Source organism: Gorilla gorilla, chromosome 3, assembly GCF_029281585.2.
Source record: "Gorilla gorilla gorilla isolate KB3781 chromosome 3, NHGRI_mGorGor1-v2.1_pri, whole genome shotgun sequence".
Taxonomy (NCBI): domain Eukaryota; kingdom Metazoa; phylum Chordata; class Mammalia; order Primates; family Hominidae; genus Gorilla; species Gorilla gorilla.
This window is the reverse complement of record NC_073227.2, coordinates 90,892,809-91,021,863: the sequence shown is the minus strand read 5'-3', so window position 1 is coordinate 91,021,863 and position 129,055 is coordinate 90,892,809. Positions and strand designations below refer to the sequence as shown.

Genomic DNA, 129,055 nt, shown 5'->3' with positions numbered 1-129,055 from the left:
TGAATAGTACTTTTTCATAAGCTTACTAGCCATTTGGATATCTTTAGTAAAGTTGAAGTGTCTGTTTCTTCTCTTATTCAGGATGTTTTGCCATCCATTTATTTTTTTCTTATTTGCTGAAGAAATAAGATTAACCTGTAGGTTTCCATAATCTGAGTTTGGCTGATTGCCTTTGTGTGATGTTTATTAACCGCTTTTCTATTGGCTTTGGTCTTTTAACTAATCTGCAGGAGTACTTTGTTCCTATAGTGAGCTTTAAATACCTTTTTCCCCCCAGTTTGTCCTCTTTGTTTGCTCATGATGGCAGAAACTATTTTTACATCGCTGAATTCTTAAATCTCCCCTTTTATAGTTTCAAGGTTTTATGTCAGCATTAGAACATCTTAGTGAAATGGTTCTGAAAGCACTTGGGGATAAAGCATGAAGGTGTATAACCAAGGTAGACTCTAGAATATGGATGGATTCATTGAAGGTCACAAGGATCACCAAGATATGTTTAAGAATCTTAATTTGAAGCCCACAGGCAAAATTTAACAAGTTTATTCAAAGACTTGTGATTTGAAAACATACCTGGCTCGGTGGCTCACTCCTGTAATCCCAGCACTTTGGGAGGCCGAGGTGGGCGAATCACCTGAGGCCAGGAGTTCGAGACTAGCCTGGCCAACATGGTGAAACCCTGTCTGTACTAAAAATATAAAAGTTAGCCGGGTGTGATAGTGCATGCCTATAATCCCAGCTACTTGGGAGGCTGAGGAGAATTGCTTGAACCAGGGAGGCAGAGGTTGCAGTGAGCCGGGATCACGCCACTGCACTCCATCCTGGGCAACAGAGTGAGACTCCGTCTCAAAAACAAAAACAAACAAAAATACCTGGTTATGATGGAAATAAAGAGGTTCTGAACCTTTGCTGCTGCTGCTTGACAGAAGATGGCAGACATTTGGGAATAAAGACCAAGAGCTAAGGAGACTTAAGTTATTAACAGTTTCTGATGTTGATTCATTCATTTCTTGCCTCCTCAAGAAAGCAAGATGGGGCTGAGCATGGTGGCTCACACCTGTAATTCTAGCACTTTGGGAGGCTGGGGCAGGTGGATCACCTGAGCTTAGAAGTTTGAGACCAGCCTGGGCAACATGGTGAAACCCATCTCTACCAAAAATACAAAAACTAGCTAGCCATGGTGGCTCACGCCTGTAGTTCCAGCTACTCGGGAGGCTGAGGTGGGAGTATCACTGGAGCCTGGGAAGTGGAAGCTGAGATCACACAGGTTACACCACTGCACTCCAGCCTGGGTGACAGCAAGACAAAAATAAATTGCGGAATACAAGCAATGTTATGCTAGAAGAACATAGTATTTGTGATAGATGTTATAATTGAATATGAATGATACTTTATTTTTTCTTAACTTTACCTTCCACCAGCTCACTCCATGAATGATACTTTTGTGCCATAAAGCAGCATCCAGAATGCTAAGTCATTACTGCTTTCTGGAGACATGTACAGCTTTTTCACTCTACTTGCCCTTGCCCTTTGGAAGCCTGAGTTACCTCTTCTTTTCCATGCTTAATTATTAAGTCTTAGGGATCTGATATCCTCAGCGATGCTTACAACCGCTTGCTGTTTTTTTTTTTTTTTTTTTTTTTTTTTAAAATATAGGGTCTCACTCTGTCGCCCAGGTCGGAGTGCAATAGCGCAATCTTGGCTCACTGCAACCTCTGCCTCCTGGGTTCAAGCGATTCTCCTGCCTCAGCCTTCAGAGTAGCTGGTATTACAGGCATGTGCCACCACGCCAAGCCAATTTTTGTTCTTTTAGTAAAGATGGGGTTTCACTACGTGACAGGCCTCGAACTCCTGGCCTCAAGTGATCTGCCTGCCTTGGCCTACCAAAGTACTGGGATTACAGGTGTGAGCCACTGCGCCTGGCCTACTGGCTCTATTTTTAAATTAATTTTACATTTCAAGATAATTCACTGACTAAAGTTTGTGCCACTTATTCTAGGTGTAGAAATTGTGCTTGTCAGATGCGTGGTTTCTGATTTGGTATATTGACTGATGTGCTTACAAGAATCTTTATACCAAAATAGTGTGTTAACATCAAAATTAATCTGTTCCCAGCATGGGAGACCTGTCATCGATGACAGTTCCCAAACCAGCTATTGTCTAAGAATTATTAAGATTTGACTTGGGATAACTTTTTGGGTAATATATTAGGCTAAGTTAATTTGAAGGAAGTTTTACTGTAAATCAAAACAGGACCACTAAAGTACTGAAATATAATTATTTAAAAACCGCCCCCATTTTTTGGTGAACAAAGCTGAAATGAGGCTGTAATGGAGAACCTCCTTTCACAGAATGGTTAAATGTCCTTTAAGAGTTTCATTATGTGTTTTTATAACTTGACTTATAGTGAATGAACTAAGGACTCTGTCATAGTTCCGATCTGCTTATCAACCTTGCAAAACTTGGAGTCTATTTGGAAATAAGTAAGAACACAAACTGCATTTAGGGATGAGTTCAGTCAGGTTCTATAGGGTTAGACCTATACTTGCTTTGAGTATGAAAGCACAATTTTTTAATATATAAACTTTATTTTAGAGTAGTTTTAGATCACTGGGTGTGGTGGCTCATACCTGTAATCCCAGCACTTTGGGAGGCCAAGTCGGGCGGATCATGAGGTCAGGAGTTTGAGACCACCCTGACCAACACGGTGACACCCTATCTCTACTAAAAATACAAAAAATTAGCCGGGCATGGTGGTGCGTGCCTGTAATCCTAGCTACTAAGGAGGCTGAGGCAGGAGAATTGCTCGAACCCAGGAGGCAGAGGTTGCAGTGAGCCGAGATTGCGCCATTGCACTCCAGCCTGGGCGACAGAGTGACACTCCATCTCAAAAAAAAAAAAAAAAAAAAAAGTTTTAGATCTACAGAGACATTGCAAAAAGAGTACAGAGTTCCTGTATACACCTCACCCACCTGTATACCTATTGTTAGTATCCTACATTACTGCAGGATATTTGTCACAACTAAGGAACCAAATTTGATACATTACTATTAACTAAATCCCACAGTTCAGATCTTTAGTTTTTTTCCAAATATTATTTTCATTCCAGGATCCCACAATTACATTCAGTTATGTCTCTTTAACCACCTCAGATGTTTTTGTTTTTAATGACTTCAGATTCCCAACCTTTTTAACTTTTTTCACGTCAGACGGGTAATGTCCTGATGTAACAAGGTGTGAAGGAGGCACATCTCACACAGAAGTGTGAAAGCCCAGTCATCACGCTTATGAACTACAGAAGGATCTCACACTTGTTTTTGATGACCATGACAGTGTTAAGGGGTACTAGTTGGTTTTGTAGAATGTTTGTAAGGTGACGTTTTCTGATTGTTTTCCTTCTGGTCTTAGGAGGAAGACCACAAAGGGGCATTTTCATCACATCAAGGGTGCATATTTTTAATAGGGCTTATCACTCATTATATTAATACAAATTTTGATCACCTGGCCAAGATAGTGTTTGCCAGGTTACTATAAATTTTTTTTTCCTCTTTACATATTGTACTCTTAAAGCAAGTTACTAAGCACAATCCATACTCGAAAGGTGGAGAGTTAAGCTCTATCTCCTTGAAGTGGTGAGGGGCGGGGGGTATCTACATAATTATTTGGGCTTTTTCTGTATAGGAGAGATGCTACCGCTCCATCAGGTCATATACACACATGGACTCATGGGTACTTACTTTATCCTTTGGGTTATAATCCTAAGGTGCATTATTTACTTTGTTGCTGAGATTTGTTTCATCTTTGGCCATTGGGCATTCTATCAGTTGGCTCCTGTGTCCCTTTCACATGCCTACATCCTTGTTTGTGGAACACTTCTTTACTTTCTGGCACTACAAGATGCCCTAGACCCAGAATCAGCCATTTCTCTAGGGAGCCCTGATTCCTTTTCTTGGAGAATGGTATTAGAAAACAAGATCTGGGCATTGGATGTACCCGTTGCTGCTGGCGTGTCTGCTGCTAGGCCCTTTCAGTGAACAGAGATATATGCATGTGTAATAACCCAAATATACACACATAATTGTAATTACTTTCTGAATTCTTCCGGAAAACACAATTTTTTTTAAAGTAGTAAAATATACATAAAACTTGCTGTTTTAACCATTTTTAAGTGTACATTTCTGTGGCATTAAGTGCATTCACATTGCTGTGCAACCATTACCACCATCTGTCACCAGAATTTTTCATCTTCCTCCAACACAAACTACCTATTAAACACTGACTCCCCATTCTGCTCTTCCTTAAGCCCCTGGGAACCATCATTTTACTTTCTTTATGCTTTGACTATTCTAGGTACTTAGTGTAAATGGAGTCATACAATATTTGTCCTATGTATGACTGGCTTATTTCACTTACCATGTCCTTAAGTTTCATCTATGTTGTAGCATGTGTCAGAATTTGTTCTTAAAGCTGAATAATATTCAATCGTATGCACATACCAAATTTTGTTTACCCATTCATCCATTGATGGATACCTGGGTTGTCTCTACCTTTTGGCTATTTTGAATAATAGGGCTGTAAACACTGGTGTACAAGTATCTGTAGAAGTTCCTGCTTTGAATTCTTTGGGGTATATACCCAGAAATGGATTTGCTGGATTATATATGCTAATTGTTTTTTTTTCTTTTTTAAGAAATCACCATACTGCTGTACCATTTTACATTCCCACCAACTGTGTACATGGGTTCCAGCTTCTCTATGTCCTTGTCAACATTTGTTCTGCTTTTTTGATAATAGCCACCTTAATAGGTTTATAAAGTGGTATCTCATTGTGGTTTTGATTTGTACACTTCCCCAGTGATTACTGATGTTGAGCTTTTCTTGTACTTATTGGACATTTCTATATCTTTTTGCAAGAAGTGTCTATTCAAGTACTTTGCTCATTTTTTCAGGCTTTTTATTGTTGCAGGATTTATTTGCAAATGTTTTCGCCCATTCCTTGGGTTGCCTTTTCATTCTGCTGATAGTGTCCCTTGATGCACAAATTTTTAATTTTGCTGAAGTCCAATCTATTTTTCCTTTTGTTGCCTGTGCTTTTGGTCATACCCAGGAATATTACTGCTAAATCCAATGTCATGAAGCTTTTCCATTTTTTTTTTCTTTTTGAGACTGAAAAAAATACAGGCTGCTTTTTTCTGTCTTTTCTTGCTCTGTCGCTCAGGCTGGCGTACAATAGCGCAATCTCGGCTCACTACAACCTCCGCCTCCCACGTTCACGCAATTCTCCTGCCTCAGCCGCCTGAGTAGCTGGAATTACAGGTGCCCACCACCACACCTGGCTAATTTTTGTATTGTTAGTAGAGACGGGGTTTCACCATGTTGGCCAGGCTGGTCTCCAACTCCTGACCTCAGATGATACACCTGCCTCGGCCTCCCAAAGTGCTGGGATTACAGGCATGCACCACCACACCGGGCCAATAATTCTTTTTCTTCTTTTTTAAAGAGTTTAATAATTCTAGCTCTTTTTTTTCTTCCAACCTTAGTGGATGGAGCTAGTTCTTGATGGATTTTAAGTTAGTTAATATTTGTGTATGGTGTAAGGGTCCAACTTTTTTTCGTATGTAGATATCCAGTTTTCCCAACACCATTTGTTGAAAAGACCCTATTTTCTCCACTGAATGGTCTTGGCACCCCTGTCAAAAATCTGACTATATGTGTAAAGATTTACTTCTAGGCTCTTTATTCTATTCCATTGGCTTATATGCTAATTTTTATGCCAGTACCATACTGTTGGTTATTGTAGTTTTGTGTTAAATTTTGAGATCAGTAAGTGAAGACTTCCAACTTTGTTCTTTTTCAAGATTATTTTGAATATGGGGGGGCGGGTCTCGACATTATGTATGAATTTTAGGATAGATTTTTCTATTTCTGCAGAAATGTTGGGATTTTCATAGGGACTATTGAATCTGTAGATTACTCTGGGTAGTATTGACATCTTCTTAACAATATTAAGTCTTTGACTCCATGAAAATATGATACTTTTTTTTCTTGGCCTCCCAAAGTGCTGGGATTACAGGTGCGGGCCACCGTGCCTGGTGAAACATACTTTTATGTCTTCATTTTGTATGGCAACATTTTGAAGTTTTCAATGTACAAGTCTTTGCCTCTTTGGTTCAGTTTATACTATTGTAAATGGTGAAAAGCACAATTGTAAAGGAAGATAGATAGGCATACCATTAAGTCAAGGTATTCATGACTTGGTCTCCTTGCTTTTATGGGAGGCTGCACTGTAACTAAAGATCTTTGGGACATTGTATAAATTTTTTTTTTTTTTTTTGAGATGTAATCTCACTCTGTTGCCCAGGCTGAAGTGCAGTGGTGGTGTGATCTCGGCTCACTGCAACCTCCGTCCTGGGTTCAAATGATTCTCCTGTTTCAGCCTCCCCAGTAGCTGGGACTACAGGCGCACACCACCACACGTGGCTAATTTTTGCATTTACTTATTTATTTATTTAGTTAGTTAATTTATTTTAGTGGAGATGGGGCTTCACCACGTTGGCCGGGTTGGTCTCGAACTCCTGACCTCAAGTGATCTGCCTGCCTTGGCCTCCCAAAGTGCTGGGATTACAGATGTGAGCCACTGCGCCCAGCCTAAATTTTTTTAAAGGCTAATATTTATGTGTAATTCTAAGTAAAGTCTCAAGTGACTGTTCCTCCTTATATTGTGTTACAAAGATCTTTTCAAATTAATTTAAAATTAATTATAAAATAACTTTTGCTAATTTAGGGCAACACTCCTGTAGTCCATTTTTGTGCCCCACATCATGTATAGCACCTAAAAGAGTGCTAGCTCATGTAGGTGGCCAAAAAATGAGAGTGAAGATTCAAAAAAGAAATGTTATTTAGGGTAAAAAAAAAAAAAAAAAGACAATCAACAAACTAGGCTGGAATTACTAGATTTTATTTTTCCCCAGAACTCTCTTAAACTTCAGCTTCACCAAGTAACAGGCTGACTTTTGGAATAACAACTCTTTCCCAGGCTGTTAACTCTTTCCAAGAGACAGAATTTATTAAAAAACATGGTTCCAGGATATTTCCACCCCAGAATTCTAAATCAGTCACAGAATCATACCTTCTTAGGTCTTGATTAGAATGAAACAATCATCTATAGACACATGTAACAGAATCAAAATAGTATGTAATGTTTCTTGCCTTCTCTTGCTAAATACACTTCCCTCTTTTCCCCCAAAGAAAGAGTTTGTTACTCAAAGATATGTAAGTACAGTCAGCCCTCCATATCCATGGGTTCTGCATCCATGGCTTCAACCAACTGCCAGTCAAAAATATTCAGAAAAAGAAAAATTCCACAAAGTTCCAAAAAAGCAAAACTTGAATTTGCTGAACACCAAGCACTATGTTGAATCCATGCAAATGAAGTGATGTGTAGGTATTTTATTAGGTATAAGTAATCTTCAGATGATTTAAAGTACACAGGAGGATGTATGTAGGTTATATGCAAATACCATATAACCCATTCTCTATAATGGGACTTGAGCACCCATGGATTCTGATATCCAGTTGGGTTCCTGGAACCAATCCCCCATGGATACCAAGGGATGACTGTATTGCCCTTTTCAAGAAAGCATCTATCAGCTCTCATTCGTGACTCACTCAGAATAAGGAATTCCTTATTCAAAAAACAATGTTAAGTATTCCGAGCTAACAACTGTTCTCAGCCATGAACAAATTAAACTTGGCCAGGTGTAGTGGCTCATGCCTGTAATCTCGGCACTGTGGAAGTCAAGGTGGGAGGACTGCTTAAGCCCAGGAGTTTGAGACCAGGCTGAGCAACCAATGAGACCCCCCTCCCCCGCCAAAAAAAAAAAAAAAAAAAAAGCCAGTCCCAGCTACTTGGGAGGCTAAGGTGGGAGGATTGCTTGAGGCCCGAGAGAACAGGGATTCAGTGAGCTGTGATTGTACTACTGCACTCCAGCTTGTGCAACAGAGCAAGACCCTGTCTCAAGAAACAAATTAAACTTATTTTACTCTATATTTGACTTTGCTTTAATCAATATCTTCTATTTGCAAAAGCCAAACCCTATTTTTAAAACTCCTTACAATTTCCATTATGACTTGGAGAGGAAGATGGAAGGAATGGGGAAGAGTTGGCTTGTTTTCTGGAAGGAGATTCTGAAAAGGGCAGTTATTTACTTTGAAGTCATAAAGTAGAAAAACAAATGTTCTTTTTTTTTGATAATGAAAACCCTTGTAGGTAAAGACCAGAAAATTCTGGTCCTGAAATTATAACATATTACAATATTGTTTTTAATATATTCAGAATTTATATTACTTTTTAATTTCTTTTCCCTGAGATTGGGTTCACAGTTTGGTAGAAATACTTTAAAGAGGTAGTTAGCAAGGGTGAAGAGGAAACAATGTTTATACTAACAGCACCTGGAAAAATAAGTAACAACTGTCATTTTGATCTCAGCATCTACCTCTCCCCCTTGAATCTGCAAATGCTATAGAAGGAGATGATCATTTTCCTTTTTATTCTTATCTGCCTGGATTCTTTCTCCTATTAAATCCACCCCAGTATCACTAATCACAAAAATGAGTTGCCCTTCCAAAGATATGCTATAAAGCAAACCTTCAATATCAGGTTGTTTAGATTTAGAAGAGAAAGGCTCAAGTAAGTTCACTTTTATTCATACAGTCATTAGAGAAAATGAGCAAAATTTCCAGTAACCCCAACCACTGCCTTTTCTCCCTGGACCTAGTAAATTCCTATCAACTCTTTAGTTGACTCTAAGAACTGGGCTCTATGAGATCCTGACAGCTAAAACACAGGTACAGAGGAGCCTGCATAAACGTTTTGGTCCAGGTCTTGGCCTCCAGTCTTATGATGGGCTGGTAGAATATTGCTTCATCAGATGCTTGTGACAGGGATTGCAAACTCGCTCAAGCTTGATACTTGAAGGAACAGGCAGTTCATTTGTTGAACAGGCATCACAGAAGGTTCCTCTGCAGTTCTTACACACATTCTATGAGAAGAGGAGGTTAGGCGGGGAATAGAAGACGAGCAAGGCATAAGGATTCATGGGATATAAAAAGCCAAATATGGCAAATGCTCAATGCCTAATCAAACAATGACTGAATGTTTACTATGTGCCAGGTAGTATCTGAACACAGGCCCAATCTACAAAAAAGTTCACAGTCTAGTTTTTAGATTTAAATGAAAAGAAGCAGTGCCATAGAGTTAAAAATAAAAACAGGTAACATACAAGTCACTTATCTTTAGAATATCCTTCACACATCTGTTCCCCATACTCACTTTGAGGTAGGTTAGTTTTAAAATTAGTTTGCAAGTACCTGCGCATACTCCAAATAAGGCAGTGAAAGAGCAATGGATTGAGTGAACAGGTTAAGATTTAAAAATGTCCAGAGTATGAACTGAAAGTATAATTCCTAATACACTGATGTGCTATATGCTTTCCTGTGGTCTCTGGTGCTCTGTAAGCACATCCACTGGGTTATCAGTGCAGCAGGAGCACAGCTTCCTGCATCTTGTTCATAGGGAAACTGTTTTGTTTTCCTAAATGTTTTGCATCTTTAATGGTCAAGCACAGAGAGCAAGAAGTCACTATAGCAATGTCAGCAGTAAGGCTGTGATAGGGTGGTATACACAAAGCTCCAAGGAAGGGTCCTATATAAAAAGCTGTAAAGAATAATTTCTCCCATGAAGTGCTACCTTCATCCCAAATAATTCATCTTCCTGAGGTTGAGAGGAGTAGGGGGTTGCTTTTATCTGAAAGCCTAAGAAGAATTTTTGTCTGACATACAGAAGCTAATATTGCATGGCTTAGAAGAGGAAAGCCAGAATTAACAGTTTGTTCTACTTTGTAACATATTTCTATAATTGTAACTTCCAGTTCTATAAGGGCAGTTCATTTGTTATCTGATTCTGTGAATTTAAGACTAGGTCATATTATAATTTATTAAAATTTTACATGATCACAGATGGTGCTATGCAGGTTGTGATCCAGAATTTGAGCCTGTTTCCTGTATCTCTTCCAAGCACGTGTTTCATACACTCATTTGTACATAACTTTTCTTGAGGATCTACTATGGATTGGGTACCATATTAGATGCTGGGGGATTCTGTGAACAAGACACAGTTCCAGCTATCAAGGGCACTCACTCTTTCTGAATACTTCCTTAACTCTGCCTACTCTAGGATAACAAACTGGGAAGATGCTCAGGCAGACACCCTTGAGGATCGGGTGGAAAACAAGTGGTCTAGCAGGGAGAGCTCATATCCTGTTCTGAGCAGGATAAAGTGCTGAAAGGACTGTGGACTTTGGAGCGAAAGCTAGGTTGGAAGCTGGGCTTCATCACTTATGACTTAATGTTGGGAAATGTAGTTAGCATTAGATGTTCAACGTTCTTCATCTATAAAATGACAGCTATGAAGGGCATAAGCTTGACAAGAACAGAGACTTGGTCTACTTTGTTCATTACTCTTTCTCCAGCACATTCTACACAGCACACACTCAATATTTACTTATACATTTCTATCTGCTTATTTGCTTTATTACATAATTATTTTTGTTTGTTTATTTATTTATTTATTTTTAGACAGAGTCTCGCTCTGTTGCCCAGGCTGGAGTGCAATGGTGTGATCTTGGCTCACTGCAACCTCCACCTCCCGGGTTCAAGCGATTCTCCTGCCTCAGCAACCTGAGTAGCTGGGATTACAGGCCACCACGCCCAGCTTTTTTTTTTTTTTTTGTATTTTTAGTACAGACGGGGTTTTACCATGTTGATCAGGCTGGTCTTGAACTCCTGACCTTGTGATCGGCCCACCTTGGCCTCCTAAAATGGTGGGATTACAGGCGTGAGTCACCGCGCCTGGCTATTTATGTTTATTTTAATGGGAATTTTCTGACATGAATTATTATGACTGAAAAAAGAACAGGTACCCAGTAAATACTTGCCCCTTTTGCTTTTCACTCCACTCCCAGCACTCTGCATGCACTCTGCACTCTATGCGGGAAAGTCCCTGTTACTCCTGGGGAGGGACTGGGGGCTGCTGTAGACATCCCTATGAAAAGCCTGTCCGTTTCTCATCACAGTTACCTTTGCTAGGCTGCCGTCTTCCTGGCATAGCTGACACACCTGTGGCTTTTCAGAGAGCAGCAGCTGATCCTAAACCACACAGGGAGCTGGTTAGTTTTTCTTAGTGCCAGAAATATTAGTACTTTCAGAATATGCATTTTTTACCTACAATATTAATATAATCACACTATAGACTTATCTGGAAACTAAATAAACCAATTATAAATAGGTAGTCCTACCACCATAATACAACTCGGATAATCCTATCATTATGCTTCCAGCTCTTAATTTTTATAATAACATGATTTCTAAAAAGAAAATTCAAACACATGCAAGTATAGAGTAAAAAGTTTTAACACTATCCCATTCTTCTTGCTTCCCTCTACCATCAAGAATGGAAAGCACTGGGGACTGGGCCTGGTGGCTCACGCCTGTAATGCCAGCACTTTGGGAGGCCAAGGCGGGTAGATCACCTGAGGTCAGGAGTTCAAGACCAGCCTGGCCAACATGGCAAAACTCCATCTCTGCCAAAAATATATATTAAAAAAAAAAAAAGTTGGACATGGTGGTGGGTGCCTGTAATCCCAGCTACTCGGGAGGCTGAGGCAGGGGAATCACTTGAACCTGGGAGGCGGAGGTTGCAGTGAGCTGAGATTGTGCCACAACACTCCACCCTGGGTGACAGAGTGAGACTCTGTCTCAAAAAAAAAAAAAAAAAAAGAAAAAAAGGAAAAAAAGAATGGCAAGCATGGGGCATGGAAGCTCACACCTGTAATCCCAGCACTTTGGAAGGCCAAGGCAGGAAGATCACTTGCGCCCAGGAGTTTGAGACCAGCCTGGGCAACACAGTGAAACCTAATCTCTGCAGCCCTAGCTACTCGGGAGGCAGAAGTGGGAGGATTGCCTAAGCTCGGGAAGTTGAGGCTTCAGTGAGCTGAGATCGTCCACTGCACCCCAGCTTGGGCAATATGAGTAAGACCTTATCTCCATTTAAAAAAAAAAAAAAGGAAAGCAGTAGGACTTATTTTATTTTATAACCTAAGAGGTAAACGACAGGGTGACTCAGACACAGTAGCATTCACTGTCTTTCTCATGGACTTACCATATACTATTAGATTAACAAAGTGTTTTACAATCATTTATGTTAGCTTATTTCTAAGTGATCAAAACATCTTTTTTCTCTCCATTTTATGTAAGGGAAAACTAGAGGAAAGGGACATAAAGTGAGCTCTCCTAGATCTTATGTCAGGGATAATTTAAAATAGGTGAGAACTGATGTTTACTTAGTAAACTGCTCAAAGCTGTGCTACTTCCTGTGTGAGCTTCAGGCAATACATATTTGTTCAGGGTATTGTTAGAAGGATGGCACACTGTATTCACTCATCTTCCGCCCATGCTACCTTATTTGCTGGCTAGGCACAGTACAACCAACTTCATAATTTATACAAGATGTTTTGAAACAGGAGGCTCTGTTACCTGTTCATCCATAGGGTGGGGTTGCAGCCTACAATGGAGAAGTAAAAAATCGTGACAAAATACACTTCGTGTATTTTCATTTATATCATTTCAATAAAAAGCTCAGAATACAAACATTTTTTTCAAACAAGAAATACTGTAGGTCTTTTATATTACTTAGAAGAACATAATTATTAATTTTGACCTCCAAGGAGAGGAAACTTTGCTTCTTAAAATGAATCACTAGAATCTGACCCTTGACCTATTATATAAGGGTTCCCATTTAAAAATAGATTTGAAGTTATATTTTACATTCCTTTTTGCTATCAAAATAGTTAGCATTTATGTTTCCCAATGTGTAAAACTCCAATGGTTCACTGGCCATATATTTTAGTAGCTTTTTTTCTATTTGATATTATGGAAATCTATCCATTATCCATTATCACATGTTGTATATCAGTCCCAAATATTCTTAAGATGTGAGCTTTAGCAAATTAACCCAAGAAGGGGAAATGAATGAGATTGTCACCAGAAAACCCATTCAGGTTGAAATATTTCTTCATGAGGGACTAAGCTGAGCTAACTCCGATGTTCCAGCATGGACTAGAGCCTAAATGAGAGGTGAAGCAAAGCCCGCTCTCGGTTACAGGGAAAATGCACTACAGATTGCAATGGTTCTTATTCTTTTCACTTGAGTAGCAGTGTGACCACCAGACATACACCATGGAGTGACCAGGTTTTCCGATGTTCCTTGCCATCATAATCCCAGGAAGCCTGGTATGTCTAACGATTGCAGCTATGGCCAGAATAAGTCCTGGAAGTTGCTAATAGGTAGTGCAGAGCCAAAGGACTTAAAAACAGTAGACATGATAAACAGAGGCAACTTGGATAAGTCACCCAGCCTCTCTGCTTCTCAGTTTTCTCATCTGTAAAGTTGCATTAGGTACTTTTGTAAGGAATATTGAATCATAAGGAGATAATAAATGTGAAACAAATTCTAAGTTGCAGAGCACAATTCAGATATAAGGAAGCACTGTTCCATATTCTCAGGACCTAAATCAGAAGTTGGCATTTAAGACACTCCTGGTTGCTCAAGCAAATGATTTGATTTTAGTTTGGAATGAGGCTGACCCTGAAAGGCACCTGGAAGCCCAGGTTAATTTTATGGCCCTTCTAGTTCCCTTCTCTTTGCTTATGCCATTCTGTAATGTGAGATGGGTGATAGTTTAAGGTTAGCTCTGGATCAAACCATGCTCTTTGGGAGCAAGGCCAGAAAGGGACATTCAGGCCAAGCACCTGCATAATTAGCTTACTATTGGACTGTGTGTTTTCTCTTCTCCAGCAGCTACTTTTCTCCAGATGACACACTACCTCATTCTTAAGGTGACAAAGCCTGGCTAGGGACAGCTGTATAGTTCTCTCAAAACCTCACTGTGGTGTCATTCCTCATCACTAACCTCTTCCTCCACCTTTTAAAGTAGACCTTTATGTTTAGAGCAGTTAGGTTCACAGTCAAATTGAGTAGAAAGTACAGAGACTTCCCACATGCCTCCTGCCCCATCCCCGGCCTCTTTGTCAACATGCTGCACCAGAGTGGTACATTTGTTACAACTGATGAGCCTACACTGACACAACATCATCACCCAGAGTCTATAGTTTACATTAAGGTTCACTCTTGGTGGTGTCTAGTCTATAGTGTGGTCAAATGTATAATGACATGTATCCACCATCATAGTATCATACAGAGTAGTCCACTGCCCTAAAAATCCTCTGTGTTCCACCGGTTCGTTCCTTCCTTCTCTTACCACTGGCAACCACTGATTTTTTTTTTTTTGTCTCCATAGTTTTGTCTTTTCCAGAATGTCATGTAACTGGATCTCCTTCACTTTTTAATGCAGTGGCACTATGTAATATTTAATTATATTTCTAACCTGCTAAAATAACTATAAAAAGTCAGCTTCCTTGAAACTATCCTATGCTCTTCATCATGAGCAAATCAGACAGAGTTAGGATAAAGGAATGAAGTTAAGCTGTTTGAGATTCTCAAGATAAAGGAAAAATGAGAGATGAGAGATAAGATAAATCAGAGTACTTATTTGAACTTTTTTTTTTTTTTTGAGACAGAGTCTCACTCTATTGCCCAGGCTGGAGTGCAGTGGCGCTATCTTGGCTCACTGCAACTTCTGCCTCCTGGGTTCAAGTGATTCTCCTGCCTTGGCCTCCCAAGTAGTTGGGATTACAGGCAGGTACCACCAGACCCGACTAATTTTGTATCGTTAGTAGAGACCGGGTTTCACCATGTTGGCAGGCTGGTCTCGAACTTCTAATCTCAGGTGATCCACCTGCCTCGGCCTCCCAAAGTACTGGGATTATGGGCGTGAGCCACTGCGCCCAGCCACTTATTTGAAATTTAGCACAGAGGTAGAAACAAGTCATACTCAAATATATTTAAGAAGTTAAGAAATGCTATGTATGACTTATACTTTATTTTCCTGGGATACCAATTCAGTAAAGGTGGGAAATAACCTCTTAAGTGATAATCTGAGCTTGGGAATTAATCAGGGAAGAGAGAGAGGACAGCCGGATCATCCTTCTTTCCTCTGAAATGGCCTAATGGGTTTGGTTTAATACATGTTATACGTTTTATTAACTTCCACTTCAAATGTCTTCCTGGCATATTAATATTATAAGTCAGTGTCTGGTCGGTGTCAATGCCAATGTATATAAAGAACTCCCTCCTTCCCACCACCCCAGAATAACTTTACATCTTAGTTAATACTTGATTAACAAACACCTGTGGCTTTCTTCCAGGGGCTTTTTTAGTTTAACATTTTCCTCTTGCATTTTGTGCTTCCCATCCTGCCAAAAGAAAACAGCCCAATTTATTAATTATTCAGAATGCTAAACAATGATATTGCAAATATTTTCTTCTGCAATGCCTTAGTTTGGGTATAAAGAAAGCTAAGTAGCTTTTTTTATTAGGGAAGGGATCTAACTTTCAAGCTATGTTTCCTCATTCTTTGCTCTAAGTAGTTTCTTAACTATTCTGACAGTTTGTGACAAATGATTTTCAAAGTAATATTTTAATTCTTGAGATTCAAATAAAATTCATAATGTATTCTACTTACTTGCAAAGTTGGCTCCAGATATCAGTTACTTCTTAGGGGAAGTATAATTTTTTTTTTCTTTTCCCCAGACTGAGCTCTGAAAAACTGGTAAAACCAAGGATGGCCATATACAGCAGACTATAGTCCTCTGGATGTTCAATCAAGTTGATGCCCCAGTGCCACAATATTTTTCTTTTTTTTTTTTGGAGACAGAGTCTCGCTCTGTCGCCCAGGCTGGAGTGCAGTGGTGCCATCTTGTCTCACTGCAACCTCTGCCTCCCGGGTTCAAGCGATTCTTGTGTCTCAGCCTCCTGAGTAGCTGGGATTATAGGCGTACACCACCATGCCTGGCTTATTTTTGTATTTTTACTAGAGACGAGGTTTCACCATGTTGGCCAGGCTGGTCTCGACCTCTTCACCTTAAGTGATCCACTTGGATTCAAGTGATTCTTGTGCCTCAGCCTCCAGAGTAGCTGGGATTACAGGCACACGCCACCATGCCCAGCTAATTTTTGTATTTTTAGTAGAGATGGGGTTTCACCAGGTTGGCCAGGCTGGTCTCGAAGTCCTGACCTCAAGTGATCCACCCGTCTCGGCCTCCCAAAGTGCTGGGATTACAGGCGTGAGCCATCGCACCCGGCCCAGTGCCAGCATCTCTATAGCCTGTTCAACTCAAGGAATTTTCTACTTGGCAGGACATATGTAAAGTTTCAAACTGCATTTCTTTTTTTTCTTTTTTTTTTTTTTTTGAGATGGAGTCTTGCTCTGTCGCCCAGGCTGGAGTGCAGTGGAATGATCTCGGCTCACTGCAGCCTCTGCCTCCTGGTTTCAAGCGAGTCTCCTGCCTCAGCCCCTGAGTAGCTGGGATTACAGGCGCCCACCATTGATGGCTAATTTTTATATTTTAGTAGAGACAGGGTTTCACCATGTTGGCCAGGATGGTCTTGAACTCCCAACCCAGGTAGTCTGCCCACCTTGGCCTCCCAAAGTGCTGGGATTACAGGCGTAAGCCACCACGCCCAGCCTCAAACTGCATTTCTACCAATACTCTTAAGCCCTGCCTGGGCAAATTTTGTTTGTTTGTTTGTCTTGGAGACAGACTCTCACTCTGGCACCCAGGCTGGAGTGCTGTGGTACGATCTTGGCTCGCTGCAACCTCTGCCTCCTGGTTTCAAGCGATTCTCTGGCCTCAGCATCAGGAGTAGCTGGGATTATAGGTGCACGCAGTAAGGCCCAGATACTTTTTTGTATTTTAGTAGAGATGGGGTTTCACCATGTTGCCCAGGCTGGTCTCAAACTCCTGGGCTCAGGCAATCCACCCGCCTTGGCCTCACAAAGTTCAGGCATGAGCCACTGTGCCTGGCAAGGTGCTGGGCAGTTCTAAGGGCTACATTTTTTTCTGAGGCACACACAACCACTGCTGCTTGCCTTCAATTGCTGCCCATGTGCATCCAAAAGTGGAATGTGTTTTCTTTTTGTTTGTTTTTTGAGACAAGGTCTCATGCTATTTCCCAGGCTGGAGTGCAGTGGCATGATCACAGCTCACTGCAGCCTCAACCTCCTGGGCTCAAGTGATCCTCCTACCTCAGCCTCCTGAGCAGCTGGGACTATATGCACGAGCCACCACACCCAGATAATTTTTAAATTTTTTTGTAGAGATGAGGTCTTCCTATGTTGCCCAGGCTAGTCTCTTACTCCTGGGATCAAGCAATCTTCATGCCAACGGCCTCCCAAAGTGTTAGGATTACAGGTGTGAGCCACCCAGCTGAGATGTGTGTTCTTACACCACTCAAGAATCAAGGAAGAGAGGTCAATACTTATCCTCCTGGAAATGCCACTACAGGCAACAACTGAAGACTGAAAAACTTAAAACCTCATTGGAAAAATAGGGTGAGATAGGCCAAGATTTTAAGTAAACTTCTGTAAGCCTTTTAGATTTTATGTTCACTAAACTAAAATAATAAAGATAGCATGCTACACAGAGTGGTTTTTTTATTATTATTTTTTTATTTTTTTGAGATGGAGTCTTGATCTGTCACCCAGGCTGGAGTGCAACGGCGCGGACTTGGCTCACTGCAACCTCCACCTCCCGGGTTCAACCAATTCTCCTGCCTCAGCCTCCCGAGTAGCTGGGATTACAGGAGGCTGCCACCATGTCCGGCTTATTTATTTTTGTATTTTTAGTAGAGACAGGGTTTCACCATGTTGTCCAGGCTGGTCTTGAACTCTTGACCTCATGATCTGCCCACCTTGGCCTCCCAAAGTGCTGGGATTACAGGTGTGAGCCATCGCGCCTGGCCTAGAGTGGTTCTTTGTACACTTTAAATTATTAGTAGTGGTACTATTTAATAAATTTCCACATACCATTGTTGTCTATTTGCCAGTAAATTAGCAGCTCATTCTCTAGAAATTTTAAATAGTTTATGAACTCTTCCTGCTTTGTTATATACTAGAGGTATTCAAAAAGTTCATGGAAAACGCGTATTACGAAAAGACTGTGCATGGACTTCAAAAATATTTTGCACCAAAATAAACTTGTACTAACTTATTTTAATATATCTAATCAGGATTTGGTTTGAGTCACTAAAAAGGATAAGACATCAGTTTGAAAAGAACCCCGGGCTGGGCACAGTGGCTCATGCCTGTCATCCTAGCACTTTGGGAGGCTGAGGCGGGCATATCGCTTGAGCCCAGGAGTTGAAGACCAGCCTGGACAACATGGCAAAACCCTGACTCTACCAAAAAAAATACAAAAATTAGCTGAGTTTTGTGGTGTGTGCCTACAGTCCCAGCTACTCGGGAGGCTGAGGCAAGAGGATCACCTGAGCCTGGGAAATCAAGGCTGCAGTGAGGCATGATTGTGCCACTGTACTCAGTTCTAGGTGAGAATGAGACTCTGTTTCAAAAAAAAGAAAAGAAAAGAAAACAAAAGAAAAAAGAGCCCCTATCAGAGTAACATGAATTCTGCTAAAATTGAAGCAAGAACAAACATCAAATTGATGATGAAGCATGGATGGAAGAATTGTGAAATTATTGATGCTTTACAAAAAGCTTTTGGGGACAATGCTTTAGGATTGTCCTCAAAGAAGTTGGCAGTTTACAAAAGGATAACTCACTTTAAGAAGGGGCCAGATGATGTTGAAGATGAAGCCTGCAGTAGCAGACTATCCACATCAATTTGTGAGGATCTTGTTCATGCTCTAATTGAAGAGGACCAACAATTAACAGTAGAAACAATAGCCAACACCACAGATATCTCAATTGGTTCGGCTTATACAATTCTGGTTGAAAAATTAAAGTTCAGTAAACTTTCTACTTGATGGGTGCCAAAACTGTTGTGCCCATATCAGCTGCAGACAAGAGTATAGCTTTCAATGGAAATTATAAACAAGTGGGATCAAGAACCTGAAGCATTTGTTTTGAGAAATTATAACAGGAGATGTAACAACTTCATAGTACAATCCTGAAGACAAAGCACAATCAAAGCAATGGCTACGAAGAGGTGGAAGTGGTGCAATCAAAGCAAAAGCAGACGGGTCAAAAGCAAAGGTCGTGGCAACAGTGTTTAGGGATGCTGAAGGCATTTTGCTTGTTGACTTTCTGGAAGGCCAGAGAATGCCAACATCTGCTTATTGTGAGAGTGTTTTTAATTTTTTTTATTTTTTGGGACAGAGTGTTGCTCTGTCACCCAGGCTGGAGTGCAGTGGTGTGATCTTGGCTCACTGCAACCTCTACCTCCCAGGTTCAAGTGATTCTCATGCCTCAGCCTCCCAAGTAGCTGGGACTAGAGACTAGAGGCATGTGCCACCACACCTGGCTAATACCTGTGATGAATGTTTTGAGAAAGTTAGCCAAAGTTTTGGCACAAAAATGCCCAGGAAAGCTTCAACAGAGAGTGCTATTCCACCAGAAATATGCTCCTAACTCATTCCTCTCATCAGACAATGGCAATTCTGTGAGAGTTATGATGGGAAATCATTAGGCATCCACTTTACAGTCCTGATTTGGTGCCTCTGATTTCTTTTTGTTTCCTAATCTTAAAACATCATTAAAGTGCACTAATTTTTCTTCAGTTAATAATGTAAAAAAGATTGTATTGATATGATTAAATTCCTAGGACCCTCAGTTCTTCAGGGATGGCCTACATGACTAGTATCATCACTTACTAAAGTCTCTTGAACTTGATAGAACTTAGGTTGAGAAATAAAGTTTATATATCTTTACCTTTTAATTCCATTTCCCATGATCTTTTTGAAGTCGCCTTGAATAATATGTACACACAGAAGGCAACTTTTTCACTGTCTTTTACAGAAAAAGTTATTTTATGTTTTTCTGATTTCATTATTTCCTGGGCCCCAGAGATGATCTTACCCAATTGTAGCTCCTTCACCACTGGAGGTGCTGGAGGGGTCTCCTTCTAAGATTATTATGTAGAAATTTTTACTTTTGCTCTTTATTCTGTATTACCTTCCTTTCCTCAAGCCTAATTCCCTAATTATTCCCACGAGAAGTTCCTTAAGGATACTCAAAGTGAAATCCTCATGATTTGAAAAAGGTATACAGAAGCAAATCCACATTGAAGAAAATTCTGTTAAAGGGGAATTCAGGGTTGGAGAGGGATTATTATACCATTTTATTAAAATTATTATTTAGCAGAAATCCAAGAAACATATATTTTTGTTAAGACACCAAAATAATCTTACTTAAAAAATTATTAAAAGGGAAATAGGGTCACTGTGATTATTAAAATCCACCTTTCCAAATGAAATCAAGTTGGAGAAAGTATCCTAGAGGCAGACTCACAATCAAGCTTTCATTTGTTCACATAATTACTAGTTTGCTATCTACATACTTGAGGACACAGCCACTAAGCATGTGATTTGTAAAGGAAAACTGACAGGACTATCAAGGTAGCCTCTAAAATTTAAACTGAAATTAAGTAAAAGAACAAGGGAATAGCAAATATTACCATCTTGGATTCTGACTTCTGGGAACCCCTTCCTGGGATGCTCCTGTCGTTTTGTAATCTTCTTTCTTTTTCCTGTTTTAGTTCTAACTCAAGCTGGTTCCTGAGGTAAGTTGGAGAGGAAAAGGATGAAAAATTGGAATTCTATACAGACATATTCTCTAAAGAATGCCAACCCCTTGTCTTAAAGTGCAGTAATTAAGAATGGTTAAGGGCTTGCTGTCAGAGAGACAGGTTTTTAAATGATAATGTTGCCACTTCTAAGCTTAACTGTGTGAATCTGGACACATTTAACCTGTCTAATCTCTACCTTTTTTTGAGATGGAGTCTTGTTCTGTTGCCAGGCTGGAGTGCAGTGGCATGATCTCAGGTCACTGTAACCTCCATTTCCTAGGTTCAAGCAATTCTGCCTCAGCCTCCCAAGTAGCTGGGATTACTGGCACCCACCACTATGTCTGGCAAATTTTTGTATTTTTAGTAGAGATGGGGTTTCACCATCTTGGCCAGGCTGGTCTGGAACTCCTGACCTCAGGTGATACACCTGCCTCGGCCTCCCAAAGTGCTGGGATTACAGGCATGAACCACTGCGCCCAGCCTTAAGCTCTACTTTAATCTGAAAGTGGAGGCAATAATATCATTAATAGGATTGATATGAAGATATTAGGAGAGTTTGCATGTGAAGTGCCTAAAGTATCTGGCACACAGTAAGAATTCAAGAAATATTACATATTATTATTAGTGTTATTTTGGCTAATAATTACTATTTATCTGGGATCTTGGGCTCTAATTTCCTAGTTCTTTGATCACAAAGCATGTTGATCGGATTTGGGGAATGTTGAAGTATGTGAAGTTTCTGAATTCCAATTCCAGAGAAAGGACATTGCAAAGACAGAGCCAACCTGGCTGGAAGTCATGAGACCCCTTTTCTTGCTGTCTACCCTAAGAATTACCCATGCCCACCCTGTCAGCTCAAGCTGCCCCCTCTTCACCGCTGCCTGGTGAGCTCCTCGACTTCCAGCTGCAGACTGTTGATCTTGTCTCCAAAGTCCTGTTTGAAGAGCCGGTTGTCCAACTCAGCAGACTGGCGGCTTCGCTCAGCCTGGCGCAATCTGGATGTGAGCCACATGAACTTGTGATAAAAAACAAAAGCCATGGTAGGGAAGAAGACCAAGTTCACAACACAAAATAAAATAACCCAAGGAAGAATGCACAGAGAGACAGAGAGAGGAAAAAAACTTTGCAGGACACAGGCGAAGAAATTATGGGGGGGAAAAGATGGAGAAGAAACAAATTCTAAAGAAAAGTAAGATGAAGGTGAACCAGGCAGAGGAAAAGCTGATTTTCCATTTTTTTTTTATTCTAGTACTACAGTTTACAGCCATTAGATGATAAACAATAAAACATCACTTTTTAGAAAATCCATATCCAAAGCCAACCTCAAGTACACAGTAATTTAAGTTAAATCCACTTTTTAAAAAAATTTCCTAATAGGTTTGGTACTTAATTTTTCTGTTTTACACACATAACTGGAACTTGTAAACGGGCAACTACCTTCTTATATGTGGAATTATAGTTTTTTCTTGTCCTTTCCCCCAAACCACATATATTAAATCATGGGATATTATATATCAACCCTCACCTAGGCTTTGGGTTATTCTATAAGGAAAAGCCTTTGTCAGAGTTTGGCTGTCTCCTTCCTTTCCCACTCCCACAAAAGATGTGTGACTAAGTGGACAAAGAACTCAGCACTGGGCCTGTTTAAGACTCTGACCATATTCTCCAGAAGATTCTGATGGATGTTTTCTTCTAAATATCTTATAACTTTGCACCTATAGAGAAGCATGTTTTAGAAGGTAAAGCACTTGGGGCTTTATATAATAGAATTTAAACGCATGCTATATGTAGGTTTTAGAAAGTTCAATTTCGGTATTTGATCACTCCTTCCAAATGCTCATAGAAAAGGCAACCCATCACCACAAAAGGTTGATGAAGAGAAGAATACAGTAGGAGCTTTGTTTATATAGGTGCAAATTATAAGAATTAAAATAAGTTCAAGAGCACAGGATCTTCCACTTCCATGAAGTTGGTCTAAACATATGTTCTTTGGACTTAATTTTGGTTCAAGTCCAATCTGTGCAGGGACCTATATAAGCACACATGGAATCTATCTTACACTCTTAATTCTGGTTTTGCCAAGAAAAAGATAAAGAATTTTAAGAGCTGGAAGCGAAGGGGTTATCTGTGTCCCCACCAAAGCAGCTGAAATGCTGCAAAGCATACCAGAATGAAAAAAGGAGAAAAAAAAACAAGTATTTTGTCAGGACCTTTTGAAGGAATGAAGGCTTATGTAAAGCCTGTCTCTTCAAATCAAAAACCTTCTTAAAAAATCAAACTGTTTATAGGATTATTTACAATGTTAAAGCCTAGAAAGGGTTAGTCTGTGGTCACTTAGAAACAGAAGCCCTGCTAATATTGCTTGTGGATATCTACTGGGAATCTGTATTTTTGTACTAAATAATAATAAAGAATATAAGTTTATCATTTACTTCCTATTCTGAAATGTTTTTCTAATAGTTCAATTATTAGCTTCCCAGAACCTTTAGCAAATCCCCATCTGAACAAAAAGTAACAGAAACTCTTAAGTAAATGTTTCCAGGTAAGAAATGACAGGCCAGGCAGAATATCATCATTCATGTCTATACCCTGTCCTTTTTACTCCAATATAAGAAAAGCAGGATATGAAAAATGGGTACTGCATCATTTTTTGTTAATAGGAGAGGAGTGTTTTTATTAGAATTGTTCTCTCTGAAATGCCTAAGTAGGAAGCGGAATTGCAGGAAAATGGCAGAGGTAGAAGATGACAAATATTGAGGAGGGTTTCCCCAAGCGTCCACATTATTATGTTATCATAGGTTACCTAATTACTAACTTTATCTCCATGTATTTTAAAGAAATATAAGGATGCTGCTTTTTCTTTTTTTTCAAAAGTCACTAAGGCAAAAAAAGTTGCAAGCAATCTTGGTTATTGAGAATAGAAGTGTAGTGAAATACTAAGTACTATCCTTGGCTTGGGGATTAAACCTATATAACAAAAGTGAAAAGGGGTCATGGTCTAAGAGACACAGAACTATTTTAGAAGAGTTCAAGTTCACATGGTAGTTACCTCTAGTTCATCACACTGCAATGGCAGAACAGGCTTGCAGATACAGACATGAACAATGCACCGAGAATCTGATATTATCAAGGACTGGGTTGTAAAGGCATCATTAGTATATGTACAGAGCTTCAATTCCCTAGGCTTTTTTAAAGAAAGTGGTATTTTTATTTATTGGTCAACTCAGAAATAATTTCTCAAAGTTTATTCAGCTTTTAATTAGGAACTTATACCAATTTTTCTAACCCTGGGGAGAAAACAATAAGAAAAAAATCCAACCTATATTTCCAACTGGTTTTTTAAAAGTCCAACAAATTCAAAGTCAACTTTTTGGTGACATTTTATATAGAATCAGAGCTTAAATGTAGTAACTTTCAGATTTCTTCCTTTTACAATTAAGTTGTGATATCGGACTTGCGACGTGACCAACTTAAAAATGCCTAATGATGTTTTGGGATCAGTTTATTTGCTGCACTATTTAAGGTCTTTGCCTGTTTCACCAAATCCTTTTCACTAAATAAAATAAAAATGACAATGAAGTGAAAGGGGAATGAGAAAATGGATAAACAGGAAACACAAAAATAGCAAGAGAATAAGTCAGCTTAATACTCAAAGAGATAAGTCATTATTCTCTTTCTGTTTGCTTTAAATTCCAAGTCAAAACATCATTGAAAAGAAATTTGATACATTTCATTTCAAAAGCACAATTTATGAACAGTAAAATCATTTTGTTAAATCATAAACATGTAACTGTTTATGAGCATGTACCTAACCATCTTTCCTAGGTAGACTGAAGCATTTGTATTTGGCTATATAAGAGGTTTCAGGTTTATTTATAAATTTGCCATTAAGTTTTGAGTTAACATTAATATGCACTGCTGTTCAGGACCCTTACTGGTTAAGAATCATCTGAATATAAGAAATCACCCATTAATCCATTCATTCACATATCTACTGAATGAATGCTTGTACATTCAAGGCACTGCGACAGATCTAATACGGGAACTTAAAAGATTCGTTAACTGATCTCAGGGAGCTTACACTCGCATCGGAGGAGACATATATAAAGAGTTAAAAGGTAAAATAGACAGTGAGAAGTGCCATAAGCAGTATAGATAGATATGAGTATGAAGCTATGGGAGTTCCCAGAAAGACAGATCATTTCTAGCTGCAAAGAGGTATCAGAGGAAACTCTGGGCAGGTGGCATTTGAGCCTAAACTTAAAAATGTATCTGAAGAATAAGGGAGTGGGAAGAATTAGGACATTTCTAATTGGTGGAACTATTGGGAAAGAAATAAATGGGAAAAATGGGAAGTACAGGGACCAGCAGTTTAGTTTTGCTCAAGTGCAAGAAGGGTGACAAACAGGTGTTAAGGGTAGAAACATCAAATGACCTTGGGTACCACGTCACATTCATTCTTGAAGACTCAGCCATTTCTCTTGGCTGCTGAGTTGCCAGAGAGAAAATGGTGGTTTCACATAAGCAGAGAAAGAGAGTAGCATAGGAAGAAGATGTGCTTTGGGCAGACTGAATTGTAGATACTGGTGGAAGATAGCTGCCCAAAGGATGAAAACTCAAGACTGGTCTCCAGATGAAGGTAAAAGCTGGGAAAACACACTGGAGGTGACAGTGGAAGCTACAGAACTACCCAGGAAAAAGAAAAGGGAGATAAGAGAAAAGGGTTAAAGAAGGGAGAGAAAGATCCAGAATAGATCCTTGGAGGACACCTATCTCTCAGTGCCTCTATATCCCCTAGCATCCAAGTATTCAAAGACTTTAGTGATGAACAATAAAATCACAGAATTACATACATACATTTAAGAGTCCTTCCATGCTTTTAAGTACCCTTCCTCTAACACATGACTCTGACATGGGTTAAGAGTTCTGATGTTCAAAACAGTCATAAAAGGCTGACCTTTCCTTTTTTTTTTTAAAGGCTAGTCAAGTGATTGACATTTCCTAAAAACATTTCAGTCATATCTTAGAAAACACACATAACATTCAACTGGCTTTTTTTCTACCAGAATGTCTGATGCTAATTTGGAAGAATTTCATGTATTTTCTATTTGCCGAATGTACAGCACATTCTTTTCACTTCAGCACTGACAATCCAAAGTGTTTCATTAAAGAAACAGGACTTTTACCTTTGTTCAAGTTGTTTAATGGTAGCAGCCATCTGATTAGTCTTCTCTTCCAAGCGACTGTTTAGTTCACTTTTCTGTTTTACTCCTAAGTCTGAACTCTGTTATGGAAAATAACGATAAACAACCTGTATAACATAAATCCTAAAATACAACCACACATGCCTTTTGAATCTAATGATAAGTGGGAAAACAGAAATGTTCATATATTTCGATATCAGTTAATCCTGAAATGGAAAAAAAAGCAATTTATCTGAAGTTAGTATTGTTATATGCAGTGTTATCACAGTAATAGTTCATCAATGTATCACATTCCAGTGTAAAAGCTAATAGAATATATAACTTAGCTGGCACGGTAGACTGCAGAGTAGAAATTATCCTATAGGATAAAAAAGACCCTCATCCTCTACAATAATGTGAAAAGTGGCCATGGTTTTCTAGAACAGCAATACAGGATCCCATGGTTGTCTGATTCTGAAAGTAGTTTACTGGCAGCTAGCATCAAAATGAGATGTGATTCTTTCCTCTTGTAATTAAAGTGTGATTCTGGAGGATAAGATGGGAGGAGGGGAGCCCCAGGATTTTAGAGAGCCAGTGAGTCTATTCCTCATATTTCCCCTACCTGCAGCTTAAAGGCAAGTTCATGCTTGAGAGCTCTGAGGTCATCCAGCTGCTGCCGAAGAGATACCAGGGCATCCTGCTTCTCACAGACATCCTTCTCCAGCATCTTCATAGCCAATTCCATCTCCTGCCTCATGCTGATCTGCATCTCCAGTTCTTTCTCAACATCCTGCCCCCAAAGGTAAGTAAATTGCTTACACTCTGTTCCTTCAACTAAGTACAAACCATAATATTTCACAGGAAAAAGTACACCAAAACTCTCAGGTCTGAATATTCTGGCAAAACAGCTTAAGCTACCATTCATTTTCAGAGACATTAACAATAATTAATTAATAATTAACAATAATAATTAGGATATACAATAACATTTGCCCAATAATGTACAAATCTGAAAAACCTGCTAAGTCAAAGATAGTGCTATTTAATATGTCTAAAATATATACATATTTGAGACACTTCATTAGACATTATGACAACTGATGGTCATATCTTATTATAGAAATATACCTACAGGGTTACAGCAGTCAGCACAAAATGAAGCAGTTGCAGTCCTCCTAAATGTGAATGTTGTTGATATATTCAAGAGCCCAGGGAACCCAGAGGACCATCTGGGTCCCTGGGGTAACATCGCAATTACTGAGGATGACTAGTATGGTTAAGAGGCTAACAGATTTTTTTTTTTTTTTTTTTTTTTGAGACAGAGTCTCGCTCTGTCGCTCAGGCTGGAGTGCAGTGGCTCAGTCTTGGCTCACTGCAACCTCCACCTCCCGGGTTCAAGCGATTCTCCTGCCTCAGCCTCCTGAGTAGCTGGGACTACGGGTGCGTGCCACCATGCTCGGCTAATTTTTTGTATGTTTAGTAGAGACGAGGTTTCACCATGTTGACCAGGCTGGTGTTGAATTCCTGACCTCGTGATCTGCCCGCCTCAGCCTCCCAAAGTGCTGGGATTACAGGCGTGAGCCACCACACTCGGCCGCTAACAGAATTTTTAGTTCACTTAACATGAAACCTCTTTTTGTTTCAACCATTATTACTGCAACATTATGTGGGTGATCGAAGATACAAAGACCTGAGGATCTTCTGCATCTGCCTTGTGCCTTGGGCTCACCTAGGACCTCGCCTACTTTCTTAGTTTCTTTCCTTCTTAACAAACATTTGTCTTACTGTGATAAAAGGATATGAAAAATTTTAAGATTTTTATTATGTGCCACTTCACTGGGATTCTCATTTTACTTGATTAGCATTACAGAAAACGAATCATACCCCTTCTTAAAATGCTGACATATATTATTTCTGCGACCTTTCTTATGAAAAGTATTATATTTTGAGATCTCATTCACAAATACATAGAAGGCAAATGCTAACTATTTTAAGGATGTCAAAATAATATCGCTTTGTTTTCAAAAAATCTGAAATTCTGGCCGGGTGTGATGGCTCACACCTGTAATCCCAGCACTTTGGGAGTCTGAGGCAGGCGGATCACAATTACAAGGTCAGGAGTTTGAGACCAGCCTGGCCAACATGGTGAAACCCCATCTCTACTAAAATACAAAAATTAGCTGGGTGTGGTGGCAGGCGCCTGTAATTCCAGCTATTCAGGAGGCTGAGGCAGGAGAATCTCTTGAACCTGGGAGGCGGAGGTTGCAGTGAGCTGAGACTACACCACTGCACTTCAGCCTGGGTGGCAGAGCAAGACTCCATCTAAAAAAAAAAAAACAAATAAATAAATCTAAAATTATGTTATATACTGTCAATTTGTAATATATATATATATAAAATAAATGTATATATAAATAAATAAATATATATATATATATAAATAAATATATATATATATTTTGAGACAGGGTCTCACTCTGTCACCCAGGCTGGAGTGCAGTGTGATCTTGGCTCACTGCAGCCTTAACTTCCTTGGGCTCAGGTGATCTCCCTCCTCAGCTTCCCAAGTAGCTGGGAATGTTACAGGCATGTACTACCAAGCATGGTTAATTTTGTAATTTTTGTAGAGATAGGGTCTCCCTATGTTGCCCAGGCTGGGCTCAAACTCCTGAGCTCAAGCGATCCTCCCAAAGTGCTGAGATTACAGGTGTGAGCCATGGCGCTTGGCCTGTAATAATTTTTTAGTACAAGTTAAGTCACCCCTTATTTTCAGGCTCCTCCTTATTCTTAAAGACATTCTGGGGAGGTCCTTGTGTTTGTTATACTATCTAAACTCCAGGAAGAGTTAGTATGTGAATACCAGGGGTTATTAATATAATAACACTAGCACCTGGATAAAATCTAGTACAGGAATAGTATCCCTTATTATAAATTCTTTTTAAAAAAAGTATGATTGACACACAGTAATTTATGGTATAGAACATGATGTTTTGATAATATAAAAATTGTGTAATGACCAAATCAGAGAAATGAATGTATCTATCATCTTAAACATTTATCATTTGTTTGTGATGAGAACATTCAAAAGCCTCTTTTTTTTCCAGCATAAAGAAAAGACAAATATTTAAGGTGATGGGTATACCAAGAACACTGATTTGGTCTTTACAAATTACATGAGTATATTAAATTATCATATGAACCCCGGAACTATGTACATCTATTATGCATCAAGAAAAAAAAAAGAAAAAAAAAACCCTTTCTTCTAACTATTTTAAAATGTGTATTATTGTTAACTCTAGTCACCCCACACTATGCAACAGAGGACCAGAACTTATTCCTTCTGTCTAACTATAGCTTTGTACCTGTTGACCAATCTCTTACTATCCCCTGCCTCCTCTCCCTCTGGTAACCACCACCTTACTCTCTACTTTTATGAGAACAACGTTTTAGATTCCACGTATGAGTGTTATCATATGGCATTTCTCTTTCTGTTTGGCTTATTACACTTCACATAATGTCCTCCAGGTTCACCCATGTTGCCACAAATGACAGGATTTCATTCCTTTTTATCGCTGAATAGCATCCCATTGTGTACATATACCATGCTTTCTTTATCCATTCACGTGTTGATGAACACTTAGATTGATTCCATATCTTGGCTACTGTGAATAGTGTTGCAATAAACATAGGAGTACAGATTCTCTTTGACATACTGATTTCATTTCCTTTGGATATATCCCCAGTAGTGGGATGCTGGATCTTTTGCTAGACTGATTTTTAATTAATTTATTTTTTATTTTTTGAGACAGAGTCTGGCTCTGTTGCCCAGGATGGAGTGCAGTGATACAATCTTGGCTCACTGCAGCCTCCGCTTCCCAGGTTCAAGCAATTCTCCTGGTCAGCCTCCCAAGTAGCTGGGATTACAGGTGCATGCCACTATGCCCGGCTGATTTTTTTTTTTTTGTATTTTTAGTAGAGACGGGGTTTCACCATGCTGGTCATGCTGGTCTCGAACTCCCGACCTTACGTGATCCATCCGCCTCAGCCTCCCAAAGTGCTGGGATTACAGGTGTGAGCCACTGTGCCTGGCCCGATTTTTAATTTTTTAAGACAACCTTCATACTGTTTTCCATAATGGCTATACTAATTTATATTTTCACCAGCAGTGTGTAAAGGTTCTCTTTCTCTACATCCTTGTCAACACTTATCCTTCAATTTTTTGATAGTTGCCATTCTGATTAGAGTGAGATGATATACTCTCTATCTATATATTGATATGTATTTTTTTTAATTTCTAAAAAAAATCTTAAGACTAATACTGGATGATAAATTTTCCATTTATATCTAAGACCAATAATAAATCAGAAATAACAGCTAAAAATAAAATAGAGTAATCCTACATTAATGATTCTTTGTAAAGAAAAGAGGAGCCACCACCTCCAAGAATCTTTGCAGGGATGAGGACTTAGGTAGGAGTGAGACGGCATAGTTTAAAAAAGTAGGTTCTGTATACTTAATATTCTTGTAATACAAACTATAAAAGCAAAAAAATAAAGATTAACAAAATCTTATTGCTGAGAATACTCAGAAAAAGATTGAGAAAGTATGATAAGGAATGTGGGTTAAAAAGAGATGAACCATTTTATAGGATCTAGAATTTTTCAGAACACTACTGATATTCCTAATCTTGGTCTGTATGATAAAACCTCTAAGTGGGCAGTTACCTTTTAATATATTCCTGAACTATTAGAAATTAAGCAAAGTTTACCAATCGTAATTGTGTCTCTTCTTTTAAATGCTTTCTTGCTTCACTTAGTGCTTGCCCTTCTGCAGTTCTGTCTTGCTTGGGACCCTTGAAAAGATAAATAACATTGCACATATTTAAGGATTTAATCTATACAGAATTAGACACTAACACTGCTACTTAGCAAGAAAAAAAGATCATACTGAAGCAGGTATAATAATGAACAAACACAACAAAGAAATTGAAGTCTAGTACATTTTCAAAGGTTAAGCTGAAATGGGGGCTTCCTGACACTTTATTTAAAATCCTAAAATAGGTTACCAAACCAGATGGTAGAAGTTTTAAAAATCAGCCTTTAAAAATAACATAGCATTCATTTCAAAATATGAGTTGGGTTATAGGTTTTTTTTTTTCTTTTTTGAGACGGAGTCTCACTCTGTCGCCCAGGCTGGACTGCAGTGGCTCAATCTCTGCTCACTGCAACCTCCACCTCCTGGGTTCAAGCGATTCTCCTGTCTCAGCTTCCCGAGTAGCTGGGATTATGGGCGTGCGCCACCACGCCTGGCTAATTTTTGTATTTTTAGTAGAGACGGGGTTTCACCACGTTGGCCAGGCTGGTCTCGAACTCCCGACCTCAAGTGATCTGCCTCCTTGGCCTCCCAAAGTGCTGGGATTACAGGCGTGAGCCACTGCACCCAGCCCAGGGGCTATAGGTTTAAATGCTAATACATTCAATCTCCAGAGAATTCGCAACTGGTTATCTTCAACTATCCAGCAAGATCACAGATAAAAACAAGCAGGTCATAAAAAAATTATTCTGAGCAGTCATGAAGTCCATGCATTATTAAAGTCAATCACTTTACTCATGGAAAACTGCTTTTGTCCCCTCGCAGAGCCTAGTAACTCTTTAAGAACAATTTTAATAACTATGGATTTGAATTCCTAGGGAGAGTAGATTAGAAGCATGAAGATAAAAGAAAGTAGAGATCATCCTAAAGATAACACTGAGCATCAGTAAAAAGTAAGAGATGCTATTGAATACGTAAAAGATAGGGGAAAAAACCATCCACAGAAATCGGGGAATATTTAAGTGTAGGTGTCAGGAGCTCTATCAATTTCAATAGCCTCCTAAAGTGGCACTATTATAATTTAGTAGGGAATTGTCAATGTTGGTAATTATGATCCTCAGTCATCGTAAAGGGCTAAATGTATTAAATTATGTCCTTAATTAAGAAGGCTTGGAATTGTACAAAACATAAAGGTTTACAAAATTCTAATTAGACATGTATAAAAAGTTTGATACTTTAAGGAATTAAGTTATCTAGAAAATACATTTATATGGTAGCTCTTTCCCAGTGATATATAAATAAGGTGTCACTTCTTACAAAACAGTAACATGCTGTAAAAGTAATAGTATGTTTAACATAACAAATTATTAAATACTGTATGAACCATTAGTACATAAAAACAAGAAACTGAATTAGACTGTTTCTTGAAGTCTCTAAACAGATGTAGGTGGCTGTGAAGCCAAGAAGCATCTTGTAGGAAAAGGCGCATAACCCTCCCACAACCTTCATCACACAATTATGCATGGAGTCTAAATAAAAAGTGTGCTTGATACAGGCCAGCTGCTTAAAATAGTCCTTTAGAGACTCCCCTTTACCACTAACAAGTTGATATGTTCTCAGTGAATATTTTATAAATCCAGTAAGATTAACCTTCCGATTGGATTCCAGTATGTAGGAACTTTCCTCTTTAACTCGTTCCATTTCTTCTTGTAAGGTAATGATCCTGTTGTTTGCAACTGCAAGCTGTGGATAAAATTTTAAAAATAATCTTTTATCTTTTTAAAATTAACATAGTATAAGATAATTCACGATCTGCTAGGATGTAATTCTCAGGCTTGGATATTCTTAGAAAGCAAGGAAGCTATAACCCAATAAAAATGTTCTTATAAGAACTCAAGAGAAATATTTTTCTTTATTTTTCTGAGGCAGGGCCTCACTCTATTGCCCAGCCTGGAGTGCAGTGGCATAATCTCGGGTCACTGTAACCTCTGCCTCCTGGGTTCAAGTGATTCTCATGCCTTAGCCTCCCAAATAGCTGGGACTATAGGCATGCACCACCACGCCCAACTAATTTTTGTATTTTTAGTAGAGACAAGGTTTCACCATGTTGGCCAGGCTGGTGTTGAACTTCTGCCTTCAAGAGATCTGCCCACCTCGGCCTCCCAAAGTGCTGGGATTATAGGCATGAGCCACTGCGCCCGACTGAGAAATATTTTTAGAGCAGTCTAAATAAAAATAAAAAATATCTCCTTGGCCAGGTGCAGCGGCTCATGCCTGTAATCCCAGCACTTTAGAAGGCCGAGGCGAGCAGATCACGAGGTCAGGAGATCGAGACAATCCTGGCCAACATGGTGGAACCCCATCTCTACTAAAAATACAAAAATTAGCTGGGCGTGGTGGTGTGTGCCTGTAATCCCAGCTACTCGGGAGGCTGAGGCAGGAGAATAGCTTGAACCAGAGGTTGCAGTGAGCTGAGATCGAGATCGCGCCACTGCACTCCAGCCTGGTGAGAGTGAAACTCGGTCTCCAAAAAAAAAAAAAAAAAGAAATAAAATATCACCTTATTGCTACTTTTATATGAAAAGTTTTAACTTAAGATTATCTCAAGGGTGTTCTTATAGATGTACACATATTTAGTAAGAAAAAATTATTTATTAAGAATGTCTATTTCTAAAATGTTTAATAAAGGGGTCCTGTCACACCATGGAACCCATGTGACAAACGCTCTATAAGATCTTTTATAGATGATTTCTTAAAAGATTAAAGACATGAACTCCAAAGTTCTCATGCTAAAAGATCCCATTAAGCATTGAGGAGATTTTTCATTTCAACACCTAAAAAGATCAGGTAATGTTATTAGCAGTCAACTGCTATGGGGAAACATTTATATCTCTTTCTTAGAAGGAAAAAGTAAGGTGGAAACACTTTTTTCTTCTCTGCATCTACTAAACTCCCGGAGAATGTGAAGGTGCCTGCATGAGGCCGGGAGGAATAACCAAGCAGGCTCCTCTCAGCCAGGCTAGTCTCCTTCTCAATTATTATCTCCTCATTAGCAGTGGGTGCAGGCTCTGCTCAGTTCCTGTCCTAACATGGTAAGCACAGAGAAGCTCATGCTTTCTGGGGGTAGGCCTGGAAGCCCAATTCTCTCTCAGATCCTGTGGCCTAAAAATGTGCACGAAACCAATTCTGGGCAAGTAGGTCTCCTCTCTAGATTCAAGTATGCCCTCAGGCAGGTCATTCCAAAATCTTGATTTAAGAGAAACTATTGGGAAACCTGATTATGGCTGCAGATCACAGGAGGCTTTCCAATTCAGCTTTACCAATAATGAAGTAGACATTTATTTATCTATTTATTTATTTGAGACAGGGTCTCCCTCTGTTGCCCAGGTTGGAGTGCGGTGGCACAATCTTGGCTACTGCAGCCTTGGTCTCCCAGGTTCAAGCAATCCTCCCGCCTCAGCATGTCGAGTAGCTGGGACTACAGGTGTGCACCACAACACCTGGCTAATTTTTTTGGTGTAGAGATGGGGTCTCACTATGTTTCCCAGGCTAATCTTGAACTCTTGGCCTCAAACGATCCTCCTGCCTTGGCTTCCAAAGGGCTGGGATTACAGGTGTGAGTCACCGTGCCCGGCCTGACGTGGATATTTATATCTTTATCTGCTTAATTCTTCTTAGTTTCTCATTCAGATTCAAAACCCAGGAGGGGAAAAGAGGTCTGCTATCTTTTTTACTGGCCCTTTTTTTTGTGTGTGAGATGGGGTTTTGCTATGTTGCCCACGCTGGTTTTGGAATCCTGGCCTCAAGCGATCCACCCACCTTGACGTCCCAAAGTGTTGGGATTACAGGCGTGAGCCACCGTGCCTGGCCTTACTGGCTTTCTTAAACCCAAAATGGCAATGAAAAAAGGCAGAACTAATGAGCCTCATCTACTCTCTTACAGCATATTTTCTTTAAGAAAATTAGTGCTATTGGTAAAATAAATAAGTCAATGAATAAATATTGTTAGTATTAATATGACTCTAAGGACGACAAGTCTTATGACTGAGGGAATAAAATTAACAACTATATTTATTGAGTGCTTATGATGTGTTAGGTACTGTTCTAAGCCCTAATCATGTATTACATCATTTCATTCACACAGCAATCTCATAAAATGTTATTATTGCTATTTCCATGTTATAAATAAATCAAGGAATAGAAGCTTAAGTAATTGGCCCAGGATTAGAAGACTAGCAAGTGGCTGGGTACGGTGGCTCATGCCTGTAATCCCAGCACTTTGGGAGGCCGAGGCGGGTGGATCACCTGAGGTCGGGAGCTCAAGACCAGCCTGGCCAACCTGGTGAAACTCTGTTTCTACAAAAATACAAAAATTAGCCAGCTGTGGTGGTGCATGCCTGTGGTCCCGGCTACTCGGAGGCTGAGGCAGGAGAATTGCTTGAACCGGGAGGCGGAGGTTAAAGTGAGCCAAGATGGCACCACTGCACTTCAACCTGGGCGACAAAGCAATACTCTGTCTCAAAAAACAAAAAACAAAAAACAAAACAAAACAAAACAAAACAAAAAAACAAAAAACTAGCAAGTGCCAGAGCCAGGACATGAACCCAAGTAGCCTAACTTTAGAGATCATGCTTAATTGCTACGCTGTACTGCTTCAACATAGTAGCAGCAGAATAACAGTAAAAAATCTGTGCTGAACATTCCAAAAGCCTATGTGATAAGATTCTAAGGACCATAAGCATAAAGTTTTAAGATATATAAAATTAAAAAATTTTTGTCCAAAAGTGAAGGTCACAGAGTTGAGTAATAAAAAAGGTATTTTAAAACTATAATAATGAAAATGTTCATTCTAAAGAAAAACTGATTAAAAGCATCTTCCTGACTAGTACTTTAATTTGATTTTATTTAAACTAAATTCATCCCATGGGGTGTAAGGGCATCATTACAATTAGAAATAAAGAAGGTGGGCCAGGCGCAGTGGCTATGCCTATTATTCTAGCACTTTGGAAGGCCGAGGCAGGCAGGTCACTTGAGCTCAGCAGTTCAGGACCAGCATGGGCAACATGGCAAGACCCCCTCTCTACTAAAAATAGCCAGGTGTGGTGGTGTGTGCCTGTGATCCCAGCTACTTGGGAGGCTGAGGGTGGGAGATCACTTGAGCCCGGGGGGCGGGGGTTGCAGTAAGCCCTTGTGTCACTGCATTCCAGCCTGGACAACAGAATGATACACTATCTCAGAAAAAAAAAGAAAAAAAAAGAAAAAGAAAGAAAGAAGGTAAACTCTTTGCCATCTGGACAATGTTATTTAGTATTTTTCATAAAACCATCTAATGCTATTTAAAGAAAAAATATCTGTAGCTAAGGCTTTGGCAAGTTAAGGAAAAAAATATTTTTATTAGAAGTAAAACACGAGGTTATTTTTCTGTTCTTATTTTAGGGACTTTTCTAAGAGTTTTCATATTCTTATCTGATCTTCAGAGTTAATTGTGAGGCCGAAAAGGAAGTGTATTGTAAACACTCTCATTTTCCAGTGACGGAACTCAGCCTCTTGGAGGTCAAGTGACTGACTTACTCAGGAGCACGAGTTACATAAGCATGATTTGTAGGCAGGGATTACTGATCTTCTGACCAGTACTCTTCACCTTATCTATGTAACTGTCCCAGGAAGAAAACAAGGACATAGGCGGTGGGGAGTTTGCCAATCTGGAACATAAATCAATGCCTGGCACATATAAATATTTGTCTAGCTCTTGCACATAAACTGTGTGAAACGCTTACTGAATGAATAAATGACGAATATGCTATATGCTAAACATTTAATCTAGGCTAGCCCAGACAAAACGTGCACACAAAAGAAACCAAGATACTCCATCAACCAGGCAACATGCCCCTACACAATCTAATTGGGTAAATGAGATCCCTGCAATAAGCCAACTGGGCCATTCTAGTCAGAATAAGGAGTTATGGGCCAGGCAAGGTGGCTCACGCCTGTAATCCCAGCACTTTGGGAGGCTGAGGCAGGTGGATCACCTGAGGTCAGGAGTTCAAGACCAGCCTGACTAACATGGAGAAACCCCGTCTCTACTAAAAAAAAACAAAATTAGCCGGGGTGGTGGTGTATGCCTGTAATCCCAGCTACTCGGGAGGCTGAGGCAGGAGCATCGCTTGAACTTGGGAGACGGAGGTTGCGGTGAGCCAAGATCGCGCCACTGCACTCCAGCCTGGGCATCAAAAGCGAAACTCCATCTCAAAAAAAAAAAAAAAAAAAAAAAAGAATAAGGAGTTATGTACTACAGTCAATATTATTTGAAAAGTCAAGTTCTTTCTTTCCAAGGTTACATTAAAATTATTGGTCCTACTAATGCATATTAAATTCTATAAGTCAATCAAAGAATTTCCAAAACTTACCTCCTCTGTCAGTTTAGTGTTGGATTTTTCTAAAGCATCTACTTTTGCCTGAAGGTTGTTTACAGTAGCACTATAATATAGAGAAGAAAAAAATGTCACTTTTGAAAAACAGACAATACTCTGTACCTTCCTTTTTAAACCCTTCACACTTATCCTTCAATTCATTGTCTAATGTTCATAATTTTTTATTTTATTATTATTTTTTTTTTAGACAGAGTCTCGTTGTGTCGCTGAGACTGGAGTGCAGTGGTGCAATTCTCGGCTCACTGCAACCTCTGCCTCCTGGGTTCAAGTGATTCTCTTGCCTCAGTCTCCCAAGTAGCTGGAGACTACAGACATGCACCACCAAATCCAGCTAATTTTTGTATTTTTTGGTGGAGATGGGGTTGCACCATGTTGCCCAGGCAGGTCTCAAACTGTTGTCCTCAAGTGACCCACCTGCCTCGGCCTCCCAGAGTGCTGGGATTACAGGCATTAGCCACCGCGCCAGGCCTTAATGCTCACAAATCTTGACCTCTAGGCTTACAAAAGGCTATTATCTTTGGCATTTGAGTTTTAATTCAGTAAGTATTTATTCAGTGATATAAAAGAGTTCATTCCCTACAGAATAAACTTTGTTTATCTACATATGATAATAACAGTCTATATGAATTAAATACTTACATGCACCAAACCCTCTTCTAAATTATGTTATTTGCGTTATTGCATTTACTCCTTTCAACAACCCTTTATGTTAGGTATTCTCATTTACAGATAAAGAAACTAAGGCATAGAAAGAGTAAATAATAGTGCCATTGTTTATATTTCATTGTTAACTGTAACCATATCTTTGCTTGGCTAACATCTCCATAGTTCATTAAAGTCATTATATTAGTTCTTGGTCCCCAGAGAAAATGTACTTAAATTGTTTTGAGTTTGCTAGGTGGAACCAAGACTACTTAAAATTTTACTGACAGTAGTATAATCATATTATAAGTTTTACTTAAATTAAAAATGTCTATTTTTCATAAGAGAACTATAAACAAGATAATTAATGAATATATTAATAATTAATGAATATATTAATTATTCTTCAAAATTATTCAGTAGTAACATAACAAGAACATCAAAGTACTTGAGAATACCAATAGCTTTTGGATAGCTCTTCTCAGGAGAGAGGAAACTGTTTTATGTTCTGGAAAATTCTGAAAATACAGTAGTCCTCTCTTATCTATAGTTTTGTTTTCTGTGGTTTCAGTTACCTGCACTCAACTGTGGTTCAAAAATAGGTAAGAATAGTACAATAAGATACTGTTCTCCCTCTGGGACTTCCTTGGGCAAAGCTGGGCATGTGTTTTTTTCTTACATGTAAATAAGGATTTTGATAGACTCATGTATAAACGTATTTGTTTAAATCCCAGATAAGATGTCCAAATCTGATTTGTGCTCTCTATGACACAAACAATAGAGGGAAGTATGAGTATGTTTAAAAAACACACATAAATAAGGATTATCCAGTAAGGATTTTTACTTCTCCTAAGATAAAAAAATAAACTGTGAACATATATACAACACTGAATTGTCGTAAGGACAGTGGCCCTTAGAAAATCTTTTGGAAATAATGATTTCCCAATGCACAAAATCTTGAAACTGGTATTTCTAATGCTTTCTTTCTCTAATTTTTGTTTTGTTTTGTTTTGAGACAGAGTCTTGCTCGGTTGCCCATGCTGGAGTGCAGTGGCGCAATCTCAGCTTACTGTAAGCTCTGCCTCCCGGGTTCACGCCATTCTCCTGCCTCAGCCTCCCGAGCAGCTGGGACTACAGGCGCCTGGTACCACGCCCGGCTAATTTTTTTTGTATTTTTAGTAGAGATGGGGTTTCACCGTGTTAGCCAGGATGATCTCCATATCCTGACCTTGTGATCCACCTGCCTCGGCCTCCCAAAGTGCTGGGATTACAGGCGTGAGCCACTGCTCCTGGCCTCTTGAATTTTTAATTAAACTTTAATGTTTTATTCACTGTGCTCAGATATAGAATAGCCATAGTCATTTAAGGACAATAAGAAATATAAATACAGAAAACTGAAGGGGGAAAGAAACCTGAGAAAACTAGGAAGAAGAAGTTCAATGAAAACGAAATAAAAGGATGTATTGATTTTGAGGGAGACACTACACTCATTTTACTTTTATTATAGTCTATTGTTAAAGTTCTTTTATTTTATTATTGTTGCTAATCTCCTACCTTGCCTAATTTATAAATTAAACTTTATCATAGGTACATATGTATAGGAAAAAACATAGCATATATAGGGTTTGGTACTATCTGTGGTTTCAGATATCCTTTGGGGGTCTTAGAATGTATCCCCTCCACATAAGGGGGAATCACTGTACTTTGTGAATACTTGGTGAATTAACTGTAATAATGGCAACGAAATTCAATTTATATATTAAATTAATGCTATTAATTCAATGTATAAATGAGAAATGCAGGAAAACAAAGCATGTATCTTTTTTTTTTTTTTTTAAAGACAGGGTCTCGCTCTGTAACCCAGGGTGGGGTGTAATGGCAAGACCAGGGTTCACTGCAGCCTCAGCTTCCCAGGCTCAAGTGATCCTCCTCCTGTCTCAGCCCCACAAGTAGCTGGGACTACAGGCACATGCCTGGCTAGTTTTGAGTTTTTTAATAGAGACAAGGTCTTGCTATGTTACCCTAGCTCATCTTGAACTCCTGAGCTCAAGCAATCCTCCCGCCTTGGCCTCCCAAAGTGTTGGGACTACAGGCTTTGGGCCAGCACACCTGGACGATATGATTAATTTAAAGGTACTAATGTAATGAGTGGTTTACCCAAGATCAGTTCTGAAATATGCAGCTATCTCTACTAAACTGAAAAAGCTACCAATTTCAACTGTATATGTCACATATTTTAAAATTCTTAACTGAAAGTATTTATGTATTTATTTAATCACTAGTTATAATTACATACGTAATATTATATACTATGTTATTATATATTATATATAGCATTATATACTGCCTTTCACTAAAGGTCACCAAAACTGTTAAATGCCATTTATTTATCTAGTGCCTAACTCAGTGCCTGGCAAGCAGGAATTCTACATATATTTGTTGAACACTGTCTGAATTTATCCTCACTGCGCATCATCTTACTCTTCCCTTCTCCTTCAACAATTCCCCAGTAAAGTAATATATTTATTCATTATTTACTTCAAATGTCTGTTCAGTTCTTCTACATAGTTCTTCTGGTCCAGAATTGCAGTAATCTGACCGTCTCTGGGGGAAGGGGAAGAAAATAGAAATAAAATAAATAACATAAGAAATACCAAGATCCCAACCCCACTCCACCCCATCTTTTCATAAAACATGAGAAAAAAATTGTGGCACAGATACACTGAACCATAAGACAGATGTGATGTAAAACCCTCTTGACATATCAACAAGAAAGAGTCAGGAGTTTAAAAGTGACAAAACCCCTCACTAATAAAGCTCTTGTTATAGCTTACAAACCTCAGTATTAATAATTTAGGTCACAGGTATGATGCTGCAATCTATTAGATGCATTTAAAGGATAAAAATTTTCTTGTTAATAGGTTTTTCAGCTTCACTAGTAGTATTTATAGTAACAAGTTTCCAATTGTCATAGGACTTGAATTAAGCTCACTCTGATGTAATATAGCTGTTCTCAAGGGCTAAATATTTGTCTGTAAGTGCTATTTAACATTTAAAGTGAATGGTTAAAAAGGCTTTCGCAAAGACTGAATGTTTATTTTATATATATATATATATATATATATTTTTTTTTTTTTTTTTTTTTTTTTTGAGACGGAGTCCCGCTTTGTCACCCAGGCCGGAGTGCAATGGTGTGATTTCAGCTCACTGCAACCTCCACCTCCCGGGTTCAAGCAATTCTCTGGCCTCAGCCTCCCAAGTAGCTGGGATTACAAGCACCCGCCATAATGCCTGGCTATTTTTTTTTTTTGTATTATTGTAGAGATGGGGTTTCACCATGTTGGCCAGGCTGGTCTCAAACTCCTGACCTCAGGTGATCTGCCTGCCTCGGCCTCCCAAAGTGCTGGGATTACAAGCATAAGCCACCATGCCCGGCCCAAATGTTTATTATTACATGAAAAATTAAACTGTGGTTAAAGAAGGTTCACGTCTACAACCAATCTATAGTAGACAAAAGATAAACAGCCAGATTTTTCAGCTGAAAGATAAAATTAAGGCCCCAAATCTATACAATTACTAAAAGAACAGTGAGATAATCTTAGCTCAATGTCAAAAATTAAAAATCAGACTAATTATGCTTTCAATGGCTAAATTTATAAAGAGAATAGATGTGCTTCTGATCTCTAATTACTAAGTACCATAATGAATATTTTAAAAGTGTTTAACACAATTTTAGATTTACAATAAGAGGTATAAACGCAGCACAGAGTTCCCATGTACCTTCACTCAGTTTCCCCTAATGTCAATATTTTACATAACCTCACAGTGCATATTTCATATTGCCAATTTTAAGCAAACTGAGAATGCGACTCCTCTGGTCAAAATGACCATGTTTTTAAACCCTACTATAAGACATGGAGAATTGGAATCCTTTAGAATATTTGTATTTTCTTTGCCCCTGAACCACATAGCAGGAAAATCATTAAACAAACAAACAAAAAAATCCTTTTAGGGTTTAGAGGTAGGTGTAATAGTCAGATATTTCTGGCAAGACTTTATTAAAGCTATATGATCAGAAATTCTTTCAGCACGTCTGTTAAAACAGTATTGTTGTAAACTTTAAGTACTACCAAAGGAAAAAAAATGCTACATCAGGAGAAAAGGAATCTAATTTTCTTTGTACGTACCCTTCAGTACCTTTACTGCTGTTCCCGTCCTTGAGATACATTGAAAAATCTATAACTCCAACCTACAGAGAGAATTTTCAGGTTTTAATATAAAATTAGATATTCTTTACAAGGCATAACACAATGTCTCCTTCTAGGCACTCAAAACAGTAATACAGTCATGACACTTACTAGAAATTTACGATTAAAAATGTACTGTTTTACTTTCAGTTTAATCAAGAATTAACAAGAGTTGGAAGTAAAGAATCAAGATTATGTCAATAAGACTAGAAGACTAGATCACAACTAACACAGTCAACAGAATACTTAATATAAATAAGGTCTAAAGTTTCTTTCTCTTTTGCTTATTTCGGGTATTCTGCTACTGAATCCCTGTTCATTTTTAGAAATAACTTTTTAAAAATTAGCACATTTCCCCTGTAGAAGTTTCAGAAAATACAGCTAAACAAAAGGGGAAGTAATATTAAACACTCATAATCCCAACCACTGAAGATGACCATTGCTAACATTTTGGTGTCTATTCCTTCAAACTTTCATTGATGTACACGTCTTCATTTTTCAAGATTGCCATTTTATTATTTAGCTTATTTCTTTTTAAAAATCCACACCAAAGGCCGGGCGCAGTGGCTCACGCCTATAATCCCAGCACTTTGGGAGGCCGAAGTGGGCGGATCACCTGAAGTCAGGAGTTCGAGACCAGACTGACCAACATGGAGAAACCCTGTCTCTACTAAAAATACAAAAATTAGCTGGGTGTGGTGGCACATGCCTGTAATCCCAGCTACTCGGGAGGCTGAGGCAGGAGAATCGCTTGAATCCAGGAGGTGGAGGTTACGGTAAGCCAGGATCTCACCATTGCACTCCAGCCTGGGCAACAAGAGCAAAACTCCGTCTCAAAAAAAATTAAAAAAAAAAAAAAAAATCCACACCAAAAAATCTTACTTCCCTTCCTATTTTACCAGAATAAAACATAACAGAAGTTTGTCATAGTATTTCATACAGAAAGGGTGAGAAGTAATTAAAGTGAAAACATTATTTATTGGGCAATTAATGTGTACTAGGCCCTGTTCTAACTGCATTACATCAAGAAATCTGAAACAACAAGAAACTAAGTAATTATAAAATATATTCAGCTAGAAAATGAGGAAGCCAGAATCCAAACCTAGGCAGTTAGCTTCAGAGCCTTTACTCTTAACTATCGTGCTTTAATGGCCTTTAGTACAGTTCGCTCTCATTCTCAGCAAGTCCTAGAATCCAAGGACACAGAGGGCTGACTGTAAGGGCTTGAGCATTGTGAGTGTTGGTATTCATGGAGGTGCTGGAAATAATCTCCTTTGGACACTGAAGGACAACTGTACAGTTGATTCTTGAACAACACGACTTTGAATTGTGTGAGTCCACTTATATACTATATATATACACAATATAAAATATATATTTATATTTATATTATATTATTTTATTTCTGAGACAAAGTCTCACTCTGTCATCCAGGCAGAAAAAAAAAAGGTTTTCCTCCATCTCTGCCACTCCTGAGACAGCAAGACCAACCGCCTCCTCTTCCTCCTCCTCCTCATCAACCTGGTTAGTGTGAAGACCTTTATGATGATCTGGTTCCTTTATGATAATCCATTCATTTAAATGAATAGTAAATATATTTTCTCATCTTTATAATTTTCCTATAACATTTTCTTGTCTCTAGCTTACTTTATTGTAAGAATACAGCATATGAAATATACAATAGGCCAGGCGCCATGGCTCATGCCTGTAATCCCAGCACTTTGGGAGGCCGAGGCAGGAGGATCACTTGAGCTCAGGAGTTCAAGACCAGCTTAGGCAACATAGCGAAACTCTGTCTCCACAAAACAAAAAAATTAGCTGGGTGTGGTGGCATGTTCCTATAGTCCCAGCTACTCTGAAGGCTGAAGTGGGAGGATCAATTAAGCCTGGGAGGCAGAGGTTGCACTGAGCTGAGTTCACTCCACCGCACTCCGGCCTGGATGACAGTGAGACCTTGTCTCAAAAATAAAATAAAATAAATATAAATATAACTATATATAACATACAAAATATGTGTTAATTGACTGTTTATGTTACTAGTAAGGCCTCTGGTTAATCGTATGCTATTAGTACTTAACGTTTTTAGGGAATGAAAAGTTTTAGGTGAATTTTCTGTGTGGGATGTTTCTACCATGTGGAATGCCTTACTCTGTTGTTCAAGAGTCAACTGCATATATTTTAGTATACACACACACACACACACACACAGCTCATTTTATTGCACTTTGCTTCACAGATATTGCATTTTTTACAAATTGGAGGTTTGTGGCAACCCTGCGTCATGCAAGTATATTAGTGTCATTTTTCCAACAGCATGTGCTCGCTTCATGTCTCGGTTTCACATTTTGGTAACTCTCACAGTACTTCAAACTTTTTCATTATTATTACATCTGTTATGATAATCTGTAATCAGTGATCTTTGATGTTACTATCAAAATTATTTTGGGGCTCCATGAACTACGCCCATATAAGATGGCAAGCAATCCATAAATGTGTATGTTCTCACTGCTCTACTTACTGGCCGTTCCCCCATCTCTCTCTCTTCTCCTTGGCCTCCCTATTCCCTAAGACACAACAATACTGAAATTAGGCCAATTAATAACCCTGCAATGGCCACTAAGTGTTCAAGTGAAAGGAAGAATTGCACATTTCTTATTTTAAATCAAAAGCCAGAAAAAATTAAGCTCAGTGAAGAAGGCATGTCGAAAGACAAGACAGGCCAAAAGGTAGGCTTTTTGGGCCAAACAGCCAGGTTGTGAAAGCAAAGGAAAAGTGCTTGAAGGGAATTAAGTGCTACTCATGAACAAATGAATGACAAGAAAGCAAAACAGCCTTATTGCTGACAGGAATAAAGTTTGAGTGGTCTGTATAGAAGATCAAACCAGCCACAACATTCCCTTAAGCCAACACCTAATTCAGAGCAAGGCCCTAATGCTCTTGAATTCTATGGAGATTGAGAGGTAAAAAAGCTGCAGAGGAAAAGCCTGAAGTTAGCAGCAACTGGTTTATGAGGTTTAAGGAAAGTGTCTCCATAACATAAAAGTACAAGTTGAAGCAGCAAGCACTGATGTAAATAATAGAAGCTGTAGCAAGTTATCCAGAAGATCTAATTAAGATAATTGATGAAGGTGGATACACTCAACAACAGATTTTCACTGTAGTCAAAACAGCCTTCTATTAGACAATGCCATCTAGGACTTTCATAGCTATAGATGAGAAGTCAATGCCTGGCTTCAAAGCTGCAAAGGACAGACTGACTCTCTTGTTAGAGGCTAATGCAGCTGGTGACTCTAAGTTGAAGCCAGTGCTCATTTACCATTCTGAAAATCCTAGGGCCCTTAAGAATGATGCTAAATCTACTCTGCCTATGCTTTATAAATGGAATAGTGGGCTGGGCATGGTGGTTCAAGCCTGTAATCCCAGCACTTTGGGAAGCCAAGGCAGGCAGATCGCTTGAGGCCATGAGTTTGAGATCAGCCTGGGCAATATGGCAAAACCCCGTCTCTACTATAAATAAAAAAATTAGCTAGGTGTGGTGGTGCATGCCTGTAGTCCCAGCTACTCAGGAGGATGAGGCATGAGGATTGCTTGAACCCAGGAGGCGGAGGTTGCAGTGAGCTGAGATGGTGCCACTGCATTCCAGCCTGGGAGACACATTAAGACTCTGTCTCTAAAAAACAAAAAACAAAAACAAAAACAAAACAAAAATAAAGGGTACAGCAAAGACAGCACATCTGTTTACAGCATGATTTACTAGAGTATTACATAAACTTAGTTGACAAAACAGCAGCAAGAGTTGAGAGGACTGACTCCAATTTTTAAAGAAATTCTACTGTGGGTAAAATGCTGTCAAACAGCGTGGTATGCTACAGAGAAATCTTTTGTAAAGGAAGCCAATTAATGTGGCAAACTTCGTTGTTGTCTTATTTTAAGAAATTGCCACAGCCACCTCAACTTTCAGCAACTGCCAAGATCAGTCAGCAGCCATTAACACCGAGGTAAGACCCTCTACCAGCAAAAAGATTACAACTCACTGACGGCTCAGGTGATTGTTAGCATTTTTTTAGCAATAAAGTATTTTTAAGTTAAGGTACGTACATTATTTTTTACACATACACTATCACATACTTAATAGATTACAGTATAATGCAAACAAACTTTTTATTTAAAAATTTTTTTTTAGAGTTTTATTTTGAGACAGGGTCTCACTGTCACCCAGGCTGGAATGCATAATCATGGCTAACTATAGCCTCGACTTCCCAAGCTCAAGTGATCCTCCTACCTCAGCCTCCCAAGTAGCCACACAACCAGCTAATTTTTTATTTTTTGTAGAGATGGGGTCTCACTATGTTGCCCAGGCTGGTCTCAAACTTCTGGGTTCAAGTGATACTCCCGCCCCAAAGTGCAGGGATTACAGGTGTGAACAATCAATCGCACCTGGCCTAGTATAAACAAACTTTTACATGTACTGGGAAACCAAAAAATGCATGTGACTTGCTTTATTATGATATTTGCTTTATTGTTGTGATCTGAAACCAAACCTGCAATATCTCTGGGTATACCTGTGTTTGTGTGTGTATGTATGTGTATGTTGTAAATGTGTATGTGTGTGTGTGTGTGTGTATATGTATGTTTAACAGAGAGTACAGCCAAGACAAGAATCTGAAAAACATTTGTAATGTATAAATGAGCCAAACTGGAAGGAAAAACAATCTTTTTTTTATATTCCCATCAAAATGGAAGGAAATCCTGTTTATGACTCATAGAATATGGCCTAATTTGGTTGGTATAACCTAATCAAATCCACTTCTGAGATAGCAGAACTCAGAGTGACACCCATGGGAATGAGTCTCTTTCCCATACCTGAGAGTCCAAGTCTTCTCCTTTCATACAGAAATTGGCATCAATGACATTCAGACCCACCAACAGACCAGCAATTATGGCTCCTTCTTCTTCCATCATGAGGGCATTGGGTTCGTAGAATTCACTGTAAGAGAAATCCACAGAATTCCTTATTGTAACAAAAATCTCAAAAATCCAGAGACAAGGACAAAAATGGTTGATTCATGGTTGAATCATAGTCATCATGGTTGATTATAGCCATCTACAAAAATAGTAAAAAAAAACTACAAAAAGAAAGGCTTTAGTAAATATTTTACTTTTAGAATAATAGGTGGATGTTGGCAAGTGGCACTGGAGAAAAAATTTTTTAAAAGAAAAAAATAATAGGCGCATGAATAGATTCTTTAGATAATAGGCTGGCAGAAAGACGTGACTGAACAGTATTGTGGTTGAAGCAGGTATTCAGACTTTTTGACATATTTGTACTTGTGATGCACCATCAGATAATTTTGCAATCTTTTATGCATCTTAAAACATTTGTTTGGTAGCTCGGCATGGTGGTTCGCACCTGTAATCCCAGCACTTGGGGAGACCAAGGCGGGAGGACTGCTTGAGCCTAGAACTTTGAGACCAGAGTGAGCAACATAGTAAGACCCCATCTCTACTAAAAACAAAAAAAAATCTGAATGGATAAAAATTATTGGCTGGGCACGGTGGCTCACGCTTGTAATCCCAGCACTTTGGGAGGCCACGGCGGGTGGATCACTTGAGGTCAGGAGTTCAAGACCAGCCTGGCCAACATGGTGAAACCCCATCTCTACTAAAAATACAAAAATTAGCTGGGTGTGGTGGTGCACACCTGCAATCCCAGCTACTCAGGAGGCTGAGGCAGGAGAATTGCTTGAACACAGGAGGCGGAGGTTGCAGTGAGCTGAGATTGTGCCACTGCACTCCAGCCTGGGTGACAGAGCAACACTCTGTCTCAAAAAAAAAAAATTTGTGAAGACCCATAGATAATTAAATACTGCTTATAATGCACCTAAATTACTAATACACACACACAAAAAAACCAGTGATGTAATTCACATGATCTAACTATTGCATTCCTTGGTATTTACCCAACCGAGTTAAAAACTTACGTCCACACAAAAACCTGCATACATGTGTTTATAGCAGTTTTACTCTTAATTGCCAAAATTTGGGAGCAACCAAGATGTCCTTCAGTAAATGAATGGACAATGGCATATGACTTAGCACTAAAAAAAGGGAGCTATCGCCGGGCGCAGTGGCTCACGCCTGCAATCCCAGCACTTTGGGAGGCCAAGGAGGGTGGATCACCTGAGGTCAGAAGTTCGAGACCAGCCTGACCAACATGTAGAAACCCTGTCTCTACTAAAAAACAAACAAACAAACAAACAAAAAACAAAATTAGCCGGGCATGGTGGCATATGCCTGTAATCCCAGCTACTCAGGAGGCTGAAGCAGGACAATCACTTGAACCTGGGAGGCGGAGATTGCGGTGAGCTGAGATCGTGCCATTGCACTCCAGCCTGGGCAACAAGAGTGAAACTCTGTCTCAAAGAACAAAAAAAAAAAAGGGAGCTATCAAGCCACGGAGGAAACTTAAATGCATATTACTAAGTGAAAGGTGCCAGTCTGAAAAGGCCATATACTGTATGATTCCCACTACATGACATTCTGGAAAAGGCAAAACCACAGAGACAGTAAACCCCTGGTAACAACAGTACAATCACAGTACGATCAGTGGTTATTAGGGGTTGGAGGACAGAGAGATGAATAGGTGGAGCACAGAGGATTTTTTAGGGCCATGAAACTATTTTGTATGGTACTATAATGACATATGGATACATATCATTATACATCTGTCAAAATCCATAAAACATACAATACCAAGAGTAAACCTTAATGTGAACTATGAACTCTGGGAGATAATGATGTGTCAATGTAGGTTCATCAATTGTAACAAATGTACCACTCCTGTGGGATGTTGATAATGAGGGAGGTTGTACAGGGGGGAAGGGTATGTATGAAAAATCTCTGTACCTTCTACTCAATATTGCTATAAATTTAAAACCACTCTAAAAAATAGTCTTTTAGATTTTTTTAAAAAATCAAAACAGGCGGGTGCAGTGGCTCACGCCTGTAAACCCCACACTTTGGGAGGCTGAGGCAGGTGGATCACTTGAGGTCAGGAGTTGAAGACCAGCCTGGCCAACGTGGTGAAACCCTGTCTCTACTAAAAATACAAAAATTAGCCAGGCGTGGTGGTGCATGCCTATAGTCCCGTCTACTCGGGAGGCTGAGGCAGGAGAATCAATTGAACCTGGGAGGTGGAGGCTGCAGTGAGACGCAATTGCACCACTGCACTCCAACCTGGGTGACAGAGCGCTACTCTCTTAAAACAAAACAAAAGAAAACACGAAAACCCAGTGACCTTAAGTATTCATTTTCAGGCAATTTGACATCATGATTAAAACAACACTGCAATCAATTTGTTTTCAACAAGTTACCTGGGAGTAAAGGTCAACCTCAATCACTGTTAACAATCAATATAATTCACTGATATTAGTTCCTTATTTCTTTTCTGATTCACTATAAAAGATATTAATAGGCTGGGCTCACGCCTGTAATCCCAGCACTTTGGGAGGCCAAGGTGGGTGGATCTCGAGATCAAGAGATCGAGACCATCCTGGCCAACACGGTGAAACCCCATCTCTACTAAAAATACAAAAATTAGCTGGGTGTGGTGGTGTGCGCCTGTAGTCCCAGCTACTCAGGAGGCTGTGGCAGGAGAATCGCTTGAACCCGGGAGGCGGAGGTGGCAGTGAGCGGAGATCGCGCCACTGCACTACAGCCTACAGCCTGGTGACAAAGTGAGACTTGTCTCACAAAAAAAAAAAAAGATATTAACAAATGACAAAATAGCACAAAAACAGCAAGTGAATGAGCTGCAAATTTACCGTTTCTCTCAAAAACTGATCACATGCTATTTTTGTTCTTTGATAGCCTCTGAAGGAAACTGAGTAGAACTAGAATGAACAAGGTTCTTTGACAGTTTATTGTCCCAAAAGCCTCACCTTATGAACTGTTCAGAAGTGGAATATGGCTGAATTCCAACATTCACACATTTCCAAATCTCAGCTAACTAACTGTTAGTTCCATCAACTTTCACAAAAAACATATCTATCTGTGTAATCACTATCATGATCAGGAAAGAGAACAGTACTGAAATCCTAGAAATCGGTTCTTTCTCTCTTCCAATCTCTACCCACACCTCTCCAAGGTAACTATTATCCTGATTTCTATCACCATAGATTGATTTTAACCTAGTTTTGACCTTTATACAATGGAATCATATAATAAAGACGGATAAAATAATGTTGTTTTGCCTCTCCCAGTTGTATCTATGATCTACTGGAAGATTTAGTGATTTTACAAATATATATATATACACATATATATATATATATATGTAAATATCTACATATTTTTTTTTTTTTTTTGAGACAGAGTCTCACTCTGTCGCCCAGGCTGAAGAGTGGTGGCATGCTCTCGGATCACTGCAGCTTCTGCTTCCCAGGTCCAAGTGATTCTCGTGCCTCAGCCGCCCAAGTAGCTGGGATTACAGGTGTCCACCACCACGCCTGGCTAATTTTTATATTTTTTTAGTAGAGACAGGGTTTCGCCATATTGACCAGGCTGGTCTCAGACTCCTGGCCTCAAGTGGTCTGCCCACCTTGGCCTCCCGAAGTGCTAGGATTACAGGTGTGAACCACTGCACCCGTCCAATTTTGTGCTATATTTGAATTTAATGCTACATGTCAAGTTCTTGTCTTATTGAGCCTGGGCACATGCTAAGGTGCCTTCTGTTTTCTAGAGGTAAGTCTTGGCCTGCCCTGGAAAGGACCAATATATGCCACAGTGACAGACAGAACACATATAACATAAATCATCCATTTGGGAGGATATGTGTGTAAGGTGTGAGAGAAAGTATCAGTGAACCTGTTATGAATCAAATGTTTCTGATCTACAAAAATGGTGAACTTATATGGTTTGACTTTATACGATGTAGAACATACCAAGGAAAGAAGAAAGTTCAAGAAGGTGTTCATACCTGAGAAGTTCTTTCTTATTGATCAAAGCTTTCATATATTCTGAAAGTTTCTTTTGCATTAATGCCAAACGAAGCCAGGCTCTTCCTCTACCTACTGGTGTCCTACAAAAACACAGAAATCAAACAACTAAAAACATAAGCACCAGAAGCAAAGGCTACAGTAGAATCAGTTCACTTATTCTTGCTAATGGTATTCCAGTGTAACAAGCACACTGAGGTGCTCCTCAGGACCTCTCCCAGTACATTCCCAGGCAAGGAATTTTTGTGTGTGGGCTAATGCGACCCGGGACAAATGCTTTCAAAAAGAGTTACTGAATGTAACTACAATTTGAAGACACAGCCTCTGGGAGACCCAACTAAAAATGTTCCATCAGATTAATAATAGCAAATCCTTATAAATTCAGTATGGATTATATAAATATCCAAAGCATGAATGTGGACACAGGCAATCTAGGCCTCTATCTGATTAAAATTAAACCAGTCTCATTTGGGAAGGTGATCACTACTTTATAGTTCTAAGGCAGGCTACAGTCACTAGCTCTTCAGGTTAATTTGACAGCTGTTTTAATCTTAACTCTCAAACCCACTGAATACCTTTTTTCCCTAAGTCAAGTACAGCATGCCACCCCCTTAGATACGATTCTCCCAAGTGCTTTAAAAAATAAGGAAATGTTTGGCATTTCAACAAAAAGACAACCTCTCTTAGATGAATAATTATCCCTCAAGAACACATTTTTCTTAATATTCTGTATACCAGTTGTCTCCTGTCAGCACCTATTCATGACATCATGCATTTTGGATTGTTATAAAATAAATTATTAGTACATAATTGTCTTTATTTAGTCTTGCTCTTCAAGGGACAGTTAATAAGAATACTGTTCCTGAGAAATGGAATTCAACCTTAGACTTACTTAAGTCCTGGAAGATCTTTAACACTTGCTGTTATCTCTGCGGCTTCTGGAACAAGCTTTTCTACCAGTTCTAGAGGCCCCCAGAAGGATTTATTTTGTCCAAGAAAAGTTTTTTTAGCTAAGGCAACAAAAATAAAGCAGTATTTTAATATTCTTTACAACATAAGCGCTCTCTCAATACACACACACATACACACACAACTTTTCAGGAAATCAATCCTAGGTTATAAGACGGTCTTAGATTCATTCATGCTTTTAGAATAGATAATATTTTGTGAAAATAAAAAATTCTCTACTTCCCAAGACTCAGCCCTTCTTCTTTCAAGAACAGTTTGTGGCCTAGCCCTATAATATAATAAAACATTTTAACAATTTAGTGCCTAAAATTGTGTGGTATTAATGAAGAAAACAGCTCAATAGAAAAGAATATGTAATCCAGAAATAGGCTATGGAATATTGGGAAGTTGGTAAGCATAGGCATACAGATTTAAAACAAACAAACAAACAAACAAACAAACAAAAAACAACAAGAAAAGAATATTGAGAAGGCAGGAAGAAAGGAAACAAGGGTGAACAAGACCAGATACTGCCCTCAAAAGCTTATAGTTAAGTGGAAAGAACACTGACCCAAGAGTCGGGAGACCTGAGTTCTAGCACCTACTCTGCCACAACTCAATGTGTGACCTTGACCAAGTCATGTCTCATTCTGGGCAGGCCTATTTCCACTTGTCAAACAGAACTACTGTACTGTACTTGATTGCTTATAATGGCCCCTCCAACTGTAACATTTAATGATCTGTATTTTTAAAGCCCTATAAGTCCACTGAGTCAACCATAACCCTGCTCCTATAAAAGACTGCATTCCAATTGATTAATATTATTAATTCAAGCCTCTTATTCTTTGGCTCCACAAAGAATGCTTTCTTCTATAGTATGCATTGCTAGAAAACAGCTGCATGCATATTTGCATTTTGGGGCGATGGCCTACCTTTCAAGCCATGTTTCAGACAGTGCTCCATCACCACAAAGAATTGCTGGAGAGGTGCATAGTCAGAGTCAAGAGTCCTCCCCAGGTTCAGAGCTGATTCAATCAAGCCCTTGATACTCAGCTTGGCCATGTTCATGAGGTTCATGCGTTCATTAGCCATGAGATAATTAGGATCTGCAGCCAAAGGGGAAGAAGATGAAGGCTGGTTACTAGAAGTAGCACATTTTAAAATTCAGTATTAGTTGTATTCTTCTCCACCATGTACTCACTGTGAAAAAAAAATGCCAGTTTCCTTTAAGAATATCCTCAATGAAGCAGTAAAATGAACTATTTTATCAAATCTCAAGCCTTGAGTTGTCTTTTCTTTTTTTCTTTGAGACAGGGTCTTGCTCTGTTGCCCAAACTGGAATGCAGTGGCATGATCATAGCTCACTGCAGCCTCAACCTTCTGGGCTCAAGTAACCCTTCTGTCTCTGCCTCCCAAGTAGCTGGAACTATAGGTGCACACCACCACACCTGGCTAATTTTTGTATTTTCTGTAGAGACAGGGTCTCACTTTGTTGCACAGGCTGGTCTTGAGCTCTTGAGCTGAAGCGATATTCCCACTTCGACCTCCCAAAGTGTTGGGATAATATGCGTGAGCCACCATGCCAGGCTGAGTAGTCTTTTAATATTCTCACCACTGCCTCTGCTATCACCCTAACCTGAGCATCTGTCATAACTCCCTACTGTACTACCTTCACAATGCTCTCTCTGCTTCCATTCTTGCCTACCCCTCTTTTCTCTGCATAATTTGTGAAATGCTCTAAAAATAAAGCCCCAATGTAGGAAAAAAAGGGTAAAGGGCTTAAACAAACTTTGCATTATGGTATTTTATTATTCTTTAAACTATGCACTAGCATTATTAGTATAATGCAGTACTAGAACTTAATCAACTCCCACATTTTTAAGTCTTAGCATACAGTGTATGGCGCTCATCAACCAGACAGATAAACTGTTTGGGGAAAGGGGCTAAGTGACACATTTTCTTGTACTCATTACCTTCATTTACTGGTGCTTACACTGTGCCAGCACTGTGGGCTGCCTCTTACAATTATGATCTCCATCTCTCCTTATAACATGCTGTGAGACAGTCACCAATACAACAATTTTACAGGGAAGGAAAATGAGACTTAGAGAGTAAAGCTTCAGCTGCTCTGCCCTGACTCACTGTATGACCTCGGGCAAGTCACCATCCCATTTTAGGTCAATCAAATAGTTGCAGCCGGCCCATGGGCACAGCCAGCAATAAATGACAGAGCCAGAGGCCAGACTCCTCCTGACCATTCTTTTACATGATTATTTTACCTACTTATTCGCTCATCATATTTAGGTATTCTCCCTTCTTTCTGGTGCTAAAGCAGGCCCATAATAGCTAGGTGGTCCAAGGTGTAACAGTTTATAAGTGGCAGAATCTGGACCTGGATCTGACGTGAAAGCTAATGCTCTCTTTACCTTATGCCATGTATATCCTCCCAAACACCAAATATACCAAATTTGTACTGAAAACTAAAGAAGGCCTAGAGCTCTATGATGTATTCCATTTCTTCTTAGGAAGACTAAAAATACTAATAAGGCTATGCTTCCATAATACAAATAAGCCAGTTAACAAAAAACAGACTGTTTAATGCAAATTATCCCAAGCAATTTTCTTCATACAAGGTTTTTATTTATATCTGCTTTCAAAGTTAAATGAGCAGAGTCAAATGGTCAAATTCTAAATTAATCTTCTCATTAAGTTTAAGGACTTACGGATTTGCAATTCCAACTATATAAATCTTGGTTTGTTGTCATGTTGTCTGAGGTTACTTTTGGAGAAACACTTTATGTGAGAGTCAGAATTGGTATATATTACCATTAATTCTTTCTTGCATAACAACAAATGTTTTAGGGCCATAGTTTAAATGTGGCCATAGCTTAAATGTAGATCAACTTGTCAAGGGTAGTATTCTCAAAAGAGGACAGCAAAATACATGGAAAACTATGCCCTGAAAGACAGCCATGAAGAAAACTATCAGATATTAATTTCCATTTATTACCAGCATGTATGTACATTCTAGTGTTTCTGACCTCCTATAATTACTTGAAAAAAGGAATAGAGCTGGGGTGTGGGTATGAATATGTGTAGAGGGCTACTAGCCTTCCCACCTGACATCTCCCAATAGATGGCAGGAGACTATGGTTGGTGCCAGATAACTGCCTGCCCATAACTTTGAGGCATTCACTCTGCCTCAAGCCTGTAGACCATTAATTCAGGAACTTATAACAAGATTAAACAATGCTGCTAGTCAAAGTGTACAAGCTGATTCCAGCGTAGTGAGAACTAGTCATGTAGGGGAGAGATAGACTTGGGTTAAGTACAAAATATCATATTGAGACATTTTTCCAGAAGTAGTGACAGATTTATACCAACCCATCTACATTTTCTCATCTTGTTCTTCTTATAATCTGCAGCAGAAATGTTTAAGACATCTGGCTGAGGTCTGGAGTGCATGAACTACAGACAGGTTAACTAGCATCTATGGGAATTAAATTTCTGATACCATGGACTCCATTAGTAAGGTGCTATAATCTATTTAAACTAACTTCCATCAAACATAAACAACCTACCCATTCTTTAAAAAACACTACTCTCAACCTTGGCACTGTTGACATTTTAAGCTAGATAATTCATTTTTATGGGGCTCTGTTCTGAAAACTAATTTTCGCAGCAACCCAGTAGTGGGTAACACTAGATGTCAGTAGCACTGACAACTGTTTTTGGTGGGTTAAGACAACTAAAGATGTCTCCAGACACTGCCAAATATTCTTTGGGAGATAAAATCAGGTCCTTCCACATTGAGAACTACTAATCTAAACAAATGAAAGTGAAACAAAAATCTGTTATAGTAATTTGATTGTTAGATATATGAGCTTAAAAGTAACAATTCACTCAGAATGGCTATTACTAACAAGACAAAAAATAAAAAATGCTGGTGTGGATGCAGAAAAAAGGGAATTCTTATACACTATTGGTGGGAATGTCAATTAGTATAGCCTTTATGGAAAACTGTACGGAGGTTCCTCAAAAAACTAAAAGTAGAACAACCATATGATTCAGCAATCCCACTACCAGATGTTTATCCAAAGGAAAGGAAATCGATATAACAAAGAGATATCTGCATTCCCATGTTGAATTCAGCACTATTCACAATAACCAAGATATGAAATCAACCTAAGTGTCATCAACATGAATAAAGAAATGTGATATACACACACACACACACACACACACACACACACACACACACACACACAATTCAGCCATAAAAAGAATGAAATCCTATGATTCATGGCAACATGGATGAGCCTAAAGGACATTATGTTAAGTGAAATAAGTCTGGGACAGAAAGATAAATACCACATGCTCTCAGTCATATGTGGAAGCTAAAAAAGTTGAGCTCGTAGAAGTAGAGAGTAGAATTGTGATTATTAGAAAATGAAAAGAGTATGGAGGAGGGGAAGATAGGGAGAGGTTGGTTAACAGATGCAAAGCTACAACTAGATAAGATGAGTAAGTTCTAGTGTTCTGTAGCATTGTATGGTGACTATAGTCAATAATTTTTTTTTTTTTTTTTTTTTTGAGACAGAGTCTTGCTGTCGCCCAGGCTGGAGTGCAGTGGCATGATCTCGGCTCACTGCAAGCTCCGCCTCCCGGGTTCATGTCATTCTCCTGCCTCAGCCTCCCGAGTAGCTGGGACTACAGGCACCCACACCACGCTGGGCTAATTTTTTGTATTTTTAGTAGAGATGGGGTTCCACCGTGTTAACCAGGATGGTCTTGATCTCCTGACCTCGTGATCCGCCCGCCTCGGCCTCCCAAAGTGCTGGGATTACAGGCGTGGGCCACCACTCCCGGCAATAATTTTTTTTTTTATATATATTTTCAAATAGCTAGAAGAGAGGATTTTGAATATTCCCAAAATAAATAAATGAGTGTTTGAGGCAAGAGATATGCTAATTACCCTGATTTGATCATTACACTGTATACATGAGCCAAAATGTCAGTCTGTACCCCTAAATATGTATAATTATTACACATCAAAAATTTTAAAAAGAATACATTGCTCATTGTAAATGAACACAAAAGCTAAAATGAGTATTTAATTCTTATTATTAACATTTTTGTGCTGAATAGTATACAAAAGTATGGCTACTTAGTCTTGCTATGTTGCTCAAACTGGTCTTGAACTTCTGGCCTCAAGCCATCCTCCCATGTTGGCCTCCCGAAGTGCTGGGATTAAAGGTATAAGCCACCACACCTGGCCTACAAATAATGTTGGCTGCTAATAATGAATATTAAATCATTAACCTGATTTGTCACAGAATATTTTCTAGTCAACATTACTTGTCTTAAATACTGTTCAAGTATAAAATGATTTTGCAAAACTAACCTATCCTGTTAAAGAGGGCTGCAATGACCTGACAGAGTATGGAGGGGCTTCTGAGGGCAGGTGAATTTCTGTTTGTTGGTATGGGTGTTTATTATGCAAGCATGTTGAGTGTGTAACATTGTACTGAGCTGAATACTTATAATATAGGATTCTTTTCTGTGTATTTTGTACTTTTAACTATATAAAGTAAAAAAAGATTCTGTTATATTGTATAAGCCAGAAAGCCATTTTAAAACATGCATGACTTTCATGATATCAGCAGTCAAGCTTTTCCTATGAGAAAAATGATTTAAAATTTTAAAATGTTCACAACACTGGCATTTAACACTATCATTCCAATAGAGAACTTTCATGCAATTATTTTTTCAATACATATTGAACATCTACTATGTGTTAGATATTGTTTTAATGCTAGAAATACAGAGGTAATAATAGAGTTAGTCCCTGCCATCAAAGTGCTTACTATTTATCGCAGTTGGTTAATACAAACTTATAGAGAACAAATAGGGCAGTGTACAGCGAACACCTGAAATTTCAGGATAAACATAATCATATTTAACAAAGATCAATTTTATTCCAAGACAAATATTTTATTTTATTTTAATTTTTTAATTTTTCAGATGGAGTTTCACTCTTGTTGCCGAGGCTGGAGTGCAATGGCGCGATCTTGGCTCACTGCAACCTCCTCTTCCTGGGTTCAAGTGATTTTCCTGTCTCAGCCTCCCAAGTATCTGGGATTACAGGCATGTGCCACCACGTGCGGCTAATTTTGTATTTTTAGTAGAGACAGGGTCTCACCATATTGGTCAGGCTGGTCTCAAACTCCTGACCTCAGGTGATCCACCTGCCGCGGCCTCCCAAAGTGCTGGGATTACAGGCATGAACCACCGCGCCCGGCCCAGGACAAATAATTTTAAATGTTCCGTTTGTTTTGTTTTGATTTTTGAGGCAGGATCTTGCTCTATCACCCAGGCTGGAGTGCAGTGGCACGATCACAACTCACTGTAGTCCCAATCTACCAGGCTCAAGTGATTCTCCCACCTCAGCCTCCTGAGTAGCTGGGATAATAAACAGGTGTGTGCAACCATGCCCGGCTAATTTTTTTTTATTTTTTGTAGAGACAGGGTCTCCCTATGTTGCCCAGCTGGTCTCAAACTCCTAAGATCAAGTGATCCTCTCACCTCAGCCTCCCAAAGTAATGAGATTACAGGCATGGGTCACCATGCCCAGCTAATTAAAAAAATTCTTTTTTGTTAAATGACATAAACCTATTCTATGGAAATGTTAGTTTTCTACATTTCTTAAAACTAAGATAATTGACATGTCATTAATTTAGGGTTTCAGGCAGGCTGTAAGCATAATACAATTTCCTCTGACATTGGGTGCACTTCTGTGGAGAAGACTGAGAAGTACTGCAACTACACTGCAGTAAGAACTCCAACAAAGGTATATACAGGATACCAGGGGAATATGCATAGGAGAAAGGTATCTGACCTGGCTCCCTATTTTTCCTTCAACTTTAGGGGCCCCGTGTATTTCTATAAATCCTCAGAGGATGAGACTTTTGAGTTCAATCTTAAAGGATAAAAAGAAAGGAGTCACGTAAGGAAGGGGTAGCAGTAGAGATGTGAAGGGAATAGGATGGAAGGAATAGCTTAGGTAAAGGTACAGAAGTATGGAAGAACATAACATACACAGAAGAAAAACAACACTGAAAAAATGCCAGGGGTTTAAGTATTAGAGATGAGACAAGAGAAAGAGACAAAGGCAGACTGCTAAGAACCTTGTTTAAGGAGTACAGATTTCACCTTAAAGTCAGTGAAGACTTTAACGTGGGATGTGATGTCACAAATTTGAATTTTAGAGAAGCCATTCTTGCATCCTTTTGGAAGATGATTGGAAGGGTGCATGAACTCAAAGCTGAGGAGCAAGTAAGGGTCTACTGCAATGGCAGAGGAAAATAAATAATAAAGGGTAGAACTAGAGCAGTGGGGCTGTATGGAGAAGAGGGAGTCAGCATGGAGAGACATTCTGGGGTAGAATGTTAGCATTTCATAGCTTGACTATCTGGACATAGTCAAGGAGAATGGAGAGTAACTTCCCTATTTGTAGTTTTGGTGATTAGATGGATGATGGTGCAGATCACATTGGTGGGGAATACAGCAAGAGCACTCGACTAAAGAAATCATGTGGAAGTGACTACCGTTAAAACAATACATTATGTTGACTGGTTCTCAAATCAATGTTCTTTCTTTCCTTTTTTTTTTTTCTTTTTTTTTTTCGAGACAGAGTCTCGCTCTGTCACCCGGGATGGAGTGCAGAGGTGTGATCTCAGCTCACTGCAAGTTCCGCCTCCCAGGTTCACACCATTCTCCTGCCTCAGCCTCCCGAGTAGCTGGGACTACAGGCACCTGCTGCCACGCCCGGCTAACTTTTTGTATTTTTAGTAGATATGGGGTTTCACCGTGTTAGCCAGGATGGTCTTGATCTCCTGACCTCGTGATCTGCCTGCCTCGGCCTCCCAAAGTGCTGGGATTACAGGCATGAGCCACCGTACCTGACCTCAATGTTCTTTCAAAAAGCATGTGATTCTTCACTGTATCTCTTCAAGACTGCTAATTTCCATATAAGGGTATTTTAATAAACTTTACAGAGTCATGTAGCTCATTTAGTTAATAGTGATGATAAAAGTGATCCAAAGTCATATGGCTAACAGTGACAGTGAGTCATATTGTTCTGAAAACAAATCATGTCACCAAGGTGCCATTTTATCTCCTTATAATGCAATGACTAATGTTCATACAGCAAAATCTTGAAATGTTTTCTAAATAATTGAAGGAAAAGAAAGATATTTTTAATATTAGTATTAAGTGTTATACCCAATTCTTGGGAAAGAGAGAATAATTGATATTAATATGTACCACAATCATAGTTATTCTTCAGAATTTTCTGATTATCTAACAGATTAAAGCTTTTATCTTATATAAGAAACAAAATGGTTAGCACACAGAAGACTTTTCAAAGATGTGTAAAAGCTTTTGGCTGGGCGCAGTGGCTCACGCTGGTGGCTCACGCGGTGGCTCAGGGAGGATCATCTGAGGTCAAAAGTTTGAGACCGGCCTAGCCAACACAGTGAAACATCGTCTTTACTAAAAATACAAAAATTAGCTGGGCATGGTGGCAGGCGCCTGTAATCCCAGCTACTCGGGAGACTGAGGCAGGAGAATCGCTTCAACCCGGGAGGTTGCAGTGAGCCGAGATCACACCACTGCATTCCAGCCTGGGAGATAGAGTGATACTCCCGTCTCAAGAAAAAAAGAAAAAAAAAAGCTTTAATATGAGATTAAAAACAACAAACTAACAGAAACATATAGAAAGAAAAGCTTACTCTATGTTGGGAATGACTGAAGAACAATAATTTTAAATAAATCTATTTTGAACTTTTGCAATAATTGTTCTTAGAGTATAAAACTGGACAGAAAATGAGTCCTTGATTGTGAAAGAAAGAAGTGAAAGTACTAAAAAGAACTTAGAGTATAAAACTGGACAGAAAATGAGTCCTTAATTGTGAAAGAAAGAAGTGAAAGTACTGAAAAAGACCTTGTAATAAAACACCATTTAGTTAGCCTGATGACACTTATTTGTATGAGACAATCATGAACTTTTATTCTATCCTCATTTACAAAAAAAAAAAAATTATAATAGAGTCTTAGGACCCTTAGAATATCTATATATCTATATCCATAACTATATCTATCTATTCTTAATGGCATCTCAGGTATCATATTTCTACTCAATAATAAGAAAATTTACTTAAGTAACATTTTCTCTGGATTGAAATCTGTTAAAGGGGTTAGTCAAAAAAAATTAACCAGCCAGGCTTGGTGGCTCACACCTGTAATGCCAGCACTTTGGGAGGCCGAGGCAGGTGGATTACCTGAGGTCAGGAGTTCGAGACCAGCCTGGCCAACATGGGGAAGCCCCATCTCTACTAAAAGTACAAAAGTTAGCTGGGTGTGGTGCCAGGCACCTGTAATCCCAGCTACTCAGGAGGATGAGGCAGGAGAATCACTTGAACCCGGCAGGCGGAAACTGCAGTGAGCCAAGATTGTGTCATTGCACTCCATCCAGCCTGGGCGAGAACAGCAAAACTCCATCTCGAAAAAAAAAAAAAATTAACCATAAATTTACTTGTCCTCATTGCTACCTTTTCTTGGTAACAGTGTAATCAATGATGAACTTCACTGAGTTAGGACTTGTCATCAGAAAGGATTAATATACTCATCCATGGAGCCAATTAACCTATTATATGACTTCAGGCAAGAAATCTCACCTCTTTGAAGCTTCAATTTCCTCATCAGTAAAATGACAGGGTTGGGCTTGTTCAGTTTTTTCCCTTGGAAACCATGCACATTCGTAATAGTCATAATGACATATAGCAGCACTGATTCTCAAAGGGAGAGACATATTAATATACCTGGAACCAGAGAAATGACATGTTCTGTTTGGAAAATCCCACAAGTGATTGATACCAAATGAACTAGATCCTTTCTACTCTCTGGTCTCGGAACATCAACACTGGCATAACCAGGAAAGCTTTTAGACATGGGAAGCTGTAGACTTCAACACTACCACTGAATCAGGTTTTGCACTTTAACTAGATCCCCAAGCAATCTGTATGTGCATTAAAGTTTGAGAAGCACTGGCCTAGATCACTCTCCTAGCTAGCATATTATAATTCCATGATTTCACAGTTGGCTTCATCAAGGGCAACTAACATACATGTATATAAGTAGAAAGCCCTAGGAGGAAGGAAATAATAAAGATTAGATCAGAAATAAATTAAAAAGCAAAAACAACTACTGAGAAAAATCAATAAAATCCAAAGTTGGCTCTTTGACAAGATTAACAATATTGACATTTAGCTAGACTGATCAGTAGAAAAGGGAGAAGATTCAAATTACTAAAATCGGGAATGAAAGAGGGGACAGTAGTATTGACATTACAGAAACAAGGATTATAAGGGAATACTACGGACAACTGTATGTCAACATATTAGATAATCTAGACAAAACGGACAATTTCTTAGACACAAACTACCAAAACTGACATAAGAAGAAATAGGAAATCTGAACAGACCTACAACAAGTAAAGATCCTGAATTAGTAATAATAATAAAAAAATAGCACACAGAGGAGGCCAGGACCAGACAGTCTCATTGTTAAAATCTACCAATCATTTAAGGAATTGACACCAATCCTTGACAGACTATTCCAAAAATTAGAAGAGAGAACTTCCGAACTCATTCTATGACAGTAATATTATCTTGAGACCAAATCAGATAAAGATATCATCAGAAAACTATAGATCAATACTCCTTATGAATACAGACACAAAAATCCTTAACAAAATACTGGTAAACCAAATCCAGAAACATAGAAAAAGGATTATATAACTGGACCAAGTGGGATTAATCACAGAATGCAAGGTCGGTCCAACACACAAAACTCAATCAGTGTAATACACCAAATTAACAGAGTAAAGAAAGACATCACATGGTCATTTCATTAGAAGCAAAGTACTCGACAAGTTCCAATATCCATTAATGATATAAACATTCAACAAACTAGGAAGAGAAAGAACTTCCTTAGCTTGACAAAGGGCATCTACAAAAAACTCACAGCTAACAAACTTGATGGCAAAAGACTGAAGGCTTTCTCAAAGATCAGAAACAAGACAAGGATGCCCACTTTTGCTACTTCTAACCAAATTGTATAGGCGGGTCTTGCTAGGGCAAGTAGGCAAGAAAAGGAAATGAAAGGCATCCAGTTTGAAAGGAAGAAGTAAAACTATATTTGCAGATGACATGATCTTGTATATAAAAAATCCTAAGGAATCCACAAACACACACAAAGTATGTAAATAAAATGAGTTTGGCAAGGTTGTAAGGTACAAGATCAATACACAAAAATTAATTATATTTGTATACATTAGCAACAAACAATTCGAAAAAGAAATTTAAAAACAATTCCATTTACAATAGCACCAGAAAAATATTTACCAATAAACTTAACAAAAGAAGTACAAGACTTGTACATGGAAAACTATAAAACTTTGCTGCAACAATTTTTTTTTTTTTTTTTTTTTTTTTTTTTTTTGAGATGGAGTTTCGCTCTGTCGCCCAGGCTGGAGTGCAGTGGTGCGATCTCGACTCACTGCAAGCTCCGCCTCCCGGGTTCACGCCATTCTCCTGCCTCAGCCTCCCGCGTAGCTGGGACTACAGGCGCGCGCCACCATGCCCGGCTAATTTTTGTATTTTTAGTAGAGACGGGGTTTCACCGTGTTAGCCAGGATGGTCTCGATCTCCTGACCTCGTGATCCACCCGTCTCGGCCTCCCAAAGTGCTGGGATTACAGGCGTGAGCCACCGCGCCCGGCCTGCTGCAACAAATTTTAAAAGATCAGGCTGGGCGCGGTATCTCACGTCTGTAATCCCAGCACTTTGGGAGACCTAAGCAGGTGGATCACTTGAGGTCAGGAGTTCAAGACCAGCCTGGCCAACATGGTGAAACCCCATCTCTACTAAAATTACAAAAATTATTATTTGCAACAAATGGTGGTAGGATAATTGGATATCCAAATGCAAAATAATTTTTTAAAAAGCTCAAAATAGATCTGAGACCAAAGTGTAAGAGCTAAAACTATAAAACTCTTAGAAGGAAACACAGGTCTAAATATTTTATAACCATAGGCTAGGCAATGGTTTAGCAACAAAAGAAAAAATAGGTAAGGTGGACTTCATCAAAAATAAAAACATTTGTGTTTCAAATGACATCATCAAGAAAGTGAAAAGACAACCCACAGAATGGCAGAAAATATTTGCAAATCAGATCCAATATCCAGAATGTATAAATAATTATTATGATTTAACAACAGAAGAGAAATAATACTAGTAAAAAAGAACGGGCAAAGGCTTGAAATATACATTTCTGCAGAGAAGATAGACAAATGGCCAGAAAGCATATGAAAAGATGCTAATTAGAGAAATACAAATCAAAATGAGATACCTTTTCACACTCACTAGGATAACAATAATAATTATTCATTGAAGGAAATGGTATTAGCAAGAATGTGGAAAACTGGAAACTTTTGTGCCTTGCTTGTAGGAGTGTAAAATGGTCCAGCTGCTTTGGCAGTCTGGCAATTCTCCAAAAAATTAAACATATGAGTTATTTGACCCAGCAATTCAACATTTTCAATATGAAAACATGTCCACACATCATAAAAATGCCAACAATAGACACTGAAGACTACTAGAGGGTGGTGGGAGGGAAGCAGAAAAACTAACTGTTGGGTACTATGCTCACTACCTGGGTGACAGGATCCATCATACCCCAAATCTCAGCATCACACAGTATACCCATGTAACAAACCTGCGCATGTAGCCCCTGAATCTAAAACAAGAGCTGAAATTATTTTAAAAACATATCCACACAAAATGTATGCATTAATGTTCACAGTATTATTCATAATTTGCCCCAAAGTGAAACAAGCCAAATGTCCACCAGCCAATAAATAGACAAAATATGATATGCCCATACAATATTATGAATCCATAAAAAGAAATGGTTACAATACATGCTACAACATGGATAACCCTTGAAAACATATACTAAGTGAAAGAAGCCTGACACAAAAGACCACATATTTTATTTTTGTTTATATAAAATGCCCAGAATAGGCAAATCTATGGAGAGAGACATATGTAAATACTTGAAGAAGCCCCTCAAAAAAAATCTGCAGAGACAGAAAATAGACTAGTGGTTGCCAGCGGCTGGGAGGATGAAGAATAGAGAGTGGTTATTAATGGGTACAGAGTTTCCTTTTAGAAAAGGTGATGAAAATATTCTTTGATTAGAGAGTGGTGATGGATGCACAGCTTTGTGACTATACTAACCACCACTGAATTGTACACTTTAAAGTGGTGACCTTTATGGTATGTGAATTGTACCTCAATAAGGCTATTATTAGAAAAAACCACTAAAGTTTTTAGACATAATAATAATATATATCATATGTTTCTTGATTCAAATAAACCAACTATAAAAAGACATATTTGAGACAATCAACAGACTTTGAAAATGGGCTGAGACACTATAAGACTTTGTTGTTAATTTTGTTAGCTGTGACACTGAAGGATTTACAGGTGCTGAGATGTAATGTTTGGAGTTTGCTTTAAAATGCTCCAGAAACAAAAATGGAGGTATTAGATTAAATAAGATTGGCAATAATTACTGAAGCTGGTGATGGAGATATTTGAGTTCATTAAGCTATTCTTTTTACATACTATAAAAAGTTGTGTAATTAAGCTGGACATGGTGGTATGCACCCATAGCCCTAGCTACTCAGGGCTGAGGTAAGGCAGGAAGGTCACTTGAACCAAGAGTTCAAAGCTACAGTGAGCTACGAGAGCTATGATCATGCTACTGTACTCTGGCCTGGGCAACAGAGTTGAGACCCTGTCTCTTTAAAAAAAAAAAAAAAAGTTCCATAATTAAAAGTAAAAAATTTAAAGTAAAAGTAAAATTCTGGCTGGGCACAGTGGCTCACACCTGTAATCCCAGCACTTTGGGAGGCTGAGGCTGGCAGATGGATAGCTTGACCTCAGGAGTCAAGACCAGGCTGGGCAACAAGGTGAGACCCCCTCTCCATAAAAAACACACAAAAAATTAGCTGGGCGTGGTGATGCAAACCTGTGGTCCCAGCTCCTTGGGAGGCTGAGGTGGGAGGATGGCTTGAGCCTGGAAAGTATAAGCTGCAGTGAGCTGTGCCACCACCTTCTAGCGTGGGCAACAGAGTGAGATCCTGTCTCAAAAAAAAAAAAAAAAAAAGACAAGACAAGAAAAAAGTAATTCTGCTTTCTCTTACTCCACGTCAAGGTTTAGCTGCTGGCCTCCTGTAAGAAGGTAAGAAGAAACTAGTGTAGTTTCTTCTACCTCCATACATAACCAAAAAAAAAAACAACCCTTTTGATGGGCTTTAGCATTGAAATGAGTCAGCTTACTTAACCAAAACCATTATTTTCATATACTCTTACTCATTCTTGGTTAGGTATACATTTCTCTAATCTTTAATAGATTTAAAAAAAATATATTAGCTTGCACAAGAGTTCCCTAGGAAACACACTGATTTCTTCTTCATTGGGCTCCCATATCATAATATAATCAATTTTTAGTTTTGGAAAGTTTCCCAGACTTCTTCAGTTACCTTTACCTGAGAATTCCATGCTGCAGAAGAATACCTAGAAGATTTATGGAAACATTTAGAAGTTAGGACAAACTTTCTTTGTTTTGATACAACATAAGAAATTTAGGTGGTAAATACAACCCAAGAATTCCTTGGTTTGCTCAATTTATTGCATAGAAATAATTTAAATGTTTTGGGCTTTACCTAGGTATAAAAAAAAGAAAAGAAAAGAAAAACAATGTAATGGATGTGAGAGGGCAATCGCAGTTAGATCTATGATCTAGAAGGGTTAGATCTGTCTCTCTCATATTCCCTGAGTGATGTTGGGGGAAATCCTCATTCTTCTGTTTCATCTGTAAAATGTTGGGGAAGACAATCCTCCTTGGACCTCTTGGGCACCTACATTTCTTTACTGGGTTATGTCAAGACTATAAGGCCCTGACCACTTTCCTGGGCCATTTATGGACCTGATAATGAGAGACGAAGCTTTCCTACTGCTTCCTATAAAAACAATGGGTTCTCCCAACTTGGCCTTCTTCATCTGCAACACAAACCTACCATGTGTGAAGCATGTCACTGAGCCATACAGTGTCACCCCATGGGACTCTGGTCCAAGAAGAACTGGCACAGATATGCAGATGCTCAGGCTGCTTGCACTGTCGTGAGTAATAAAGTCCTTTATCTCTGACCTAGGAGTCTTGTGTCTTTTGCCAGCATCCAAGAAATAGTAAGAGGCTTTATTAGTTTGTTAAAGCAGGTAAACCTCAGACCTGACAAAAACCAGGAATAACCACTGTCCTTAGTTTAACTCCCTGGAATATTGTACATTTGTACTTCAAATGAGATAACACCAAAAGTAATAATGAATAAAAGCGTGATAAATCTCAATATACTGCAGTACTTGAGGTAGATCCTAAATGTTGTGGTATCACAGAACACATGAAGGACGGTATTCCAAGTGGTTGGAATGGGTGTGTGAAGTCAGGTGGAGAAAATAAGAGTGGAAGAGGGAGTTCTTACTGGGGAGAACTGGAAAACACAGGTAGAGTAGAGTCAGATAAAGAGGTCTCTGAAACTAGACTTGGATATTAATGGAGGAAGCAATGGGAACCACTGTAGTTTTGAGCAGAGAATCAGCGTGCCTAAAATTTTGTTTGGAGATGACTAATCTGAGAAGATTATGCAAAATGAATTTGAGGGAAGAGAATCAAAATGGTCTTCCACGAAGAACTGTAGTGATTCAAGTTTAGATAGTCATAGAAAAGATAAAGGAAATGAAGGGGTCAAGAATAACACCAACATTTTTGCCCTGAGAGACTGGAAGAGTGGGTTATAAAGGGAAATGAAAAAGTTGAGTAACTGTTATGGAGATAAAGGGCAAAATAAACTTGGTTTCGGATATCATAAAGGATATTTATGTGGAAGGATTCTCAACATATTATTTTTAAAGACAAGGTCTCACTATGTTGCCCAGGCTGGACTTGGACTCATGGGCTGAAGCAATCCTCCCACCTCAGCCTCCTGAACAGATGGATCTCCAGGAATGCAACCACCATGCCCAGCTTTCAAGATATTTTTGATCACCTAGTTGTAAATGCAAATGGAAGTTTGGACTTAGAGAGTCATCAGCATAGGACAATAATAGCAATTATGAGAAAAGATGCTTTCACAAGGAGATGTTTTAAAGAGAAATAGAAGGATGCAAGGTTACTAGCCCAGCCTTTAAAGTATGCCCACAATTACAGGCTGGAAACAGAGCCAAAACAGTCCTTTCAGGAATTTTTTTTTGTTTTTGTTTTTGTTTTTTTTTTTTTGCACACACCTAGATAGTGGCTACAGTACAAATGGATATATATACCAGAGAGGCAGCATAGGATACTGGAGTGTCTTTCAAACAAAGGTCACAACCCTTTAGTGGGTCACAAAATCAATTTAATGTCCTATATAGTAAGGCTATGTATTGTTTCATGAAACTTTTGTTTTAAGATACATACAAATAAATGATGTGTGTACTGAGTTCTGATGAAGATGTATTTTTACAGTTGTTCTTGTGTCAAATAAGTTTAAAGAATTTTGGTGTAGTGGTTAACAGCACAAGCTCTAAAGCTGGTCTGTGGGAGTTTGAACTCTATTCAAACTCTTCCCTAGCTGTGTGACCTTGGGAAAAGTTTTTTCTCTTGTTGCATTTTCCGTTTTGAGATAATTGAGGAATCACATGAAATTGTAAGAAATAATATCGAGAGATACCATGTACTTTTAACCTAGTTCTCCCAAGGGTATCTTGCAAAACTGTAGTACATTATCACAACCAGTATACTGATGTTAAATTACAGTCAAGACACTGAACATTTCCATCACAAGGATCCCCCATATTGACGTTTTATAGCCATGCCCACATCTCTCCTTGCCCCTACTCCATCCTCAACCCATGCCAACCACTAATCTGTTCTTCATTTCTATAGTTTCATCACTTCAAGAACGTTATGTAAATAGAATCATATAGTATGTAACCATTAAAATTGACTTTTTATTATTCAGCATAATTCTCTGAAGAATCATTCAGGTTGTTGCATGTATCAGTGGTCTCTTCCTTTTTACAGCTGAGTAGTATTCCGCTGGGAAACTTTCTTAACCTCTGTATGTGTCACTTTCCTTATCTATAAAATGGTGACAGGGTTCTGAAGAGTAAACAAGTTCTTATACGTAACCATTTAGAAGTGCTTGGAATATACTAAGGAAAAAAGTTGTCAGCTACTGCTATTATTATGGTCTTCCATATACATAAGTTTTTTTTTTTTTTTTTTTTTTTTTTTTTTTGAGACAGTCTTGCTCAGTCACCCAGGCTGGAGTGCACTGGTGCAATCTCGGCTCACTGCAACCTCCAACTCACAGCTTCAAGTGATTTTCTTGCCTCAGCCTCCTGAGTAGCTGGGACTACAGGCACCCGCCACCATGCCTGGCTAATTTTTTTTTTTAAGGAGTCTTGCTCTGTCACCCAGGCTTGAGTGCAGTGGCATGATCTTGACTCACTGCAACCTCCGCCTCCCGGGCTCAAGCGATTCTCGTGCCTCAGACTCCCAGGAACTGGGATTACAGGCACCTGCCACCATGCCTGGCTAACTTTTTGTATTTTTAGTAGAGACAGGGTTTCACCATGTTGCCCAGGCTGGCCTTGAACTCCTGGCATCAAGTGATCCGCCCACCTTGACATCCCAAAGTGCTAGGATTACAGCCGTGAGCCACCACGCCCCGCCAATTTTTTTGTTGTTGTGTTTTGAGAGGGAGACTCACTCTATCGCCCAGGCTGGAGTGTGTGTTCTCAGCTCACCACAACCTCTGCCTCCCAGTTTCAAGCAATTCCTCGCCTCAGCAATTTTTTGTATTTTTAGTAGAGATGGGTTTTGTCATGTTGGCCAGGCTGGTCTTGAACTCCTGACCTCAAGTAATCTGCCTGCCTCGGCCCCGCAAAGTACTGGGATTATAGAAGTGAACCACTACTCCAAGCCATTATAACAATTTTATTTAACTTAATAAGCTTATTGAATGACGATGTGGCACAGTGCTAGAAGCTAATAAAATCTCTTAAGATATGTTTCTTCTGTTTTTCAACATGCATCAAGTCTTAACACCCTCTGCTCCCAAATGCCAAGGAACCAGTATGCAATTTTGGTAGGTAATATTTTACACAGGTATATTATTGCCTAAATTCAAGTACTGTCCTGACCATTTTAATCCTCAGAGAGATGGGCAGTAATCTGGGCCACTGCAAATTTACAAAATCTGTTCAAAAGGCTTGTAATGAGTACAGACAGAAATCCGATATTTATTGAAAAACTAAAGGTAATAAGCTACGTGCCTTTCATTATTTAATTTAATGTTCATAATTTCCCTAGTGAGTTTCAAAACATTTTAGACACAAATTACTAGCATATAAGGAAAGGAGATGCAATATAATAGGTGTTGTACATCATACAATTGTACCCTAAGAAGACACTTCATATTCTAGTAGATATAAGTTACAAACACATAGAATATGAAACTAATCATCACTGTAAAAAATAGATCAGGCCGGGCGCGGTGGCTCACACTTGTAATCCCAGCACTTTGGGAGGCCAAGGCGGGTGGACCATGAGGTCAGGAGATTGAGATCATCCTGGCAAACATGGTGAAACTCTATCTCTACTAAAAATGCAAAAATTAGCTAGGCATGGTGGTGTGCACCTGTAGTCCCAGCTACTCAGGAGGCTGAGGCAAGAAGAATCACTAGCAGAGGTTGCAGTGAGCCGAGATTGCGCCACAGCACTCCAGCCTGGGCAACACAGCAAGACTCCCATCTCCTAAAAAAAAAAAAAAATTCAAAAGGGCTGGGCACAGTGGCTCATGTCTGTAATCCCAGCACTTTGGGAGCCTGAGGCGGGCGCATCACCTGAGGCCAGGAGTTCGAGACCAGCCTAGCCAACATGGTGAGACCCTGTCTCTACTAAAAATGCAAAAATTAGCCAGATGTGGTGGCATGTGCCTGTAGTCCCAGCTACTCAGGAGGCTGAGGCAGGAGAATTGCTTCAATCCAGGAGGTGGAGGTTGCAGTGAGCTGATATCATGCCATTGCACTCCAGCCTGGGCAACAAGAGCGAAACTCCATCTCAAAAAAAAAAAAAAAAAAAAATTCAAAATAAGAAGCTTCAATTGTGACAGAACTGAAACAAAAAACAAAAACAACTACTAGTTCAAATCTGCAACCCACTAGAGTCTGTTATTTTAAAAATTTTTAGGAGGCCAGAAGCCAGTGTTAACACTTTATCTATTAAAAAGCAAACTATAGCCGGGTTCGGTGGCTCAAGCCTGCAATTCTAGTGCGTTGGGAGGCTGAAGTGGGAGGATCATTTGAGCCTAGGAGTTTGAGACCAGCCTGGGCAACAAAGTGAGACCCTGCCTCTACATACATACATATATACATACATACATACATACATACATACATACATACATACATACATAAAAATTAGCCGGTGTGATGGCACAGGCCTGTAGTCCCAGCTACTCAGGAGGCTGAGGAAGGAGCCTGGGAGTTCGAGGCTGCAGGAAGCTATGATCATGCCACTGCCTCCAGCCTGGGCAACAGAGTGATACCTCGTCTCAAAAAAAATAAATAAATAAAATAAAATAAAATTTAAAAAAAGCCAACTGTTATGGCCCATCTGCAATAACAGATGAGAAACAGCATTGAAAACAGCTTAGCAGCTGAAGGTCTCCAGAAAAGATCTGAGCCTGCATATATCATCAGCTTTTTCTGAGTCTGAAATGAGGATTCTTCCCAGACCCTGAATTGCTATTGTGTGTTATGTGCAGGTAATACTCCATAACTTATTTCTTCTTGGTACTAGCACTTATTTATAACATCTCCAAGTTACATAATACAGTTGTGTGAAATGCTGGAATTTTACATAACTGTGATTGAGACCATGAGGCAAGAAAAGCAGAGAAGGATATCAAGAAGAATGAAATTATCAAAAGAGTTAAAGGGAAGCCATCTCCCTCTCCCCATTCTCTTTTTTTTTTTTAAACTACTTTTCAGAAAGACTTTTCTGTAAAGAGGATCTTGATCAACATTACCATATATCACTTGACTGGAAATCTATTAAGATCATGAAGGTACTGACATAATCAACATCTTCTGGATATTTTATGTACGATACTGTTAAAGTTCATCTTCTCTCCCTTTTGGAGTTCACCTATAATAACCATCCACAAAAATCCCAGCAAAAACAAAATTAAAAAAAAGGAGTCTGACTCTCACAGTAAGCTTGACTCTTGCATTGTTAATACTTTGTATTAAAGAAATAGAATCTTGCCTGTGATGAGTCATGGTAAAGTTCTTAAGAAGGGGATAAATTTTATGTAGCATTTTCCTTTAATATCTAGTCTATCAAAGGAATTAAAGCCTGAAAACCTGGTGGTGCCTAGCCAATAATTATTAATAATAATAATGATAATAGGCCAGGCACAGTGGTTCACACCTGTAATCCCAGCACTTTGAGAGGCTGAGGCAGGTGGATCACTTGAGGTCAGGAGTTCGAGACCAGCCTGGCCAACATGTTGAAACCCCGTCTCTACTAAAAACACAAAAAAATTAGCCAGGGATGGTGGTATGCACCTATAATCCCAGCTACTTGGGAAGCCGAGGCAGGAGAACTGCTTGAACCCCAGGAGGCAGAAGTTGCAGTGAGATGAGATCGCTCCACTGCACCACAGCCTGGACGATGGAGTGAGATTCCGTTTCAAAATAAATAAATAAATATAATAATAATAATAATAGCAGCTAACACAATAGTAAACATTACACACTAAATGAATCAACATCCTTCTCTTTTTTCTTGTCTGTGAACTGTCAATCAACTAGATAATACTGATTTGTTCTTTCACTGAACTATATGTAATCATTTATATTAAAAGCAGAATCAAAGATGGCATAAAAATAGTTTGACCAAAGGAAAAGAGATGACACTCAGGATTTCAGAATTCACACATTCAAAGGCAAGGGTTGAAATAGAAGATACTCTTGGGCATCAACAGAGAGGGTAAAGCTGCCTTGATTTTGTTTGGTAATGACCAGATCTACTGAGGGCAGTACTCGTCCCAGGTCTGATTAAGGATACCAAGAAGTTTAAGACAATCTCTGTTCTCAAGGAGTTTACCCTTTAACTAGGTTGATAAACACACAAGAATTAGAGAATAAGTAAAAAGCCTTCCTTAAGCTCCAAGTTCTGCAGCAGCAAGTGAATGGAGAAAAGAATGTGGGCCAAAGCTGTCAAAGAGTAAATTGTGGAAATCCCATAAGGACTGAAGGGTTCGCAGGTGGCACAGGCGGAGGGGGAAGGGTATAAATACATGAGATGTCACAGGAACAAAGTAGGAGAGGAGGACGTGGGCAGACAAAGGTCAGTCTGGACAGAGTGGTGGATGTGTGTGTGTCAGGGGTGTGTGCTAAAGCAAAGTGGGAACATGTAAAATGATAAAGTAGATTCAAATCTCTATTTTTCTATTTTTAGTATAAAATGTGTAAATCGCTCTGAGCTCCCTATAGTTGCCTGCCTTGATACAGAAGAAACACTGATTGGTTTGGGGAACCTTTCCACATTAGAACATATGTGCTACTTTAAAAAGATAATCATACCATTCCATGTTTCAGTCTCTTGTATGAAGAAGAAAAAATTAACAAAAAATAATTACACCAGAAAAGAATGCTATGACATGACAAAGCTTAAAGTGTGTAATGTTATGGAAATCTACAAATCAGAGCAACATTCCAGGCCAACCACTAGATTCCTGGGATCTGTTTGCTTTTGGCTGCTGTGAAATTCACAGAAATATATATACATATATTTGTATGAGTAATAAAATTTACACTTTCTCAACAAACAAGTGAAAAAACAGCCATAGCAAAAACTTGATATAATCTTGAAATAATGTCCCTTTTAAACACGTTATTCAGCAAATATCTTTAAAAAGCAACATAAACATACATTGACACTATTTTACTTGGAACCAAAACATAAAGATTTCCACTTATTGCCATGGGAAATAAAACCTAAAGCTGAATTTCCTCTTACGGAAAACAATTAAAAGGTGGTTAGAAAATTTTAAAAAGCAAGAAAAAAAAGCTGAAAGATGTTGGTGTGGCACGCACCTTCTGTATCATCGCGCATTTGCTCCACCAAATCTGTCAAATCCTCCCAAGAGTCTTTGCAAACGGCAAAAAGAAAGGAAAAGAAAGATACAATGTCATGCAAGCCCAGAAAGAAAAGTGCTATTAAAAACAAGATTTCCAAAGGGATAACTGAAAGGGAGGTTCCTAGGATTCTTTCTACTTATCACAGCGATTAACAGTGACAAGGGCTGGGAGTACAACCAAATGAGCAGAGATAGCAACTATGGTTATTAAATATGTTTCAAAGCTAAGATTAGTAATTTCAAAGTTTCAAATAAAGGGAAACAAAGATACATATCCTATTAAAAAGCAACACAGATTTTTTTTTCTATTGAAAATCAAAGGCTCTTTGTATTCTAAGTGTAGGCGACATTAATCTAACTCTATTATTTTGATCACTTCAGGGAACTGAAAAGTATGTGCAATATATTTCTTTTAGATTCAGGACAAATATTATGATGCCAACTAGTGACTTTTCTTAAAAAAAAAAAAATCCAAATACTTTTTCCAACTCCCCCTCCCCCAATTCTCCTTCCCCAAAACAAAAATAAAGGAGGCTGCTTTGAAGATACACAAAATAAATCACATATAATTCAATAAAGCCAGATGTTTATTCACCATACAGAACTAGCAGGATCTGAGGCAGTAACCTACAATCAAGCACATTAATATTTCTGCAGGAAATGAATATTCAGATTAAGTAGAATAAAGACTATAAATAGCCTCAAGTAAATTCACATCATGTTTTAACACCAAATAAGTTCAGTCAAATTTGTGAAAAATGCTTTTCATTTCCAGAGGTTTTTTTAATTTTGGAATTATGTGTCTATATATGTAAAGCAAATGGAAAGTGTCTCATACAGAAAAAAAAAACACTGTGAGTTGGCTACTATTATTTTATAGTAAAGTAGTGCTGAAATACATTATATATAGACATATTTGCAGAAGTCATTTTCAGGTTCAATCCTTTGACAATATAATGTGCTACAAATCTATATTATGTAGGATTACAGATTCACAAGAATGGACTCTTACCACCCACATTATTACTTTATAGACTTGCTGTGACCTTGCAAAAGTCAGTAGAGGGAATATTCCCATTTTGTTCTTTATTGTATTTAATTAGAAACTCTATTTGTCACCTATGAAGATAAAAGCCTACCTTATTAAAGCAAAATATGAAGAGCCTCCAAGATTTGTATAGAAAAAGGCTCTGGAAAGTGAATTTCTAGGTAGGAATGCGTGGTGGATACCAGGGATCTCTGACTTTTCCTTGGGCATGTCCCATCTAGAATATTTTTCTGTTACACCAGACATATTTTCTGTTTTCTTCTTAAAACAGAGATTAAAGTTTTAAGTATCAGAGTGATGCAATTAATTTAAGAGAACTTTTCTCCCCCAGAAAGTAAAAGGTCTGTCTTTTCCATGTAAAGTTGTTCTCCACTTTACCTTGGCATGCTCAGGACTTTACTACAATAGGTAACATGCCATTCTTTTATACCTCAAGGTCCTTTGAGTCACTATGTACCTTAAGGGTAGATGTTTACAGTGCCACCAGCTTAAATCTTTTCAGAGCTACATAATTAGTCTATTGATTTTTTTTCATTCTTAGACCTGAAACAGGTCTATGGGTGTTTCATCTTTTTTTTTTTTTTTTTTTTTCTCTGTCCCCAGGCTGGAGTGCAGTGGTACGATCTCGGCTCACTGCAGCCTCCGCCTCCTGGGTTGAAGCAATTATCCTGCCTCAGCCTCCAGAGTAGCTGGGATTATAGGCGCCCGCCACTGCACCCGGCTTTTTTTTTTTTATACTTTAAGTTCTGGAGTACATGGTCTGGTAGAAGGTGACCCTGGCCCCTCCTGTACTTCTTTTTTCTCTGGATGAGGCAACTGGCTGAATGCAGCTCCTTTTCTACAGGGAAGTGCTTGAATGGGCTAAAAAATGCTTCGCCTTTGTTTATGTATCCATGGTTGTGAAATCTCTTCTTGAGGTAGCCTTTCTCTAGCAGTATTGCTATAGGCAACCAAGTGACAGATTTTACAAGGCCTGGGGGTTATTTTGTCCCCTTTGAGACCAAGTGTCTTTGATTTAGTGTTAATTTTTAGAATTTTATTACGGTTTCTTAAGGCAACACCTTTCTGAAGCCCCAAACCCAGACGCATCACATATAACTCCTTGAAGGGCTATTGTGAAAATAAAAGCTAATAAATTTGAAGTACTTAGCAAATCACAGGTACTCAATGTCAACTTTACACTTACAACTGGATTTCTCTATATTTGCCATAATTATTCAAAGACAATAGAGTGAATGGAATTTTAAAAAGCCAGCTAAGCTAAATATTAAAAACAGGAAAAAAAATTAGTCAACCTAAATAAACCAAATGACAAATTAACAGCTGAGGTGCTATTAAACTAACCATAGTACTATTAGCTTGGTAACAAAGCAATTGTCATGTATTAATTTTCATAAATGCTTTGAGGTTTTGTTCTAATAAACCAGTAATTTGGGCCAAGGTCTACTTTCTCCACAAAAATATCAGCAAAAAAAAAAAAAAAAAAAGAAAAAGACAAATAGCCCTAGAAAAGGTAACACATTAAGTCATCACCACTTCAGCCATTTTAATTTCATTGAGGCTGGGTGTGGTGGTTCATGCCTGTAATCCCAGCACTTTGGAAGGCAGAGGTGGGAGCATCGCCTAGCCCATGAGTTCAAGAACAGCCTACTCAATATACGGAGACCAGGCTACTTGACAGACTGAAACAGGAGGATCACTTGAGGCCAGGAGTCTGAGGCTGCAATAAGCTATGATCATGCCACGGCACTCCAGCCTGGGTGACAGAGTGAGACCCAGAAATAAATAAAGTAATATAAAATAAAAACAAATAAAATAATATAAATAATAAAAATAAAATAAAATAAAATTTATTGAGCATTTATGGTGAGCAAAAGACTTTACTAATGCAATGGAAGTTAAAAAGATGAAACATCTGGCTGGGCACGGTGGCTCATGCCTGTAATCCCAGCACTTTGGGAGGCCGAGGCGGGCAGATCATGAGGTCAGGAGATCAAGACCATCCTGGCCAACACGGTGAAACCCTGTCTCTACCAAAAATACAAAAAATTAGCCGGGCGTGGTGGCGCATGCCTGTAGTCCCAGCTACTCGGGAGGCTGAGGCACGATAATTGCTTCAACCCAGGAGGCGGGGGCTGCAGTGAGCCGAGATCGTGCCACTGCACTCCAGCCTGGGTGACAGAGCAAAACTCCATCTCAAAAAAAAAAAAAAAAAAAAAAAGATGAAACACCCATAGACAATGCCCTTGAGATCTAAATAAGTATGACATAAGCTTTACAAGGAATTAAGGCTGGGCGTGGTAGCTCATACTTGTAATCCCAGCACTTTGGGAGGCCAAGGCAGGCAGATCGCTTGAGTCCAGGAGGCGGCGACCAGCCTAGACAACATGGCGAAACCCTGTCTCTGCCAAAAATACAAAACAAATAGCCAGGTGTGGTAGTGCATGCCTCTAATCCCAGCTACTTGGGAGGCCAAGGTAGGAGGATTGCTTGAGCCTGGGAGGTGGAGGCTGCAGTGAGCTGAGATTGTACCACTTGCACTCCAGCCTGGGTGATAGAGTGAAACCCTATCTCCAAAAAAAAAAAAAAAAAAAAAAAGGAATCAATAGGCTGGGCATGGTGGCTCCTGCCTGTAATCCCAGCACTTTGGGAAGCCTAAGCAGGCAGATCACTTGAAGTCAGGAGTTCGAGACCAGCCTGGCCAACATGGTGTAACCCTGTCTCTACTAAAAATACAAAAATTAGCCAGGTGTGGTGGTGTGTGCCTGCAATCCCAGCTACTCAGGAGGCTGAGGCAGGAGAATTTCTTGAATCCAGGAGGTGGAGATTGCAGTGAGCTGAGATGGTACCACTGCACTCCAGCCTGGTTGACAGAGCAAGACCCTATCTCAAAAAAAAAAAAAAAAAAAAAGGAATTAATATTAGTGACATAAGTGAAGATAAAACAGATTCTTAGCTGAGCAGCTAGGTGACACTAGAACGCTAAGGAGGGCTGGGCCTGATGGGGAGTTAGCGGATGAGGAAAGGAAGCCCTGACCAGTAGACCCTTTGCTCTCATGCTGGAATGGCTATGCTGGCAGAGATAATGTCTCTAAGATACTTTAGCTGGGAAGCTGCTGTCCACAGGACTGGACACTGTGGGATTCTCAGACAAAATGTAGTACATCTCACATACACCCTAAGTTTTATATCTGTATAAGAAAGAAAAAGGAAATCCCGGCATGCAGCTTTTTCATCCCAAAAAGCAAATTCTAGCAATCTTAGAAAAACATGCAGTTTCTCATTGCACAATTAACAGTAAAAACTCTCTTTTGCTTAGGACACTACTGTTAGCTTAAAAAAAAAAAAGTGGAGAAAGTAATATCATGAGGTTTTCAGCTGCTGAACCAACTGTCTTGAAAACCACAACTGTATCTTTTGGAAACTTCAGATGTTAATACAGCATGAGAAAAATGCAACCAACTGCAGCAGGAATGACAAAACCAAGCTTTGATGAGTAGCTAATATGAAAGTTTATGATACCATGCTATTCAAAATTTGTTTTAATTGTTTAAAGTAGTTTGGCAATGTGTATAAAAATTAAAAACTAAAAATTGGTTAAATATTCAAGTTACACACATAACAATTTTTCTAAAACTGTCTTGGGTAGAAAAATTTAGAAACAACCTAAATGCCTGTAATAAAGAAATAGTCAAAGAAATTATGGCACATCCAGGCCAGGCGCAGTGGCTCACGCCTGTAATACCAGCACTTTGGGAGGCCAGGGTGGGTGGATCACCTGAGGTCAGGAGTTTGAGACTAGCCTGGCCAACATGGTGAAACCCTTTCTCTACTGAAAATACAAAAATTAGCCAGACATGGTCGAAAGCGCCTGTAATCCCAGCTACTTGGGAGGCTGAGGCAAGAGAATCACTTGAACCCGGGAGGCAGAGGTTGCAGTGAGCTGAGACCATGCCATTGCACTCCAGCCTAGACAATAAGAGCAAAACTCCGTCTCAGAGAAAAAAAAAAAAAGAAAAGAAATTATAGCACATCCAATAACTGAAGACATTAAACAAAATGACAAAAATTTCAATTTACCCATATGGAAAGATATTGCAGAGGAAAAAAGGCAGGTCACACAGCACAGGTGTGGTATGATCTTACAGGTATAAAATTTTGAGTTTGCAAGTGAACCTTCAGTGTATACATTGAAAAAGTGTATACATTGAAAAAGAGAATCTGATACTAAATCTTAACAGTGGTTATCCCTAGGTATTTGAAACGTAGGTGCATTCTATTATTTTGCATTTTATACTTTTCTGTATCTTGTGACTTACAATGCAAATATATCACCTCTATAACTAAAGTTGTTTTCATTAAAAATATCTGTACATAATAATGCTAAAGACGTTTCTTTCTTTTTTTTTTTTTTTTTTGAGACAGGGTCTGAACTCTGTCACCCAGTGGAGTACTGTGGCGCGATCACAGCTCACAGCAGCCTTGACCTGCTGAGCTCAAGTAATCTTCCCATCCTCCCACGTCAGCCTCCTGAGTAGCTGGGACCACAGGCATGCACCACCACACCCAGCTAATTTTTTTTCTTTGAGACGAAGTTTTGCTCTTGTTGCCCAGGCCGGAGTGCAGTGATGTGATCTCATCTCACTGCAACCTCCACCTCCCGGATTCAAGCAATTCTCCTGCCTCAGCCTCCTGAGTAGCTGGGATTGCAAGTGTCTGCCACCATGCCCGGCTAATATTTTGTAGTTTTAGTAGAGACAGGGTTTCACCAGGTTGGCCAGGCTGGTCTCGAACTCCTGACCTCAGGTGATCCACCCGCCTCGACCTCTCAAAGTGCTGGGATTACAGACATGAGCCACAGTGCCCAGCAGCACCCAGCTAATTTTTTATTTTTTTTGTAGATATAGGGTTTTGCCATGTTGCCCAGGCTGGCCTTGAACTCCTGAGCTCAAGCAATCCGCCTGCCTTGGCCTCCCAAAATGTTGGGATTACAGGTGTGAGCCACCACGCCCAGCCAATATTTTCTTTGAAAACACTATTTTCAACACACTGACATACAATTTTGAGAATATTTAATTATGATGAAAAATATATAATTACTTAGCAGCCATTTGGGAAGAAGTCTTTTTCACTGTTCCTCTACACATGTATTTCTAAGCTCATCAAATCCTTCTATTTGTTCTCTGGAAAAGCTCAAATACCAAAAATTGCAAAGGAACAGATTTTAGTATTTACAGCCCTGTACTCAAAAGCACTTCATAGTAGTCACAGCTGACTGGTGGGGACTAGAGGAACCACAATGAAAAAACATGCCCAATTATATACTCTCCACCTCCCCCTCAGGAGGGGCACCTTCAAAAAAGCAAAACACAGAACAGCTACTGAAGAGTACAGAATATGGTGGATGTTCTCAAACGACAGCACTTGCTCTTTCCAACCAGATCTTGGTTGGTACTCAGGCTTGGGAATCTGACAACGTGAATTCTGTTCTGAGCTCTATCACTGAGTGGCAATTATCTTATCTGGCACAGCATTTCCTTTTGGAAAATGATTCATATTTCAGTGATTAGTTTAGGACAAATGACTTTTGGGTGTCAGATGCTGATAACCCAAAGAAGAGTTAATGTGAATTCTGTTATGAAGGGCACAAATTAAAGATTCAGTAGAAGCTCTGTTCCAGGAAAGGTCCAGAAAAGGCTCACCAATAGAAGAAAATACTGTAAGGCACTGTGGTTAATGACAGTGCACTGAAGCCAGTGCTAGTGCAAGAGTATCAAAGAGACAGGAAGAAACTGAAAGTAGTCCTGAAACAGGAAGGAAAAGCTGATTTTATGCAGAGTATGTTACGGTCAGATCAGAGGCAGCATGCACCTCTTTCGTGGTTTAGATAGGAACTGGCATACAAGTACAGAGCCACTGATATTCCTCACCCAGATTTAGAATTTTACAAAATCCTGGAAGCTAAGTGGGTAAAACTTACCTTGAAAGGGTGACTAGCCAGGTTATTTTCAGGGCAGAGCAACAAGAAGGGATGAACCTTGTCCAAAAAACTTTGTCCCATAGGCTTCCGAGACTGTATTAAAAGCTACAACCTTCTCACTTTGAGAAGTTCACTGAGACTGCCTTCTGAACACATAATCACAGCTCAGAGAACCTGACAGTGTAAATCTAAGGCTGACTGCACTGGTGGCAACAAATGTTTCTGTAATCTCACCAAGGGCCAATTACAAAACGGGGTGTGCCACAGTGAAAGCAAAGAACAATAACACAATTCTGTGAAAAAGAGAATCCCAATGACTCAGGTTTTATTTTCCAAACACTTAGGAAAGGAATAAATCAAATGCTGTAAATGCTTCTAAATCTAGACACTGTGGGCCACCCCATACACTGCAAACAGCATTTAAACAGCTATGAAAACAAAGCATGCCAGTAAATAAACACAAGTCTGTGTTTGAAAAAACCCAAAATAAAATGCCTAATAGAAATATTAAAAAATTATAATGGAAATTGAATCTAAAGCAGCAGCTCTGCTGTGAGGCAAATGTTCCCACTCACAGATGTGTGAGACTGTCATAGAAGGTACTGATATATAATACAAATATCTGTTGGATGGATGATTGCACACCTGTTAATTTTCATAGAGTTTTTTCCTTTGAAAAAGGAATATTTGTTTTCTTATTAGAGTAATACGTCCTCTTGTAGAATATTTGGGAGATATAAAGAAACATAAAGAATATTATAAAAATCACCCATAATTCCACTATCCAGAGATAATCAATTTTTATATTTTTGATGCATTTCCTTTTACTTGTGTTTATGTATACCTATACTTAAAAAAATTGTGACTATAGTAAATATGCAGCTTAAGAGACAGCTTTTAAAGTTATATCCAAACATTACCCTACACATCAAATATTGTTCCACAATAATTTTTAGTGTAAGGTGTTCTACAACTTATTGAATAATTTTCCTCTTAGGCTATTTAAGTTGCTCTCAAGATTGTGTTACAGGAAGTCAGAATACCGTGATAAATATACAGTACATACATAAACTTTTTGTTTGTATCTCTTATTATTTCTTTAGGATAGGTGTCTGGTACAATTACTGAGAATTAATTTTTTAAGGTCCTTGATTCACAATGATAAAATGATTTCTATAAAGGATGTACCCATGCACATTCCCACTAGCAGAGGCCCCAAGTAGTCCCATATTTTTATCAATACTACGTATTATTAATAGATATATTTAAAACAACAAATTATTACATTATTCTAAACTTATATTTTCCAAATAATATACAGTCGGTCCAGAATATGAGATAAACAATTAAAAATAAAGAAAACATTAGAAACCATAAATTAAATTGTGTGTAATGGAGGAAGACAAAATCCATTTTTCTTTCTTTCTTTCTTTCTTTTGAAATGGAGTCTAACCTGTCGCCCAGGTTAGAGTGCAGTGGCGCGATCTTGGCTCACTGCAACCTCCGCCTCCCGAGTTCAAGCGATTCTCCTGCCTCAGCCTCCCGCGTAGCTGGGATTACAGGTGCCCGCCACTGCACCTGGCTTTTTATTTTTTTTAATACTTTAAGTTCCAGAGTACATGTGCAAAACGTGCAGGTTTGTTACATAGGTATACATGTGTCATGTTGGTTTGCTGCACCCATCAACTCGTCATTTATATTAGGTATTTCTCCTAATGCTATCCCTCCCCCAGCCCCCTACCCACCGACAGGTCCCCAGTGTGTGATGTTCCCTTCCCTGTATCCATGTGTTTTCATTGTTCGACTCCCACTTATGAGTGAGAACATGCGGTGTTTGGTTTTTTGTCCTTGTGATAGTTTGCTCAGAATGATGGTTTCCAGCTTCATCCATGTCCCTGCAAAGGATATGAACACATCCTGTTTTATGGCTGCATAGTATTCCATGGTGTATATGTGCCACATTTTCTTTATCCAGTGTATTATTGATGGATATCTGGGTTGGTTCCAAGTCTTTGCTATTATGAATAGTGCCGCAATAAACATACATGTGCATGTGTCTTTACAGTAACATGCAAATCCTTTCTTTTAAAATGATTTTATGGAGTAATAGGGAATCACTGAGTTCACCAGAAGTTTGTTGGATATCTACGATAAATAGTACACAGTACCATGGGGCCTTCTGAAGAATGCCAAAGAAAAGGTTTGCCCTGAAGAACTTTCTATATAATTTCAGAAATAAGGAATCCCATGAATTAAATAACTGGGGAATGATTTCTAGCATATTCAAACAAATGTCCCAGATGCTACCCAGTGCTTCAGGACATGACAGGTGTGAGATCTGTTAGAGAAGGACTTGTAGATGAAGGGAGTCAGGGGTCCATTACCCTTCCTGATATAACACGGGCATGAAGAATCACAAGTCGGAATAGTAAAACAAAAAGAATAATCAGGATTTTACTGAAGCACAGTTTGACTGGAACAGGTAAGTATGTTGAAAAAGAGTTTGAAAAAACATTGAATAAAAAATCATCCAAAGAAGGGCATGAGAATGCTTGGCTAAAAGAATAATGATTACCTGTAGCTACTATTTCAAACAATCCATAATCGTGAACATTACTGCTATCACAAACTGCTTTTCAGGCTAAGTGTGGTGGCTCATGCCTGTAATCCCAGTACTTTCAGAGGCTGAGGCGGGTGATCGCTTGAGCCCAAGAGTTCAAGACCAGCCTGGCCAACATGGCAAAACCCTGTCTGCAGTAAAAATACAAAAATTAGCCGGGCATGGTGGTGCACATTTATAGTCCCAGCTACTCAGGAGGCCGAGGCAGGAGAATCACTTGAACCTGGGAGGCAGAGGTTGCAGTGAGCCGAGATTGCGCCACTGCACTCCAGACTGGGCAACAGAATGAAACTCTGTCTCAAAACAAGAACAAAACAAAACTGCTTTTCTTATTGCTTTTGTACATCTGCTTCAGAAAGCTAAATTTAGCATATAGATGTGTCACTTGCCAGCCAGGTCAGTTTCAGCAGTGTACTATTTTTGCTGTTTGGCAGTATATGAACAATTATGTAAATATTTTCATTTACTTTATAAAAGTGAGTGAAAAGAGGAAAAAGAAAACATGTGGACAAAAAACTCAGTCTCCACTTTAACAGATGGCAATCACTGGCCGGGCTTGGTGGCTCACGCCTGTAATCCCAACACTTTGGGAGGCCAAGGTGGACAGATCACCTGAGGTCAAGAGTTCAAGACAAGCCTAGGCCAACATGACGAAACCCCTTCTTTACTAAAGTACAAAAATTAGACGGGCATGGTGGCGGGCACCTGTAATCCCAGCTACTCAGGAGCCTAAGGCAGGAGAATTGCCTGAACCCAGGAGGCGGAGGTTGCAGTGAGCCGAGATCGCGCAACGGCACTCCAGCCTGGACAACAAGACCGAGACTCCGTCTCAAAAAAAAAAAAAGATGGCAATCACCAAGCATGTCCCAGCTGGCATGCTTTTGGCCTTATCTGGATGCTGACTGTACTTAAGCTGCCAATGCTGTGTTCAATTGTGTATAAAACTTCTGGAAATATGTCATCAGAGACTGGGAAGAAGACTCCTCTTATTACACGCAGGCCTATTGTTGGACTTACACTCTAGAATTCTGGGACAGGAGTGTTGTGTATGGGTTGAGCCATTGGTTGTCTGAGTTTGAATCCTGCCTCTACCGGTTATTACACCCTTGAATGTCAGCTTATTTTACTTCTTTTAATTTTTGAGATGGAGTTTCACTCTTGTCGCCCAGGCTGGAGTGAGTGCAGTGGTGCAATCTCAGCTCACTGCAACCTCTGTCTCCCAGGTTCAAGTGATTCTCCTGCCTCAGTCTCCCAAGTAGTTGGGATTACAGGCACCTGCCACCACGCCCAGCTAATCTTTTTTTTTTTTTTTTTTTTTTTTTTTGTATTTTTAGTACACCATGTTGGCCAGGCTAGTCTTGAACTCCTGACCTCAGGTGATCCACCCGCCTCAGCCTCCCAAAGTGCTGGGATTACAAGTATGAGCCACTGCGCCTGGCCAAATGTCAGTTTATTTGTAAATTGCGGGTAATAGTTGTACCTAGGCTCAAAAGGTTGTTGTAAAAATTAAATGAGATAATACATTTTTAACACTTGGAGTAAATAATTCCTGGCAGAAAGTAACTAATCAGGCCAGATGTATATTTTATTGCATTCAACTGATCATCTGTGCATCACCTCTCAATGTCAGATTCCTTATCCCTAAAAGAAGGTTAATAGAAAACCACATATTTTGGCTGGGTGCAGTGGCTCACGCCTGTAATCCCAGCACTTTGGGAGGCTGAGGCGGGTTCAAGGAGTTCAAGACTAGCCTGGCCAACATGGTGAAAATCTGTCTCTACTAAAAATACAGAAATTAGCCAGAAATGGTGGTGGGTGCCTGTAATCCCAGCTATTTGGGAGGCTGAGGCAGGAGAATGGCTTGAACTGGGGAGGCGGGGGTTGTACTGAACCGAGATTGCGCCACTGCGTTCCAGCCTGGGTGACAAGAGCGAGACTCCATCTCAAAAAAAAAAAAAAGAAAGAAAGAAAGAAAAATGCATATTCCTGGATAGCTGATAACTTGTGGATTTTTAATCAATTATTTTCTTATTTATAGAGGTCCAAGAAAGGACAATGCTAAAACTTGAGTTTAAGCTACTACTAATGTTCATCTTTAGTCTGATAAATAACTTGTTCAGACTACTCTATAAAGATAGATATAAAAATAGAAATATAAAATAAAATGGCAATGTATTGAAGAATATGGCTTAAACTGCTGTGGCTTCAGCTACTGCTTCATGAATAACCACTAATATAAATAGCTACCATTTATAGGGTGCTTTACATTAAGTATCTCATTTAATCCTCCTAACCTCTGAAGTAGTTACTGTTAATATTCCCAGTTAAGAGGAGAGAAAAACTCAAGCATGATGGCTCACATCTGTAATCCTAGCACTTTGGGAGACAGAGGTGGGCAGATCACTTGAGGTCAGGAGTTCAAGACCAGCCTGGCCAACATGCGGAAACCTCATCTCTACTAAAAATACAAAAAATTAGCTGGGTGTGGTGGTGTGCGCCTGTAATCCCAGCTACTCAGGAGGCTGAGGCAGGAGAATTGTGTGAACTCAGGAGGTGGAGGTTGCAGTGAGCTGAGATCGTGCCATTGCACTCCAGTCCAGGTGACACTGTGAGACTCTGTCTCAAAAAAAAAAAAAAAAACAAAAAAACTCAAGCATGAAGTGATCACTTGTGCAACATCACATGACTACTGAGTACTGGGGTAAGGAACTGAATCCAGGTCCAGGTCCAAGCCACAAAATCCATACTTTTAACCACTATCCTATATTATCTCTAAATTAATGACCATCACAGTAGCTAAAACACGAATTGCCAAATCAACCTCATTATTGTACTAATTCCTTTACTGTTCTCAAATATACCCCATATTGACAGCAATAAAGTTTTCCATTGACTAATTTATCCACCCAACTCTAAAGAGACTCATTAGGTATCCAGCAGATTTCTTCAGTCATTTCGAATTCTGTGTCAAAATTCTACTTAGAAATTTCCAAATCTCAAGGCCTCATTAAAAAAAAAAAAAAAAAAAAGAAATATCCAAATCTCCACAACAAATTTCCTTTTGTAATCGGAAAAAAGTCTTATTTAAAAAAATCCAACTTAGCTTCACTTTGAAAAGCACACAAAAATTATTTTAAATTGCGATTTTTAACTTGCCTGCCACTCAAACCATATAAATATCCGAAAAATGATAACAGAGAGTAGGAATGTGGAAGAAAAAAGAAAATAGACCAAAAGCTGGACATTTAGTTTAAGAACAAGGAATTGGACTTAGATCACAAATTATATTTAAAAAAAATCTGTCTGAAACACTTTATAGAGTAAAGGCAATATATGCAAAATAACATTTTCTTTTTTGAAATACGATACTACTGCTGTCTTTTAGGTTAATTTCAATTTACAGACAGTCCCTGGCTTATGAGGGTTCAACTTACGATATTTCAACTTTACAACGATGAGAAAGTGATATGTGTTCAGTAGAAACCCTACTTCAAATTTTGAATTTTGATTTTTTCCCAAGCTAGCAATATGCCAGGTGATCCTCTCTCACGACGCTGCGCAGCGGCAGCAAGCCGCAGCTCCCAGTCAGCCACACCATCCAAGTCAGCCACACGATCAGCCACAGATCAGGGTAAACAACCAATACGCTACAGGGTACTGTGCTGCCAGATGATTTTGCGCAACTGTTGGCTAATTTAAGTCTTCTAAGCATGTTTAAGGCAGGCGAGGCTAAGCTACTTAAGCTATTAAGTTCAGTAGAGTAGGTGTGTTAAGTGAATTTTCATTTTATGGTATTTTCAACTTAGGATGAGTTTCTCAGGACATAACCCCATCTTAATTCAAGGGGTATCTGTAGTCACTTGAGACAACAAATGAGTCAGGATTTCATTCTTTAAAAATTCTCTTTAAAGTGTCAAAACTTTTATTAACATATACATTTCTAATTAGGTAAACTTATTAAGGGTAAACGTGTTATAAACTGAGTCATAGCTACAGTTGGTTTTGTTGTTAAACATTCAATAATACTGAAGGTAATACTATAGCCTGCCCTTCACGTATGTGGACATGCATATACATAACATGTATTGGTGAATTTCTTTAAAAAAATCTTTTTTTTTTTTTGAGACAGAGTTTCTCTCTTGTTGCCCAGGCTGGAGTGCAGTGGCACGATCTTGGCTCACCGCAACCTCTGCCTCCTGGGTTCAAGCGATTCTCCTGCCTCAGCCTCCCGAGTAGCTGGGATTACAGGCACCCGCCACCACGCCCAGCTAATTTTTTGTAATCCCAGCACTTTGGGAGGGCAAGGTGGGTGGATCGCCTGAGGTCAGGAGTTCAAGACCAGCCTGGCCAACATGGTGAAACCCCGTCTCTACTAAAAATAGAAAAATTACCCAGGCGTGGTGGCACCTGCCTGTAATCCCAGTTACTAGGGAGGCTGAGGGAGGAGAGTCGCTTGAACCTGGGAGGCAGAGGTTTCAGTGAGCTGGGAACTCGCCACTGCACTCCAGCCTGGGCAACAGAGTGAGACTCTGTCTCAAAAAAAAAAAAAAAAAAAAAAGTTATTACTTTCCTGATCCTAGAATTATATGTAACTTGTTTTGAGAATGTTACTCCAAGAAATTCGGATACATATGAGCATGTGACTTAAAAAAAATCACAAAAATAAAATATACCACTTCATCTCAGTAATAACACCACTTCTGAAATTAATATAATGATGCTTAAAGGTCTAACTGAAGTGTTCTGCTTCCATTCTTGAAAAAAACAGAGAACACATGTTCTCTAAAATTTTCATGGTGCTTTAAAAGTTCCTTTACTTTGAAATTCCACTTACTTCCAACATTGCTTTGGTTAAAAAAAAAAAAAAAAAGGAAAGAAATCCCACTACGCTTTCACAAAGTAAAACAAACAAACAAACAAAAGTCTCTGAGAGGTTATTTCAATGGTGGTACATGTTTCCCTAAATTAACAAAATGCAAAATGAATTTTCTATAAACAAGGCTGCTCCTCTAGCACTGACATGGCACAAGCAAAGTAAGAAAGTAAGCCACATTCTCACATCTCCGAATGTCCATTTAAGTCTCACTCCTTTTATCTTCACCCCCGCCTTTCCATGTGAGGATTCCAACTCTTAATGTAAATTAGGGTACAGACTTAAGCCAGGATATGTAATCTGGAAAAGTATAAATCTGATTAATGCTTCTGTGGGGCGGGTAGAAGGCTCAACTGAAAGAGTAATGGGCAGGGCACGGTGGCTCACACCTGTAATCCCAGCACTTTGGGAAGCCGAGGCAGGCAATCACCTGAGGTCGGGAGTTCAAGACCAGCCTGACCAACATGGAGAAACCCTGTCTCTGCTAAAAATACAAAATTAGCTGGGCGTGGTGGCGCATGCCTGTAATCCCAGCTACTTGGGGAGTCTGGAGAGTCTGAGTTAAGGAGAATTGCTTGAACCTGGGAGGTGGAGGTTGCAGTGAGCTGAGATAGCGCCATTGCACTCCAGCCTGGGCAATAAGAGCGAAACTGTCTCAAAAAAAAAAAAAAAAAGAGTGATGGTAGTGCTTTTGTTAGTCACAATCTATTAAGCATCAACAACTCAAATGTTCTCTTCCTTCTATATTCCCTACTGGTAAAGGGAACCTAGCTTCTGCAGCCAGAAGTTGGAGAGTCATCCCAGGCACTGCCTTATGTTCATTCTCCAGCCACCCAGCCCCTCAGTCATCGGGTACATTCTACTTTTCCAGGGATTGTTCCTTTGGTGTTCACTCTCGCTACCTTAATTTGAGATTGTCATCTCTTACCCAGACCATTTTAAAAGTTATAGTTAGGGGTCCCTGAGAGCTTATATCCTTCTGATCCATCCACTACACTGTTGCCAGAGTGATCATTCCAAACACAAATCTTATTTTATGTTACTCCCAGACATAAAGCACCAGTAGCTTTTCACTACAGAATCAAGTGCAGGCTTTTCAGTATCAATAAGATTTCTACAGTCAAGCCCCAGCTTATCTTTCCAGGCTTGCTCCCTATTGTGCCAAAAAGAAGCCCGCTGTGCTCCTGTTTGCTATTCCCTGGCTGGGCCAGCTCACTATGTACTGTTTGAAATGCCCTCCCTATGTCGGTCTGGTGATCACCTGTTTATCTCTTAAGGTCTCACTTAATGAAGCCTCTCCTGACCCTTCTCCTGTGGAGTCAATCACAGGCTCTAGCCTTTAGGGAAAATCTATTTGCAATTAAACTTGTTGTAGATTTGCTTTTGGCTTTTGAAAATAAGAGTATATAAGCTGGGCACGGTGGCTCACACCTGTAATCCCAGCACTTTGGGAGGTCAAGGAGGGTGTATCACCTGAGGTCGGGAGTTCGAGATCAGCCTGATCAACATGCAAAAACCCCGTCTCTACTAAAAATACAAAAATTAGCTGGGTGTGGTGGCGCATGCTGTAATCCCAGCTACTTGGGAGGCTGAGGCAGGAGAATTGCTTGAACCCGGTAGGCAGAGTTTGCAGTGAGCCGAGATTGCGCCATTGCACTCCAGCCTGGGCAATAAGAACAAAACTCTGTCTCAAAAAAAAAAAAAAAAAAAAAAAGTATATAAGACAAAAGAGAGATAATCCCTCATTGACCACCAATAAGCATTGAGATAATGAAGTGAATGCTTTTATTTTCATTTATTTAAGGGTTAAAGTAGGCAGAAACTCTAGGTCCAGGCCTATACTGCGGACTGCTCAGTGAAGGGTCAGGAACTCTGGTTTTAAGAAAATAAAATATGGAAGCCACAAAGCCTTTATTGCTGAGTACACACAGTCAGTCTACATCATTTTAAGAGGGAACATTATGCTTTTTGCCTATTTTCTTTTGTGGGAGTGAGGAGACTTCACTCTAGGATTTGGGTGGTCAGAAGTTTTTCCCTCTGTGAATCAGCCGGGAAAGCAGTCTGAATACTCCTGCGTCCAGACATCAGGAGTTCCATTTTGTGAACAAGGTGAGATTCACATAATCATGGGCCTGGTGACCACCACTTAAATGCTTATAGCTAAATTAAATCTAATAACTATCAGTGGTATTAACATAAAAGTGGGTATTTCTTGGGACCAAATGACTGTTTAAATATCCAGAGTTTGGTAACGGAGCAAGGCAGTAATACTCACAGGCTTTCATGGGCCTATGCTTTCTTTATTTTCATTTCTAGTAATTTAAAATAATAGCTTTCTTGCCCAATTTAAGGCAAAATTCTAAAATGCACTGTCGGCATTTCTCTATTTTCTTCCAAATCCTCTATAGTTGATTAAAGGTCTTGGAAACTCTGTATTTATCTGATTTCTTTAATCAGCAGACATACAATTTATTGCTTAGATTATAGCTCTCACACATTTTCCATACTAAGAAATGTGTTGCTACAGATTTCTCTATGAAGAATTCAAATGGTGCTGCTAAAAATGCTTACATGAACCAAACAGCTCACTTTTGCTTATCCATAGGAATCCTGCTCCAAAAACATATATTCGAGGTGTTAAAATTGTTAAAAATTATTTTTGAGACACTGGTAAACTAGATTTCATGATAAAGGGAATATTTCATATTGTGTAACTCTCAAAATGGACGAGAATTCATTTTTTTCAAACAAAATATGGAAACTGAGGCAGTTGCCAGAAGACTTCTTGGTAGCCTTCTAAAACTGTATTTTTCTTCCCTAAAGACTTTTAAAGCTTTGGAGGCTGTTTTAAGTAGTACTGGAATTGTTGGATGTAACGATGTTTTGATGAAAATATAGAATAAAATAATAATAAAAAATAAATAGTACTGGCATTGCATGGAATTTCAGCTGATGTCTTATAACTTGTGCACATAACGAAACTTACAGCCAAAGAAAGCTGTCTAATTAACAAACCAATTGTTAAAAGATGCAAAGGGTCTTAAAAACCACTTAAACATTTTCTTATAGACACACCCAAAATGACTGCTTTGTGTTCTGTGTTATTAACCATCCCTAAAACTTTCTAAAGGCTAAGGCTGACTGGGAAGATAAAATGCTTATCAAATACAATGGGCAAATTCTGAGTCATGATAAGATTTCAACTCAAGGTCAAAGACAGAGAATCACCTTTCCTAACCCCATCTGCTAGGTACAATTCACCTATGGTCTTCTTTGTCCTGTCGATGTGCCTAACTATCAGGCAGATGTTTATAAAGAATTTCTCCTCACATGCAAGCGTTTTTTGCTTTTTTTTCATCAGTATAAGGACAGAGAATAAACCTTAGCTAAGAAGCCACTGTATTAAAAACAAAACAATTTGTAGCTATGATTCAAATCAGCTCTCTTTCTGTGGTATTAAGAGAATTAAAGGGTAGAAGCAGAAAACCTCTCATAAATTAGGAAGAGTCCTGGAAAAAAGTCGCAAGTCAAGAGACCACAAAGATCTCAGATGTACTGACAGTGGAAATCTCAAATGGATCATTAATAGTTACCACAAATAATTTATAAAAAGCAATGGCCAATAGATTCCAATATTACCATTCTATTGTAATCTGTAGGGATGCCATATTAATCATATTTAACCTTTCCAAGGCATTATGCTTTCTTAGAAGTCCATATTCAATAAATAAATGCTGAAAGTTATTTTCTCATCTAATAATCCATATTGTTAAAAAAATATTTTATCAAACATTTCCTAGATGTCATAACTTGCTTAACATTGTATCCTCATATAATGGTGAGGATACCATTACCAAATATCCTGGTGTTTCTACTGTATTCATCATGTACAATCCTATAATTATAGTCATGTTGTCTTAACTTAGTGTTATAAATCACTATAATTTCTATAACATTTTCATATATGAACAAAATTAATAGCTTTCTCATTATTGAATAGAATCAGATGTGATAAGTGACCTCAAATGTTTTATTTAGAGGCTTAAAGACAAAGAACTCTAAACAAGTATCCAGCGTCTTTTGAAAGGATAACTCAAGGGGCAAGAAAAAAAATTATTTTTCCCCCATGAGCAAGAGAAGGGGAGCTGGGTGGTAAGTAAGGATGCAAGGTTCTCAGGACTGTTAACAGTTGAGAGTGTAGGTTCTTTCTACCTCTCCCTGATCCTCCCAGCCCTCCCCCATAACAACGAGGATGCTGGTGAAATACTAGCGGACAGGATCTGACCATACCTTCATGGGTAGGCTCTGGGTCAGGTGTAAGTGAGATGTCATCCAGCTCTCGCAGGCAGAGCCATTCTCCATCCATGGACACTCGGAATTTGCAAAGGTAGATGGTCTCCATGGCAGCCTGTGTGATCTTGTCAGTGGTGGGGGTTGGCATATCGGTCGGAGGCGTCAGAGCAGACATGATGACTCAGCTGGGACCACAACACACACACAGACACACAGACACACACACACACACCCCACAAAAATAAATACAACCTCCTCACCAAAAAAACCCAATACAAAGCTCTGAAACAAAGCTTTCAGGAAAAGGGTGGGGGAGGCTTAAAAAAAAAAAGGAAAAATACCTTATAGGTTAAGAACAAACTGCTCAAGATAAACAATTCTACACTATCTTATAGACAGTTCCTACCACATAGCAAAATAAGATGACGCTTGTCTTCTCCCAGCTTCCTCTCCTTTTATCTTCCCTTCCCTGCCCCCCACCTTTTTTTTCAGCTGAGCTATAGGCTTTAAATCCCGCACAGCCGATGCTGCCTTAGCTGGCTTTAAAAATCTGGCCTCGATATGAATAAGTGAAAAATCCTCCTCCTTTGTGCAGAAAAAAATATAAAAGAAAAACCTGAACAAAAAATAAACCTATATTTTCAATGTAGCTTAAAAAAAAATCCTGAGCTGCAGAAATCACTTCCAGGATCTGCTCAGATGAGCTGGGATGCTGAGTTCTCATAGGATTGGCCGTGCGCAGTAAGCAGGGTGTTGACCAAAATGGCTGACTAATGAACTGAACTGAAAATTCAGGCTCATGTGACCAGCTGCTCTGAACGTAGGGCAAGCAATTCCCAGGATGCTTTATAGATGCTGCTGATGCTGGGAGAGCAATTAGGCTTCTCTCTCTCATCCTGTACAACCCACTTCCAGACTGTGCTAGTCAAACTGATCAGGCATAACACAATGCACATATCCTCATCAATTCTTCTTACTTTGGGATCAAGGACTGAATAAAAGGATGACAATTAATACCAGATAATAATCTATAGTAAAGACGGTAAAAGAGGCAGATTAATTTAACAAGCATATAATTCACCTCTTTCATTCTTATCTACATAGCTATTAAAATTCTTTACTATGCTAAATGTTATGTTTTAAGAAAAGCTAAAGCATAAAAAATTGAGGCTCTCAGAAGGAAAAAAAACAAAAAGATAAAAAGAAAAGCTAAAGCAGATTTTCAATTTAAATATCTTATTCTTGGGCATTTATAATTTCCTTCTCCAAGGTACAAAAACCTGACCTTTTAGGTTAGGCAGAAATGCAAAAAAAAACTTGAAGTTAAAAAAGTAAAATCTTTCCCAATTAATGGCAATTTCTCCCCTTTTTGATTTTGTTGTATTTATCAAGTTTCTGTATTAAGCATAAAATATGTTTCTTTCTTTTTCTTTTTTTTTTTTTTTTGAGACAGAGTCTTGCTCTGTAGCCCAGGCTGGAGTGCAGTGGCGTGATCTCAGCTCCCAGGTTCAAGCAATTCTCTGCCTCAGCCTCCCGAGTAGCCGGGATTACAGGCACCCATCACCACGCCCAGCTAATTTTTGTATTTTTAGTAGAGATGGGGTTTCACCATCTTGGCCAGGCTGGTCTTGAACTTCTGACCTCATGATCCTCCCACCTCAGCCTCCCAAAGTGCTGGGATTACAGGCGTGAGCCACCGCGCCCAGCCTTAAGCATGAAATATGTTTCTAAGCAGAAGATTAAACCATGTTATATTTTTAAAATCCTCCCATTCGATAACATACTGAAGACAATTATATTTTCTTAATACACACACGCGCGCACACACACACACACACACACACACACACACACACGGCCCTATATTATCCAATGAGGCATTTATACCTTGGTAGCAAAAGGGCAGGTAACTTGCTTTATGAACTACATAAATTACAAAGAGAAGAATAAGAATTTTCTTTGAAAATGTTTTGGACAATTGAAAGAAAATGTTTGTTTGTTTGTTTTTGTATTGAAGGGTTCCAATTTTAAGGAGGAACACACAAATTCAAGAAATATGACCTGAGACTATTCCTTTCTAGGGATTGTTATCAGAGGGACATCTTGATTTACCTAATTTCTGAAAACTAAAAAAATTCTCCTTGAATATTGTTAAAATCTCAAATGCTTCATCATAATTTGAGACTGAACTGAAAGAAAAAAATGCTAATAATCAAATTCTGTAGAGAAACTGGCATTTTCATATTGTTACGAAGAGGGGGCGGATGGCTGGGCGTGGTGGCTCATGCCTATAATACCAGCACTTTGGGAGGCCAAGGCGGGCAGATCACCTGAGGTCAGGAGTTCAAGACCAGCCTGGCCAACATGGTGAAACCTCATCTGTACTAAAAATACAAAAATTAGTCAGATGTGGTGGCATGTGCCTGTAATCCCAGCACTTTGGGAGGCTGAGGCAGGTGAATGGCTTGAGCTCAGGAGTTTGAAACCAGCCTGGGCAACATGGCAAAACTCCATCTCTACAAAAACAAAAATTAGCAAGGTATGGTGGTGCGCACACGTGGTCCTAGCTACTTGGGAGACTGAGGTGGGAGAATCACGTGAGGCCAGGAGGCAGAGGCTGCAGTGAGCCGAGATCATACCACTGCACTCTACCCTGTCTCAAAATAAAAAAAAGAAGGAGAGCATACTGGTACAATGTAAGAAGGCATATATATAAGCTTATTTATAATTGGGGAAAATCAGTAAGTTACTAAGGAAAGCAAAATACTCCTGGTTTTATTTCTATCTCATTCTCTCTCATCATTACCCTACATCTAGACTCAGAGCCATTCATTCATTCATTCATTCAACAGATATTCACTAAGAGGTGCTCCACATGCCAGGTAGTGATCCAGGCACTAGGCACGCAGCAGTAAGACAGAAACACCTTTTCCAGGAAACAGAATTTTCATATCCAAATACTGAACACAAGCCTTCATTTAACACATTCTCATTTAATTCAGTTCAATTCCTTTCTAGCCAAAAATATTCCCATATTATATATTAATAAGGGGACAGTTTATAGATTCACTTTATATCATGCAATACTTCAAAACATAGTAAGTAGTCATTAAAACCTTCAAATTACATGGGACATTCCTGGAACCACAACTCCAAACAGCCCTAGCTATCTGTATGTGTGATATCAAAACTCTAGATCACCGATATGTTCTTAAAATAGAACAAGGAATACATGAATAAATCCGAATGCCATGTGATTGCCTGGGGTCCAAAACCTGAATTTGGCCTTGTCACAAACCACAACAATCTCTTCACCCCAGTAAGCATTTACTAACTTGAACAGATCGAGTTTGATTGCAACATACCAACACAACAGGAACATCAAGGTTAGTGAGCAAGAAACTTGATTAACATTCCTTCGGAAGATCCATCCCACCCTGCCTCTCTCCAGGTAGAGCACACAGAGGCAAGCCCAAAACCACTAAAGTTTTTGGCAAGGAAAGAAAAACATGCCTGTATCGGTATCCTTGAATTTCCCAGATCTACCAGTTTGAGGTGTTAGCAGCCATTTCAGAAATAAGACCCGGGGGTGGGCAAGAAAAACTGTACTTCTATGCTGTTCTTTAGGTAAACACCATTGAGTCTTCAGCACGAACAGTTATCCATTGTTCACAGGCAAAGAAGTTACTATGAAAACAGTGCTATTTGTAGAAACTTGTAAAAACAATTCTACGGCTGGGCACGGTGGCTCATGCCTGTCATCCCAGTACTGTGGGAGGCTGAGGTAGGCGGGTCACCTGAAGTCGGGAGTACAAGACCAGCCTGACCAACATGGAGAAATGCCATCTTTACTAAAAATACAAAATTAGCTGGGCGTGGTGGCACATGCCTGTAATCTGCTACTCTGAAGGCTGAGGCAGGAGAATTGCTTGAACCTGGGAGGCAGGGGTTGCGGTGAGGTGAGATTGCACCACTGCACTGCAGCCTGCGAAACTCCGTCTCAAAGAAAAAAAAAAAAGATTTTAGATATTGCTTAGTACCGTTTTTACATTTTGGTCTTTACTAAGTAAACATCTTAGCTTTGAATATGAAGATAAAGTTAAGCCATCAGTAAGATATTCAAACCTTGATTTTTTTTCTCACATACAGAGTAATTACTGTATGAGCTGTACTGAACTATTTTCTCATTTGATCCCATTTGTGAGTAATGGCACCTATTTGTAAGATGGTTGTGAAGCGGGTGGGAGTTCAGTCTGTGGCCCTAAAAGAATAGGCCTGTGTGAAGTTCAAATCCAAAATGAAGATCCAAAAAATACTACGTTCTAGCTGCTTAAACAGTCTGTATTTTCCACATTATGATGGATTCAAAGCAAATAAGAGTCACACTTCAAAGTCAGAAGTTACATTCCTCTTAAAGGATATTTGTACTCGGCTGCTACTATAAGACAAAGATTAACTTGACAGGCTCAATGTCTCTGTTATATATTGTGGAAAAATTACTTAAAATAGCTATCATTTATTAAATTTCTATTTTCTGTTAGGTGCTTTACAAATGCCATGTAAAGGGCCGGGCGCGGTGGCTCACGCCTGTAATCCCAGCACTTTGGGAGGACGAGGCGGGTGGATCACGAGGTCAGGAGATTGAGACCATCCTGGCTAACACGGTGAAACCCTGTCTCTACTAAAAATACAAAAAAATTAGCTGGGCGTGGTGGCGGGTGCCTGTAATCCCAGCTACTCAGGAGGCTGAGGCAGGAGAATGGCGTGAACCCGGGAGGCGGAGGTTGCAGTGAGCCGAGATCGCGCCACTGCACTCCAGCCTGGGCAACAGTGTAAGACTCTGTCTCAAAAAAAAAAAAAAAAAAAAAATACCATCTCAAGTCTTCACAAAAGCATGCAAAGTAGAGATTGATACCTTCTCTTTATACACAAGGAAACCAAAGTTCAGCCACGTAACTGGCCCAGAATCACACAATTAGCGAGTAGCAGATCTGTTACTCCAAGCTACTTCTGTCTAGATACCTCCAAAGTCCATGTTCCTTCTATACTCTGCAACTTCAGCACTCTATCCTAACTCTTCCTCATCCCCGGACGTTAAATTTTACTCAGAGAAAATAAAAAGACATTTAAAACACACACACGTGCCTGCGTGAACACACACACACACACACGCACACGCAAAGTCTCTTCATGAAATTTCCTAAAGATGAGTTTCAACAAATTTAAGATTTGAAGAAATTTTTTTTATCAGCCTCCATACTTTACACCTTAATGCTGCACAACCCATATCTTCCTCTAGGCCCCCCAACTTACATATTAAATTCAGGCTTTTAGTAAGTGGGCACATTCTGACAAACTGAGAACCCAGTATGGACTTTTCTGTCATGTGCTCACAAAGGGTAGATAAAATGCTTCCACTATGTACTTGGTTCACCCTACTACCACTCTGTCTCTGAGTTCCCTCCACATTTACATACTAGTTGGACACATTAACAACACCTGATAAATTCCGAAATAGGAAAAGATAAATGAAGGGGGGAATCACTTTCTAAAATGATGCATTGTACGCTTTTTAAAAATAGCAAACCTAATGTATAATTTTAAGTCCTTAAAGAATATACCCAATATCCCTGAAACCCTTGCTCAACTGGAGAAATGGACCAACATATGTACTTATGTGCTCCTTCTTGCTTCTAAACTCCTGCCTCTCATTTCAAGGTAACCTTCTGAATTTCGTGTAAATCATTATCGTATTTCAAAAATATTGTCACAAATATATGAAGGTCTAAGCAATATGTTTAGTTTCAGTTTTTTTCAACTTTCTTATAGAAAGTGTTTCATGCTCTATAAAACTTTCTAAGCCTTTCACTCAATGCGTATTTTTTCTTTTCTTTTCTTTTCTTTTTTTTTTTTTTTTGAGACAGAGTTTTGTTCTTGTCATCCAGGCTGGAGTGCAGTGGCATGATCTTGGCTCACTGCAACCTGTCCCCTCCCAGGTTCAAGCAATTCTCCTGTCTCAGACTCCCGAGTAGCTGGGATTACAGGCACCTGCCACCATGCCCAGCTAATTTTTGTATTTTTAGTAGAGACGGGGTTTCACCATCTTGGCCAGGCTGGTCTTGAATTCCTGAACTCAGGTGATCTGCCCATCTCAGCCTCCCAAAGTGCTGGAATTACAGGCATGAGCCATCACACCTGGCCTTCAATGCTGTATTTTCTAAGATTCATCCAAACTGTAGTGTGCATATGTAGTTTATCCTTTTGGCTGCTGTATTATAAGGTAGTGTTCCAATGCATATACAAAAAATTTCTGATTCGGCTGGGCGCGGCGGCTCACGTCTGTAATCCCAGCACTTCGGGAGGCTGAGGCGGGTGGACCACTTAAGGTCAGGAGATCAAGTCCCGCCTGGCCAACATGGTGAAACCCCGTCTCTACTAAAAATACAAAAATTAGCCAGGCAATGTGGTACGTGCCTGTAATCCCAGCTACTCAGGGGACTGAGGCAGGAGAATTGCTTGAAGCCAGGAGGCGGAGGTTACAGTGAGCCGAGGTCATGCCACTACACTCCAGCCTGGGCGAGAGAGAGAGACTCCGTCTCAAAAAAACAATAACAAAAACACATTCTGATTTATTTTCTTTTTTTTTTTTTTTGAGATGGAGTCTCACTCTGTCACCCAGGCTGGAATGCAGTGGCACGATCTCGGCTCATTGCAACCTCCACCTGCCGGGTTCAAGTGATTCTCCTGCCTCAGCCTCCCAAGTAGCTGGGACTACAGGCGTATGCCATTCACGCCCGGCTAATTTTTTATATTTTTAGTACAGATGGGGTTTCACCGGGTTAGCCAGGATGGTCTTGATCTTCTGACCTCGTGATCTGCCCGCCTTGGCCTCCCAAAGTGCTGGGATTACAGGCATTGGCCACTGCGCCTGGCCTTCTGATTCATTTTCATGTTGGTAGGCATCTGGGTTATTTCTGATTTTCATAATGCAGAATAGAAACTTCTTCCTAAAATTTGTCAAGTTGTGCAACTAAATTTGTAAAGCTCACAAAGTTCTGCTTGGCAGCTTCCTGAATCACAGTTTCATAATTTAAGGAGAAAAATCTCATTTTCCCCCTATTTCACTAGTTGCTGTTAGCATGAAAGGGTACCTTTTTTTTTTTTTTTTTGGAGACAGTCTTACTCTCACCCGGGTTAGGGTGCAGTGGCACGATCTCGGCTCGCTGCAACCTCTGCCTCCCGGGTTCAAGCGATTCTCATGCCTCACTGCCTCAGACTCCCAAGTAGCTGGGATTATGGGCACACACCACCGGACCTGGCTAACTTTTGTGTTTTTAGTAGAGTCAGGGTTTCGCCATGTTGGCCAGCCTGGTCTTGAACTCCTGACCTCGAGAGATCCACATGCCTCGGCCTCCCAAAGTGCTGGGATTACAGGCATGAGCCACCGCATCCAGACATGAAAGGGTATCTTTGATGAATCATCATCATGATGACATTGGTGGAAAGCCCAGATGTTTCTGTTAAATTATATGATTATTCAACTCAATGATCATGATTATTTCACATGCTCCAGTACACCCTCCCACCTCCTTTCCCAGAACCACAATCTATTATGTCTACCTCTGATTTCAAGATTTCTTCAATTTTAAGTTTATACACTTCATAGGCTCAGTGTCACTTTATAGATATTAACCAAAGTTGACAACAACTATAAACTGATATACTCAGAAAGTTGATTTATCATTACTTTGTTAGAAACAAACACTACCAGGAGTATTATAATGCATCATCTTTTCACTTGTTAAAATTAACCAGCATAAGATTAAAAATAACCTCTACCCTGAAAAGTAAAACTGATTTCATGGCTCAGTGGCTGTAGGCAATAATTTACACAGACGTAAAGCTATCAAAAACTTAGTAGGTGACCTTGGGAAATTTATCCTCCTCTTGCCTCAATTTACTCAGTTGTAAAATGAAACTAAATAACTAGCTCCACAAAGACCAGAAGCTCCATCAAAGAAATATGCATTTTGCATACCTCTTACGTATCTACTCAAAATAGTACCTACCAAATACCAGACTCTCAATAGATACTTGCTGGTATAGATATGTATACAGCCTTAGCAATGGCATTTTTCCACCCTCATGTTTCACTTCAATTGTGAAAACCCCCAAATTCTATAAAATCAAACCATATTTATGCCCCAACAAACAGGTCATTCTAACACTGGCTTCATTACATGTACATAACAGATTCATTCACTCAACATGTACAGGGTACCTCCCATATGCTAGGGATGCAGAAGAAAGAACAAGGCAATAGACAAGAAACAGACAATTTTAGGTGTTTAGGAAAGTCTTAATGTCTGTCATAAATGGACCTATTCAGCGTTTTTTACATATACAACCATTTTTTCTATCAGATTGGTGACTCTTGAGTTTCATTAATTTACTCATTTTTAGTAAATAGGGCATTAGTGAGTAGAATATGGAACCAGAGGGCTGGTTGCCTGAAGACGTGCCTCTAATCTAGGACCTGATTCCAGTTACGGGAGGTGATGAAAGAGTGTGACACAGCACGTGGACTCTGGAGTCAGCATGCTCACAGCGAATCCTAGGTCCACCACCTAGCTGCTGAGTAACCTTGGCAAGTTACTTCTCTGTGCCCATTTCTACATTAACAAAATGGGGATAATAATATTAACTATCTCGGAGTTAAATGCTTAGCATGGCACTTGGCACAAAGTAAGCAGTAAGTAAATGTCACCATAACTGCACTATGATAAGTGCTTCTCCTTTGAGAGTTCTGGAAAAACCCTATCAACACATAAAATGAAAGTCAGTAAGGATAAATGTTTATGGGACAGAGGCAAAGGAAAGTAAAAAGGAGATGTGAGCAGAGGGTTACAGTGGTATCTCTCAGATTTTGAGGAAGGAAGAGAGATGGGTCAGAATTTTACCAAGCATTCTCACCTCAAGTGATCAGATTTCCTAAGTTCATAAAAAAGACAGCAGAAGTAGATAAATGTCTGTGGAGAGTCCCTAAACAGATTCTGAAGTTAGAAGAATCACACTCTAAAAGGCGACATGCTACAACGACTTCAGCTTTCCACCTGCTTTTTGCTGTCTTGGCCTGCCAGGCTCTCCTTTCCTACACATCATAAGGTTCCCACACCTTTCTTCCAAACTTTCCCACCTCCACCCCACCACTCCCTCTGACAAAGCTGAGTATCTTGTCCGGTCGGTAGGGAGCATGTCAGATAAAAAAGGCTTTGCAAAGAGAGGGAACGCCACCTTGCCAGCAGCCCTGAGAAGTTTTAGGGAGACCATGAACCTTTTCACAATTATTCAAATACAGTAGGGGGCATGGCCATATTGCTACTTACCTTCTCAAGTACCACTGCTTTGCTTTGTAACTCTAAAAACATTTCCTGGCCAGGCATGGTGGCTCACGCCTGTAATCCCAACACTTTGGGAGGTTGGGGCGGGCGGATCCCTTCAGGTCAGGAATTCAAGACCAGCCTGGCCAACATGGCAAAACCCCGTCTCTACTAAAATACAATTAGGTGGGTGTCGTGGTGCATGCCTATAGTCCCTGCTACTCAGGAGACTGAGGCAGGAGAATCAGCTAAACCCGGGAAGCAGAGGTTGCTGTGAGGCAAGATTGCCCCATCGCACTCCAAACTGGGCAATAAAAGTGAAACTCCGTCTTAAAAAAGCAAAACAAAACAAAACAAAAATTTCCTTTCACACAATTTCAAACCAATTTTTTAATGCTTACGGTGTGCTACCGACTTCCCACAACAAATTCTACAGCTCATAACCTGAGCCACTTCACAAAGTAGGGAGTGTGTTTCAAAATTAGTAAGGATCGAGTAGGCATGTAATAGGTATGATGTCCTGTAAAATTCATCAAAAATGGGATTCTACTTTTATTTATGTTGGCTACAGGTGGCCTATTGTGCAATGACAAAGGGGCAGCCCATTTTTTAGTTAGTTCTTTTAATTATTTAAGGAATTTTGAAAAATATTGCCAACAAAAAAATTATTTCATCCAGTTTATTCTGCTACACTTCCATCATCATACATCTAGACTTTTTACTATCTATAGCCCATACTAGAAAAATATGGTCTCTTAGCTTCTTGATAAAATCCTACCTCTTAAACATGTAGATTTCTATGAAAAATTTTAAAAAAGGGAAAAGATACAAGACAGAATATAGTCAAGTGAATATGTTTTGAGGCCAATACTTGTCTTTTAGTCCCCAACGTTGCTTTGCCTCCTTTCCTCTGCTATCCCTCCTACCCAGTAACCTTTACTGCTCTCCACTCAAACCAGCTTCTTTAAGACCTTGGTGGTAAGGGAACGTACAGTGATTAAGAACATGCGCTTTGAAGGCTGACTGTTGAGGAATATGAATTCATTCCCTGGCTTCAGTTCAAAAAAGTGCTAAATACTATTACATGTGAAGTTTCTAGCTCTCTGCACGGCACACAAAAATATCCCACAAATGGTGGCCACTAGTATTATTATTATCTTACAGTCACATCCTTTATTGGTAATTGTTTGGGTTTCAGAACTACAAAAAAAATTTGTTATATAATGAAGAGCCTTTTAGGACACTCTAGTGTCCAGAATCAAACTAAGATGGGAAGAAAAAAGAAAACTCTGTCTACAAAGAATGAGTCTATGATTATCAGAAGGGGAGCAACCAAAGAAAGACTCAAAGATTACATCTGATATTCTGAAATTGTTGCTCTGTCAATAAAAAGGGTGATTTGACTTTTTGATAATGCCAGGCCAGAAGAATAGGTGCAACAAAAAGGTGGTGGCAGAAGAGAAGGAGAGAATTGGCTGCGAAGACAAACTGTGAGAGTTCAGGGAGCCCTGCTCACAAAGGCAGAATCAGGAAGGCAAGCAGAGTGTTTAGTCGTGAGGAAGGAAATGGGGGCATGACCCAGCTACCTGTCCCTCAGTAGCTCAGGAGGTCCAAGGTCATGTCAGCTGTGTGTGGAAGGAGCCAACTGCACCAAGACACTGAACACCTAAACTCCAGATCTCTGGCAGTTACACATCCTTGGAAAGATGCTACATTTCTGAGGTTTGTATGTGGGTGGGTGCTTTTTATCTACTATTTGACAAAAGGCACTTACTTAATGGATCAGAAAATGGCTCTTTGCCTTCTTAACAGGGTTGGAAAACAGCAGAGGGCTAACAGATTTATGAATCACAGAATGGTAAATGAGGACACTGATCTATATTGAAAATACCAAAAATCTGTGTTTTAAAAAATCACACATCACTCTGCTGTTTCCAAAACTGCTAGTATGAAGGTAACCATGCCCAATCTTTTGGGGTTCTGAAAGTTTGACCATTTCCCTCATATGTTCCAGATTGGGCAGATGCCTCTATGTTTACAAAACACAATAAAGTACTTTTGCCTTTTCAAAGTTTAAAGAAGCATACAGCAGGTGAACTGATTAACACGTGCTTGAGGCCAGACATGGTGGTTCATGCCTGTAATCCCAGCACTTTGGAAGGCCGAGGCAGGAGGATCACCTGAGCCCAGGAGTCCAAGACCAGCCTGGGCAACACAGTGAGACCTCATCTGTTTTTTAAAAAAATTGTTTATTTTCACTTTGGCTCTTCTTTGACATACTTCTTTTTTTTTTTTTTTTTTTTTTTCAGACAGAGTCTCGCTCTGTTGCCCAGGCTGGAGTGTAGTGGCAGATCTTGGCTCACTGTAACCTCTGCCTCCCGGGTTCAAGCGGTTCTCCTGCCTCAGCTTCCCCAGTAGCTGGGATTACGGGCGTGCACTACCATACCTGGCTAATTTTTTTGTATTTTTAGTAGAGACGGGGTTTCACCATATTGGCCAGGCTGGTCTTGAACTCCTGACCTCAAGTGATCCGCCTGCCTTGGCCTCCCAAAGTGCTGGGATTACAGGCATGAGCCACCATGCCTGGCCCATTGACACATCTCTTTATATAAAATAAAAATTTTAATAAATAAAACAAAAAACATGTGTTCAATTCCTGACCAGGTATACTGTTTTCTTTCTTTTTTTTTTTTTTTTTTTTTGAGACAGAGCTTCGCTCTTGTTGCCCAGGCTGGAGTGCAATGGCGCAATCTCGGCTCACCACAACCTCTACCTCCCGGGTTCAAGTGATTCTCCTGCCTCAAACTCCTGAGTAGCTGGGATCACAGGTGTGCATCACCATGCCCAGCTAATTTTGTATTTTTAGTAGAGACAGGGTTTCTCCATGTTGGTCAGGTTGGTCTCGAACTCCCGACCTCAGGTGATCCGCCCGCCTTGGCCTCCCAAAGTGATGGGATTACAGGCGTGAGCCACCGCACTCGACCTTTACTGTTTTCTAGAGTACTACTAAACAATTAAAAAAGAAGAGAGACAATAACAGAAATGTCCACAGAGGAAAAACTAAAATATATATATTTTACACAAACACATATACAATCTACATATACATACATGCATGCATGCAATATATATGATATATACATATCTGTATACTTGTGTGTGTATATATGTTAATGAAACTGCAAGCATAAATTTTCTCCCCTTAAACACTAATTCCTGGGTTTACATGTATATTTCGAACCTCCTTCCCCATACAACGGATTTTTCAAGTGCATCTGTCAGAGACAAAGGCTTCTAGGTACCTCATTCTCTGCACTATCCGGGGCTTAATCATGGCACTCGCTGTTAAGTATACTCAACTTTGAAGTGGGTAGTCATAGTAACGCTGCCAGTCCTTTTCAAGATTCTTTTTCTTCTATTCCTCTTCTAGCCTTCCTCCTATCTCAAAACAGCACTTAAAAATACAGAAAGCTGCTACTTGGTGAGTGGGACACTTTTTTGGACACTGCCTTAACTGGGAGAGAAAAGACAAGGGCAAGGATGTGGGCTATTTGCATAGCATTGCCTTGAACAATGTTTGCCATAGTTGTGGGAGTTGGAAGGAGAAAAGAATAACTAAATAGAAGCTGGTAACTGTGCAAACAGCAGGGTGCCTCTTCCATCCAACACTAAAGGGAAGCCATCTTTTGTCTATCCTGTCCATTCACAAGATGATCTCTAACGGCAGGACGGAAAAGGAAAGCATTAAAAGTATTACACCATGGCCTGCAAGCAGATCCTCCTTACAAATTGTAGTTGCTGAGAAACTGGCATGGAAGGTCATACATACACCAAGAGGATAAAGCCACCATGAAATATAAAAACATGCATGTCTGTAAATGCATGAAAAAGTTCAGGATGAAAACTCCCCAAACTCAAAAGTGGGCATCCTCCAATAAGGAACCGGGGGGAGGGTGCTGGAGGTCCACAAAGAGGAAAGTTCACTTTGTAACTGTACTTTTGTATTATGAAACACCTAAACAATGAGCATAGATTCATGTATTACTTGTACTTTTTATAAAATCAAATTTTAAAAGGCATGGCAGAGAGTTTTATGAGATTTAAAGTTAGAAGTATAAAAACCTAGCAGATTACCAGCACTCAAAGACTCAGAAAGAGACATAATCCCCAACAAGGCACATCAGAAGTCTCCTTTCACACTGCATTGAAGCATATTGATTTCATGGATATTATATCCTGCAAGATTTTGGAACAAAACAATTCATGTGACAAACCCTGAAAAGTTTAGGCTACCTTCTATTTACAAACTTTTTTTTGAAACAGCGTCTCGCTCTATTACCATGACTGGAATACAGTGGTGTGATCACGACTCACTGCATCCTCAACTTCCCAGACTCATGCCATCCTCCCACCTCAGACTCCTGAGTAGTTGGCACCAGAGGCATGTGCCACTATGCCCAGCTAATTTATTTTTAATTAAAAAAAATTTTTTTTTTGTAGAGACAGAGTCTGCTTATGTACAGGCTGGTCTCCAATTCCTGGGCTCAAGTGATACTCCTGCCTAGGCCTCCCAAAGTGCTGGGATTGCAGGCTTGAGCCACTGTTCCAGTCTCATACATTTTTGCTATTCTTCAGCACTGTTATTTAAAAACAGAGCTTCTGAACTCAAATGTAAAATTTAATTTTTAAAACCTCTAAGTACACTCAAGATTTCTAAAATAAAAAGATAATACCACCTTAATACACAGTCTTTCAAAGCTATAATATTTTATACACTTTTGGCAAATACTGAGAGTTAAAAATTGGGTTGCTAAAGAGGCAGATGCCAGTCATCGTAATATTCACTAGGCATTGAGGTTGAGTCCATGTACCATTCTCGTAATTAAGAAGTCTTTTAAAAACTGTTTGGGGCCAGGTGTGGTGGCTTACACCTGTAATCCCATCACTTGTGAGGCCGAGGAGGGTGGATCGCTTGAGTCTAGTTCGAGAGCAGCCTGGCCAACATGGTCTCTACTAAAATACAAAAAAAAAAAATAGCTGGGGTGGTGGTGCGCACCTGTAATCCCAACTACTTGGGAGGCTGAGGCAGGAGAATCTCTTGAACCTGGGAGGAAGAGGTTGCAGTCAGCCCAGATTGCACCACTGCACTCTAGCCTGAGCACAGAGTGAGACTGTCTCAAAAACACAAAATAAAAAAACAAACAAAAAGTGTTTGGTCTCAAGTGTCCACGTATTTTATTTTTATTTTTTTAAAAACAGGGTTTCGTTCTGTTGCTCAGGCAGGAGTGCAATGGTGCAGTCACAGCTTACTGCAGCCCTGAACTTCTGGACTCAAGTGATCCTTCGCCTTAGTCTCCCAAAGGGCTGGGATTACAGGTGTGAGCCACCAGCACCTGGCCTGGTCTCCAATTTCTTAAATGAGTAGTCAAGAGAATCAAAGTTCTGATATCCAGATACATTACAGAAAGCAATATTCCACTGACTCTGCAGGGTAACAAGGAACTTTTTATTCATATCTAGAGTGTTCCTTTCTGTAAGTATGCTTACGTTCTAAAGTACATATAAACGTAACAGGTAAAAACAAAAACTCAGTCCAAAACAAAAACTATTTTGAATCAATTTCATATTTAAATAAAACATGTAACAGTGATTTTTTTTTTTTGCTAATATGAAATGTTCTCAGTGACTAATCTTTAAAAGCAGAGGAAGTGGGACACGTATATATTCCCAGTAACTTTTCTGAACACATACACATCAATAAACTATTTCAAAAATAAAGACCATGAGGAAATATTAGAACTTACGTGGTAACAAAAAACACCATACTGGCTGGGCACGGCGGCTCACCCCTGTAATCCCAGCACTTTGGGAGGCCGAGGCAAGCGGATCATTTGAGGTCAGGAGTTCGATAACAGCCTGGCCAACATGGTGAAACCTCGTCTCTACTAAAAATACTAAAAATGGTAGGTGCCTGTAATCCCAGCTACTCAGGAGGCTGAGGCAGGAGAATCATTTGAAATCGGGAGGCGGAGGTTGTAGTGAGCAGAGGTCATGCCAATGCACTCCAGCCTGGGCGACAGAGCAAGACTCCGTCTCAAAAACAAAAAAACACCATACATTTGCTAGTATCCTAAGGTAGAGACTGAGATCACGCTCATGAAACTTTAGCTTTAAGTCCTCTAGTCCCGATCTTGATCATGCTTAAGCAACAGTATTAACTGATAAGAGTAACAAAATACTGTTATTTTCTACAATAATTAATAACATAAAGATAACCTTTAACAATGAGGGAGTCCAGTCAACTGAAATTCAGGTAATTCCCACAATTGATACTGTTCAATAGTTGAAAAGTTCCTCTACATCAAACCTTGTACCATAACTGTTACAGAGAAATGAGTTTTCTTTCTATAGTAGCATGCTTAATATGTAGATTACACAGAAAGAGAACATTTTTGGTGCAAACAAAAAAAGGCGGTGCTTAAAGTACAAAGTAGAAGGATTCCTCAGAAAACAAAAGCAGTCTCCTTGAGAAGATTCTTATCTTTGCCTCCTCTGTATAGGAAGACTCACTTCTGCCGTGAGCTGACAATCCATCTGCACATTAGTGCAGACCACTCCAACACACAAACTATGGCTTCACTAAGACAGTCAATGGTCAGTGTCTGCCCACTGACTTATTACTCAGTAAGTAATAAGGAGGTGTGAACACTGGGCAACCTCCAGCTGAATCCCATAGACCCTTCCTGTTTACCTGTCACCCACCATCACAGTTTTGGATCTCTTGTTAGAGTTAAAGAGCATGGGTTTAGCAGAAAAGGAATCTGGGTCAACTGCATTCCTTCTCTTAAGCTGTTACTTGGGATAAATCGAGCTTCCGCATCTGAAAAAGTGGCATTCAGTTTGGCGCACACAAACTTATTAACCATGATTATCACAGCACATGCACATAGGAAATAATCAATAAATATTATCTTTTCCTAGGAGATGGATCGGGGCAGAAAAGGTGAGTCAGGGTTTCTTGGCAGGGCACAGCAGCTAAAAGATTTGTACTTGTGCTTTAAAAATACAGGGTGTATGGTGGGAAAGGTCCTTCCCTCATCGCTTCAGGCAAGTTTCTGTCTCCTTTTTCAGAACTCATACAGCAAAGTATTTGGCACTTACAGCATGCCTTGTATCGTCAGCCACATTTTCACACTGTAAGAGCTTGTATTTGAAAATCAGATTTAACACTCCTCTAAGAGTCCTTACATTCATTGACGACTCTAGGGCCCTACTCATTTGCCAGTACAGTAAACAGTTCACTAATAAAAAATACAGCACGGAGTGTGGGTCAGCTGCATTCAGAGCGCTCGCGTGTGCCAGTGGCTTTAAAAGTGGAGGCCTCTTCCCGACAACCGATATAACCCTGGGGGGTACCCTTCCAAAGCCACACATTCCCTTCTTGTCTTCTCATGCACCGCTCCGATTTCTCTTTCCACTCCGGGGGACGGATCTGTCATATTTACCGGCATGGAAGGAACGCTCGTAAAAAATTAGTTACTAGTATTACTAAGGCCGCACTGGCTGCGGCGGCGCAGCAGCCACACCTACTCAGCTGCCGCGGCGCCGGGAGCCCGAAAAAGGCGGGTCAGAGGGGCCACGGGGTCTCCGGGCGCCGCCCCCTCTTAGACTCCTTCGGGGAAGGTTCCCAGCCCGGGACCCAGGACAGGGCCGGGGCGCCCCGGGTGGAGGGGGGCAGGCGGGCCGCTTCTCGCCCCCGCCCAAGCACGTGGGAGGCCGGCGAAGACCAGCGCCCAGCCCAAGACGGGAGAGAGACCAGGCCAGGCAGGAGTCGCGGCCTGGGGAGACGCGGAGGTAGAATCCGGCGCCCGAACCGCGGTCGTCCCGCTGCCTCCTCACCGGGCGCCTCGGGACAACAGCTTCCCGAGGGCAGCCCCTAGAGCCCCCGCCTCCCGGCCGCCCGGCTCGGGTCACCCCGCGGGAGGCGGAGCTCCGCGGGGGCCGGGCCGGCCCTCCCCAGCCGAATGCCCCCTTCCCCGCAGGCGTCCCCATGCCCCTCCGCCACTCACGGTGCTTGCCGCTGCCGCTGCCGCCGCCGCCGCCGCTCGGGTAGCTCAGCAGCAGGAAGGGCAGCGGGGAGCCGGGGGACGGCGGGGTCCTCCAGGAACGCTGCTGCTGCGGCGGCGGGCGCACTCCGAAGCCGGCGCCTCCATCGCCGGGGTACAGCAGGAAGAAGGGGGCGGCCACCGGCGAGTCGGGCTCCGACTGCCCGGCGGGGGAGGCCGGCGGCGGCCCCGCCTCGCCCTCTCGGTCCGTGCCCCCGGCGGGAGCGCGGCGCGGCTCCTCCGGCCGCCACTCCCCGCCCCTCGCCGGCTCCTCACTGCAACTTTCCGCACCAGCGGTGGGCGGCGGCGGGGTCTCAGCCATGCTCACTCTTTCCTTCGCCGCAGCCTCCGATTCGCGCCCGGGCCTGGGCGGGGGAGCAGAGGGTCAGGGCGAGGAGCCGCCGCCCCGTCCCGTGCGCTGCGCCGCCACCGCCACCTTTCTTCTCGGCCACGGGCTGGCGCCTGGGCTCCGCCGCTCGGCCCACAGCCCGCCCCGCCAGGGTCCAAGCCAGCTGGAGGGACCGCCCCGCCCGACGGGGCGGCCTCGCTACCGGCCGCCTCCTCCAGCCCCTCCCGCCCCGGCCCCCAGCCTGTGACTCGGCTCCCCTAGCGGGCAGCGTCCTCCTCTTCCCACTCCCCACCTTCCGCTTCCCTCCGGCTGGGCTGACTCCCTCCCGACCCTCGGGCCCTGGGCCTCTTCCTTACCCTCCCCCGCTGGGCCCTCTAAGGCGGTCAGGTGTGTCTAGTGCTTGAAAGGTGGAAGACCTGGCGAAATACCTGGCGGCGTTTGGTCGTGTAACCGCCAACTTTATCGATAGCACGAAGGCACAAAGATCTGGGTTGAAGAAGAGGCGAAAGCTAATTTTAAAAAAGCACCTCCCTGCCCCCGGGCATTAAACTGTACCATTTGCCTTTCACACACTGGAACTTCAACCGTTGATTCACTGTTTTGAGTATTGAGCTCTTTATATGAGAAACCAAAGGTGGGTGTCTTCCTTCCACCACCTCTTTTGTTCCCGTCTTGTGCGCTGTACTGAAATCCTGTATTTGCTTTGACTTTAACTCCCTGGGTTTCTAGTGCCGCGGGTGCGCATGAGTGCATTTTAAATCAAACAGCTTAGAATTTATACGACAAATGTCAATTACAGGTCGACAGTTTTCTCTTTCACAGTGCCCGTGTCTCGCTAGTAATTAGCCACCGTTGCTTTGAGAATTCGAATCAATGATTACTGATCCAGTAATTCCCTTAAGTAAACATTTCTTTCGGCAATAAAGACAATTTCCAGTTACTCTCATGGTTCTTTATCCTGGATTCCTAGCTGATTAGCCTTGTGTTTAATGCTGGCGTAGAAGCCATGTTGACTCATAATTAAAAATCACTGTTGTGTAACATTTTGCCCACCTGCTTTTTCCTCTTCTCTGTTCAGCCCTTCCCTGTGTAGAGGAAGTTGTACTTCTTTGAAAGGAAAAGTAAACATTTTTATTACTGTTGTTATTCTCTGTAAATCACTCTTGAAATTACTACTCGCAATTACCATGAGACTTAAAATACTACTTTTCACTGAGTCTTTTAACAAGAAGCATTCAAAAAGGAAATGTTTACAGGATAGCTTCAAACAGTCTTAGAAAATTTCTTAGCTTTTCGGTTTCTGGCATTTCCCTGACCTGTTGATCCCAGTCCTACTACCTATTTGAGTAAGTTATTTGTCCAGCTCTGTAAAATGATTATGTTATTCACAGATACTGTGAGGGCTAAATAAGAAATAGAAATAAAGCTTTTAAAATACAACTTAGCATTGGGGTAAATAATAATTATTACGGCCGGGTGCGGTGGCTCACGCCTGTAATCCCAGCACTTTGGGAGGCTGAAGCGGGTGGATCACGAGGTCAGCAGTTCGAGACCAGCCTGACCAACAAGGGGAAACCCCGTCTCTACTTAAAATACAAAAAAATTAGCTGGGCGTGGTGGCGAGTGCCTGTAATCCCAGCTACTTGGGAGACTGAGGCAGGAGAATCGCTTGAAACCAGAAGGCAGAGGTTGCAGTGAGCCGAGATTGCACCACTGCACTTTAGCCTGGGCAATAAGAGCAAAACTTCGTCTCAAATAAATATATAAATAAATAATTATTAGTAGTAGTACTCACTTCAGCAGCACATAAACTAAAATTGGAACGATACAGAAAAGATTAACATTTCCCTGCACGAAAATGACCTGCGAATTTGTGAAGTGTTCCATATTTAAAAATTATTATTATTAGGGATATTTTATCATTTTGGCAAAATAACATTTAACTTACAATAATAAAAACATACTGAGTTGGGGAAAAAAAGCCTTTTCATTATATCCTTAGCATTTTGAAGGTGGTTTGGGCCTTAACTCTTGGTGCTGGTGAGAATCTCAATAGGAAGACATGATTTGTCTTTTAGGAATTGCTAACTGCAGGATACCTTCATAAGAAAAACCGAAAGCATTTGACCCAGCAATCTCATTAACTGGGTATATACCCAAAGGACTATAAATCATTCTACTATAAAGATACATGCACACGTATGTTTATTGCAGCACTATTTACAATAGCAAAGACTTGGAACCAACCCAAATGCCCATCAATGATAGACTGGATAAAGAAAATGTGGCACATATACACCATGGAATTATGCAGCCATAAAAAAGAGTGAGTTTACGTCCTTTGCAGGGACATGGATGAAGCTGGAAGCCATCATTCTCAGCAAACTAACAGGAACAGAAAAGCAAACACCGCATGTTCTCACTCTTAAGTGGGAGTTGAACAATGAGAACACATGGACACAGGGAGGGGAACATCACACACCGGGGCCTGTGGGGGAGTGGGGGTAAGGGGAGGGGAAGCATTAGAAGAAATACCCAATGTAGCTGATGGGTTAATGAGTGCAGCAAACCACCATGGCACATGTATACCCATGTAACAAACCTGCACGTTCTGCACATGTATCCCAGAACTTAAAATATAATTTAAAAAAAAAGAAAAACTGATTGAGATGTATTATATGGTTTTAACACTCATCCTTAACTGGATCCTTTATCTTTTTTTTTACATGCAGAAATTCCAAAATATCATTATATTCTCATCAGGTTCCTTCACAGAGATGTTTTGCAATGTTTTGGTAAAGAATTTGACAATAATCTACACTTAACCACTGTAGGTAGAAGAAATGAGAGCAGAGTCCTCACAGATGATTCTTGAGAAAGGCCAATAATCAACCAAGGGAGTCACCAAGTTAAAATATGAAATGTTATCTAGTCTGAATTGCCAGCTTTCTCCCTTCTTGTTAGTCAAGATACCTACAGGTATAGAAACATTGACATGCTGTGAAATCATTCAGTGTATTGGATTTTTGTGCCTCTATTTTTAAAAAGTTTTTTGTAAAAATATAGAACACTTCACAAATTTGTGTATCATCCTTGTACGGGAACCATGCTAATCTCTGTATCATTCCAATTTTAGTATATGTGCTGCTGAAGAGATCACTGTGCCTTTATTTTTAAAAAGAGTTCTATTTATGTTTTATGTAATTAATTAAATGGCAGTAAAATTAATACAGAAAAATCAACTGAAATATGAGTTCTTACAATTTATAGACAAGGCTATTTATGAACTTTTTCTTTAAAGGTGGATGGTACTCCAAGTTCCTAGTTTCTTAATGCTTTTAGCTTTTGAATCAATAATACAATCACAGTTCTGCATTAGCTTTAGTGACATAAAGGGCTGATTCAGTTGCTATACACATTTAAGGAAGCCAAGATTATAAAAACAAGCCTAAACATGTTGCTCCTTCTTGAGAATGCACAGAGCATCTCCCTATACTGTTTTAAAGTGACAACATCCAAGCACTATAATTAAGAATTGAGCTCTATTAATTTTCTTGTGAAATAAAGCAGGAGGTGCTTTTCAACTTTATCTGCATTTTATTTTTAGTTATCCATGTTTGGTTTTTAAAAAATCCTTTGGTGGGCTGGGCGCGGTGGCTCACGCCTGTAAGACTGAGGCAGCAGAATCGCTTGAACCTGGGGAGGCAGAGGTTGCAGTGAGCCGAGATCGCGCCACTACACTCCAGCTCGGGTGACAGTGCGAGACTCTGTCTCAAAAAAACAAACAAACAAAAAATCCTTTGGTGATCTTACAGATAGATACTTAAAAATATATTTTAAAACTTTTTAAAGATCAATGTTACGGACAAGAATATATTTTTAGTACAGTATAAGCTTCTTAAGAGCTGCGAATCAGACCAGGTGTGGTGGCTCACGCCTATAATCCCAGCACTTTGGGAGGCCGAGGCAGGCAGATCACTTAAGGCCAGGAGTTCAAGACTAGCCTGGCCAACATGGCAAATGGCAAAATGCCAGCTCTACAAAAAATACCAAACAAAAAACCCCACAAGAGCTGTGAAGCAGAGAAGATACCACTTGAGGCCGGGTGCCGTGGCTCATGTCTGTAATCCCAGCACTGTGGGAGGCTGAGGCCCAGCTAAGATTGTGTCTTCTCTGGGCTGTCTTCTCTGATATACTTCTTTCAATGAACATCTAATAATCTCTCAACTCTTCCTATGTTAGGGATTTCTAACATTTTCTCCATTGTGTTAAGACTAGTTATGTACTTGTCTTAGCCGGGCGTGGTGGCTCATGCCTATAATCCCAGCATTTTGGGAGGCTAAGACGGGCAGATCACTTGAGGCCAGGAGTTCAAAACTCCTGGTTCAAAACCATGGAGGTTTCACCATGAGGCCTGGCTAACATGGTGAAACCTCCATCTCTACTAAAAATACAAAAATTAGCCGGGTGTGTTGGCACGTACCTGTAGTCCCAGCTACTCGGGAGGTTGAGGCAGGAGAATTGCTTGAACCCAGGAGGTGGAGGTTGCAGTGAGCCGAAATCGTGCCACTGCGCTCCAGCCTGGGCGACAGAGCGAGAATCTGTCTCAAAAAAAAAAGGCAAAAAAAGAAAAAAAGGGAAGATACCACTTGAGAAGTGTTGATACTCTTTTTCAGTATAGTATATAGATTTATTATGATTTTAAAATAATGGTTTTCTTGAGCTGTTTATTTTACATTGTATGGCACTTGGGAAACATCATAGTTGAAAAGTGTACTCAATTTAAGCCTTTGTGTTAAACTTATTTTAATATAGAAATGTATTGATACTAATTAATATAATGCCTTATTGTGAAAGCTCTGAGTCCATTGTTCAGAATTACTAGATTTTGATGACTGTAACTTAATGACTTATTTTTTCAAAACATTCATTATAAAAACACCTAGTTACAACATTATAGTGTGCGGATAAAATAATGAAAAATTTAAAAATATATATTTAAGGCCAGGTGCAGTGGCTCACACCTGTAATCCCAGCACTTTGGGAGGCTGAGGTGGGTGGATCACCTGAGGTCAGAAGTTCGAGACCAGCCTGGCTACATGGCAAAACCTCATCTTTACTAAAAATACAAAAAAATTAGCCTGTCATGGTGGCGGGTGCCTGTAATCCCAGCTACTCAGGAGGCTGAGGCAGGAGAATCGCTTGAACCTGGGAGGTGGAGGTTGCAGGGAGCTGAGATCGTGCCACTGTACTCCAGCCTGGGCGACAGAGCAAGACTCCGTCTAAAAAAAAATATATATATATATGTATGTGTATATATATATATGTGTGTATATATATGTATATACACACACACACACACACACAGACATACAAAAATATATATACACACACACTCACATATATATATACATATATATATACCTAGTCAATTTATATCTCCTCTCTATATATATTATAGATACTTTTAAGAAGTAAAAACAATATATTTATCTACCTTGAGTGGGATGAAGAAAAAAATAAAAGTAATATATTTAGGTCAATCGATAGTTTTCTTTGGGTGCAGACATATGGATACATTTTTCCATTTTTCTACTTTTCTGTATTTGTAAGTAGTCTGTAATGGCTGCATTGCTTTTAAATAGAAAATAAAACACATTGAGGGGCTATTTTAATTCATAGTTTCATAATTATACATTTTTTATGAAGACCTAACAGCAAACTTGTGTTCCTTATATATACTGTGGAGAAATAGGGTTCAAGAGGAGCTGATCATATTTGTGTCTTTTTTGAGTGTTTATTATTATTATTTTAGAGATGGAGGGTTTCACTATGTTGCCCAGGCTGCAGTTGAACTCCTGGCTTCAAGCAATCCTCCCACCTCAGCCTCCAGAGTTAGTCCAGATATTCAAAAACAATATTCAAGAACAATATTCAAATAACCTAATCATTGATGGAAACCCTACTCAAGTTCCTACTACATACAATTTCCTTTGCCAAGAGTTGAGATGATCCTTACTATCAGATTTCTAATTAAAATAATGTCCTTGGACATAAATGGAAATATTTAGTTTATAATAATATCATACTTAAAGGTCAATTATTTCTAGTATTATGAATCAGAGAATTGAAGAAAGAAGACTTCTCCGAGTTCTATATCACTGACAATACATTGCTTCACAGGTCTAAAGAGACTCCAGAGACAATTCAGCCTACGGTGTAGCTGAGATTACAGGTGTGAGCCAGCAGGCCCAGCTAGTGTTTATCTTAATAATGTTGCTGGCCGGGCGCGGTGACTCAGGCCTGTAATCCCAGCACTTTGGGAGGCCGAGGTGGGCAGTTCACAAGGTCAGGAGTTTGAGACGAGCCTGGCCAACATGGTGAAACCCTGTCTCTACTAAAAATACAAAAAAAAAAAAATTAGCCGCACATGGTGGTGCGTGCCTGTAGTTCCAGATACTCGGGAGGCTGAGGCAGGAGAATCACTTGAACCCGGGAGGCGAAGATTGCAGTGAGCCAAGATCGCGCCACTGCACTCCAGCCTGGGTGACAGAGAGAGACTTCATCTCAAAATAATAATAATGATAATAATAATGTTGCTGAAGATTTCTATGAACGTATCCAGTAACTCTCATGCTCTCTCTTTCAGGTTCTTCTTCTCCTTCTTCTTCTTTTTTTTTTTTTTTTTTGAGACAGAGCTTTGCTCTTGTTGCCCAGGCTGGAGTGCAGTAGTGTGATCTTGGCTCACTGCAACCTCCGCCTTCTGGGTTCAAGCAATTCTCCTGCCTCAGCCTCCAGAGTAGCTGGGATTACAGGCGTGCACCACCATGTCCGGCTAATTTTTGTATTTTTAATGGAGACGGGGTTTCATCATACTGGTCAGGCTGGTCTTGAACTCCTGACCTCAAATGATCCACCTGCCATGGCCTCCGAAAGTGCTGGGATTACAGGCGTGAGTCACTGTGCCCGGCCTGTCGTCTGCTTTAAAGCTTCATCTTTTCTTGCCAGTTATTATTGCAAAGGACTCCTCATTGGTTTCACTGCCTCTGGTTTTAATCTATTCCAGTTGCCCTGCTCTACAGCAGCTAGAATGAGTAATTTACTTTTCTGAACGTTCACCTAATTATGCCACATCATTTCTTAAAAACCTGGGTTCACTTCTTTATGTGTGGGATACAATCTAAGTGCATTAACTACCTAGTAAGGTCTTTCATGATCTAACCCCTTCCTATCTTTCCAATATTATCCTCCTATCTTGTCTTACCCCTTGTTGCCTTTGACTAAGCTTTAACATGTTTGGCATTACTCATATTGCGGTACCTATTCTTCCTCTCCCAAACTCTACTCAAACAAAGCTGTGATACTTTCTCTGCTCTCCCCATGTAGAAAGGTACATGCCATTTTTGAGGTCTCATAGTATCCTATTTAAGCAGTTAATTGTTTTAATTGTAATGAATTTATGCCTCTTCCCAAAGTTAGCATCATTTTTTCTTCTTTTTACAATGCATAAAAGATTTATTTTTTGTACTATGTGTTCCTTGTACTATTCCTAAGTAGTTATCAGTCCCTCTCACTTATTTTTTATTTTTTTGAGACATGGCCTCACTGTCACCCAGGTAGTGGCACAATCATGGCTCACTGCAACCTTGACCTCCCAGGCTCAAGTGATCCTCCCACCTCAGCCTCACCACTAGCTGGGACCACAGGCGCACACCACCATGCCCAGCTAATTTTTGTATTTTTAGTAGAGATGGAGTTTCGCCCTGTTGCCCAAGCTGGTCTCGAACTCCTGTGCTCAAGTGATTTGCCCACCTTGGCCTCCTAAAATTCTGAGTTTACAGGCGTGAGCTACTACGCCCAGCCTCACTTATTTTTAAGACCCTTTCCTCTTAAGATCACATCAAAATTCTTTTTTTCTATCTGTGACCATCAGGTATCTGAATAAAAGCAATTCAAAAAAACTGGACTGAATAAGAAGCTTAAGGAATAATTTATTTAGCTTATATTTATATTTCCCTTTTTATGTATGTTCAAGTGTGGTGTGAATAAAAATGTAAGTATGTCTAAAAGAGGTCATTTAATAAATGTGAAAAAATTTTAGGTGCTAATTAAATTCTGCCATCTACTTAATTTGAATAATCCTCACCCCACCATGGCAAAATTGTCTATTATATATATTAAAACAGGCCATATAAAACAATGCACAAGGGTAAAAGGTACAGCCCTTCTAGCATAAAGTTTTCTTATTTTTTCAGACGGAGTCTCACTCTGTCGCCAGGCTGGAGTGCAGTGGCACGATCTCGGCTCACTGCAACCTCCGCCTCCCGGGTTCAAGTGATTCTCCTGCCTCAACCTCCTGAGTAGCTGGGATTACAGGAGTGTACCACCATGCCCAGCTAATTTCTGTATTTTTAGTGGAGGCGGGGTTTCACCATGTTGGCCAGGATGGTCTTGATCTCCTGATTTCGTGATCTGCCCTCCTCGGCCTCCCAAAGTGCTGGGATTACAGGCGTGAGCCACCACACCCAGGCTAGCATAAAGTTTTGTAACTGAGGTCTATGGACTCCTGGCTTCAGGGAGTCCAGGAACCCACTGTCATATGCAAAATGTGATTAGGACTGTGCTATGGTTCTGGGGTGGGGTGAGGGGAGGCCTACTGTTTTCAAGATTCTCAAGAAGTAGTCCCATGGTAATGCCACATCATATTTCACTCTTGTAATTAACTTCATTCATATGCCTAATGTTATTAGCTGAGAGAAACCCAGAGCAGTGTTTCTCAAAACATATTCTGTAGACCATTTGGATCAGAATCATGTTGCATGCCTGTTAAAACAGAGATGACTGGACCCAACACCAGGAGAGTTGAATCAGAATCTGTGCAGGTAGGGCGCAGGAATCTGTACTTTAAACTTACCAACTGATCCTTGGACATTCTGGTTTAAGAACCATTATGGTTGGCCGGGCACGGTGGCTCACGCCTGTAATCCCAGCACTTTGGGAGGCCGAGGCAGGCAGATCACAACGTCACGAGATCGAGACCATCCTGGCTAACACGGTGAAACCCTGTTCCTACTAAAAATACAAAAATCAGCTGGGCGTGGTGGCAGGCGCCTGTAGTCCCAGCCACTCAGGAGGCTGAGGCAGGAGAATCACTTGAACCCATGAGGCGGAGGTTGCAGTGAGCCGAGACTGCGCCGCTGAACTCCAGCCTGGGCCACAGAGCAAGACTCCGTCTCAAAAACAAAAACAAACAAACAAAAGAACCATTATGGTAGAAACTAAGAGAAATTAACTCATTCAAGTGGAGTAAATTCGCTTTTTAAGACCGGGTCTCACTCTGCAGCCCATGCTGGTGTAGTGGGGCCATCATGCCTCACTGCAGCCTCTACCTCCTCAGGCACAGGCAGTCCTCCCACCTCCGCCTCCCAAGAAGCTGTTACTACAGGCACGTGTGGTACCATGCCCAGCTAATTTTTTTAATGTTTTATGTTGCCCAGGTTGGTCTTGAACACCTGGGTTCAAGCAGTTCTCCTATCTGAGCCTCTCAAAGTGCTGGGATTATAGGTGTGAGCTACCACACCTGGCTAAATTAGTTTTTTTTTTTTTTTTTTTTTTTTTTGAGATGGAGTTTTGCTCTCGTTGCCCAGGCTGGAGTGCAATGGTGCAATCTCGGCTCACCGCAATCTCTACCTCCCGGGTTCAAGCAATTCTCCTGCCTCAGCCTCTGGAGTAGCTGGGATTACAGGCATGCGCCACCATGCCCGGCTAATTTTGTATTTTTAGTAAAGACGGGGTTTCTCCATGTTGGTCAGACTGGTCTCAAACTCCCGACCTCAGGTAATCCACCCACCTTGGCCTCCCAAAGTGCCTGGATTACAGGCATGAGCCACCGCGCCCAGCCAGTTTTTTAAAACTGGATTAAAAAAAATAGTAACGAACATGAAGCACTTACTACCTGTCAAGTGTTCTTCTAAATTGATGTTACATGATTAACCATTTAAACTATTAACTATTATATATTATTCAATGTGAGGAAATTGCAGTACAGAGAGGTTAAGTAGACCAAAGACACATGGTAAGTGGGTGAAACACGACTTTGAACTCAATCTGGCTCTGGAGGCCAAACTCTTCCCAATCACTTCCCTTTATTGCCTTTTATTTTTATTTTTTTTTTGAGACAGCGTTTCACTCTTGTTGCCCAGGCTGGAGTGCAATGGAGCAATCTCGGCTCACCGCAACCTCTGCCTCCCGGGCTCAAGCGATTCTCCTGCCTCAGCCTCCTGAGTAGCCAAGATTACAGGCATGCACCACTACGCTCGGCTAATTTTGTATTTTTAGTAGAGATGGGGGTTTCTCCATATTGGTCAGGCTGGTCTTGAACTCCCGACCTCAGGTGATCCGCCCGCCTCAGCCTCCCAAAGTGCTGGATTACAGATGTGAGCCACCACGCCCGGCCCTATTGGCTTTCTTAAAGCAGAACATTTTACTAGTTTCCTCCAGGTCTTTTTGTTTTGTAGTTTAACAAATGTTGATTCTTGATACTTGCTATCATTTAAAACTTCACTTTGTAGCAAATGTAAAATCACTGGTTTTATTTTTAAGAATAGCTGAAAGAATCAAAATATATCATCTGGAATACATAGCTAAAGTAACTACCAATTAAAAACTCCGCTATGAGAAAATATATCTTAAACAAAATAAAAAAATAGACTAATATTAGTTGATGGGGGGGTATAAAGGTTCTATACTGTTTTTTTCTATTTTTGAGACGTAGGCTTACTCTTGCCCAGGCTTGAGTGCTCACTGCAACCTCTCCCTCCCAGTTTCAAGTGATTCTCCTGCTTCAGCCTCCTGAGTAGCTGGGACTACAGGAGTGCACCACCATTCCCAGCTGATTTTTTTTTTTCAGTAGAGATGGGGTTTTGCCATGTTGACCAGGCTGGTCTCGAACTCCTGACCTCAAGTGATCTGCCTGCCTGAACCTCCTGCCGTGCTGGAATTACAGGCATGAGTCACCGTACTCTGCCTGTTTCTGTTTTTTAAACTTTGGAAGGCAAATTACACTTTTGTTTTTAAGAATAAAAAATACAATCTGATTAGCTGAAGCAGCTTTTTGTTTCAGTGTGATTTTTGTTGTTGTTTTGAGACAGTCTTGTTCTGTTGCCCAGGCTGGAGTGCAGTGGTGCGATCTCATCTCACCACAACCTCTGCCTCCCGGGTTCAAGCGATTCTCCTGCCTCAGTCTCCTGAGTAGCTGGGACTACAGGCGTGGGCCATCACGCCTGGCTAATTTTTGTATTTTTAGCAGAGATGGGGTTTCACCATGTTGGCCACGCTGGTCTTGAACTCCTGACCTTGTGATCTGCCTGCCTCAGCCTCCCAAAGTGCTGGGATTACAGGCATCAGCCACCGCGCCTGGCCCAGTGTGATTTTAAATTCTAGTTAGAAACACGATTTTTTTTGGTAACATCTATAATTCAGTGTTCCTGTTCAGTACCTGTTCATCATTGTGATCTCCAAGATGTAAAGCATACTAAGTTCCACTTTTCTTGAATTATTCTGGTAATGTTAACTTGTATAATTTAACACGTTAACTTAAAATTATTTTATTTCATAGCAACTCCAGCCATTCCTCAGATATATCAAATATTTTGTGTAAGATACGTGAATCAAATTAATTATTCAAGTTATCTAAGCTAGATTTTATCTTTTAGGTCACAAAAAGTAATTTTCCAGTTTGCCAAAAACTTTGACCATTAGGTAGTTCTTAGAGGTCTGAGAAGCGAATAAAATTTATTTCTACACAAAAATTAAAGTGGCATGTTGATCTTATTTAACTTCTTCATAGATAAGAATATAGGTAAGAAACTGGCTTAGAGAAATTGGCCCAAAGCCAGTCAGCTGATTAGTGGCAGAGTAAATGCATCACTAGCTATTTAGTGGATCACTAATTTGATGTTTTCTTCTACTTTAATTTTTAATATTTTGTATTTTTCATAGCTGCCTATAGTTTAATATACTGCCATAAAACTAACAGGTTGTTGATGCTTTGTACTGATGCCTGCTACCAGTAATGTACTTTATTGGAACTCTTACCCATGAAGCTCTCCAGTCTTCACAAAGTGAGTTTTTACAAAAAAAGATTATCACATTGGTTAACAACTTATTCATGTACAAATGACAGTACCCAGCACATCTCAGTGCTCTTTAAATGTTTGTTAAATATACATACAAATTTTGAAAGACTCAGCTGGGGGTGGTGGCTCTCGCCTGTAATCCCAGCACTTTGGGAGGCTGAGGTGGGTGGATCACCTGAGGTCAGGAGTTCAAGACCAGTCTGGCCAACATAGTGAAACCCCATCTCTACTAAAAATACAAAAATTACCTGGGTGTGATGGTGTACACCTGTAATCCCAGCTACTCGGGAGGCTGAGGCAGGAGGTTCTCTTGAACACGGGAGGCAGAGGTTGCAGTGAGCCTAGATTGTGCCACTGCACTCTAGCCTGGGTGACAGAGAAAGGCTCCATCTCAAAAACAAACAAACAAACAAACAAACAAACAAACAAAAAAAAACACCAAAAAATGGCCAGGAGCGGGTGGTTCGCTTGAGGCCAGGAGTTTGACTGGGACTGTAGTCTCAGCTACTCCGCAGGCTGAGGCAGAATTGCTTGAACCTGGGAGGTTGAGGTTGCAGTGAGCTGAGATCACACCACTGCACTCAAGCCTGGGCGACAGACTGAGACTCTGTCTCAAAAAAAAAAAACAAAAAAACAAAAAACAAACAAACCCCCTGCAAAAGATCCAACCCGGCAGTCTAACTACAGTCTGTTCTTAACCACTGACTTATGGCTTCTCTGAGGTAGGTATAATAATAGAGACTCATACAGATGAAGAAAATGAAACTCAGAGATTAACTGAAAATCATCCTGTTAACTCCAAAACCTGCATTTTTTCTATTATATATAAAAAAAAGGAAGTATAGAATTGGGTTCTGAAGCCATAAAGGCTGGGTTGAAATCCTGGCTCTGCCACTTAATAGCTGTGTGACCCTGAGAAAGTTACTTCTCTTTGCCAGTTTCCTTATTTTCAAAATATGGATAACAGAATTTACCACATAAGGTTATGAGAAATAAGGAAATAAGCACAAAGTGCTCAGAAAGTTACCTTAGTAAGCACTGTTATTTCTATTTCCAACCTACCTCTTTTATTTATAAGGAAACAAAATAATTTGTCCTGTGTGCTACTCTGAGGAAGCAGCTGTAAGCCAGAAGTTAAGAGAATGAATGCTCAAGTTGGTTTGGGTTCAGATTTCAAGCAGATGTCCTTTAGAAAGTCAGCCTTCCAAAATTTCAGCATCCTCATCTGTGGAGCACAGTATCACCTTGCAAAGTTATTGTAAAGATTAAATGAGGTGATGTACAACTAGCACATGGCAAGTGTTCCATAAATATTAACCAAGCGTCATCTCTGCATCTCTAGCAGCTAGCACAGTGTTTACTGAATAAACAGTGACACAATTAGGAAATTAGGACTTTTTTTTGTGGTTTCCTTCACTAGTCCTCTCATTTTCTTCCCTGGCAACATCCTATTTTTACATTTACCACCTCAACATCTTCCCCCTACTTAAAGACCAGTGTAGCAGCAAAGAAAAATGGCTAATGTTAAATGACGAGTTACGGGGTGCAGCACACCAACATGGCACATGTATATATATGTAGCTGACCTGCACGTTGGGCACATGTACCCTAAAACTTAAAGTATAATTAAAAAAAAAAAAGAAAAATGGAACATTGAGCTGGGCGTGGTGGCTCACACTTGTAATCCCAGCACTTTGGGAGGCCAAAGCGGGCAGATCACTTGAGGTCACGAGGTCGAGACCAGCCTGGCCAAAATGGTGAAACCCTGTCTCAACTAGCAATACAAAAATTAGCTGGGCGTGGTGGCAAGCACCTGTAATCCCAGCTACTCAGGAGGCTGAGGCAGGAGAATCGCTTGAACCCGGGAGGTGGAGGTTGCAGTGAGCCGAGAGATCCTGCCACTGCACTCCAGCCTGGGCTACAGAGTGAGACTTCAATCTCAAAAAAAAAAAAAGAAAAATGGAACTTTGTTGCCACTTAAAGTTACCACTTACCTGGTAGTAATCATATCAAAGTTTTAGCAAATGGAGTGCAAGTACAAGCAGCAACCACTGCAAATCACCAGTAAAGAAGGGGAAATGGGATTTTTACCTTATTTGCCACATGAAGAACTATGAGAAAATATTGACAATTGATGTAATTAAGGCATATCTTTTCCTTTTTCTACTTTTAACCAAAGTTTCATTCCTATGTTTTTAAACCACACAGAACATATGAAATCCATGTTAACATTAAGCCCATTTATTAACAAGTATCTGGCCCAATAATTATAGTTAGGTAAATAAAATACTTCAGAACTATTTTATAGGCTGCCTTACAAATAAGATAACTGTCAAAGATGCATTCTCTTTATGTGAAAAGTTACACATGTTCTAAGTTTAACACTCCACAATGAACTGTGAAATTTCCCTAAGCTAATACTTAATATTGGAAAACTTCAACAGAATATTGGAAAACTTCAACATCATCTCTTTTCTCAAGCACCTTCATATTGCTCCTATAGTTCTTATAAATTGTCCAATAACCCAGACAAATTTCCTTGTGGACAAAAATTTTTAAAATTTAAAGTATTATATATTAATACAATGACTTTAGTTAAAAGTAAAAATTTATTGATCCAAAACTGCCAAAAACCTTATGCTAAGCAAAAACTTCATTTAAGCTTAATGCTCTTTTTAACTCCTGCACGAATGCCAGATAATTCACCACTATAACGCTGCTCTTCTTTACGAACTTCACGAACCTGGCCTCTTCTTCTAATTTTGGCTCTTCTGAACTTCTCCCTGTGTTTCACTCTGGGATTGCGATCAATCTTCTTTCTCCTAGGAGTAAGTCCCCTATTTTTAGCAATTTGATAGGTAATAGCTCTCTTTGCATTTGGATCTTCAAGAGCCTGTTCTTCAGTGCTATTTTCTTCTTTCTTTCTCTTTAGCTTTTGCCTGTCTTCTATTTCTTTATAGTACTTCAGTTTAGCTTTTTCATCAAAATCAGAATCATCAGAAAGATCTGTAACAGCACAGGCAGCAGCAGAAGTCTTTGAAACAGACTTTGGTTTGGGCTTGGTGGATTTTGCTTTCGGAATCAGTTCTTTCTTTACAGCATCATCCTTAAGTGTCAACAGATGACGAATTTCTGAGGACAGCTTCTGATCCACAACGGACAGCTTGTTGATCAAATTTCGGTAGGTAACAAGCCTTTCTATGACAGGATGTCCATGTGCTGGGACTCTCCTAGCTTTCAGGATCAAATAAAAACTGATGTTCGAGCAATAATTCAAGTAGAGGTTGTACTTGGTCCTCAAGTATTGGCTTCCTTTTCCGGGTGGAATGATCCCTTGTTCCACCAACTGTAACAATGGCTCCAGCTCATCCTTCACCTCTGTCAACTTGACTTTCAGGTCTTCTATCAGCTCCAAGAGTTCTGGTGATTCCTTTCGCAACATTTTCAGCTTCTCTTTCACTGAAACTTTAGCCAAATCCTTCACGACCCGTGTCTCAGCCTCATCTACCTGAGGCACTGGTTTTGCAAAGGCCTCAACCCAGGCGACACCAAAATCATCCTCTTGCAGCGCTTGGGCTAGGCGCCGCTGAATGATCTGTGCCTCCTCCTCCTCCTCTCTTTCCTCCTCCTCTGCCTCCTGTTGACTCTGCCGGCCTCGGGACTTGGAACCATAGTCCGTGTCATAGTAAAGTTTTTTCCTCTGACCCCACGACAAACTGGGATCCACAGAGGCCTCAGCTTCACTTTGCACGGAGCTCCCACCATCATCATCGGCATTCTCCTCCTCCTCCTCCCCCGCACTCCCTCCATCTTCGTCGTCCTCATCGTCCATATCTAGGGCTAGCACCTCCTCCTCCTCCTCCTCGCCATCCTCCTCGTCTCCACTCTGTACTTCATTCCAGCCCTTAGCTAAGGCGGCCCGGGATCGTGCCTCATGAAAGTCATCTACCTGATCTTGGTAGTAGCTGGTGTCCCCTGGTGAGGGTGGCAATCCTAAATCATCTCCATTTTCGTCGGTGAGCGTGGGACCTGCCTTGGCTCGCACAGCTGCCCACTTAGCTGCTCCGCGCCGCCGGGATCTCCCCACCATGGCTCACAATCTCAGGTTTTACAGCGACTCCGGACTTTCGGCCACCACTGACTTCGGCGCAGGAATCAGGCGCTCCGGTAACTCGTGGCTTTAAACAGCCGCGCACTCCCCTACCACCGGAGTTTGCAGACTCCTGATCGGCTACTGGAATTTCCTCTTCCTTCCGGCCCCCAGCATGCTCTCCGCGTGGCGTACGATTGAGGACTTCCGCTCGGTCCCTTAGGCGAGATCACGTTGATACCAACTTCCTTTTCACTGTGCCCTTTAACGCCAGTCGATTCCGGTGAATTAAAATCTTTCCGTGTGGAAACGATAGGATAAGGAAGTTTCGTTCCACAGAACGCTTTCTCGGGCTAATGCGCTTACTCTCGAGTGCCTGGGAGTGGCTGGGGGACGGAATCCCGACGGCACCTCCAGGCGAGGTCCCGATGGCCAATAGAGGGCGCTGCGCTTTACGCCCCGGAGAAGTCCCGGGGGCGTTCCATTGAGTTTTAACTGCGTGTGTACCCGGCGCTTGCGACCGGCAGTCTAGTGCTAGCGTAGTTTTCCTGCTCCCTTGTTTTCTCTTTTCTGCTTATCAGGCTGGAAGTTAATCAGATTGCTTTCCTCTCATTTCACCCCCACCCCCAATACCATATTTCTGGGTACCACAGCCTCAGGCAGCGCCGCTGGACTCCAGAATCCCACGGGAGGTTTCCGGGCGAGAGCGCAGGCCGGGCCGCCGGCTCGGGTTTACTCATCCCCATCGCCCTCTCCCTGCTCACAGGGCTCGGTGACCCGCTCCATGGGGATCGATAAAGCTAGATGACCCCGAGGCTGACAGCGGGAAGGCAGAGCCCCGCTGCAGGGTCTGACTCTTCTCAAGGAAGTCTGCCCTGTAATGTTAGAGTAATTCAGGGTGTAAGTTTTTAGGTATTACATATGCAAGGTTCGGGGTTAGTATTATGATACCTTTTAATGTAGGTAGTTGGAAGCTGAACTTTTGATACATTGCTAAAATTAATGGTGACATGGCTGGGCGCGGTGGCTCATGCCCATAATCCTAAGCACTTTGGGAGGCCGAAGTGGGTGGATCACTTGAGGTCAGGAGTGCAAAACCAGCCTAGCCAACATGGTGAAACCCAGTCTCTACTACAAATACAAAAAATTAGCGGGGCGTGGTGGCGGGTACCTGTAATCCCAGCTACTCGGGAGGCTGAGGCAGGAGAATCACTTGAACCCGGGAGGCGGAGGTGGCAGTGAGCCGATATCGCACCACTGCACTCTAGCCTGGGCGACAGACAGAGAGACTCTGTCTCAAAATAAATAAATAAATAAAATTAATGGTGACAATTTTTCTTTTCTTTTCTTTTTTGTTTCTTTTTTCTTTTTCCTTTTTTTTTGAGACGGAGGCTCGCTCTGTCGCCAGGCTGGAGTACAGTGGCAATCTCGGCCCACTGCAACCTCCGACCCCCTGGTTCAAGTGATTCTCCTCCCTCAGCCTCCCGAGTAGCTGGCATTACAGGCACACGCCACCACTCCCAGCTAATTTTTGTATTTTTAGTAGAGACGGGGTTTCATCATGTTGGCCAGGATGGTCTCCATCTCCTGACCTCGTGATCCGCCCGCCTCGGCCTCCCAAAGTGCTGGGATTGATTACAGGCGTGAGTCACCGCGCCCAGCCAATGGTGACAATTTCTTTGCAGAAAGTATAGTGTCATTAGGTTAATAAAAATAATGCAAAATGTTAGAAAAGTGATACTTTGAAATAAACATTTTCCAAGTGCCTAAAGGTGTCTGAAACATTT

General features: G+C 40.2%; 2 protein-coding genes and 3 non-coding genes across 21 annotated transcripts; 1 reads left to right on the top strand and 4 right to left on the bottom strand.

Annotated features, from left to right (window-relative positions):
- Positions 1 to 3,200: 3,200 nt before the first annotated feature.
- LOC115934487 (small nucleolar RNA U13) lies at positions 3,201 to 3,301 on the bottom strand. The gene has a single exon (XR_004070278.1). It is a non-coding gene; the product is annotated as a small nucleolar RNA U13 (small nucleolar RNA).
- A 5,356-nt stretch (positions 3,302 to 8,657) lies between these two features.
- Positions 8,658 to 111,207, bottom strand: RUFY3 (RUN and FYVE domain containing 3). Of its 17 annotated transcripts, XM_019025415.4 has the most exons (19): positions 93,205 to 94,054; positions 74,350 to 74,403; positions 52,946 to 53,119; positions 51,958 to 52,075; positions 51,047 to 51,148; positions 46,933 to 47,056; positions 42,010 to 42,071; positions 40,361 to 40,426; positions 37,157 to 37,226; positions 32,400 to 32,492; positions 30,706 to 30,789; positions 26,560 to 26,727; positions 25,941 to 26,038; positions 21,630 to 21,749; positions 20,644 to 20,743; positions 15,362 to 15,426; positions 12,589 to 12,616; positions 11,134 to 11,202; positions 8,658 to 9,038 (listed from the first exon to the last, which is right to left on the bottom strand). In XM_019025415.4, the coding sequence occupies exons 1-19, from the start codon at positions 93,380 to 93,382 to the stop codon at positions 8,895 to 8,897; spliced, it is 1,917 nt and encodes a 638-aa protein (XP_018880960.1). In that variant the 5' UTR covers positions 93,383 to 94,054; the 3' UTR covers positions 8,658 to 8,894. The 17 variants fall into 17 exon arrangements, 15 of the variants coding, with proteins under 15 accessions (XP_018880960.1, XP_055240448.1, XP_004038834.1 ...); XM_055384473.2 differs by lacking the exons at positions 74,350 to 74,403; positions 93,205 to 94,054 and adding an exon at positions 110,657 to 111,207; XM_004038786.5 differs by lacking the exon at positions 74,350 to 74,403 and having other exon boundaries at positions 93,205 to 94,137.
- Positions 111,208 to 112,828: 1,621 nt separating this feature from the next.
- Positions 112,829 to 112,934, top strand: LOC115934416 (U6 spliceosomal RNA). Its single transcript, XR_004070221.1, has one exon. It is a non-coding gene; the product is annotated as a U6 spliceosomal RNA (small nuclear RNA).
- Positions 112,935 to 114,097: 1,163 nt separating this feature from the next.
- On the bottom strand, positions 114,098 to 114,201 carry LOC115934402 (U6 spliceosomal RNA). The gene has a single exon (XR_004070211.1). It is a non-coding gene; the product is annotated as a U6 spliceosomal RNA (small nuclear RNA).
- Positions 114,202 to 125,313: 11,112 nt separating this feature from the next.
- On the bottom strand, positions 125,314 to 127,886 carry UTP3 (UTP3 small subunit processome component). The gene has a single exon (XM_004038785.5). It carries the CDS (start codon positions 127,266 to 127,268, stop codon positions 125,832 to 125,834), a length of 1,437 nt encoding a protein of 478 aa, XP_004038833.1. The 5' UTR covers positions 127,269 to 127,886; the 3' UTR covers positions 125,314 to 125,831.
- Between the last annotated feature and the right edge of the window lie 1,169 nt (positions 127,887 to 129,055).

Coding starts and splice junctions, on each gene's coding strand:
- RUFY3 (XM_055384473.2), bottom strand. CDS start 111,014: ATGGCTGAGACCCCGCCGCCGCCCACCGCTGGTGCGGAAAGTTGCAGT. Junction 30,790..32,399: donor TACTGGAATCCAATCGGAAG/GTTAATCTTACT, acceptor TATCTTTTCAAG/GGTCCCAAGCAAGACAGAAC. Junction 15,427..20,643: donor AGAAGTCAGAATCCAAGATG/GTAATATTTGCT, acceptor TTCTTTTGGCAG/GATGGGAAGCACAAAATGCA.
- UTP3 (XM_004038785.5), bottom strand. CDS start 127,268: ATGGTGGGGAGATCCCGGCGGCGCGGAGCAGCTAAGTGGGCAGCTGTG.